We start from the raw sequence: 123,712 nt of genomic DNA, 5'->3' as shown, positions 1-123,712 counted from the left end.
GAAATACTTTTCTTTCTTATTCTCATTTAAAATGTCTAGCTTTTATTAAATAATTATCTGAATCTTACAACAAACGATTGATAGATTGATACATATATACCATCAAAACAGTGAACATCACTGTCACAACAGCGTTTGTTTTCATTCAAAGGCTTCATGATTTTTCCTATAATGGTGGGCCGGTCTCTAGTCAAAATGCCCAGCCCTGTATGCAGCTCATCTGCAGTCTGGTGTTACCTACATCTTCCTATTCGGAAGGCAGAATTTCCCAGTTCTGAGTACAATCGAAAACACCACGACTGCAGTTTTTGTGTTGGATGTAAAAGGCGCACATGACGCTGTGACGTAGGCTAGAATCATGGCAGCAGTCAATGACGGTCCAGGCGTGGGATTTCTCTCGTGGAAATATGCACATTATCTTTTCCTTTCTATTGGTAGGTGGCACAGTGCACTTGTGGCAAGTAAGCAAGCTAGAAGACTGGCAAAGTTATGGAAGAAACACATTAACAAGAGAATTCTGAGTAAAACCAAAGTTACTTTCCCTAGTAACTAGTTACTTTGAAAGTAATGAGTAACTTGAAGTAACTGAGTTACTTTTGATAGAAGTAACTAGTAATGTAACTAAGTTACTAATTTAAAGTAACTTACCCAACACTGGTGTGGATATATGTATGTGTGTGTGTGTGTGTGTGTGTGTGTGTGTGTGTGTGTGTGTGTGTATATATGTAAGTATGTGTGTGTATATGTGTATATACACACAAACTGGACAGTTTTGCTTTCACCTTGTGTGTGTGTGTGTGTGTGTGTGTGTGTTTACAGTAAAAAAGAACATTTTATTAATTTGTGGAAATTTATGAGTAGAAATGTTATTAATTTGCACACAATTCTGTGTATTTTATTCAACATTTCTACACTCTTGGTATTCCCAGCATTAGAAATGAATGCCAGAGGCAACAATTAGTGTAAATAACTGAGTTCAGGGACATCTTCACAGGGACATCCGCACATATGTATGCATGCATAAATGCATGCATGCATTCATTCATGCATGCATTCATGCAAGTGTGTACACATATACGTGTGCTTGTATACACACATGCACACGCACACACATCTTGGGTTCCCTGACAACCACTACGGGAACTTCTGCCCAGCAGAGCTTCTCTTCCACGGAAACAACTCGTGTGTTTGCAGTTCACACAGACAGACATAAACATTGAACTTTTCTTGTAGCTTTGGTGTATAATGCTATTTTAGGCTTTTTTTGCTCTCAGGTAACTGTGTGACAGCACCATAGCAGGTCCATATACCCTAAGTGAGGATTGATTGATTACATGGTCAGGAGAGAGCCCAGGAACCTGACAGTCAGCATGGATTTGAGGGGGAAGTGTCAGAAGCTGAAGACAGAACAAAATATAATCCAGACCAACAAATGACTAATGAGGAGGAATCCACTGATTAAAAGGATGGCTTTGCAGAGGCTGCCGTCACATTCAAGTCAAAGAATGGGAACTTATCCTCACCTGAGAATCAAGTTAGGCTTTCAGCTGAAAATGTCATCAGGACCTACAGAATTTGCTGTATCCTGGATTGCTGACATCAAATCCAGCCCTAGAAATTTTTACATGTTATTATGGGTGATTTGCTTTAGTGATGCAAGACCTGTGAGACCAGGCCAAGACAAACTGGCAGTGACCAGAGAGATTTGGGACAAGTGTGTGCAGTGCCAGCCACTCATCTATATCACAAGTCGATATTGGCAACATGTGATGTAGGTTTACTTGAATATAAAATAATTCATTTAACATAACATAACCAAGACACAAAGACCAGTAGGCTGATGCCAGGTGGAGTGGAAGAGAGACTGAGCAGAGACTGAACCTGCATTAGCTGACGTTCCTCCCATGCCAGCCAAACAGCGGGCCATGGCTCTCATGAGATATACAGGTCTATTCTTGCCTTTGAAAAAAATAAAAAAGGTTGTTTATCATAAGCAAATTTTAAATTCACAAGCAATACACAAAAGCAAAGAAACAAGCAAACTAAAAACTAAAAGTATATCCATGCATCACATGCAACACAAACAAACAGCATTTGTGTTTGAAATTTTGTTTCTTCATAATACTTGTCTGTTATTCCACAAGGTGGTGCTATAAGACAACGATTGCATGTAACTTGAAAGCAGGATCAGCTGATATTTTCTCTATCCTACTGTGAAATAAGCCCTTGCTGCTCAGTGTGCTTGGAGAGATTTGAGATGTAAAGATGTGTATGATTTATTGTTGTATGAAATGAAGACATTTCTAGGTGAACAGTCAGCAGTGCAAACATGGACTTTTCTTTCCACCTGAGTGCACACCATCTGATTTTAGATCTCATCATGATGCATGTATGTTTCAGATTACAGATTTAAGACAGATGTTGCTTTTTTCTTAAAGCTCAAAATATTTTTGCCTGTCATGTGCAGACATGATTGAAGAGGAAACAAAACGTTTTACTTTCACTTTTGCTTTCATTTCCTTCTAAATAAGATATTCCTTTTTAAAAGGCCCAACTGGTGACTGTTAATAAAGCTTAAAATGTTCAAGTAAATGAAGCTAAGCTTAATTTTACATTTTCAGCATCTATAGCTTAGATTCACCTCTCCGATTACGTTTCAAATCTCACTCGTGGCAAAATTGATCTGTGAAGGATCTCCACAACTACAGTGCCCAAGTTCACTCTGACTTTGCTTAAGGTGGGATTCTGAAGAGGTGTTGTTAACAAGGCTCCCTTAGGTCATCACAGACACACTTGATGCCCCCCAGTCTCTGGACTCCCTTTATTTTGATGGTAATGAGGCCTGGACAGACCAGTCAATAGAATCACTTCCTGACCAGTCACTGTGACATTGATGAACTCTAAACACATTGAGTGGACAAGTGCTTTGCACTGGTTTTTGTCTGGTTGGCTTTACTGGGTGAAAAGGTCTCATAAAAGATGTGATGGGGTTAAACAACCGCTGTGGGGTTAAGATATTGATGGGATTACCTCAGTTGGAGTTATCAGTTTAGTAAAAAGCATCACGTACTAGCTGCTATTATTTATTAAAATGTTTGTGTTGCACTGCAGATCTGTATAACTGGTATTAATGAAAGACAGATCAGAGTCTTAGTAAAAGACAGTATTTACTTGTTGAATGCTTATGCATGAAAAACTTATGCAGTATAAACATTTGTTTGTTTAAAATCCGAGATGGATATTTTATTTACTGGAATAGATTTCCAAAAATATTGCACACAAATTTTGGTTTTTAGATCTTTACACTGTTGAGAAGAATGTGATAGAAACTAAAGTTAGACATTTGAACAGGGCATTATGCTTGTTACCTAAACTAAATCAAGATTTTCCAGAATATTTTGCATGTTAGATGATGTCATGACAAGTTTTGATTATAGTTGTTCATTTTTGCAGGACAGCATCGATGTAAACTCCACCAGAGCAACATTTAGTACTCTGCGGGATTTGTTAATAATGATCATGTCTACCATTAAATGTTTAATATGTTTTTTTAAAAAGGCTAAAAAGTAAATTTATTATTATCTATAAGTCATGTTTAATAATTTTATTTAATCATTTATGTATTTATTTATATTTACAAAGAAAGGTGTGGCAAGCATTACGGTTATTTTAAACAAGTAGGTAAACACGGTTTGAACCTGTGAAACATATTGTAGCTGACGTGCAAACACAGCCAACAGTAAAATGACTGATTTATGGTTAAAACATGATCTTCACCAGATTTTGCCACTGATAATGCTTGAAAGATTATCCATGTGGAGTCACAGTTAATGATTTCTAATCAAGGTGAGTGCTGTGGTCTTTTTGTTTGTTTAAAAACTGACATTAGTAGTGCTGAGTCCATCAAGTGTGCTGAGAAGTTGTGAGTCTGGGATCTGAGATGTCTTAAACTTTTGAAGCCAGGATTGCTGTAACAGAGATGTTTCTCTTACATCACTGTGCAGGCAGACCTTGCAGGGACCTGATGCTGTAGGAGAGTAAACGCACCTCCTCTTGTGAATCATATGACCCTGGCGAGAGTGTTTGTGAAACCACTTGGTCTGCTATTGTCCTCCTGGGACTGGCCTCCTCTGAAAAGCTGCAGAAAGCCTGTAATCAGATTAAAGGTTGCTGGGAAGGGGAGGGGGGGATTTTTGAGAAATGGCGAAGAGGTCGTGGAAGTTCTCTAATCAGTACCTGCCATTGAAGTGCAGAAGAGGGGCTAAATAACGCAGCAGGAGGGGAGGCGGGAGCCAAGCTGGAGGGACAAATTGGCCTGTTGTTGGAGGGGGATAATAGGACAATGAGGGAGGGGAGTATAATCAGTGTGTATTGAGCGGTAGAGAATAGGTGCAATGGGAAAAGGAGGAGACCGAAGAACTCCAAAGGCAGTGGGCCTTGTCCCATCTTGCACTGGCAATTATATCACCTTTGTGAGCTGATTGGAGCAGGCTGCAGTGTCCATCTGGGCTTATATATGGACGCAACAACCTACATTTTCTCACTGTCCTTGCCAAGTGGTCTCACCAGGCCACTGAGCAAGATATCAGGGGCTCTTATGGTCTAAATTAATGACAGTGGCAATCATTAGTCAAATCTATATGCTTTTTCTCAGACAACCCAAGGCTAATGATGTTTATTGTCCTTAAGGATAGTCATATTACAAGCTTGTTGCTGATGCAATCAAATGCGATGAGAGATTATCTAACCAATAAAAGTAGCCACCTCGCTGACTCAAGCTTGCCTCTGTCACGAGATGTCCCAGTGAGTGCTGAGCTCCAGCGGTTTTTCTGTCGCATTCTTTCTGTCATTGTGATCACTCATCAAACGTCCACTGCCTGAACACCAGGCATCACTAAAGACCAATCCCTACTTTTTATTCAGTTGACAAGAGTCCATTTGTTGGGGTCAAAGGGGAAAGTCTCAGGGGGAAGACCCCTAGGCCGGCACTGGTGATGAGGAGAACCAGAAAAATCACTATTCATAGCAGGGGACTGCTTTGATTTGGGCACAAAGGCCACTAGTTCCCTGCCTAGATTAAACAAGTGGAAATAAGAGCTGGTTTAAAATGTGTGCAAGAGATCCAAATTGAATGGTTTAGATAATTAGGTGCACCTGCCAGCAAGAGCCTTAATTAATGCCTTTAAGATCATTTGTACTATTGTAATAAACCCTAAAATGCAATATTTCTCACCTATTTATTGCTGATTGACAGCGTGCATCCAGTTTAATGGAGAGATATAAGATTTTGAATTTTAATTTACACAACACAAAAGTACAAACACATTAAATCTACAAAGTTAAACAAAAGTTACAGATACAGTTCGTTGAGGTTGAGTTAATGATCAGAGTTATCAAACACTGCGAGAAAAGCTAAATATCAATGCGATTTGGTCCTGCTTTGCTAGTTAAGATGTTAGTAAACCTGTACAATTTAAAATGACAGTCCCCCTCAGCTCCAAATTATCCTACCATTAAAATCATTGTTACATCATTTAGCAGAGGGTTGAGAAGACATGCGAGGAGTCTTAAATGTATATCAAAGCAAGCAAATTGCAAAATATATGAATGAATGAAACGGGTTTCACCTACCTGTTCACTTCATTTTAAAAATGTTAAAAAAGAGAGAGAGGAAGACGTGAGGGAGCATGGTGGTGGGCGAGTTGCCTGGTGAACTGTTTAAACAAGCTCGAGACTCCTACATAGATGTTTTAGCCCTTCTGTTCAGGCAGGATGGGAAAGTAGTCTGCACACATATACTGACACACAACAAATAGGCCAGATTAAAAAATAAAAAACACTCAAAAGTTTGCTTTCCCTTTACCAATGTTTTGAAACACAAATTATTCATGATCAGCTTTTCAATTCATCTATGCTGCTGGAAAGAAAAAAATGACTTGCGTTATTAAAGCAGACGTAGTAACTAAAGTCCTTCCCTTCCAAAACTCGTCCTTATAGACACCACAAGATGCTTTCTACCCTCGACCTTATGTGCTGTAAGAACTCTGTAGTGTACTTTTCTAAACCTACTTTAAACACGTGGCCTCACAGGTTAAATATAACAACACATATCAGTTTACATGACTTACAATACAGAGGGGTCAAGATTTGTAGAGTATTTTGAGCTGTAGTTCATGTACAGTATTTTAATGGCTTCGTCTGCAGTTTTTCAGTTTTTTTTCTCATTCTTGATAAAAATTATCGTCATTTTAGGTTCGAGAAGTACATTAAAGTCACGTTCGGTGCCTTAGGTGGAACTCCAACACAGTGGGCAGGTGATCTGTCACTGAGAGAAGATCTGTAACTGTATCTAGCTAGAGAAGGTTCAGATGTCTATTCCCACTCTGCATCAGTCAAGTTCTAGTATTTCTCTGCACATTTAGTCTCACAATGGTGATTCGAATTGTAATCCTTAAGCACAACAATCTGTTTTCCACAAACTAAACAGACAGCTCGATCTCTGACTTCAGTAAATAAAAGCTTAAAAGACCATATCTTGTTATAAACTCTAGAAAGTTCAGATCTCTCAGAAAAGTTAGTTCCAATGGATTTACTGTGAAGCTGCGTTCACTTGCACATGACTGTGTACCTATAAATAACAGTCACCTTAAAAATAAAAGCAACAAAGTTGCTTTGTGCAAATTTTGGGGGGGATTTTCTCTAAACCTCACAGGCTCAAATACACACATACACACAACCCACTAACATTTGGTTAAATGTCCCTTTGTAAATTGCAGCTCATTGCACATTTCTCCAGAAAGATTTTATGGGCTCAGTGTGGGCAGTTGCAAATTTTAGTCGAGCTTGGAGGTATAGATTTTAAAGCAGGGGGTTCTTTCTTTGTACCCTCTCGGTCCATGGCGTCCCATTTCTCATCTGAGGGGGACAGTTTGGGTCTTCTTCCAGAGCTCAGCAAAGTGGTGACACATCTGAATGTTTGAACTGATGGTCTTAAAATCAGCAGTTGTTTAGAAATGGTTCAAAAAGACATTGTAGAACCTTCAGCACTACTTACAGTATTAAAGGATTTAAGTGAGTGTATGTACATATTTGAACCTGTATGTATAAATTAAGCCTTTGTGGAATCGAAAAAATCAAAAATGAATTCAACGTTTAAAAAAAATTTAATTCTTGAATTCTTGAATTCTTGAACCCATTTTTTTAAGTCAATAAAGAAATATCCTGTACAGGCCATACAATGCCCACATCTTTCCCAGGATATTTTTATTTCTGTAAAGAAAATTACTGGCAAAGATAACCTTTATTAATGCACAGATGCTAGGAACTGACTGCTCTTTCTGACAATTAATATCACATCCAAAATAACGGATATACATCTAATAATAAAGCAAAATAGCAGTAGAATCAAAGTGAAGTGCCATCATCACAGAAGTAAAGCACTCTACAACTGTAGGAAATCTAAATCTCCCATATATTTACAAAATGTTTCATTTCACTGCACCTCTTTTCACACCAATGAGAAGGTGTAATCAGTGCCTGATGCCCCACTTTAGAAACTGCACACAACAAGCAATATGTTGCATAATTTAACAAATTTCCTTACAGTCGCAGCTACAAATTCAAAGTGGAACGTAAGCATATAAAGTTTGGTGGGGAGAAAAAAAATGTGGAGAAAAGATGTGGCATGCACCGTGTCAAAGCAATAAACGGTTTAGTAATAAATAGTTTTGTCCAGATTGATTTCTCCTGTGCTGTCTTTTTACAGACGTATGTTACCACCTGGAAAAACCAAGCTGATGAGACACACTGACAGAGAGAGGGCAGTAATCTCACACTTCACACTCCCACAAATGCAAAGGAGGGAAAGTCATGGAAAAAAGGAGGGAAGATGGGGACCGAGAAAGGTGGGGAGAGCAATGATTCTCTTGGGAAGGGAGGGTGTTTGGGTGAAAAGCAACAGCATATGTATTGTTGGAGGCCCTGACTCGCCACCCTGGAGAGCTTGCTGTTCCCACGGTTTGCTCAACAAACAAACGCACCCCTCCACCCCAAAACACACACACACACACACACACACACACACACACACACACACACACACACACACACCACCATGCTCTTGCACGCAGTGGTGATGTCATTAATTACCATCAAAATGAGCATGACAGCAAGCAAGTGTGCGTGCGTCCGCCATCGAGGCTTTGTGCATGTTTGTGTGTACGTGTGTCTGTGTGTGTGTGTGGTGAATGTGTGTGTGTGAGGGAGAGCGAGGGAGATGTTGGGAATGAGGAAGAAAGAGACCATTGTCCATTCTGAAATAAAGAAATCTCCACTGAAGCATTGTAAATGGAAAAGGCAGAAAAATGGACCAAATTCTGGGATCTTTGAGCGAGAGCCGGGCTGTCACATCTCGTCAGAGCCTCACAAAACCTGATGTGCACACATTGCCCTGCCTGGATACAGAGACACACTGTGGCCCTGTGCTTGTGTGCTTTCCTGATGAAATTCAAGCCTTTTCCCTCCCAGCCTCACGGGGATCTTGTTTTATGAACATTGTTTGTTTCGCACGTGCTTGTTGTTTGTATTTTCCACAAACAAGCAAAATTAACAGGTTTTAAAGCACAACTGTAGATTTTACAGTAATTTTACTGCATAATGCCACGTTACGTTCTCACTGGACGAATTTTGCATGAAACCAGCTAATTAGAAAAACCAGTCAGCTTCAGCTTAAAGAACATTTTTCCCCCAAATGGTTCAGTATCTTATTTTTTCACCATATTTGACATCTTTGCAACAATATATGATGAAATATAAGATAAATATGCTTTGGTTGAACATACTCAAATTTGTTATTGCACTCAGGCAACACGTAATTTTCCCATCTTAAAAATTTTGTCTTATTTGTTGTCACAGTTGTCTCTCTCTCTGTCTGTGTGTGTGTGTGTCCATGTGTGTCTTTTTAGTATCTTTGTTTTTTGTATTTCGCATTAAAATGATTAATAAACTTGAACTTGACACACAGTTTACAGCCTAAGTTAGCAGGACTTTCAGGAATTACTTCCCTATAGCCAGTTTTACTTATTATGAAACAATGTAATTACATTGAGTCTACAGCCATGTTCAAAGCTATGTATGACCGAGTGGTGCGTTGAGCCCAATATTGTCACTAACATCCATATTTTTAACCAGGTTAATGATAATCACTGAAAATATAAATCTTCTATAATAATATAAAGTTAGTTTAACAAGCCCAAGATGTGTGTGTGTGTCAGTGTTTTTGGCACTACATGCATCATTGTGTGGACCTTCGTTAGAGATCATTTGGTTTTTTGGTGCAGTGGGCCTCACTAAGCTTTGGCTGTGCAGTGAACCAAACCAGGGACTGAGATTACTATTGAATGTGTGGCCATAAATGCACGGGATTCCACCTCATCAAAGTTTGCACAGATAATTGCTACTATTTGATCTCCACTATCTGAAAAGACACCGTGTTAATTAGAGGCTTTGATTGAGACGGGAAGAGAAGAGAAACAAATGTGTGCTTTGTTGTCCTGTAGAAATCTCTCCTCTCAGGGGTTTATGTATCTGCAGAGCTGGAAGGCTTTTGTCGCCAAAAACTTTGATGAGGTCCTTGTTTCAGGACCGGTCCCATCCCTGTCTTTGGGAAAACATCCAACTGCCAACTCATCAAGCATCCCGGAGAGCTAAAACAATGCCCAGCATTGAAGACTTGAGATTGGCAGTTTGAAATCCTTTGCTCTGATCTGTAATACGCCTTTAAACTAATGGAAGCATAGTTATGTCCCCGAGATACATCTTGTTGTTTTCAAAACAGTTGTGACAAAATCACTTTATTTTAAAAAAACAAAACCAGTCACAGAGAGTTTTTATTTATTCTTCTTTGACTTGAACCTGATGTAGAACACCGAGTTTAGTTAATGGGAAACAACCAGTCTGTTTGCTAAATGCATCCATTGAACAAAATCATTGGAGCCTAAGGCAGTCCCCAGAATCATGTGATCACTTATTAGAGACTCTTAAGTGGTGCTTGTAAAGCTGAGAGCTTTCTGAACTGTAACTGAAACAAGTTTGATGGTTTTTTTTTAACCAATAAGGATGTTTCTATTTTCTTTGATTAACAGTCATGACAGTCATAGCACCAAAAATGTTGGCTCCTCATCCGGTTGATCACTTTAATAAGACCTCCCTGCAGTCTGAAAATGAACTCTATTCAGGGGAAAAAAACAAAGACAAAAAAAATCTCCTCACTCTTTGTCAAATAACAGTTGAAGATGGTTAATCCACATAAATGGCAGCACCTTCATCATCAGCACAATAGTACACCGTTTTCTTTGAAAGCCTTGTTGTCAAGCATTTTATGTTTCATTTCTTTAGTTTCTAATGATGTAAAATGGCCTAAAAAAAACTTGAACCACATATATTTTTAACACTCCATTAAAAAAATCATCCACACCAGGTATGAATCATGTAGGTTGTACACTATCCCACCCTGTAAACACAGGCATGCACTTAATTCCTGGATTACAATAATAAAAATAATTTTTTTAAAAAAGAGATCAATATTTAGCCCTCTTCTTGCTGTTATTACTGGAAACAGAATAACTCTTTGTTTGCTGGAAACCTGATTCAATAAGTCAGCCTGAGTAGCGCAGATGCTTCTATATACGATTTATAATAGGAGAAGAGCTTACAATTAAAATTGTGTTCAGATTAAATTAAATCTTTCTGTGTGTTTGTTTCTGATTTGTCTTTGTGTTTCGATCGCTCTCTGCTTATAAAGTATCAATTCTCACCATATACTGGATTAATAAATATATTAACACAGCACATGAAAGTAACTCTTGGTTAACAAGCCAAGTCATTTAATTTTTTTTAAAATAAATATTTATCAGTGAATGCATTCGGGCGGATTTCTATAAGGAGCGAAAGTTTGGAGCTGTCCATGCCAGCAGCTGAAGAGATAAACTTCAATTTTAAACAACTAAAACTGTATAAGCTTATATAAAATGTATGTTGCATAAATGTGTGCATTTCATCGCTTAAAGAACTGCAACAGAATAAAGGGAAATCATGAACTCTGGACCCCTTCAGTGAGGCCATCGCTCTGCTTTACTGTGGTTGACTTGGTGGGTGTTCTCTCTGAGTGATGAACTTTATGGTGAATCTTCATGCGACTGGTCTCTCACACCATGAAGGCGCAAGTGGTGTGCTGAGTATTAAAACAATGTGAATTATTTAAGCCCTTTGGGAGTTTTTGGACTGGTGTCTTTGACAGTGCTCTTTTACTGCCTGTCAGAATCAGTGCCATACGGAGACATAGACATGACAAGGCCCAGCGGCTTACTAAAACACCTTATGTTGGTTCTTTCTTTCAACATGGAGACTAGCTGAGAGAGGATGCAGAATCACCGTCCACATTTGTATTCAACTATTAAGAATAAGCACAGGAAATGTGCACAGGAACTTTGTTATGAGCATAATCATCGAGGTGTTCTCTCTGACAGTGAGGACAGCCAGGATCAGTCAGGGCAGGTTTACTGATTCCTCTGTGAAGCACTTCGTGTTTGGTCTTAAAAGACACTATGAAAAATTTTTACGTACTTAATTACTTTGAGAGATTTTAGTTTTCTGTTGATAATCACAGTGACAACACTATATGTATCATGATGTCATTGCATAACTGTAGACCTCCACCACACAGTTTAGTTAGTTTAAACTAGCATCAAGAGTTAGGTTTGATCGTGTATGTATATTTGTTCCCACAAGACAAAAATTCAGGCCACTGAGGATATTACACTTTAAATGAGATAAATGAATAGTCAGACTCTTTCATCACCCTGTTCATCAGCTATGTGGTGCGATTTCCCTCTTCTATTAAAATCAAAAGACTGAACAACAATAGAAAATACTTTTTCTAATTATTTGACGCTAAGGCTTATTTAGCTACTAATAGGGAACTTGTAGTACCACAGCAGCTCCTTAAATTTGCCGCTGAGTATCACTGATGAGGCCAGAAGCAGAGAATGCCTAAAACAAACTGTAGAGGGGCTTCAGCAAAACAGCCAGAGGCTTAAGATATATTAAATTACCATGATTGGGACTTAAAGCATGGTTAAAGCCCGTTTGAGAGGCTGGGGAGCCTCAAAGCAGTCCCATTCATTGCTGGGGAGTTGGGTCAATAGGTTGGGGAACTTCACAGGACCAGATTTTATTCTTATGCAAACGAGGGGAACAAGACCTAAAGTTCACTGAGTTGGAAGATATAAATGACTGGACAATCATCTGCAGCCCTCCACAGACACAAGCTGGGACCACAGCTGTGTGAGGAAGTACAACTACATCTGAGTTCACTTTAAACATCTCTCTTCCTGTGAAAATGCTGATAAACTACTGGAAAGAGTGAAAGTGTCACCTATCACCCAGACTTTAGTTTAAAATCTGTGTAATGGATGGAAATGTCATAATAAATATAATAAAATGTTTGCTTTCTTCTTGATAGCAAGGTATGAAAGTTAATTTCTCAGCTTTAGTGATATGATTTCCAGTGTCTTCTAACAAAAACAAACCATGTCCATCTATCTACATGTGCCAACTACTAGAATATCTAAGCAGAATGAATGTATGAATGAATGAACACACACTGAGTGCCATGAGAGGGAACACCTGCAGCCTGCTCCTCATCCTCACGTCAGCTGGGTCTCACACACGCATCACTCACGCATACAGTGCAGCATAAATGTACTGTTACTCTGTGCACAACATGAAAGGAGGAGAACTGAAGACAGTGCTGTCTGCATTTAAAATGAGGTGTGTTTAAACTTAAGAGTCGGGCATTGCAGGACTTACAAATAAAGAAGTGGACTGCAAATGTGTACAGCGTGGATGTTCCCATTCAGTGGTATCAGGTGGACACCGATGCTTGCTTTCTTTCTTTCTTCCAAGAGGAATGACGCAAACTTCACCAACCATGAAGTCGTGTCGTGGATCGAGGAAGGCGCACGTGTCCGACGGGTTGTGTCGGGTCAAGTTGTGTCCCAGGAGAGTAAAGGGTCACGACCCGCTTTCCAGCAGCAGACAAGTTCTCGGGAACTGGGGTCGGGTTGATCTCCAGAAAAGCAGCAACTAGAGGAAGGGCAACATGCTGAAGTCTGCCTTACGCTGTCATCAACAGCTGGATCGAATTACATTTATTTGACCTGTTTTACTTTACGATCGAATCAACAGCAGGGGCAGGAAGCTAATTTTAAGCTTGTCGTAGAGTATATATCATGCCATCTTTGTTTCAAATTTGTCATAATTCACCTGTTTTAAAAAAAAAAAAACTAAAATAAAATAAATAATCGTCTTTCATTCTTCACCCTCCAAGCGTGGAGCGCTCGTTGCAGTCTGCCTCTGTCCAAGGTGCTGACCGAAACGGCCTTTGTGAAGATTTTGGCTCAGTTTGGCTCAGATTTTAGTAATAATGACAGAGCATCTCATTTCTGTTTTTTTAAATTACATTTTTATTAAATAAATAGGTTTCAGTCACTTTGCTGAGATACAGTTTAAAAGGGTTACTCCAAAAAGATGCATTAATACACTGTCGACGTACAGAAATTTTACATTACACGTTTATTGGGTTAATTTATGAGTAAGTCATTAAAATGACGAAATACAAAGACCTGAATACAATATGATTGTAGTAATAACTTTCAGGGACAAATTTACATTTAAATAAATAAACAAAAAAATAAAAATTATACACATTTTAGCTTATTTTCTAAAATAAGAAAAAGCACGAATCTTCTGCAAAGAGTGTGAGAACATTTTTGTTTTGTTCGCAGAGCAATTTTATTTGTAATCTGCTTGAAGTGAGATCTGTTTGCACAGCTCTGCTCGCATGTGGGGATAGAAAACTTTGAGTCCAGTAGCGGAGACGGGATTCCTCACAGTGACCCCTGATCCTCCACAGCTTGATGACTCTGGTACCATTTTGGTCCTCATCTGAGGGGAAAAAACAGAAAGAAAAAAAAGAGGACAAACGACATTAGCTGTAATTTAATATACAAAAAATAAATTGAATATTTTTAAAAAACCGCTCTATGATTTTTTTTTTGTGAACTGCTCTAAACATTTACTTTATTCTTTAACTGGTTGCATCATCTCAGCATATTGGTAACTCCTTTCAAATGAAGTTCAGGCGCGGGCTCGGTGTAGGATCAGACTGAATTCAGCCCTGTGGCCATGCTGCTGCCAGATTCACCAAATTATATATAAAGAGACTCCTGGACAATTTAATCCCACTGGGAGACATGGTAAAGTCCTTTCTCTGCCAATTTTCACCCTCTCTCTTATTCAAACCTCCTCTTTCTTCCTGCAGCCCCACAATGCAGGATTGTGCTCTTTTTTTATGTTCTCTTATATCTTTTCTCTGTATGGCTGCCACCCCCAAACCCCTCAGACAGCATGCAGTTTATGCAAATGATCAGCCTTTCATGCTCAAAGTTGAATGAGACCTCAACAAAATCTCTCCCTTGTTCTCCCACACACACAGACACACACACACACTGCATGACTGAGTGTAAAAATACGCTCAAGTATCATCTTCAATTTTTGCATTTGATTTACCATTTTTTAAAATCTGAAATTCCTTTCTTGATCCCACAGTACACCTGTGTCGTGGGGCAGGCATCTCTCTAAGTGTGGGTAGTATTTTAAAGGAGTATTTTAAATATTGGATGGATGAATTGATGGGTAACAGAGTTAGGATTTGGTTGGGGAGAAAAAGTGGAAGAAGGTTGAGAGGGGTGTGCAGGGAGTGTGTGATGAATGATGAATGTGAAATTCTCAGTGTTCCCAGGGTCTGGGTGGTGTTTGAAAGGCTAGAGGGGGCGGCTGGAGGCTGGAAGGGGGGTGATTGTGCCCAGCTGTTGAGGGGGGTATCCTGAGTCTCTCTCTTCCTCTCCCTCTCTCTCTGTCTCTGACAGGCTGTCTTTTTCACCAGCACATACCCAGGCCATCCAGCCTGCTGCCATAACAACGCCACAGCCTCTGTGTCATAGTAATGCCATGCAGTCAACGCAGAGCATGGGAGCAGGGAGAAGGAGGGAGTCCAGGAGAGGAATGAGAGGAGTGAATGAAGAGTCCAGACGTTCCTACCCCTGTGAACTTGAACTTGACTGACAGCCAAATGACGACTGGCGGGAAGAGAATGCAAAATCCACTCCTGAGAGATTTTGTCCTTTGATATGGTCAAATTACATACTGTGTATGCATTTTAACTCACAAATAGATAAATGTTTAATTGGGAGGAAGACAGGGTTTTCATTTTTGTAATGATTATAATATGATTGGTGCATAAATTACATATGAATTGGTCATTTGCAATTATAGTACTACACGTTGGCCTCTTATAAAATAAAATAAAATAAATAAAATAATGTACATGTTAGAATAAAATAGGGACTCGTGCCTATAAATGAATCCCTGTTACAGTTACATTAATAATAGAGATCTAATATTGGGAGAAAAAATAACACATTATTTATTTAAAACATTGCCTTTTTCTTCCCTATATTACTACATGTATGAATATGGACATTTAATTATTTAGTTAACATAACAAGCTGAAAAACACATTTTGATTCTGCTAATTATAAAGCTGCGTGCATGTCAGAGATCAGGATCTTCTATGAGGAGCTGCAGCTCTCTAACCTTTTCAGTCTTTTGCTCCCTTAGAGTCAGCGCGGGGTTGATTGCTTGCCTACAGCTGATAAACGACGACTGGTCCACATCAGGGGTCTTAGCTGCTCAGACCCACTCGACCATGGGAAAAAGGCGAGCTGTGAAAGGTCCCCTGTCGCTGTTACAAAGCCAAGAACAAGCCATAGCAGGATAATCGTGTTTATCCCCAGATTAAGACTGGATCGCAGCTGCGGTATCCTTGTGGGAGGAATGGGGGCTGCAGAGATGTAAAAAGGACAATGTCCTGCCTTCAGGAGACCTCATCATCATCCTTACTATACACAGGTACTACACAGGTACTGAGGTATGAGACTTTGACTCATTCGGATCAGGCTCATTCCCCTATTAAAAAAAGTTCTACTGTGTAAAACTTTGCTCTGGTGAGAGCAAAACACAAATGAAGGTTTCTCTAATGTGAGCCATGAGAATGAAAGCTTCACTCTCACTGCTATCCTTCACTACTCTTCACTTCTCAAGCAAGCACAGCTCACCCAGACAGAGCTAACCAGAGTCTAATCTGTGCGTTGTTTTCGAGTATTGAATTTGACACATGGCAACATAAACTGATCAACCAATAAACTGATCATCAAAGCCCTCAAAGACAAACTAAATGGGCCAGCTCAGACTGTCTTTCCAGTTGTCCAGTATGTTTCTCTCATTTGTATCTCTGTGTCATCTTCGTTTGCTGTTTTGCTGCCAGTTTATACATTTCTGCAATGAATCATTGCAATCTTTCCGTTACTGCTAAGATTTTGGGTTTTTGCTGGGATATTTGTAGTGTGTCATGTGCTGCTTGTTAAGACATGTTAGGCAAGATTTTTCTTAATCGTTCTTTGGAAAATTAAGACTCATGACACATGACCACATTCACAATTCAGTTTGTGATTCGCAATAGTTCAGGCGTAAGACAGTGCATTAATTATATGCTCACAGCATGAAAGTCAGTGTCAGACATAAAGAGGCAGGAAGACAAAAGGACAACTTCTACCAGAGACACTGTTATGACTGCTGTGCTAATGCAAGCATCTGCCACTGTCTAGTCTTGACTGTTGTTCCCACCACAGGGTTTACTGCAGCAGCCTCTCAAATATACAATGTTGGGAGGGGGACAAAAAAAAAGAAGTGGTGGACCTTTGTGAAATACTCCTTTCACAAAGCAGCCATTGTGGAGAGAAGGCAGGATCAGAATTATAATGTGGAGCCTGGTCACTGTTTACCAACAGGCCAACAGGTCTCCTGCAGCTGCACTGTCCACCACCGACATGCAGACTGCACTGTGTTTGTATGTACATGTGCACGGGTGCACATTAAAGCCTTTTGTGTTTATCCATTATACCCCTGAGTGCAGTCAAACAGCACTTTTCCAATAAAATACATTTCAGGAATGACTTTTTTATACGAGAAATATTTTTGAATTCACTATACAGTTATTGTGCAGAATGGCAGCAGGTAAATAATCAAAGATGCAGTCACAATTCCTTGCCCTTCCAGATGTTTAGCTGTTTTCTGGACCCAAAGCACATTAAACCCAGCGTAACCTTACTGTATGAATTTAAAATTTAAACAAAGATCCAGACATAGAAATTAGAGAGCTGAATGCTTCTTGAAAAGCTGATAATGAGGATTTAAAGCGTGTGCTGTGTGTTGCTAGTCACGCAGTATTCCAGTGTGTCAGCATTTATAATTACCCAGCTTTGCCCTCACCCCCAACCCTTCCAGTTGAATGTCTAATTACAACATGTAATAAAGGGACAGTTCCCCTTTTACTTGTTCAAGCCACAGCCTCTGGCTATTAAAACCAGTATTTTGGCATGACAGAGAAAAAAAAACTATAGAAAAAACTAAGAAGCACATGGAGGACTGCCAGCCAGCAAGAATCTGAAAGACAATTTTTTAAATCTAAAATAATCTAAAATAGCATTTTCTCAGCATCTAGGCACAATAAAAATTTAGCTGAACTTTTATCTAATCTAATTATTATTATTGTTATTATTATTATTATTATTATTATTTACTACAACTTCAAAAATATTTAGGACAATAAAACAATCTTTATATTAAATGTAAGCATAAAATTATATTAACGTGTTCAGAATCGCTCTGTCTTTGCATTGCTGGGTGGAGCTCGTAGGTGGTGCTGTGCCTTTAAATGGGCCTACTCGCTTTTACACCCAGTTTTGATGCAATTATGTTAATATGCAGAGCTTGTCTGCGTCCTATTCATTATCTGCTAGAAATGCGTGATTGTTTTCTTTATATTACAGTCAGGGTCTTCATGCATGCCGTGATCCAACAGGGAGCTGTAAGGTGGGTTATTGGGTGCACGGTTTATTCTCCTTTAAAAAAAAATAAATAAAAGGAAAATATATTTTCTAAGTACTACATAAAAAAAAATCTAATTGCCAAGACTGATTTCCTTTTTTCATAGTCTAACTATTAAATCTTATGTAGGTCACCGGACGCAGTTCAGCCCACTGACAGACCTCGACTTAAACCTGGGCCTAACGTTAATCTCTTTCCGTTCATCAGCATCACGGCAGGAAACGGAAGGCTGGAGGAAGCATTTAAACATGCTTGAATACAGCGAGTTAGAAGACGGAAGGTTTAAAAATAAAAAGGTTTAAAGGTGGAGGAAAAAACGAAACGTGTATGTCGAAAAAGGATGTAAGTGTAAATGCATATTAACCCTTCAGCTGTATCCTTTTTTTTTTTTTTAATAAAAGGGGGCAAAGGTTAATTTAAAAACTTGATTCCTTTACAAATAATCATTCTTTTTGAAATAACAAAAACGTAAATCAGTGTTTCGTTTTCCAGGTCACAACTGCATGTTTTTGTCTTTTACACCAAAAATAATTAAACAAGCAAACAAACAAAAAAAAAAAACCCATAATAATTAATGCATCCGTTATTAATGGTCTAAAGGAGTTTTACCAAAACAAGACGTTTGCCATACCTGGCGTTTTGGTTTCTAATTTTCTACTTGCAGATGTCATTAAGCAGCTGATCTCTATTTGAATTTAAAATGATTACTATTGAGCTAAAAAAAAAAAAGAAAAAGAAAAAAAAAGAGGAAATATAAGCTAACATTCTGCATTTTTACTTTCATTTAAAAAATATTATTTATAGTTTACTTGTATTTTTTTTTGTATTTTAAGTGAATGATTTGTTTTTAAAGGAGGCCTAACAAATAAACTCAATACTGAAAAAAAGGAAATTACAAATAAATTTTATATATTTCATTTCAAACTTTTTTTGCTGACTAGCTTTTATGGGAAAAGAATTAGGCATAAACAGGTAACAGGTAGTCACTCTAAACTGCTTCAATAACCTTAAAATGTCAAAAGTTTAGAAAATGTTGCACACAATAACACGGTGCTGTTACTTACATTAAGGTTTTAGCTTTTGAGAAGCATTTTTCTCCTTTGTGCTTTGCTTCGGTAAACTTGGGACAATTGTAGGAATTTTTACTTGTTTTACTTGTTTCACCACCTGCAGAGTCACAGAGATGCAGGTTCCCTCTCAGCTTTAATATAATCAAATGTCATGAGGTTTTTTTTCAGCCACTGACTCAATGACTTTCTCCCGCTCTGTTCAATTACAGCAGCAGTTAGAAGTGCAGTGACTCACAGAACGACCTTCAAAAGGCCACAGAAACGTGACCTCAGTGATTTGCTACATCTCTGTTAAGTGAGAGCACACCGGAGGTGACAGTTAAGACAGGAAGGCGTAAAGACGGCAGTGATTTGTATCTGACGGACGGCTGATGATGGACCACATTAATGCGGCTATACTTTCTGCTACACATCCATTTTAAACGCAGCATTGAACCTCCGTCTAGATGACTCCCAAAATACAAACATCCCCACGTACTTAAATTTGAGAAGGAGGCCTCTCATTTAGTGAAATCCCTTTATTATAACCGTGCTTTTAAAAATATAACCTTTTGACACAAATACATGGGTGCTAATCCTTGGAAAGACATAAGCTAACACTTGTGATTTCTCTCCTGGATCTTAACTGTTCTGACCAATTTAAGGAATCTGGGAATTTATTGTTGGTTTATACTGTGATAAGTAAAATACACAGTCTGCTGAACAGAGTCAAGGCAAAATAATATCAATTTTCTAATTTTTAAAGCTAAACTGCATTCAGCTTTAAAAATGAAAACATTTAAATGTAATAGCATTTTTTTCAAGACAAAAAGCACGACTTGTATCTCAACAGTCTCATTATGCTTACTTAAGGTTTCAATCACAGTAACATAAACATTAACATGAGGTAAAAATAGTGTTTTAAATTTGACAACATGAGGCCAAATTCTTCTGTTATACAAAGAAATGTCATCAGTGTGTTTCTAAAGGAAGTCTGTGGTAGGAAAAATCATTCATTCATGTACAACAAAGGCCCCTTGTAAATTCTTTCTACTTTCAGAAATATTTAAGTGACCCCGTGAGCTTATTATTCCTGGATCACTTCATTAAAGCAACCTTCAGAAAAGTTCAGTGTTAGAATTTATTAGAACAAATGCTTTAATTTCTGGGATTCTGTGTATTTGATCATGAGGCTGATAACTGTTGTGGACAGGTGCAGCAAAAACACCTTATTTTGAAAAAAGCTTTTTCAGTTTACTGATAAAATATTTACCCAACATTTTCACAACCATTTTCTAAAACCTAAGACAATGTGTTCATTGTGCCAGTCTTTTTCTCACAAATAGGAAGGAAGAGGCACTTTTGATTGAAGAATAGTCAATAAGTAAAACCTTACTGTATGCATTTTCATAAAGAATCTGTGTATTATTAAACCTAATACACACACATAACCTACCTGAAAAGACAACATGTCCTCCTTTTGGAGTTTTTCTTTCTTTTCTTCTTCTTTTTTTCTTAATCTCATAAACAAGAGGCTGAGGATTTGGAGGTCATTCCTACTTTCGGTTATCTAGCTTTATGATGCATGATTATCACTCATACAGCTAGATAACCAAAGACAGGAACAGGCTCCGTCATTAGCGACAACAGCAAAAGGTAAGTCCGAGGCTTTCTGGGAACAAAGAAAATGATTTGGTATTTATGCAAGTTTAGCTTCAGGTTTCACTTCAACACCATCGAATGATGATTTCTGTTTTTGTTTTTAATGTTTTTAAATCAGATATGTCAATCCCAAATCTCCATAACTTCCCCAAAACTAATTAAACCATTTTAATATCTCACTGGTCTGTCAGTCACCGAGATGATACTCCAATTCTAGAGCATAAGCACCAAAATACACATGAAAAATAGATGTGGGGTGACAAACTGCACAGTAGCTGTTCCTGTTGTGCTTTAAGGTGCAACTTCACAGCTGTGTAGCCTGTGTGACTGTTTGTGGATTCTGTGCTCCTTCTCACACTTTGCAAACAAACCCAGATCATCAGAATTCATCAAACTCCACTGCTTTAACGTTTCATTAAAGCCCATCTTCCACAGCAACACCTTAGGAATCTATCAAACATGTATGCTAGACATTATTATTATTATTATTATTATTATTATTAGTAGTAGTAGTAGTAGTAGTATCTGCCTTTCGGTTATTTTTACAGCTATATATGATGAGTATTGTTATTATAGGTATTCTAATGGTGCCACTACATCTTTGGTCACAATGCAAGAGCACCCTGTCATATATTTATATCTATTTCAAAATTATTTTGTTAAATATTTGACTCAAATCAACCTCGTGATGACCTCACGTTTTTCCCCTGTACGTCTGACGTCAATATTTTTAATTGGGAAATAGATGCACCGACAAGACGTGCGTCATTTTCTAACGCACACAAATATTAACACTTGTATATATGTGTATATAATTTAAAATATTAAAAAGGCAATAGCAGGTTTCATAGTGTGTTTTTTTTTGGGGGGGGGGGGTTCATAAATTAAAAATATATATATCACTGTATGAGTCAAATTGCCTTCAGTGGCCTGGACGGTGTGTGAAAGGCTTCTGGCCTGCATAAACACTGCTTCTCTGTCACAACTAATGTTTTGCCCTTGTTATATGAGTTAAGGCACAGGTAACTGGGTTACTCATGTACCATTTTAATGTTGTTCTCTTGCAAACTAGTTATAGAAGCCAGCACACATCGTTATCTATTGGTCATGGGTTTGACGGTGAACTTGAGCATGTCACGTTAAATAAACGCCGACAATATAACCATAAATGTGTCAAATGTCAAGTCTGCGCCCTCAGATCGAGGCGCATTTGTTGAAGGTGGAATGATCTGTGGAAACTAGTCAAGCCTACCCTAACCACAATACTCACTTCTTGAGATGCCTCCTGCGTTCGTGGAGACCAAAACATCCACATGTGGCAAAGAGGGGCGGCCAGCGTCGCATCATCCGGGCTCCAGATGTTTAGAACATGGAAATGAGTTTCTGTACAGCCTCGCTTCGACAAACAGGTGAGCGCGTGGATCAGATCGATAAATCCCACGCCATCTGCCGAGCCTGCGCAGACGGCTGTGGATGAGACATCCTCGTCGTGCCGTGTGCTTGTATCCGAGATCAGGACGTTCCCGGGTCAGTGCCGTGATCTCCGTGGGACCGACAGAGGAGCGACACGCTTTTCATCAACAGCGTCCAAAAGCGCGCATCATCAGTCCGCGGTCCTGAAGCTGCGACGTGTCCCCTGACAGACACTTCAGTGCTCTCATCTCGCCTCCTCTCTTTTTTTCTCAATACTTCCTCCTCCTTTTGCTGACGTCACGCGGACAGCAAGTTGCCGATAACCAATCGCAAACTCTCTCTCTGTGCGTGTGCGTGTTTTTGGAGAACTCACGAAGACATCACGTCGCCGTTGCGCTCTTTTAACTGTGGAAGTGGAAACCGAACCAGCAAAACAAAACTTAAAAAAGAAGAAAAAGAAGCAGAGAGCACGTTGTTGCTGGCTAAAGTAAAAAAAAAAAAAAGAGTAGTTACAATGTTTTGTTATTATTATTACATAAGTTTAGTTTTCTTATCTCGTTCAGCTTGTTGTAGCCATATCGCTCCTGGGTTGTGTCGGTGTTGTTAGTCATCTATTATTGTTATTTTTTTTAAAGATGTGTTAGTAAAACAGGAAATCATCTGTGACACGTTTGAAGCCGGTGTTGGCACATGCTTTTCTTTTTTCTTTTCCCTATATTATCAACGGCTCCCCACTAATTAAAACCATCATACAGATCTAGTCAGTTTCTGACTTTAACGCCACCCAGCGGTAGCAAAATCAACTACAACGCTGTGGCAGACAAGCAATACCCCACGTCCATCATGTGATCTCTTACTCTCTTACTTACTTTTACTTACTTTTCCACTGCTTTTCAAAGGTGGGAAAAGGAAACACGTATTGTTTTCTTATCGCATCACAAAAATACAAAAATGTAACGCAAACTCATTCGGACCAACTCACATTTTCAGCTGAATATTTTTATTTATTTACTTATTTTTATGAGAAGAGGACACAAAATCCCCCCAGCTTTTCCTCAGATACACACCTTTTTGCTAATGGTGTCCTGAAACAAGGCTATTTATTTATTTATTTATTTATTTTTTCATATATAATATAGTTATTTTCAAGCCACCACTTGCCCCTTCTCTATCATGCCTGTTTTTGAAATTAGAATGAGTAAGAATCTGATGTTTGATTAAATATTTGAATTTTAATTATTAATAATTAGATGTAGATCAGATTTTCCATCAGATTTTCCATTGGGGTCTTTTCCATTGATTGATTACTTGTTCCTTTTGGACTTGCGAAAGTCAGCAACACAACACAACACAAACACATACATGCTAATGTGTTTTTTCTTTTTGCTCTCTCTCAGAAGTCAATGACTTTACGAAGAACCAGTTTCTGAGCCCAGAGGGGAAAACAGTCCACAGAGATGAGACTTGAAAAAGTACAGAGATGTTCAGTCCACATTTCAGATTTGAGGTTATACTGCCTTCTAGTGTCCATCCAAACTCTCATGTCCCAGATAGTCTCCATTATCTTTCATGTGTTCCTCTGTATCTAACAGAAGAGAGAAAAAGATTGTGTTCATTAAAAAGTGTAGAGAAAGAGAGAAATGGGAGAATATTGTGAATGACAATATGTAACCACTGCCCTAAAGTGTGGTACCTTTTCTCTTACAGGTGGGATTTGGCACCTGAAGACACAGATCTTCAGACTTTTGTATTTAAGAGTAATTTTTCATTGTGAACAGATGTGCACTTTTAGGCTGTGTATAATAATAATAATAATGCAGTGTAATGCATCTTTGAAAACCATGAAGCAAAGTTTTACCTGGAATCTGGCTTCTTTGTCCTCAGCAAATTATGCTAATTAAAACATAAAATGATTTTTCTTCTCTTATCAACATCAGCTTTGCTAAGATTCATCCAATAATTTAACATTCAGAACATGCAAACGTCACTCCAAAATGATTGTTTTACAAGTCCTTAAAGTACAGCTACACATATTCAATGTAATTTAGTTTAATTGCTAAAAATTCATTTAAAAAAGCCCCATCAGCGTGCTTTATACTGCAAGGTCGAGATTTACAAGATTAGAGATAAATCTCAAACAATTAGACAATCCAGTATCTGCGAGCAGCGAATGCATTTTAAATTCATTCCTCGATTCAACACAGAAGTGAAGCTGATGTACAACAAATATGTTGCAGGAGTGTTTAGAACAAATGGGATCAGTGACATTCAAGCCTAGAAGTTAAAAATACACAAACAAGTTTTTCTGCTTTACTGGTGATGGGACGTTTCTAATTTTAGGTATGCTGCACAGATGAAAGAATGTAGTTCTACTTTTTTGTTTAATGCACACCTTGAAGGACATGCTCTGGTCAAAAATGACTAAGATTCTTCATAATGCTACTGGAGAGCAGATACTGCATCTAAGTAAGACATGTTTCTGAGATTTCTAGGTCAAAACACAAAAACCTCAGCTTTATCAGAATTTAGAAGTAAAAAATCACACATCACTGTATTTCCTAAGGGAAGCATCTATAATATAAAAAGCATGAGTCCCAGAACACAACTCTGTGGAACTCCATGACTTGTGCTGCAAACATTTTTCTTTAATCGTTCTTTAATAATAGTTCCTGTCTCTATAGTAATTGGTGTAGTCAGTGTTATCAAATGTTTCACCTGTCAGAGGCTATAGGAAGATCAGTGATAACCTTCAGTAGTGCTGTTTCTGTGTTGTGATGGACTCTAAATCCTGACTCAAACTTAAAATGCACTATTTCTCTGAGGTAATTTATTCAAGGTTTGACATCTGTGGACTTGAATTCAGTACAAAAGAAAATAAGAAACATGAGCATAGAAGGCAAAAACCTTTTAATATAAAATATTCAAGAAAGTCAAAAGACTACATCATCAGAGAAAGACAGAATCTCGTTTTGTAGGGATGAAATGAGCCATATTGTTAGACCACATACCTACCATCTGTATGACATGAAAAACTTAGTGGAAAGTGCTTTGTATCAAAATCAGTGGGTGTTCATTATTTAAAGTACAAAATTCACATAAAAAAAGCTAAAAGACTGACAAAGCAATAAAACCTTTCAGCGACCACAGAGCAAAAATACATGCGAATTACATGTTACATTTACTTTCAGACAGGATTCTTTCGCACATCTATTAATGCATTGTTTGAGGTCAGTGGTCCAATGTTGAGGCTGGAGCGACGGGACTCCCGGCGAGATTTAACCACAGGCAGGGATGTTGGCCCACTCCAAGACCCCACAGCAGTTTGACCTACACGTTTAACAGGGCCATCACTGGCCACCTGAAGCCACAGCTCCTCCATGATGGCAGGTTCCTCCGTTGGGAGAGAAGAGCGCCTCCACGTGGACGGGAGAGGGGTGTTCACCAGCTCCCGCATTTCCTCCCTAGACTTGGAAGGTCTGTCCAGCTGCCCTGCCCCACTGCCTCCTGAGCTGTCTTCGGGGCAACGGGGAAGCTTTTCCATGCTGCCAGCGTTCGCAGGTTTACCATCAGATGGCACGACTGAAAGACAGTATGTTATAAGGATATTTACTAATGCAGGAATACATTATTTTTAACGGTAAAAATCACTAAATTCGACTGGAAAACTCCAAAAGTTACAAAACAGAAGGAAAATTTGAACTAAAGGCATCTTGTTCCTAGTCCCGCAGAATGACATCGCAATCACACACTAAAAATAAACACTTTTGCACCTTTAGGATGCTCTTTTGGCTGCGTGGATGACCCACAGAGTTCCCTCAGTTTGTTGTTTAGTTCCACATTAGCCGCTTTGTAATGGTTCAGTTCCCTGCTGAGGTTGAGGATCCATCCCTCATACTGCCGCTGCCGCCCTAACAGACCCTCGTCCATTTGTTCTGTTGGGATGATAAAACGTACACAGTATATTAACGGAAACACCATCTGCCACTTTAACTTATACTCTACCTTTGAGCCTTACATATGTTCAGTGTGTGAGACTTAGTCTGCAGTATAGCGTGACTGGTTTATGTTAGTCTCACCTCGACACTGCTGCAGTAAGAGCTGCACACTCCTCTCATGTTCCTTCTGCTGTTGTGTAAGCCGGCGATCTGTGTCGAGTTGTGTGCGATCGAGTGCATTTTCCAGCCACTGCACCAGCCTCTGCTGCTCATCTAGTTGCATTTCCAGCTCAGCTAGGGCAAGTTGCAGCTTACGCTCTTCTTCACGCAGAGATACCACCTGCAGGAAATGTGCACACAAACACTCATAAGCCTACAACTGGTGAGTCCAGACGCAGTCCAGAGTCACATGTGCAAGGTGCACCTGCTCAAATGGTTGTTAACATAAATATATCTAAACATGGCAGCAACTCCAAGCATTGTGCATGTAGATATGGCCAAGACAACTTGCAGAAGTTCAAACTGAGCATCAGAAAAAAGGTGGGGGGGAAATGGTGATTTAAGTGACCTTGAATGGCTGTTGGTGGCAGCTGGGCTGGACTGAATGTTGCTGCTGATCTACACAACCAATTTTAGAGTTTACAGAAAATGGTCAGAAAAAGAATATATCCAGGGAGCGACAGTTCTCTGGATGAAAACACCTTGTGGATGTTGGTAAATGACCAGATTGTTTCAAGCTTATAGGAAGGAAGAGTGACTCAAAAAACCACTCATTACAATCAAGTTATGGGTACATACTGAACCCTGAAGCAGCCTGGGTGCCACTCCTCTCAGTGAACAACAGGAAACTGAGACTGCAATAAACACGGCTCACCAAAACTGGACAATAGATGACTGGAAAAACATTGCCTGGTGAGGAGTCTTGATTTCTGCTGTCACATTAGGTAGGGTCAGATTTGACATAAACATCAGGAAAACATGGATCCATCCTGTCTTGTATCAACGGTTCAGGCTGGTGGTGGATGGTGCTGTAACGGTGTTTTGTTACTAACCAACCCCTTTATGACCACAGTGTGCCCATCTTCTGATGGTTGCTTCCAGAAGGATGACACTCCATGTCACAAAATTCAAATCATCTCAAACTGCTTACTTGGACATGACAGTGAGTTCACAGTACTCAAATAGCCCCCACAGTCAACAGAGCACCTTTGGGATGTAGACACTCACAGATGTGGTGTGACCTGTGATGCTATCATGTCAATATGAACCAAAATCTTAGAGGAATGTTTCCAGCACCTTGTTGAAGAATTAACGCATTTCTGAAGGTAAAAAGGGGCCCAATCGAGTGCTAGCAAGGTATGTCTCGTAATGTTTCTGTTGAGTGTATGTCCTACAATCACCATCCTCATTGGCTACCTTTTCTTTGGCGCATAAAATCAACTCTCTGGAAACAGGCATCAATATTGGATATGTGTTGCTCTTAATTCTCTAAGAGTTTCTCTTAAAAATCTCAACACAAAGACACATTTCAGCTTTGTAACTGCTGATTTGTCGAAAGGGAAGTAGAATGCATCACCGGGCGTTTCTGTCAAGGCAGGCATGGGCACATTAAATGTGAGGGAGAGGGCATACTAAGGAAGAGCACAGCCACAAACTAATCAGACTGAGGTGCTTACATGGGCACAGTTCTCTCTTTTTTATCATCTTAAGGTTTATTCTACCCCCTAAAAATGACTAAAATTTGTGTGGGTCTGTTTATTCAGAACATTTTTTATTCTGTTTCACATACCTTGTCGAAGTACTTGCACAGCAGAGCTCTGGTCTCAGAGGCAGACAGGTAACTGAGCTTGGCCATGAGATTCATCTCCCACTGGGAGAGCATACTGGCAGAAACCCGAAGCTGTCTCTGTCTTTGAGTGATGGCTTCATTCTTATACTCAATCGCTGCATCCAGAGCCTCAATTGCCTCGTCCAGCTGGAAAAGCGTTCGCTCCTCCTGGTAACATCAGAGTGAACAGATGTCCTTAATGAAGATTTGAATATGATGTAGAATTCATTTTCAGTTTGAAACTAGTGCTTTCCAGATTCTTGATAATTAGGCTGTTATTGTGACTGTATTCAGTACATGTGTTCTGTACAGCAAAATATTAATCTAAAGAGTGCTGATAATTGAAATCAGATAAAAGAGCTTGAACCTCAGAGTAATATCTGACCTCTGGTGAGAGCAGGCTACCCTGCCGCAGTTTATCGTCCAGCTCAACTCGCTGTTTAAGCAGTGAATCTTTCTCTTGACGTAGGTTGGAGATCTCTTGCCGGATCTGTTGGGAGTCTTGAGCACTACTACTGCGAAGGAGACCATTCCTCTCACTCAACTCTTCCTCGAGTAATTCAATGCGCCCGGTGAGTGTCATTAGATCTTTACTTAGGGCCTGGAGGAAAGATGAATAAAACAGGACTCAGTATCTGCAAGTCCTCTGTGCTAATAAGCTGAATTGTTTATGTTAATACCTGACTGGAGCGGAGCCTCTTGGTTTCCAATCCGCTGCGTTCCTGTAGCAATGCTTCTTTCTTGGCCAGGATTTCCTCTCTTTTCGTCAGCTCTCCCTCCAGATCTTCCAATCCTCTCCTCTGTTCTAGTATCCGTTCCATCTCCTCATCCAGCCAGCGCTTTTGATCCTCAATTTTCTGCTCACAGGCAAGTTGAGACACAAAAGGACACATAAAAGCACAATAACAGACAGTAGTAGTATTTCTAGGTGCTTTACGTGTATACACTACTACTGCATCTCAGCTCTTGCTGCACCTGCTGCTCTTCTAATGAGATGACAGAGCCGTTGCTGCCGCTGCGTCTCTGCCTCTGGAAAGCTGCAATCGCTTCGGTCTTTATCTTCAGGATCTTCTGCTGCTGCTCATTCTTTATTTCAAGTTCCTGGTATGGTGTAAATAACATGAAAGTCACATTTTCACACATCGCACTGCAAGAACAGGAAGAACTGCAAGAACTGCATTCGGCTCCAATTACCAGTTAAGCTAATTTGCTCATCATTGCCCCCCAAAAGACAGATTCTATACTCATTCTAAGGCTGCTGAGTAAAAAGTATTTAAATGGAGGTGACAGAGGACAGACGTTTGTCCTGTAGGAGAGTTAGACCCTAAGATGAGACGTTTTTGACTCTAAAGCCTTTCTCGCAAGGGCAACCACCAGTCCACGCCACCCTACCACCACTGTGGGATGTCTGCGAGTGTAGCCTGGGGGTAAAGTGAGCCCCATTTGCTCTCTCTTGGCTTGAGCTGCACTAAACACTGAGTGAGTTTAAGCTGCAAAGGAAAGAGGTGCTTGATTTATAACTCAAGAAACAAACGACAGCTTTTTAGTGAAAATGAATTCAAAGGCGTTTAATCTAGATTTTTTTTGGTTTCGTGTTTGTTGGAAAAAAAATCATAACTGACATAAAATTGGATTAATTACCCAGCCTTAACTGAAACTGCAGTGCCATCTGTCGCACAGACTAATATTTTTCAATTAAACTTTGCTTAGTTACAAACAACAAAGCCACTCAGTGGTACCTTGACTCTGTGAGTTCTCTGCTGCATTTCGTTCTCCAGACGACGCTTCTGCTGACTTTCCTGACGCAGCCGCTTTTGCAGCTGCTCCTGCTGCTGTCTCATAGACTGGACGCTTCTCTCCAGCTCTAACACACGGCGCTCACTCTGGGCAGGGAGGTTGGCGAGACGGGCAGTATCCCTCTGACGCTGACTTAGTACCTAATGTTTAACCAGAAATATTTTCACTTTTAGAAGTTTACAGGTCATGTTTAAAAATCAGGAAAGGAAATCATTAAGAACACAGTTTTAAAAAGCAGCATCTCACTGACACAAAACAACAACATCACTCCGAACTTGGTGTCACATGAACACAAACCTGAACTTTGCTCTGAGCAGCAGCTATCTTCCTGCGACATTCCTGTGCTCTGGTCTTGTCTGTGATGCTGATCTCTCTCTCTTGCCTCTCTAGGTCCTGCAGCTGCCGCTGGGCCTCCTGCAGCTCCTGCCGAGCTTGCACAGCTTCCCCCTCCAGAGCTGTGATCTTATGGCTGTACTGCTTGTTCAGAGCCTGAGCATCCTTACCTTAAAAGGCAAACAACTGATTCAGAAAAAACACACAAGAGAATATTTTCTGTGAAAAGGATAAAGCCAAAATTTTAATTGCTACCTGTTTTGACAAGTTCCTTAATGAGTTCTTCTTTCATGCGAATGGTGACAGAGAACTCCCTGATCTTCTGCTGTGCCTGAAGAAGTCCCCACTCTGAAACACCTTCAAAGCTTTTTAGACTTTCCCCACTGCTGGAGTTGGCTACAGAGAAATTTGAAAGTGAACACACAAGGTTGATAGGATGGTGGTACAATTAGGAAGGAGACACAGCTTTGACTCAACTCAAGCACGAGTGGAGTGTAATATAGAAACAGAAAAGAGGCAACAGAAGAATAACAATCAGTTTTAGAAGTCTGCGGTAACCACTGGTTGAACATGTAACCACAATAAAGTACAGAATTAATCTTTCCACGTGATGTTAGTGTCCCTGCAATTTACTTAATTCATTTTCTGTGCATGCCGCACAGAGACTGGATACGCAGTCTGCAGAAAACACAGAAAAATAAGCAAAAGGACTTAAAACTGGATCATAACTGATCGTGTTTGTAACAGAGTGTTTCTGACTGTATGACACTGCATGACTTAAACTTGATTTCTGATTTAAGAAATGTTCCACTAGTCAAGGCAAATATAGTACAAAAAAGAAATCCTGACAATACTTTCAACATCCCGCTCAACGCTCCATTAAATTATTTCTGAGCATCTGGTAATCTTGGTAGTGAGCAAGTTGTTAGACTTACATGCTTTTCTAGCTAAACAGGGGTGCTGGTCTGGCTCCAGCCCTTTGCCAGCAGCTGGTAATCCCCCTGACTGCATGTCCCACTTGGTCCAGGTCAGATTCACCTGCCTGACAGAATAACGCACAAGTCACAAATACCATGAGCACAGGCGTAACACAATGACACTTTGAGTGAATGGTTGATTGACATGATTGCCCAGACAGTTGTTTAGCAACTTTAAAAAAAAATTGAAACTCAATTTAGATTCAGAAGAAACAACATACTTTGACCTCTCTTGTCCAGAATGACTGCCCTCTTTTTCCCTGTAATGCGTTTCCACTCCACCTGGGATCTCCTGCTCCTCATACAGTTTCCCATCCTGATCAGTGCAAGGCCCATTACCAATGTATCCCACTGGACTGACCTGCAATCACACAAAACACACAGATGTAGAGGTATGAAAACTATAAAACAAAAGAATAAATTGTACTCTTAATGCATCTTAATATGGATTTTCTATTTCTTTTTTTTAATGGCTGGTTACCTGTCTGTGGGTGCCTCCATTCTGGCTGTGCTGCATGGAGCCCATGGGGGCAGTGTGCGGCCGCAGCCTCATGTTAAGACCCAGGCCCATCAGTCCTGCAGTAGAGAGCTGACACTGTAGATCTGCTATCAGGTCCTGCTGCTCCTGCAGCTTATCACTCTGAGACAATAAGAGGACAATAAAATCAGTATCACATCACTAAGATCAGATATGACCTGAAACATCAGTGTATTAAGTGTTGACACAGCTCGGGTGCGGGTCAGTAGGATTAACTTTGTGATGACAATTAAAAAAAATCAAAAGTGTGAGTCACTGCTCCAACAGAAAAACAATATAGGAGATAAACTTTGTCTAACCTGCTGCTTGTACTGCTCCATAGCATCTTCCAGAGCTGCTAGAAAGTCTGTGTTCTCCCTCTCTAACCGCTGGATCTGTGACTGAAGGTGTGCAATAGCATCTTCTTTCTCTCCATCTTTATCACTGTCATGGTCATGGCTCCACCTCTCCTCCACAGCGGTGTCCTAAGGAGTAATTCATAGTTAGTAATACGTGTCCTATGTTTTTGTTCAAAACGTTACTCTTTAAAAATAATTACTAGTGATTTAGTAATTATTTTAGAGTGAAAGGGACAGACCTGGTTTCTTACAGAAGGCCTGCCCCTCCTCAGGCCAGCACTGTCCTCAGTGGAGCTGTTCTCAATACCGCTGTCTGGACCGGAAGCCGTGGTCAGCCCACTTCTCTCTTCCTCCACAGAACAAAGCCACTCCTTCACTCTCAGACTTTGTTCAGCAGTCAGAGCCCCTTCACTCTGCAGCTCCCGCAGCAACCTGTGATCCACCAGCAGCACAGACATTCAAATGTTTGTATAGCCATTGATTTCACTTATCTCTTCTACATTTTTGTATCAGAGAAACATCAAAAATTATGATTTAGAATAAAATACGCAGATGACTGGGTTTTAAATAGTTTTAAACAAGTTACCTTATGTGAAAACCACGCTAAAGTCCCAAATTTTAACTTTTAATTTATTCTCTGTCATGCAACAAACAGTTTGCATGACAAATTTCTACAAATTTTACTTGCATTCTCAGAATTATTATTGTTTAGTTAAAACGCAAATGGAAAAATGTTTATTTTCAACACATTTATAAATAACAAAAAAAAACTGTTTTAACGAACAAAATCCATACAGCATTATCACCACAGGCTAAAGACAACAGTCGCCAGCACTGGGTTGCAGTCCCTAGGAGTGTGAGACCGTTTTTTCTTATCATGGTTGAGTTTTGCTAGATGACAATACGGGGCAAAATAGTGCATAAGATACTGTTTATGCCTCAGAAACTGTTCAAACATGCATTTTCTGACACAGTTTTGAGAGATATCTGCAGAAAGTGAATGTAAGACAAACACTGGAAATACTAAAAAGTTCAGTTGTTCCTGATTCTGCTATTGCTTGTTTTTTTATGTTGGTAGCTGAGATTCTCAGTCTGCATCTTTGGCTGGCTATTCCCATCCTGCGTCACATATTAAGACTTTGGCTGATTGGACACTTTCATTGTTTTCCAATATTAAAAAAAATAATAAAAATTATTACGTAATTATAAAATAAACCAAACAGTGTTGTGTTTGCACTGGCTTTTTAAATTGTATGATATATACATATATCAAACTTTTCTCTCTCTAAAGATGTAGATGAGGATTAATTCACAAAGCAGCTGTCAACCAATGTGTACGTTTTTCTGGTAGGTTAAACAGAGTGTCCAAATCTTACAGCACAGGTTAAATAACGCAGACTAAATCAAACCCATCGATAAATGCTCTTTAACCTGTAAGCAGTGTCTGTGCAGGTCCTATAGTGAGCGCTCTGGACTTGCAGTTTGCTTATTTCTCCCTCTCCAAGTCGAGGTCTCCTATTGGGTTCGGCGTGAGAGATTATGCGGGTCTCTGAACGCTGGCGGTTTTCGAGGGCTCTGCGAAGCGCCTTGATTTGCTGCTCGAGCCCTTCCACGCGATCTGGCTCACGTTTGCAGTTGACTGTAGCACGGTTCTGAATGTTTCTTGCCCTTGTGGCATAGTTTAGTGTGTTCAGGCTCTCATCAAAATCAGAAGAAGATGGACTGATGCAAGCAATCATCAGCGTTTTTGAATTTCCTCCTAAAGAATCTTTGAGTATCCTAGTTGAAAGAAGGAAAAATAAAATGATCAGGTATTAATGTTTAGTTAGATTGATATGCTTAAGTCCAGATCAACTTATTATAACTTACCTTGTAATTTTAGAATCTCTGTATGGTATGTGAGAGCCTTTCCTCTTGGGGTCCCCCAGTGCCCCGATAACATTTCCTAGAGCTAAAAGACCGCTGTTAATCTGGATACTCTCCTTTAGTCTCTCTCCAGTGTTTCCTGTCCTTAAAATGCGCTCTGATCCTGCCAGGTCAACAAAGTGAAACTTGGAAGACAACATTTGTGGTCCAGAACTTCCAGCAGTCCCATAAAGGCGAGAGCTTCCTCGTCGTTGGTCCATGTACACAGTAAAAATGGTGTGAGACCTGCTGGAGTTGGGATTCATCTGGGTTGCACCAGTGTGCCTGGCTGTGTTTCCAGACTCCAGTAAACTTAGCACTTCATCAAGACCCTCCACTTCACACTCCTTTACGCCGCACAAAACTACGAAGTCAAAATGCAATTAAATACATCAACAAATACTTTTTAAATGAAAACATTTCTGCATTGACTACTCAAAAACATGCTTAGAAACATTTAAGACTCTTTATTCCTCACCAATATTGCCCTTATCCTCCCGGATGTGGATGTCCTTGCTGGCAGTCTCAACTTCCAGCAAGTCCTTGAAATCCTCTTTGTAAATCTCCAGATAGGAGACTCGAACAGAGAAGTCTGTGAGGTCATTTTCATCGAGCAGCTTGAAGATATCTGCAACGGCCCTGGGGATGATGCCCTGCTCCTCATCACTAAAGGAACCTAAAATTACAGTTAATTTTTAAAAAATGGAAAATCTGATTCTGTTCAGCTAATTTTTTCAATCCAATAAAAAAACTGCAAAATAGCATAGCTTGTATTTTTAAAGTGTGTGCCATGCATGCTTTGTTGAAACCAAAGATTTTACTAATATTTTGAAGTAAAAAAAATTCTAAAAGACAAAAAAGAAAAACTTACAAATATTAGCTTCCCCAATGGTGTAAGTCTTGCCTGATCCTGTCTGTCCATAGGCAAACACTGTAGCATTGAAACCTTGAAAGAAGGCATCTATGAGCGGCTGAACAGACGCAGAATAAATCTCCTCCTGACTGCAAGTTTCCTCAAATACAAAGTCGCAAAGAAAGTGTCGGTCATGACCCAGAGTAACCCTACATAGCTCAGGATCCACAGTGATACAGCTCTCATGGCAGTGCAGAAGCTCTTTAGGCAGCAGCGGACGTACTCGGACAGCCACCTGCACTGCAGAATACTCCCCTCTGCCCTGGCCAGCAGGCAGTTTGGGAGACATTTCTTCTCTCCTCTCTGTTATGTATTGATCATCTTTGGACGCCTAAAGAAAACAAAAATCATTTATTGACAAATATTTGATGAACATCTCATGTCACATTTATGAATATGGTACAAGGTAATAAATGAGGATGCGATTGATGGCATGATAAGATGGGAAAAAATAAGTGCACCCATGACTGAGTAGCTTGTAGAACCACTTTTAGCAGCAATAACTTAACGTAATCGTTTTCTGTACAACTTTATCAGTCTTTGTGGCCCACTTTTCCTCACAACATTGCTACAGTTTACTGAGGTTTGCCAGCTTTCATTCATGCACAGCTCTTAAAGTTGTTCTACAGCTTTTAGTCTGTTTAATGTCTGGACTTTAACTGGGCCACTGCAGCACCTTGATTATTTTATTTTCTGTTGTAGATTTGCTGCTGTGCTTGGGATCACTGTCCTGTTGCATGACTGAATTTGGGCCAAGTTTGATCTGTCTGACAGATAATCTCACATGTGAATCAAGAATAAGATGCAACTTTGCAAACCTACGCGGTGTTGCCATGTGCTGTAGTTCTTGTTTTGTTTTCTTAGTTTTTTTGCATTTTCTCTGAGCATTGCATGATCTGACCTTGGGGTGCATTTGCTGCGATGTCCACTTCTGGAAAGATTGAGGCCTTTTGTTAAGACACACTTGAATGGTCCAGACCAGCAAACTACCAAAACTTCTGCACAAACACCAGGATAAAGGCACATGCTGATGCCCAATTAATCAAAGTCACCTGATTAGCAGTACCTGGCTGCTACTAACCATCAACTACACAACACCTTTCCTGGATGTAGTCCTGTAAAAGGTTTTTCACAATACTGTACTTACTGCTGAAGGACATTGATAAGATATGTGTTCTATAAAAAGATAAAATAAAATAATGTTATTACAGTTATTTAAAAAACAAAACAAAAATGAAAGGAGATCCATGCACAACAAAGTTCTTATAAGGTAAACTCTATAAAAAGTGACAACACCACTGTACTGTATGTGGTAATGTCGACTCACCTAGAGCTAGGATATTTAACTGCAAACCCACTTCTCTTTCAGTTTAGCCAACTTTACCCTTCAGTCAAAGGTCTTTTGGACACAGGTCTTTTGGTCAACCCTGGCTCTTCTTGGCTATGTGTCAAAGTAACACTGAGCAAGATACTGAACCCCGGGTTGCCCCTGATGCACCAACTGGAATGTGAGTCTGTGTGTATGTGTGAAATTAGATAAAAGCACTGTATGAATGTGTGTTAATGTGTGTTATAGTTTGATACTTGTAACAGCAAGTACTCTGAGTTCTCAAAACTGAGTAGAAATGGGACTATATAAGTATCACACAATTTACCATTTTAGACAAAGGCATACAGCTTCTGAGTTGATCATTAAGAAATGCTGACCTGGGTGCAAACATGAAATAAACAAAAACAAACATCTGCAGGAAAAGCTGCTGTGTGAATGTTTATGATTATCATTCATATTCTATTCATGTAAATGTACACTTCCTGAAACTACAGTAAGGAAACAAACAACAACATTTTAGATGAAATAACTCACAATCTTTTTTAGATGCATGCAGTATAAAATAAGTTTTGATTTCGAGGCTTTTTAACACAGCTTATCTCTCCCAAAGTTATAGTGTTACTAAAAATATATACCTGTACCAAGATCTTATTCAAAATAAACGTTTACAATTTCACATTAAACCCCTTCAAGGATGCTTTATTATTACTTGGATTAGTCTGAGCCTATTTACTTCCCCTATTTACTGGTTAATTACAGCTCTGCACTAACGACACAGTAGTTATATGACACAGTTAAAGTCTTCAACAGTTTAAAATAGCGGGTGTCGCGTTGTGAATAATCTTTTCTTATTTTTTGGTCAAGTACTGTTACGTTACTGCGTTTTAACCCAAGGGTAGCGTTTCATCACCGACTTCATTAGTTAAGTTATCGCTTTTCCACGCAGACAAGCCAGCTTTGTATCGAGTAAAGAAAAAAAAGTTATAGTTCACATCCAGAAGTAATCACAGCGCTGCTAACTTGTATTTCCCAAGTTAGCAGGGTAACGCTAGCTCGCTGTTGTACAGGGTTACAAAAAACAAAAGAAGAAGAAAACACAAAAATGTACTACCTCTATTAATGAGAAAAATGTCGGCTTTATTTTAGGACTGTTTCATTTTCACGCTGCTTCCTAAAGTTCATAAGTTCGTGAGGCTGCTTGTTGTCCAGATTCACTTCAGCTAAGCTAAAGTTAGCTGACAGTCTAAACAACAACATCAAAAACTTGAGGATGAGGGTGGATAAAAGCTGATAACGCGCGAACTAGCTCGGCCCGTTAGAAATGCGTAACGTTAAACGGCGTACATTGACAGTTTTCGTAACCACTAAACATTTTTCACGACTTACTTTAATGCAGCAGGAGTTGTACCACGGGTTCAGAGTAACTCTGGAGAGCTTTTTTGGGGAAGAATGGAAGCTGAGGGGCAGTCCACGGGCAGCCCAGGGGAGGAGCACGAAACCGTGGCCTGGGTATGATCTGCAGCAGCAAAGCATCTTGGCTGAGAGGCGACAACATCTCAGCAGGTCACAGCACACGTGATTTAGTATAAAAGGCACTTTAATCATTACGGTTTTGTTTTGTTTTGGATCCTGGATTGTAAAATAATTTATGGGAGCTGAGAGAAATTTCTGTTATCTGCACGAAAACCACATGTGTAAATGCAACTAGTCAAATCACGAAAGCTGTTTTTTTAAATTCACTTTTATTTTTTATAGAGCCAAGTCAAAACAGCAGGCGCTTTATATATTTATATATACCCTACAGTAATACAGAGAGAGCCCCCAACAATCACATTTAACCCTCTGAGCAAGTACTTGGCGATGGTAGGACTCACCTTTGACAGGAAAAATCTTTGTGCAGGCTCAGGTAAGAGAGAAAGACAGGGCAAAACATACTGTAGAAGAGAGCTTGAGAGTAATAATAACTAGGGATTGAAAGCAGAGTGGTGTGTAATAATCACCTAGTGTAGCTAAGGGCGAACTTAGGGGCACCTGGTGCATCCCTAACTATGCTTTATCAAAAATGAAAGTTTAGAATTTTACAGTGATATTTATTCCATGGTTCATTCTCACCACATGGCCAGCCTTGTTTGGACCATAACTGACATTAAAGCAGTACTTTTCTGTTTTCCCCTGTCTCATTTTTGCTGAAAGGATAATCTTAGGTTGTGTCTTCAGTAAATGCAACTTACATTATGTTTGAGAAAATTAAAGGTTGAGGCCAGAGAACTGTTTAGTGGAAGAAAACTAAAGTAAACAGCTTATGGACTATAATAAAATGAATGAATGGACACTGAAAACTATGAATTCCCAAGCAACAAACAAAAAAACAAAAGATCAAATTTGATGTTTATGTGTGCTGGTGATCATCCACCAATCACATTATGTGAGCAGGTCAGTTCAGATGTAACAAGACTTGAAATGTAGGCTATACATGATATGATGTTGAATGAAATGTTGGGCTATATTTAAAGTTCTTCAAAAATTGCCCACTTTCCACGGCTCCCGTGTTATATTTAAATATAACAGGCTTATTTACAATGCCCTTTCGCAGGACAGTCTAATGGTAGCTGTAACTCTTACTCTCACTGAAAAACTGGGTTTAAATGCCCACAAGAAAATGTGCTACAAAACTATTACATTCTCTGATTTTGTTGAAACATTATGCATTATACTTTTCCTAATGTTTTATTTGCTATTATTTTTGTATTCTCTCTATACAGGCCCTTCTTAAAAAAGAGCTCCAACTCTCAAAGAGGCTAGTTTTTTAAATGATGTATCTAAAAACAATAGTGATGCTAATAATCATAGCCACAATGATTACAAATGGTGATGAAAAGCCACAAGCACAGTAAACAAATAAATGTGTGTCTGGATCCTATTGCACATGAAGTTTGGCCTTTCTCTCTCTCTTGCAATCTGTTAAAATCTTAGTAAATTCCAAACCGATAACCAATAACTGTTTAAACAGATATGGTTTATGGCCACTTTTAAAAAGAGTTGAGGGTGCAGTATGTCTAATTTGTGAACAGAGGGCAGTGTTGCATCATATTTTGAAAAGGTACATTTTCTTTGCAAAGTCTCACAGTGTAGGTTTAACAATAAACTTGCTTTTTGAAAGAGAATAGTAATAGTATTCCTAACAGTAATCCTACTACTTGTAATTGATGTTGCCATTTCTTCCTGACCACAACACTGTTATGGGACTTGTATGTGCAGTGGCAAGGGTGAGGTAGGAAGCAGGTGTTTTGTATGGGGTGTCAAAAAATTGAAAGAATGAAGACCAACAGCGCACCTCAGGAAATATTAAACAAACATTGTATTATTTTTTGTTATATATATCATATTGCCTATTTGTAGTAAAAGCACGCAGAGTTGCTGGTAAAGAAAGGGGCATGGCAGATTAATTTAACTAGTTTATTTGACAAAGCAATAAACCTTGAATAAGGTTAGATCTGCAAATAAAGAAGAAAATCTCAACTAAAACCCCATAAAAACTCATAGAATTCGATTATCAAAATATTACTTTACTATAACATTGTAATATGCGGTACTGTGCAAAAGTTAGGCAGGTGTGAAAAAATGCTGTATGCAAAGAATGCTTTCAGAAATATAAATGATTGTTTATTGGCCCCAAATGCATTCTGCAGCAGCACAAGGACCCCAAACATACAGCCAAAGTCATTAAGAACTGTCAGTATAAAGAAGAACAAGAAGTACTGGAAGTGATTGTATGCCCCCCCCCCCCATATTTCACTTCAAACTAAGACAGTATCCTTCATATTTATGTTCTTACATCACTCTCTGCATCAGCGTTTGGACCTCACCAAAGACGCCTCGCAATTACATGGCTCTCCAGCTTACTGAAAGGAAAAACTAAACAAAAACAAATTAACTCTAAAGAAAGACATGGCTACTCAGTTAAAAGATGAAACACTTGTGTGGCTACTACATTAAAATACACAAGCTAGAATTTATTTAAAAAGGCCTAAACAGGAAAGAGCAGGGGAAACATATTTTTAAAAAATGGAGAAAAATGATTAGTAACTGAGGACCACACTGCTATAGACTAGAGACTTAATGCTGTGATCCTCACTGCTGCCAGGCACTGGGAAGCCAAACACAGGAAATAAAAATTTGGTCCAAAAACACCAGGATCAGACAATGACATAAAGAAAGTCACTAATGTGCTCATTCTGGTACCATCCTTAACTGGAATAAGGCCAAAAAGGCAAGAACAGGCTGAATAATGGGTGCATAGGACAATGTAAGCATTAGAGGAGTGAGGGTTGATGGTGCGTTCAAAAACACTACTCGGGTGAGGAACATTTTTCACTAAGAGTTCTCTACTACACATGCACAATCTGGAGATTCAGCAGACACCATCACTCTCTCCTTTTTCCATTAAAAGCAACATGAGACCAAGATACACGCAAAAGTAAGTACCACTGAAAACCCAAGTGGCTGTCAAAGTGAGCATGCTTGTTTCTGATAATAATGCCCCAACAACCAGACTGAGATCAGAATACTCACTGCAGTCTCACTTTGCAAGCACTCATTAGGGGGACTGTTTTGTTTTTTTTATCTGCACAGAGGTGTGACTCATCCACACTGGAAAAAGCTGTAGAGAAGGGCAGTGGAGCCAGAGGAAAAGGGATGGAATGACAAGAAAGTGGATGTAATGTGATAAGGTTAAGGAGCGGTGGAAAACAGGACAGTGAGGTGAAGAGAATGGGCAAAACATCAGATTTCAGGCCAGGTGCTCTCACAGACCAACTTTGTTGTGTATCAACCTAGACAGACAATGGAGAGGTAAAATGCAGAGGATCGGGGGCTTTATTACTGAATCATTACCTCTTGTGGATCCCTGGGGGACAGACAAAAGCCACCCTCCAGCCTACAGTCTTTTATTAAGACTGTAGAGGGGAGATCTGAAGAACAGGGAGGTCTTTTTTGTGGTGGTAATAAACACTACTGTTTTTAATTCACTCTGCAGCTAAGTCAGTGACTGACTGGCTGGTGTGAATTGTCTTCTGTTCAGTCATCTCTATTCATCTGTCATTCTCTGTCTGCCTCCCTCTCTATCTCTGGGCATCTTTTTCTTCACTCAACACTCAATCTTGTTTTAGAATTCTGTGTCTAAAGTATCTCTGCTCCCTCATGGAGCCATTGCTGCGTCTCAGCCAGAGTACGGAGCCCTCTCTGCAACTAAAGACTTCCTGTTTCCCTCCAGTGTAACTACATCCTGGCACACTATCCACTATGTGATTCCTTAATTCTCAGAAAGCTGTGTAACATCAAAGAGAAGATAGATGGCTGGTGCAGCACAGTGGCGACACATTTCATCACGCTCCTTGGAAACTCCTCAGATATAAACCCCCCCTAAATGAAAGGAAAAAGATTGCACAGACTTTACTTTTAGGGCACATGACACAGCTCTTTTCTGTGTGTACTTGTTTTGCAAATGCAAAAGTTAAAGTTATTCGTGCACTGTAGGAACACAGAGGCTCTTTTCAGCAAGCCTTCCTTGGCTGTCAGGCGAACAGCGTTGCTCTGTGCTGCAGGAACTGAAGTGTTAAACAACCTCTGCTCGCATATGTCCCTGCTCACAGTCTATCGGGCAGTTCTTAAAACACATTTCAGAAGGAATAGAGTGTAGAAAAGCCTTAAAGAATTAGTAAGGAAAAGACTGAACTGTTAATGTTTTATATGATGTTTAATGGGTGTACTGGAGGCAATACAGGTATTATAGTTTTATCACAGAAAGAGTACCAAAACTAGAATCAATAAAACATAATTATAAACCAAAACATCCGTAGGCATAATGATTACGTGCATATAAATTTTAAGGCACTATTACAAAAATAATGCTTTATTTCAGGACGGGCTGTCATTCTTTAGTCTTTCCAGCTTATTGCAAGTATCCTCAAGTCAAGTGCTGTTACTCTTTGCTACATGTACCAATTTTCTACATGCATTTCTATTTTTTTGCACAATAAATAGATTTTTCTTAGAATTCATACTGGGAAACAAACATAGTGACTTTGGTGATGTATTTCCCCAGCTGCACTCGCCTCTCCAGCTCACTCATCTCCACCTCTGCCTCCAGAGTGGCAGGGCCCTGCACAGGGCTCACCAGCATCAGCTCGCCCGTGAGGCGGTCTGAGCGCTGCACTGTGAAGTGGCGGCGAACTGGCCTTCCGCCTAGCAGGGAGAAACGAAGGGTGTCACCTATCGGGCGCAGTGCTGACACTCTGAACATGACGCGGGGAGCTGACAGGTTGGAAACAACAGCCAAGTAATGGTAGGAGAAGGAGTTTGGGGCCTGAGAGCACACCTTGTTGTCCACAGGGCAGGGGTTACGTTCACAGCGCCTGGAAAATAATGAGAAAGATGTTACTAAAAGAGAGATTTTAAAGAATTAGTTGTTACTATGCATCTCACACAAAAATAAGGATAATGCTCACGTAGGTGACGTTTTGACATATGTAGCATTAGGAATTTTGGGGCAGTCCACACGAACACACTGGAAACCACCATATGTATTAATGCACATCTGGTCCTTCGTGCAGTTGTTTTGCCTCGTAGCACACTCATCAATATCTGCCACAAAAGAGAAACACAAAACCCCCACATTTAGTTGGGACATCATTTAGGCTGCAACTCTTTGATTTGCCATTACTGAAAAGAAAAAGAGTCAAAATGAATAAAATTGTATTAAGTGTACTTGTAGACTCTACATTTTTGTATTACATTCCTCAGAATCTGCCTTTTGGAGGAATGCTTTGAGTACTTCTGAGTGCAAATTTGGCAAAAGAAAAAATCAAAACAAAAGTGATAGCAAAATATAAAGCAGGAAGAAGGACTGCTCACCTTTGCAACTGCGTCCGTCACGGGTCACGTTGTATCCCGCAGGACAGGAACAGCGATAGCCTCCAGGGGTGTTAACACAAGCGTGTAAACACAACCTCCCAGCCTGTCCGTTATGAAACAGCTCACATTCATCAATATCTAAAATGCATAACACACACAGACATGGCTAACAACCCATATGGAAACATCATAATATGAAAAATGTATAGTCTGTGTTCTACTAAAGCTGTTAGGTGTACCAGTGCAGGTGTAGCTGTCTCTGCCAGAGATGGTGTATCCTGGCTCACAGGTGCAGTGGGTGGTCCCCTGCACTATAGTGCACTGTGATGGGCGAACATGAGGCCCGGTGGTGGCAGCTGGTAAAGTGGATGCAGCAGCAGCTGTGGATGGGGAGGTGGCGGCAGAGGTGTTTGTCATGGTGACAAAGACTGAATAAGGAAGAGAAGACAGGTAAGCAATGCTGGTGTGTTGTAGAAAAGGTTTTCATAACCTGTTTTCATATTTTCTTTGCTGTAGCTTTGTATCTGCCCCAGGGATACGAGTTATTTATTTAGTCAGCTGACAATATATGTCAGACACTGATGTTGGTGTGCCGATGGTGATATGAGACAGTGTCAGTCACGCCTGCCCGTGTCAAATGGAATCCAAGAGGAGAGTCACTGGGTTGTATCGGTGGCAACAACATAAAGCCCTCACAGATACGAGTTTGATAGGTAATATTTAATAAGCTCTGTTCTTCTACAAGAACAAGACAGCAGCATGAGCTTAGTGAAGATATCTGAGTGTTAATATATTTGGATTTGTTTATTTTGCCAGTAAGGAATAAAAAGAAGCAAATGTTTGTGTAGAAATTCTGGTGAAATGTAATTTAGATTATTATTATTATTATCATTATTATTAGTATTTTTAGGGCAGCACGGTGGCACGGTGGTTAGCACTGTTGCTACACAGCAAGAAGGTCCTGAGTTCAATTCCACCATCAGGTCTTTCTGTGTGGAGTTTGCATGTTCTCCCTGTGTTTGCATGGGTTCTCCCAGGGTACTCTGGCTTCCTCCCACAGTCCAAGGACATGCAGTTTGTGGGGATAGGTTAATTGATAAATCCAAATTACCCATAGGTGTGAATGTGCGTGCGAATGGTTGTCTGTCTCTGTGTGTTAGCCCTGTGACAGACTGGTGACTGCAGTTACCCACACTATGTTAAATGGGGGTTGTGGGTGGGGAGGAATATGTTGTGTATGTTTAAATAGTGGGAGGTATAGTGGTTAGTGCTGTGGCCTCACAGCAGAAACGCTCTGGCTTTAAACCTGTTTGTCAGCCAGACTTTTCTGAGTGGAGTTTGCATGTTCTCCCTGTGCTTCATCCCACTGTCCAAACACATGTGTTTTAAGTAAGCGTCTAAATTGAACCTGCGTGTTCACAGCTGTCTCTCTCTCTCTCTTAGCCCTGGAAATCTGTCCACATCTACCACTCCACTCTCTTGGGTAAAGTTGGTGGATGTTTTAATGTAACGATTGGATGACTATCAAAAACATTACCAGACTTTCAAATCTCTCAGTAAACTATGAAACCATCTGTAACTGTAGAAATATTTAGATAGTGTGAAAAAGGAGATGAATTTAGTAAAACTGTTGGTGTCTACTGAATTTTAGTGCCTACACAAGCAAATGCCCAATGCAATCTCTTTCAAATGGTAAAGTATCACTACATTTCATTCATGTGTGTGGTCTGAGTATGCAATGTATTATACTTACATGTTGGCACAGGGCTTTGACAGGTAACTCCAGCCCAGCCTTTGGCACAGACACAGGAAAACTGGTTCACCTCATTAACACACGTCCCACCATTCAGACAAGGGGAGGATGCACACTCATTGATGTCTGAGGGAAAAAAGATATTAAGGTTATGTTTGAACTCTGTCCAGAGATACACACATGTATGCAACTCAATAGCTTTGATGCTTGAACATCACGGAACATTACATAATGACATATGCATGTGTGTGGAGACATATGAGAAAATACGGGAGCAAATGAGTTAACAGGAGGGGCAGCCAAAGTGTAGGGGATGCCACATCCTGATCAAACAGCCTTTGAGTTGTTATCTCAAAGTCAGCAAGCTGTCAAAGGACAAGGAGGCTGGAATATCGCATGTCACAGCATTCAAAAAGCTCTCTGGACAATGACCAAAGTACATAAAGAAATATGATCATGGGTCACATGTGAAATGTATCATCGTATAGAAAAATGTTGTCGGCATGTTTGATGCCCAGAAAGCAGAATAGTGCAAATAAAAGGGGGCAAGGAGAAGAGAGGTTACACAGAAGATGTTGACAAGATTGTAAAAGTGATCAGTGGGTTAGATAGCATGATGAGTGATGGTCAGAGTAATGAAGTGGAGAAACACTGGTGGGAGGAGGATTAGGAGGACGCAATGGAGAAAATGACCATCACAGCAAGGCCAGGCAGCAGAAGGCTCCTCTCTCACCTCGGCAGGTTGGTTGCTGGCTGCTCCAGGTCAGGCTTTCCTGACAAACCCTGCTCTCTGATCCCACGAGTTCATAACCAGGGTCACACAGGAAGTGAATCTCATGGCCAATGCTGTGCGATTTGCCAAGTTTCCTCCCATTAATGAGGGACTCCAGTTTGGGGCAGGTACCTAGAAATTATAAGAACATAACAGCAGAAATACTCTGATATCTAAGAATTTGAATAAAGTCTTTCTAACATATTTACTTACTGTTGATGGCTTTTGTGTTCTGCCTTGCAGCACTGCTCAGCAGTAAATTTATTTTCTTCTTTAGGTTGCGCAGACTCTGCATGTAGGAGGCTTCATGGGCTGACAGAAGCTTCTGGACCTGCTTCAAGGACCCTTGAATTTCTTGCCTGCTCGGACAGTCCTAGAATAATACAGAGCTACTGAATAAATTCATAAATGTTGAATATTTTAAGTCAATACTGATCTTCTAATTCACAAAGAGGATCAGAAAAACAGTTGCAACCATCTAAAAAAACCACGTGAGAAGGTTAGGCACGCTATATAATATTACATTGAAAATGACAGTTTCTTATTAAAAAAACAAAAAAAACACCATCCTTGCTAAATATCTGAAAATGGAAAAGCAATTTATTTGACTCAGGACAGGTAAAATTTGTTGAGAGATGAAAGCACCACAAGCCAGTGATGCTGCTTCTATTAACAGTTTATTTATCTTCCTGTTCATTCAAGGACACGAATTCATTCAAAAGTCTTCAATAAAAGGATTTGGTTTTCTTTTTTGTGTCAAATGAAAAAAAATTCAAAATTCAAACTTCTAGTGCATTTCTGTAATGTTAAGTCATATAAATTGCATCTGCACATATTTCTGTGTGAATGCTATCGCAATGAGGAAAAAAAATCTCTTCATCTAAATGAATAGACAAATGAATCTGCTCTACCTACTGCGCTATTTTACCCAGTGCACTGCAGAGGCTGATGTGCTCATATGAAGGAGTAAATCTTGTGGGGATCGGAGAATGTTTTGTCATTCCCCCCCCCCCCCCGCTAGCTCCATACTGTAACTCAGTCATGCTGACAAGAAAGGCTCTGTGTGTAACACTTTCTTATGTGGTTCCAGGTGTGATGTTCTGCTTAGGTTTGAAGTTTTAACTACACGAGTCATTACAGAAATGGAGGTAAAAGCTTTCATTAGAGGGTAATTACTTGCTGATTTTTGACTCAACCAGTCATCTCCTTCCAGCGCCTTGCTTTCATTTAACAGGGTGTGAGCTCAAGTGAGTTGTACACACCTATTTTCAACCCATAACCGTTCCCTCATTACTCTCGTTGATTCAGCAGCATCAGTCCCCACCAGACCTCTGCTCTCTCACATGTTTTCAGACAACCAATTAGTGTTTTCATCCAGCAGCAGTTATGTAAGAAGAGTCAATATTTGTTGAAAACGCTTTTCTTATTTAGACTGAACTGAGGTTTGGAATGACTTCAGTCATTTTTGGTGCTGATGGTTGGTGTTTATCAGGTAGTTGTCAAAGGCCCCTTTCTGCCTGTGCTAGGAGATATTTCACATGGTGTTCATGTTAACTGGGTGATGTTACCACAGTCTGTAGGAGGCATGTGGTGCTGAAGCACAAAATTGCAGCACAGTTCTATTTAATAGATTTAGAGCCTAAATAACAATATGCTCTCACGCACATATGCAAGAGTCTACAGCATCACACTCACATTATTATGCACTTCTACAAACACATAATTGGCTGGCCATTTTTCAGTAGAAAACAAACAAACAAACAAACAAACAAACACATACAGGCACAGACATGCATGGCAGAAGCTGAAGAGAGCCATTCACAGCCAGATGCAGCGTTTTGGAAATGTTTTGCTGGTTTGCAGTGAAGCACAGCATAGATATAGTGAGTGAATTCAGCCACCGGAGCCTCTGGGATGTTGCTCTTGAGGCTTGCGTGCAAAGTAAGGGTGACTCAAGGTTTGCTCTGTGAAACATTTTTTGTGATGCCAAGAAGTACATTCACATTAAGATCTGCTCTGGACTTCAAAAGAAGTTATGCATGCAATTCTCTTTAAGCCATACATAATTCATGAAGCACATTTTAACCAATTCCTTTTGACATAAGAACTTTAAGTGGAATGACGTGATATAAGTTCAGGTACCCTGCTGCAACTAATTCCTTCATTCATTCAGTCAATAGTTAACAATTTTAGTTACATGCTTGCTTACCTGCCCCAAAGTAGGATGAAGCAAACAGAAACACAGTAAGGTGATGGCAGTCACAGGTGATGCAAACATGTTTCCACTAAAACCAGTCCAGTGTGCACTCACTAATCGCTTCTCAAATGTGTTAGAACTTGCGTGCAGTGTGAACTTTGTGCCGCCGGCTCCCAGAGTGTGTAGGAACTCCAGGTGAGAGAAGGACCACAGTTGGCAGTGGGAAAGCTGCCGCAGCTAAACGTTGTGGAATGTTGTTTACTCTTCAGTAGCCAATCAGCAAAGGAGAAAAATGTGACCACATTATGATCCCTTTTTACTTAATTTGGAGTGCACTTCCTCTCTGTTTAAAGCAGCTTGGTCTTGGAGAAAAGGTACAGTGAAGCTGTAACTTCTGCTGGAATAAAGGTGCTTTCCTGTTCTGTAATTAGACTGATTAATTAGATTGAAATAAAGACTGGTTTCAGCTTTCGAGCATAATGTCCATACCTGCCGTGGCTATTATTGTAGCAGTGGATTGTGGGCAGCTGTATAACATCTGGATCCAAATCAAAAAGTTCCCCCAGTTCACTTTTACTTTGCTAAATTCATCTCTTTAATCTCAGATGCTCTTCTTAAACGAGCTATACGCAGCAAGAGTAAGCAGACTACATGTACACCTATCAGCCAGAATATTACAACTGCAGACTTGGTGTGAATAACACTGATTATCTGAATATAATGCGAGATAGAGTATCATACGTGAGATCTAAGGGAAAAACAAGACTTAATATTCTGAATATTATACTATGGAGGACCAAACCTTCAGCTTACTGTATATGCTTGCAAACAATTTCACACCTAATACCTCAGGACACCTTTACACACTTTTTGGAATCAGTGCATTGACTTGTGAAAGTTTTGGCAGCATGACTAGTTGTTGAGGTAAGTGATAGATTATAATTTTTAAACCTGTCTGTATGGTGCACGAGTGATGTAGAATGAAGTTGCACTTGCAGAGCTAATCCTTAGTTCTAAAGAAAGTGATAAAGAGCTGCACCTTAAACCAGTTCTGCTTTGCCCTATACCTTAGCCTTTCTTTGAACAACAACGTTAGCTGTAGACAGATACACTTGTAACGTTGCAATAGGGATGAAACAGATATGTCAGTTTCACTCTGCTACATCTTTTTTTTGAGTGAAATCTCATCATTTAAATAAAAATGTAGAGATATGCTAAAGAAAACATTTGTGTAGATGGACTATTGTCATCACACCCCTGTGAGCAGTCAGCAGCGCTACATTTCGATGTGTAAAATGTACCGAAGACCTTGACTACTGCTTTGAACTCAAGCATGAAGAATGTTTTGGTTCTTCCTTTGATTGTTGGTTTTACCTGAGAAATCATCTTTGTGGGTCTGTGTTTGTCTGAGCCAGAGGTGGGACCAAGTCATTGTTTTGCAAGTCTCAAGTAAGTCTCAAGTCTTTATCCTCAAGTCTCAAGTCAAGTCTCAAGTAATGTCAGGCAAGTCAGAGTCGAGTCTCAAGTCACTGGTGTAAAAGTCCGAGTCAAGTCACAAGTCTGAAATTTTGAATTTCAAGTCCTTTCGAGTCATTAAAAAAAACGAAAAAAAGCATGTTGCAGTTATGCTAAATGTAAATATTAGACCATGTAATTTTTAAATCTGTGTTTTTCTCAACACATGACAAAATAGTGAACTTAGAAAATATACACAAATTGTGAAATTGCACCTCTTTAGAATGCAGCTCAATTAAACCTAGCTCCAAGAATAATTTTCACCGACAGTTCTGAGATAAGCTGCATGTTATTCTTGGATGCGGTTGTAGGACCGGCTTTAAAATCGCATGACAAAAATATCACACACATTTAAAAAAAACTGCATCACCAACGTAGCCTGGAAAACATTTGCTAGTTAGATGAAGTCAGCTATCTCATATTTATATGCATATTTATAAGCATACGGCTCTTGGAGTGAGTGCATACACTCATGAAGTTTAGTAACTTCCGGTCACTGCAACAAGCCCAGGTACAGTTTACCGCCGGATGGGTGCAGGACCTTGAAACGCACCGTGTAGAACGAAAGACCATCGTACGTATCATAAGTTTACCAGTCTCACAAATTGTCGTCATAAATACACATTCCTTAACCGTTTATTAATAGGACCTTTGAGCTCAACGGTAATTAATTAGTAGTGGAAATAATTTCTGGTACCCATCACAGAAATGTAGCAGTGACAATAATACTGTATGCTGTAATCGTACTGGGCAATTAGTGATACAAAAAACCTGTTTTATCCTGTGAATAAAAGTATATGTTTTTGTCAATGTACCATAATAACAGAAGCGAAACGCAATATTGTGTCAGGACAATTCACTATTTATGCACAATAAACACAATAAATAAAGGAGCATAGGGCGACCATTTCTGTTCAGCGCCAGACTTGCTTGTAACCTATATCACCAATTATGTTAAGAAAAATGACGTATTAACTACAACAGCAGACTGACCTTTGTGGAAATGCTTGGAGCAGACTAACCTGTGAGCTGGAGTGTTCTGGGACGTTATATTTGGTCTTTGAATGGCTGCAATCCAGGCCATCCGTCGCGTCTTTGTTACTTCGGAAACATGGCTCGAACAATTTCTCTTAAACGTCGTAATCCGATAACAACCGATCTCTTTACCCGTCGGCTTCCCGTGGCTGTCATGCGACCGGCTATTGCAGTTAATAATACAACAGCTTCTTGACATTTTTGTGTTTCTTTTTATCTCTGTGTAACTGATTTTAATTGAAAGCCTGCGTGCGCTAGTACTTCTTGCCACGAGTTCCCAGAATCCTTTGCGGTTCTACCCGTGAATGACGTCACATTTTCAATCTCTATATAATATGCATGTTAAATTTTATATTTGGGGTAAAATATCAAGTCTTTTCAAGTAAACCGGTTCAAGTCCAATTCAAGTCCCAAGTCATTGGTGTAAAAGTCCAAGTCAAGTCACAAGTCTTAGAACATTTTTTCAAGTCAAGTCTAAAGTCATAAAATTAATGACTCGAGTCTGACTCGAGTCCAAGTCATGTGACTCGAGTCCACACCTCTGGTCTGAGCCTTTAACAGACTGAGCGCACAGCTGTCATTTGGCTCAGCAGAGTCAGAATGTTCCTCACTGATACAGCAAAATCAAAAGGATGGGAAAAAAGTGGACAGCCGAGGGACCGAATCCTCAGTGCAAAATACCTACAGACCACAATGGAGAGAAATGAGTGGGATTGTATTGTACTGTGCTGCAGTCATCTCCAGACACTGAATCACCTCACAGTTTGCAGATTCATGATTCATGCTTCCTGTACTGGGTCCTTAAAAACATTGTCACCAAGTCTAAACAGGCACCCAGAGAGAGCACTATACTGTACTTTTACACAGATATTTGTAGGCTTTTTGTACCACACATCATGTTCTCCTACAGTTTCATATGGCTTAGAAATGAAGACAGATTTCAACTGGCTCATTTGAAAAACATATCAGTGAGCAATCCATCAATAAGAATGACAGAAATCATTAAGCCATATGTTTTCCTTCCAGCGTCTGACAGTAAGTGGCAACACACCTGCTGTCAGTTTTGGATAGTAGGCAAACAAAGCATTTATTTTCAAGTGCTATACTTTATTATGGTATTCCGCTGCCTACCACATTTATCTTAAAACTGTTGTTATAATCTTGCTATACTCATCATATGTGTCACACAACAAGCTTAAAGAATTCTTGAAATATTGTAGATTACATTACTAATCGGTAGATAGTGCGTAAAATTGCTATGGCACTCAGCTTGGAGCGCTAAGTGCCTCTGCCATGATGCTTGTACTACAAACTAGAGCAATTTATAAAATATGGGGGGAAAAGTGTATTTATTTTTAAGTGCATTGTATTGAGAAGAAAACAGCATTAGGAAAACTGCAATATAATCATTTCATTTTAAGTTCTGTGGAAAGACAGCTCAGTCTGCTTAATGGATTTGAAAAGATGACTTATTTTACTTACTTTTATAACCTGTTGAAAGATCAGTATGCTTTAAACACAAATTAAAATTGGGATAATTTGAATATTTACTTAGAAATATATTGAAACAGCATAGAAAATCTACACTGTGTCTACAGTCCCTGTAGGATTAGTAAATTCCTCTTTGAATAGTCAGTGGCATGTGCCGCAGCCTGAGGTGAAAGCACTTGAGCCGGTGAGGATAAAAGAGGGAGGAGAGGGGCAGGGAGGCAGGATAGGATAGCAGAGCAAGTGGCCACTGTTGGTGCAGACGCTGCAGGAGTTCACAATGGGGTCGGTAACAGCGTCCGGGCGTTTGGATGTTTTTGTCGTTTGCTTTCTTCTGCCCTCGTTTAACTCAGCAAACTGGATCATGGCAGAGACACCGGAGCTCCGGATTTTCCCCACCACCGGTAAACACAATTAGCGTTGTGAGAGAAGTCAGGTGGCCACAAGGGACAGTTTCCAGTAGAGAGTGATCAATTTACACACATTTTAGATTGGTTAAGTGCAGCTGTGAAGTGGGTGTTTGAAAGGACAGGTTCAGTTATAAAGGTTCAAATTTTTTATCTAGTAGTTAGAAGTAAAATGTAAATTTCTGCTGACTACTAAACTCTATATTAAATGTGGCATTAGCTTAAATTGAATTAAACAGGCTTCTCTTTAACTTTTTCTTAAAATGTTTTTAGATCTAATATCAGTAAATTAAGTCAGTAAGATGTGAAGTTGATGGTCAACAGATCAAAGTCAGCAGTGCAGTAAAATTTTCTCATGATACAGCCTAACAAACAAAGATTTAAGGTGGTCAGCCCCAGTTTAGATTATTATATAGCATTTATTTTAGCTTGTCTAAGTGCTAAAAGTAAGGAGAATTGGGAATACGTTCAGTTAACTGTTTTACTTGAGTTAACATAAGAAGTAGACACATTCTTAGCGTTTATTTATAGCATAATTACATACACTATGATCAGCAGACATACACATGTTGTTTAGAGACGCTGCCAGCACGTTTATATTATTAAAACGGTTTTAGATCGTTCATATGACAAAGAATTCTCTCAATAAGTGTTAAAAAGTTTTAAAATGTGTTGTGATTGATTTTGTGTTTAACCTACAGACTCCCGGGTGTAGATGTGATAGACTTTACAGTCCAAACTTTTACTCTCTGTCTCTCTCCAGTGTATTTGCATTTAGTTGCCACAGCGACAGCAGTAGAAGTATAGTTAATGACCATCTGTATCTTCCAGGGCTCGGGGTGAAGGAGCACTCACAGATTGTTGCTCACCACAATAGACTGCGCAGCCGGGTCAAACCCATGGCAGCTAACATGCAAAAAATGGTTTGTGGCACCTATTGTCTGTCTCCTCTGTGTGTTTTTGAATAGTGCCTTTGCTGTCACTGAGTTTAACATCACGCTTTTGTTAACAGTGTGGGCTCACGTAAACTAATCAGTGTGGGTAGACTGCCTGGTCTTCCTATGCAGCTCATGTTTTTCTCCTAATAAGGAACATTAGTCATTTGTTGTTGTTTCTCTTCCCATTCCTGTGTGAAAAACACTTAGCTGCAGGTTGTAAACTTAATTGTTATGCTTCTAACATTAAGTAAGCCTGCAGCTTCAGTCCCAAGGCCCAGAAAAACAGTAATTGTCATAAGTGTCAGTCACACTGATCAGGAATGTGTGAAGATATGAGGTAGCACGTCCGAGCTGAGTGCTCAATCAGCTAAGTGTGACTCTCCCATGACAGCATCTATAACTTAGGAGGACTCTTGAGGTTACTGAGGTCCCTGTGCATTTAAAGGACACGCTGAAGTGCAGAAAAGGCAGCTTTGATCAGTGGCCACAGTTGTTTCACTGAAAATAATTTGAATTCTTAAAAGTAAACTCACCAAATGACCACACAAACAGCAGGGTTTGGGGTCGAGCTGTCTTCCTTTGTAGTGCTGATAGTCTCGGCGGTGTGAAATAGTAGCGTTAGTGCACAATTTGTTCTGCTCTGCTGCAGGCTCACTGATAGCGTCAGAAATGAGAATGAGGCCAATATCAACTGGGTGTGTGCAAGTTTGTCAGGGTCACTAAGTTTATTTCTTAGACAACTAAAGTTAAGTAACTAAGCAACATTTTTCACTTGTCTCTTTATTCTAATGATCAACAGATAGGTCTATTGTAAACATGACAATAACAGCATGTTTCGAGAGAAACAATGAGTAATGTTTCTGAATGTGCAGCAAATTCTAAACAGCAGTGCTAAATTGTTTCCCTGTCTTACTCCATCAGTTGATACAGTGCTTATCTGCACAACTCTCTTGCATGTATGTGATTATGAGAGGTAATGAAGGATTATGAAACTCACTGTGTACTAGATACCCTTTGGGCCCAATATGAGATTTGTGCCAGGGCAAACTGTCACTTTTTCATAGATTACATCCTCAAAGCCAGTCGTACAGACTGAGCCCCTTTTCTTCGACTGCTCTTCAGCCTCAGAGAACTGTTCGCAACTGATAAGGCAGTAATGAGAAAAAGAGGATGTGGATAATCACTTTGCATTCACAACTCTGGTTTTACAGGTAATTTCCCCATGAAAACCCTCAGAGAAGGCTTTGCCAAGCTGAAGAGGCATTATTAAAGAGCTTTACTGATAAACGTTAAAAGGCTCAAGGCTTCGCCTGTGTTTGCGAATATCTTAATATACTTTTTTTCTTCCCCCTCTCCCGCACAAGAATGAACCAGCAAGTATTATGGTGAGATTGTGTTGAAGTGATTATTATATGGTCCTTTAGGCTTTGCTTTCAGGATGAGATAAAATACCAATATTCCAAGAATGAATGATGCTCCTCCTTTTCTCACCCAGTGCCCTGTCGGCGGATTTTCTTTGAGCTCTTTAGGCTAAGAAGTATTGAGGTCATACCATCACTCAAAGAGGCCGATATTGAAGTTTAATGGTCTCTTTTGATATGGAAATCATGACCTCTGTTTGTGAGATTTTATCTTACTAATCTCTCTCAGAACTATACCCAAGGGTCCAACGTGTTATTTTAATGTAGTTAGCTTCAGAGGGAACCATTTTCCTGAACTTTAGATGCAATTCCATTTTTTCTGTATTTTTACTGCTACTAAACACCTGAATATAACAGTTGTTGGCGCCACAAAGAAGGCTGAAATGCATAAATTGTTCATGCTGTTAGGCGCTGATACATAATGGCACATTTCAAAATGAAAGATATTACCCAGTGATCTAATAGCCCTCCGTCATCAAAGGCTTTGGCTGGCTGACATCAGAGAGCAGCGTGAATGATGAACTCAAGAGGCCTCAGCGTTTTGACACTACACAGCAGAGTTACACCAGGAAAACCTGTCTTGAAAATCCTGTCAGTCTGACATTTCAGACAGATTTGGATTTTCCATCTGTACTAATTATGAACAGAACAGAGGGACAGAAATACAAGCAGAAACAGGAATCTCTGTCATTTAGGCTAAAAAATGATTGTGGACATTTGAATCATTCTTCTTTGACCTAAAGTTCGTCAGGATTGTAGCTAACCATGGACTGTGCTCACTGAGTTCACGCCTCAACTCTTAACAAAGCCCTGTGATTGATTTGGGTAGTGCAGTCTTAGCAGTGCATGACATCAGAGAGCCAGCCAAGCAGACACATCGATATAAGATCCCTCACTCCTGTTCTGGTAGACATATTGCACACTGCTACTGCAAACTAATGGTTTTGCACCAGAATAACAAAGAGTTTTATGTATATCAGTGGACTGTTATACAGCACTTTATTTGAACACCCAAAGTGCTTTCTTACTGCACTCATTTACTCAGTCACACAAGCGCTTTTATCAAATTTAGCATTCACACTCCAATAGATGCATCTGGGACAATTTGCATCTTGGCCAAAGATACTTTGATGTGCAAGCCAGGTATCAAATCACCAGACAACCTGCTCTATCTCCTGAACAACAGCCAGCCCAATATCAATAGTTCCAAAGTACATCATAATGGCTTTCACACGTGCACTTTAGCTCTTAACTGTTCTAGGTGCTTAAAAAGGGTATATGAGGGGCACATTTCTGACACATATTCTCAATATTAGCCGATCTTTAACTTGCCAGGTCCCTGGAATAAAGCCTGTCTGATGCCTAACTGTATGAGAACAGAGTCACTCTATAAAGGCAGTTATTCACTGAAACCCCACTGAGGATTTCTGGTACTGTTTTCTGCATCATGCTTAATCTGCAAAAAGACAACTTTTGTCCAATTCCTCTTATTCCAAAATTACAAAAAGGAAAGGGACAGAGCACTGATGCTAGTGATAGTAATAGAAGTAATAGAAGTCTCCTTAAAGCTAGAAAGTTATTGGTTCGAACTCACCAGCTACCTGGGGCCTTTATGTATTTTGCAATATGAATGGTAGTTAGTAAGTGCATAGTGAATGTGGCGTGTTGTGTAGAGTACTCCAGGAGAGTAGAACATTGCTATATAACAATCAGTCCATTTACCATGTAATTTTGATAGCTGACACTGGCTAGTCATTGTGTATAATTAACCTACTTTAGATGGCCTTGATATGCATCACTTTTTAAAAGACAAAGTAGTTTATTTGGAACTTTTGGTAGGAAATACTGACAATACTGATCAAGTCTGACATAAATATAAATAAATTATAAATATTATAATCTAATGCATCTTAGATTATAAGATGCATTAGATTATAAACAAAAAATCAGAGAAACACAGTGTAAACAAGACAAAGGGCCTGTTTGAGCTGCATTTTCTGATGACCATAAAAACAGAGACGAGATTGGAAGCATTAGCCTTTTATCTGTGTGTCTCTTTGTTTACTGTTGAAATTGAAACCCATGCCACTCTATTGCAGAATAATGGGGATGTTAATTTTCTATAGGACTGGAATGAGGAGTTGGCTACACTTGCAAAGGAGAGAGCCACATTGTGTCACAAAGAGCCTTTCCTTCAACACTCCTCGTCTTTCAGCCATATTGGCTGGAACACACATCTTTCTGTTGTTGGTGCTGCTTCATTTTCTGACATCATTGACTTCTGGTTCGAGGAAGGAAAAGATTTTCTCTACTCCAGCGGCCGATGTAAGGAAAATGCCACCTGTCAACACTATACCCAGGTATTCACCAGCATATACAAACCTTACACATGTTTATATGAAGTCCCACAGCTGCATACAGTTTCTGTTGCCTATAAAAATGCTGTTTTGTGTGTCCAAATCCTCTCTTGTCTTGTAGCTGGTCTGGGCTACTTCAAGCCAGGTGGGCTGTGCCAACCAACAGTGCTGGAGAAATGGAGAACTCTGGGAGATATTTGTCTGTGCATACTATCCTGGGTAACAGTTTGCTTTCCCAAAAAGCTAAATATTAAAAGTATTATTAGAAAACACAATTTTTTTGCTGCATATATTTTCATGTTTCAGGGGTAACTGGGAGGTAAATGGTCAACTGGTGATGCCGTATAAATCAGGGCTGTACTGCTCTCTCTGCACCTCCTCAATGTCTGGCTGTTTGAGACTGTGGGACCATGTAGGCGGACTATGTGGTAAGACAAACACACACACAAAATGTATTTATAGTTGTATTTTTTCAGTGACAGCAAACTTTCTTTAATATTTAATATGATCAGTTCCCAGTTGTTCATTTTGCGGCCTACATGTTTTTGTGTTTCTAATCAGAGATTCCAAAGAACCCATGTCGTATGAACTGTGGCGAACACGGCCATCTTAATATCTCCTCTTGCAAATGCAAGTGTGACCTCGGGTTCACTGGACGCTTCTGCCAGGGTACCAATTATCAACAGCTGATGTCATAAATATCATTCTCAGTGTGCTGTCCTTGTTTATCTTAATGTACAAAGAGAAAGCAAAGGCAAAAATGCTGCTGTTTTATTGTGTGTTTTTCAGTTCGGTGCAATGTGCAATGTGTGCACGGACATTTCAAAGAAGAGGGATGCTCTTGCTTGTGTGCTGTTGGCTATGGGGGTGCTGAGTGTGCAGGTAAGTGAAGTGTGCTTTAGTATGCAACAGTCTGCCACAAGAGTAAGGCCTCCTGCTTGATATTGTGCAGGTCTCAGTTGAACTGACTGATAATCTCTAAGCTGTCAAGTGATGGATTTCACTGGATGTCAGATGCTGACTTGTGGTATCAGTCAGCAAGATGTTAGCAACACATCTTTTAAGTCTTGTGAATTGTGAGTTGTGGTCTCCGTAGTTAAAATTAGTTTGTCCAGCTCACATGTGCCTGATCAAAATGAGATCTGGAGAATTTGGGGATCGAGTCTACACCTCAGATTCCTGTAAAGTTTCTCCATCTGTTCCTGAACATGTTTGTTACAGTGTTGCAAGGTTACTGTACTAAAAGTGATCGCTGGCACAAAGGGCTGTCTAAGGTGTGATAATATATATATATATATATATATAGGAACAGCACCATAAAAATAAAACAAAGGCAAAACTAATAATAATAACAACAATAATAATAATAATGATAATGAAAATTAAATTTGATCTACTAGTTTAATTTCCTCTTCTTGGATCTTTTTAAGACAGCTTCCAAAGATGCTGCTATTCTTTGATCACTTCCTGGAAGTCCCATTCTGAGCATGTGCACTGTCCACTTTGCAGTTTCATCACAGACCTCAGACTTGTAAAGTCAGCAAAAATTAGCTTCTGTTTACGACTGATTTCATTTTATCTGATTTGGACAATCATTGGTGTTAATGAGAGCTTGATTGGATTTGCAAGGAGTTTTCAGTTTACGAGTCCACATGCAGCATCTCAAGTGATGAGCAAGGTTAGAAACACGTTAGTGGGTTAAAGGCTAATAGCGTTGGTACACTCAGTTAAGACCTGAAGTACAGAGTGTGCTTTATGGCCACACAAACACAGTATGCCCTCAGTGCCCTCCCTAGTTACAAGATTTGGTTCCTTGCACTTCCTGACAAGGAAAGGATAACCTATCTGACACATCAGATGAGTTAGAGCACAAAGACCCGTGTTAAAGGAGGCTTTCACTGAGAGATCTCATAATAGCAACTACACTGAAAGCAGCCGAGAGAAAAGTCGACCAAACCACAGGGTTTTTTTTAATCACACCTCGACATAATGTGCAACAAAGTTTAGGCTGGTTGTATGTGTTAATGAACATCCAGAGGACAATTAATGCCTGCAGTACACACACACACACACACACACACACACACACACTGTTCACTGATATAAATGAAAGTGCAATTAATCATTTTTATCAAAAGCAACAGCTTTTTTAAAAATGTGACTTACATTTACATTTTAGGTGCTTTTAGATGGTGGACAGTCAGCGTGTACTACAGCCTGAAAGCCATGAATGTTTTACCCTTGTCAAAGTTCCTGAGATGCTCACTCTTTTTTCCAATTGTCCTGCTGCATTATAGAGCCAACAATTTGACATTTGCCAGTGGAATCAGACAAGAAAATCTTACTTCACCAGTTAGTGGTTTTAATATTGTCACTGACCAACGGTTCTTTATGTTTTTATATATCTAATCAAGTTTTGCTCTGAAACCAAGAAATGCTTTAATTCGTCCACATAGTCCACACACATAATGAGAAATGCCATCTGCTAATGACATGGTAAAGGATACTATAGTAGTTTATTGATGGCTTCATCATTGACCTTTAGAGGAGATATGAGGGGATTTTCTGTGATCTCATCAGGTAGACCGGTAGACACTTTAATACCTTAGTGTACATCTGTCACGGTCCTGGGTCCCCTGACCCAGCGTTTTTAGTTCTTTGTGATTTTTGTATTATTGTACTTGTGTGTGATTTATTCTATGGCTTCTAGTTTTGATCCCTTGCCCTTCATGTCTCTCTGTGTCCCCTCTGTTCTGTTTAATTGTGTGTCTTTGCATGTTTGAGTTTCTTGTTTTCTGTCACTCTGCATTGTGCATTATGTTCTCATGGTTGGTCTTTTGTTACTCCCTCTAGTCTAGTCTCTTGTGTTCCAAGCTGAGTATTTCCCTCTGTGTATTTTGGTTCTTAGACCTCTGCCTTATGGTTTGTCTCTGTGTTTCTTAGTTGCTGTCTCCACTGTGTCAAGTTCGCGTCTCTGTGTGATACTTCCTGTTTTACTTTGATGGTCCGTGTCTTATGTGAATGCGTCCTGCTTTGCTTGTCTCGTCAGTCCTGATTTCTCCCAGCTGTGCCCTCCTTCTGTGTCTCATTCCCCTCGTTACTTCCCAGTGTATTTAAGCCCTGTGTTTCTCTTTGTCAGTGTCATAGTCTCCCTCATGGCTGTGTTTCCGTGTGTGTTAGTCATCCATGTTCCAGTTTAGTTTTCCATGCCATTCTGCAATAAAGCAGCTTTTTGAGTTTAATTTCATTGTCGTAAGTTTTGCGTTTGGGTCCTTCTCCTGCCTGTACACAGCCGAAACATGACAACATCACTTTATTTCTGAGAAACTGGCAGCCACTGAGTAAGGCAAGGCAAGTTTATTTGTATAGCACAATTCAACAACAAGGTGATTCAAAGTGCTTTACAGAGACATTAGAAACAAGAACAAATAAAAAGCATGATTTAAAATTGATTAAAACAAGCAAATAAACTAATTAACTAATAAACAAACAAACAAAACAGTATATAAAATCAAAACAGATAAAATCGAGTAAGGAAATTTGTGCTTGTTCCCAAGCATGTGTAAGCCTGTTCTGTCTGATTTGAAGTTGGTGGTCAGTGTTATTACTCTTCATTTTTAGTTTATGTGCTTGTGTCCCAACAGAGAAAGTGAAATTCCCATTTCAAAGTTGTGATCTCATCATAGATGGAAATTGCTTCATGGTGTCTTCTGATGTTGAGACCTACTATGGGGCTAAAAGTCACTGTCAGGTGTGTGTGCGCCTCACTAAGGAGCCTCATCGAGTTTTCTATAAAACAACATACAGAGACCAAGTTTAAACTTTTTCTTATGTAAACCATCAGGAACAAGGAGGCATTTTGGCTCAAATCCACAATCAGAAGGTTCAGGACATTCTGGCTTTTTATCTTAGTCAGCTGGAGACGAGCAACGAGCTCACCAGGAATGACTTTGAAACTGAAAACTTCTGGATAGGTACTCTTTTGTATTATAAATTAATATAAATGAAATATATCAGTTATATCTTTAACACTGAAAAACACTGACACTTTAACTTGCTGTTTTTTTTTATTTAGACATGCTATGGGTATGGATGTAGTTGAAATGGTGCATAGATAAAACAGCATGTTTTTACTCCACAGGCCTGACATATAAACCTCCAAAAGACTCATTTCGCTGGGACACAGGAGAGATTCCCAAATACTTCAGCTTTGCCTTTGGGCAGCCTGACAACCAAGGGTAAGAGACCCATTTAGAATGAGACATTAGCTACTGACAGACGGCCGAGGGAAATGGACCAAAACAAACAAAGCAATTCTCCTGAAAGGTGGAAAAATCTGCTTCTCTGTTTTGTTTTTTGGGGGGTGGGTTTGGACGTTTGTTTTCTTTTAATTTAGCCCCTCCCCCCTCTGTTTACTTTAGTTCTTTATTTTTATTTCAAATTAATTAATTAACCCAGTTTTTAACCAATAGAAAAAACAGTGATCTTAGTTGACATGCATCCCTCATTAATGCCACTAGATGTCTCTGTTTCCCTCTGTTTCCTTAACCTTTGTAATTATAATCACTTCTTTTGTCCATGCTCTCAGTAGCAGTGCATAATGCTAACCATTTCTGGTATCTATCACAAACCTTTCACATTAGTCCACTCACAGCTTCTCTTTTTCTTTACAGTTTTGGAAACTGTGTCGAGCTGCAGGCATCGAGTGGTTTCAACTGGAATGACCAGCGCTGTAAAACACTGAACAGATACATTTGCCAGCACGGTATGGATGAAAACCTAGATTAAATTTTTGCACAACTGGCTGCCTAAAAATATTGTAACAGAATTTCAGAAAAAATAAGACTTGACATTTTTTATTCAGAGATAAAGCTTAACCTGAGAGGAACACTTCTTTTTTTCTTCACTATGAAATCTTTGCACATTAATTTTACTCAAAAGCAACCGCTGTTTGTCCACAGATGATTTGCAAATGAGAATGTACTGTCCTCCTATGGCAGTCTTCATTTTGAAAGAGATCTGTGTGTCCTAAAACCTCAGTGCCTATAGTGCTATTATAAAAGGATTCACTACACTGACTACTTTGTAATTTGTACTCTTTTTTTTTTGACATTTTAATACATTTAAGAGAGATTACTGTAATAAGATTAATGCTACGTTGCAGTTCAAGGACAGTGTTTTATCTTCTAAGCCGCATGGTATAAGTGATCCTTTGACATAACGAAAAATAAATATTATATTTTAATATTAAAAAAATCTATATAAAGAGAGCGCAATAATAGTTTGTTTGTTTAGGTAGCAGAATGGACATCCCCTCATTTTTCCATTTAAAAATGGCCTCTTCTTTACAATTTTGGTTTCTGCTTCTTGTACATGCTGTGCTGCACTGTGTCGAGGCAATTAGTTTTCCTACTTCACTGCCTCTGTCACTGATGTTCAGTGAAGTGTAAAATATTAATCCAGTGTGTCCAGTAATGATGTGAAAACACAGAAATCTCCATGTGATCCCGCTCACACCTGCCTCTCAGTCTAAATCAATGGCACTCAGTGCTCACCATCAAGAAGCTCTGAGTAATCAATATTCCTCAGCTCCACAAAAGCCTTCAGTGTCTGAAAACACACACACACACACACACATGCACTTACATTGATCATGAGAAATGAGATGGTGGCAGATGTTTAGTTTTGCCCACTTGAGTGTGTCTTTGCAAGTGTTTGCTGTGTAATCTATTGATTACTCACAGCTGAATGATGGATCTGCTCTGAATCTGGTCCTCGTTGCAGGGATGTGATTTTTTACAAACCACCTTTCTGTTTTTCCTTTGTGTACAATGTGTAAAACATGATTAGTAAATTGTGATCAAAGGAGAGCTTGCTGCTGAACTGTGTCTGTAGCAGATAGTCCTACATGGTTTTAACAAAGCTAAATTTATGGAAATATTCTTCCTCAATCAATAACGTTGTCACACTTCCTCTCAAAATAAAAGCAAAATTTCACTAAAGCAACAAAGAACTACAAGCATAAATTAAGCTGATTATAAGTGCACAGAGCCCTGCAGCCCATCAGACTAATTTCCAGACATTATTGCTGTGTTGTTTTAATTGGTAATAAAATGATAAGTGGATATCACACAGCCTGGAGCAGACACTAAGTTGTGTGTCTCCACAGTACCGCTTGTACTTGTGTCTATGTGTTTTTTTTATGTATGAAAACGTATCCACAGTTTGAAACTCTTTCATGACTTAAACATTTATGACTTTACAATCATTTCTGAAGAGAACCGAAGGATAACTTGAGAATTATAACACAAATGCGACATTTTTTGTGTGAACAACAAGCAGAATCTCTTTTATATTTCATGTTTTTCTTTTAACAGATGCAGAGCATATTGCTCAGTGGGAGGACAGCAGGTGACCTGGATTTTTCAAAGGGGTGAAATACTGCAGGTGTGATTATTTTAAGATGCTGGGACAATAGCCACCAGTGTTGGTGAATGTTTTGCTTTTGTTGTAGTACTTTACTGTGCAAATCTCTTTAACTACCATTTTTACTGGGAGAGCAGGAAATACGTGTGATGCAGTGACTGTTTGACATATGTGTAAACATGCATGAAAATAGAGTATGTGAGGCAGAATTTGTTAATGAAAGTCAACATTTGCTGTGAACACCTTAATTCTTCAACACAGCCTGAACTCTCTTGGGTAGGCTTCCTTGTAATTTCTTTATGTAGTGTTCAGGAATAGTTCTCCAGGCTCTTAAAGGACATTTAAAGTTCTTTTTTGGACCTTGGCTGCCTTTTGTTCAGTTCTCTGTCAAGATGATCCCACACTGCTTCAATAATGTTGAGGTCCAGGGGAGGTCCTGGAGAGGATAATACATGATCGGACAGGACTGAAAATGACTGAAAAAGGCACCAGTGTTCATGCACTTTCAGACCTTCAAAAAAACAACAAAAACAACAACAACAAAAAAAACAACTGGAGAGCTTATGCTCAAAACCACTGGCTCCTTTGAAGCAAAATAAAAGAAATAAGGGGGTGCTTAAGACTTTTGCACAATACTGTACATGGATTCGGTTAGGTTTAGATGTGCTTTAAATAATTTACAAGTATTTTACAATGAAATGGCTTTATGCCACAGCTGGAATGAAAAGTCTCACATGCATCAGTGCACTTTTTAAAATATCTTCTTCCTCACCTGTCCTGGAAACTCATGTGTTCAGCCAACATTAAAGCAAATTTGAGTTCTGTTCATCTCGCTTACAGAAATCAGGCATATTTATTTAGGTGGTCACTTTGATCCAAGCTACGGCATCTCGGTACATTTTGGATCTGCATGGATTGTTTTTAAGCAAACATCAATGATTCACTATCTCCCGAGGAAGACCTTCACAACTTTGGTCATCCCCTAAATTCTAAACATAACCATGAGGTTGACATTTCTTGCCATAGTTTGATTTAATTTAGAGTTTAATTCTTGGTTACTCTTTGTTTCTTTGTTACCTTTGTTGAATTTTGAAAGGATTTCTTTACTTGTTTGTTTTTGTTGCTCTTACCTCTGTTTGCTGTGTCTTAATTCTTCCCACCTGTGATTAATCGGTCCTGTGTGTGTGTGTGTGTGTGTGTGTGTGTGTGTGTGTGTGTGTGTGGTCTTTTCCCCTGCCTGCTTCTGTGAGTCTCTTCTAATTATTTCTCTGGGTGTGTTTTTTAAATTATTTTTATTCTTCATGTTTTTTTCCTTGTTTTGTTGGATTTTAATGTGACTCCACGCTGTCTGTATCTTGGGCCACTTGGGTGCTAAATGTTAAAAAAGCAAATAATAATTTTAAAATGTTGTCACTTTTAGAAAAAATATATATAGATAGACACAGTTATAATGGTTTCAGATAGTGAATTCAAATGGTCTCTTCTAGAGCACCAACATGGGGTACTTATATCCTGATATACGTGGCCAGCTGTGTATGTAAGCACCTGTCAAACTCATCACCATCAGAATGAAGATGTTTAGGAAATATGAGGACCTTTTCGTCATTCAAATACTTGTTTGAAGTTGAGACTTGCTTTTTACGGTTCAGGTTAAACATGCTCTACCTCAACTTTAGCTTAAAGTACGATGGAAGTTTAGAGACTCGAAGGAAAGACAAAGGTTTGGGAGAAAGATTGCATTTGGGAAATGAACGGCCTCACAGGCATAACCATGCAAATGAGTGTGTGTGATTTAAATGTGGATCGGGTCAGTGAGCTTTTAATGGGGACTCTAAGGTCTGACATCACGATGGCTTTTGAATTAGCAGAGGAAGATACTGCTGGATGGTAAATAATACACTCAGATGGAAGAATGGGATCAGTGCTGCAATATAACTGGGTCAAATCAGCCTGCAGTGAATTAATGCGAATAAGCACACAGGGTTAAATAGTTACAAATGTCCTTAAGCTTTCAATTTCTACTTTATATATTTTATATATTCTCTCTGCAAGTATGCAGCACATCCAGTTTTACATACACATGATACAGACAATCACAGCCCTAATCCTGCTAGTATACCTGTACCTATAGCTAATGCTCCAACACAGACATTTAAGGGTTAAAGAAGTGTTTAGCTGTAGCGGTTAAAGTTGGTATTTAAAGAGTCATTGTTTCAGTGATGACATGAAAAAAGTCGTTGCCTCTGAAAAGATAACATGAGTGCAGAGAAATATTCAGCCACACTGTGTGCCATCAGTGAGACGTGCTGTCCAATAAACTTTTTTTTTTTTTTTTGCTGATGTGTTGGTTTACATCTCTGACAGTCTTTCTAAGCAGAGTGTGAGTCCTGAATGTGCCTGCGTCTGTCTGAGAGCGTGCTCAGTATGTGTGAATCTTTGCCTCATGCTCGTTGCTCGCGCAGCTTCCTGCTGGTCTCATGGTGCCCCCTGATAAGCTGGTGCTGCAGAGGGTTTCAGAATGGTGCTAGTGGCAGTGGAATTAGCTTCCATTGTTATGATAATGACAGTGATACTCGTGCCCCTTCCAACTCAGACCAGCCATTGTATGGAAACAGGAATGCAATTTCTCCGGCAGCGGCAACCGACAATCCTCTATGAGAGTGAAAGGTCCCTAAATGACTCTCTATTCAGGCGAGGCTAAGGGGCCAGCAGCCAATTAAAGTGGGAGCAGAAGAACAGTGCCATCCCGAAGACCTGAGGCTCTCTAAACACACACATTAAGCAATACTGAGACACACACATTAGATTCTGTATTTTCTTTTTGACAAAGAACATCTAATCCTCATTTTTTCCTCACAAACCTGAATCTTTCTGGGGTACAGACAGTTTGCACTATATAACTCAAGAGGTTTATTGAGCACAGTGTGTACACAGACTCAGGAACACGCGTTACTGATTTGAAAGTGCCTCAATATTGAAGTTGGGAAATTGTGGGACAGAGTTCCAGAGCAAAGTGGAGACACTCTCCCAACACTACCCATCACCGTTAAATTGTTCGGCAGTGCTTACGGTATCAGACAGTCTCCTCTGGCAGCTCAGGCTGAGTCACGATGGAGTACGAAGAGTTTCGAAAGTGTGAGCGGTGAGTTAAGTGCATGTGTGCTGTTGGGATCTATGAGCCTTAAGCTCATCAAAAGCCCGCTGGGCCAGATACATTTCTTTTAATACAATACAACTAATACTGCCCATCACTCCTCTGACAATTACTCAAAGAGTCTCCCAGAGAAAACAATGAACTTGAAAGTTTCATTTATTCTACGGCCAACTTTAGCCCCAAACTGTTTCTCTGCTCATTTGAACTGCCACTGCATAAACATCTTGTCCCCATCTAAAGTTATACGTGTTTAGCCATCTGAAAACTTTTTGTAATAACTGTTAATATGAAATCAATCCTCATATACTGCTTATAGCTACTCCAGCCTTATTAATTATTAGGTTTTAAATGCACAGTGCGGTGTCCATATTTTGCAGTCCATTGCTTTTGTTGTTAGTGGAGCCCCTGCCAACTTAAACCTTGTGTGACTCATATATTGCCAGTTCTCATATAAAACCTGTGTCTGATCAGACTAGTCAGTCCATAAATATAAGCTCAAGTCTAAAATATCAAACAAGCAGCCTTTGTTTTTGTTTTTTTTGTTTTGTTTTTTGCAGTATCTGACCTCATAACCAGCTTTAGCTTTACCAAGATTAGTTCAAATGATTTTTATTTGCAGCTGAAAATATTAGCCAATGAAAGGCACTTTCACTGTTGGTGTAAAAAGTGAATAATTGCAAAAAGCAGCAAATCCCAGGTGTTCAAGAAAACAGCATTTGTCATACAGGATGAGCTTGTAATATGAACTGAATCAGAATTTAAGTCATAACTATTCTTTGTAATGTGTTGGTTCTCATTTATGTTGAGGTAGAAAACATCATTTCATTCATTCCTGGATGATAATGTATCCTGACTTTATTAGAGTGTCTCGGGGAAGCTGGAGGCCACTAAGATAAAACAACAGTCTTTAGCGGGAACTTTATTAAGATGCAGCAATTTCATGAAATGTTGGCTCTTTTGCAGCAGAGCAGTAGGCATAATCTGCATTTCAAGGTACGTGGTACAAAATATCTTTCCACCACACAATATTTCAAGACCAGGACTTAGATGAAAGCTCTCATACAGCTGCAATCAGTCTGCAATTATCGCTCTTTACATCTCAATGAGGAAATCCAGCTGCACTTTAGTCGATGATGATACAGGCGGAGGAGTAACCATGTATTTTTTTGTGAAGAGGCTGATGATACTTAGAGAGAGAATTACGAAGGGGGTTTCTAATCATCTGAACAAATCATAAGAGCTGCACTAAACACTCCCTTCTCGTCTTCACCTGATGAGGGTCTCTGTTTACCAGAAGTAGGACAATGTTTTCTTTCCTTTTTTTAATGTCCCTTGCATCAGTTTTTGAATCCTGACATCAGCATTTCTCATATGATACTAAACTGAGAACAAATGCCACGAGAGCATTCGAATTCTATTTAATTATTTGTGCCAGCCATTTGTTCTTCCCTAACTTCTTTCCTAGCTCTGTAAAAATCAAGTGTTAGGTCTGTTTTTAATATAAACTATCAGAGTTTCAGATATGAACAGAGTTTAATTTTACATCAAACCAATATTCAGTCCACACCGTAAAAAAAAAATCCTACAAAAACAGTAATATTCCGGCAGCTGGGGCGCCAAAATAATACCAGAAAATAACAGAAAATAACTTTCTCATAAAAGTACGGTTATTTTCAGTAGTGACAATACAGTTTGTTGCCCTAATTTTACATGGGATTTTGCCTCTTTCAAGTGCTTTTAAACATTAAATTAGGAACATTTTAACGTGATTAAACAATGAAATGACCTATAAACAAGGTCAATGAATGCGGCAATATGAATAATAATACTTAAATGTACAGAAATATACAGTTAACAGTTGGTTTAAATAATAATAATAATGGATTACATTTATTTAGTGCCTTTCGAGACCTTCAAATCACTGTACAATTCCAATATTCATTCACTCTCACACACTGGTGGAGGCAAGCTACAGTCATAGCCAGAGCTGCCCTGGGACAGACTGACAGAGGAGAGGCTGCCATATCGCACCATCGGCCCCTCTGGCCATCACCAGTAGATTAAGTGTCTTGCCCAAGGACACAACGACCAAGACTGTCCGAGCCAGGGCTCAAACCGGCAACCTTCTGATTACAAGGCGAACTGCCAACTCTTGAGCCACAATCGCCCTAAATAACAATGATAATAATAATTATTTGATGTAAAGAAAGTTTATAAGAACCATTATATATATTTTTCCATAGCATTACATTTGAATTTAACAGTTCAATCTTTCAAATAACGGACAAATATTTGTGAAATTATGATACATTTGTGAATGTATTTTAGCAATCTAAATATGCATATGTACAGACAAATACATTTTAAAAAACAAGAAAATTATGTTTTATTACATTTACAATGATTTTACGTTAATTTACATTTGAAATGTAAAATCACAGTCTATTTATGTGAATTTAATGATATTCTAGAAAAACAGTACAAAACTGTAAAATACACAGTAAAATACTTTTATATTACAATTTTTTTACTGTGCAGTCAGATGACTGCCATGATTATTCCACCCATCTCCAATCACCATTAAACTATTATTTCTCTGTCCTTTATCTACACACTGCTCTCTCCCTCTCGTTCTCGGCTGCTTGCTTTGTCTTTTTCATTTTCTCCTTTCAGTGCAGTCGGTATTGAGCAGCGCACAGCATTTGGATGCAAGATTAACTTTGATAAGAGTTAATGTGAATACAGCATTGTGCAGGCAAAGAATGGCTCGGGCTGCACTCAAGAGCCTCCTCACTAGGAAATGGACTGCAAAGAGCTGTAGCCACCCACCCCTCCAGTTTGGAAGAGGTGAGGACAAGAAGAACCGAAGGAAGAAGCAGGAAAAAAAAGAATGGAGGAAAACTAAATATATGACCGAGAAGCAGAAATGTAGAACAGCACAAGAAGTCCAGGGTACAAACATAATTACACATAATTGCCACATTTATATAACCAACATAATTGTACTCAGCCCCAAAACTTATTGTTACCTTTTTTTCATTAATCAAAGAAAAAGAAAAGAAAAGCACGGCCTCCATTGGCTGGCACTTGTTCCAGCACTCTATCAGACATGATGTTCTTTTAGGAATGAACAAGCTCTTCTTGCAATTGGCAAAAAATAACCAGTACAAAAGAAAACAATGTTCAACAACTGCAACTTCTGCCTTAAAATTCTGAGCATCCTTGTCTGTGCAGCCTAACCGTCCACAACAGAATTCCTGTATGTATTTGTTTGGGAGCAGTGCTGTGCGTGCACTTTTTTAGTTGTGTGTGAATAGTCCTTTGTTAAAAATGCAATAACTACGGAGTCGTGCACATTTGCATTTCTGTCCATGTAGAGTTCTCCTAATCTGTTATTATAAAGGTCATGTTCTTTAGCTAGTCGAATAAGATAAAAGAATTGTGGTTCATATTTCAGGGAAAATTACAGAATCCACAAAGACAGAAGTCAAGCTTTTTAAAACAAGCTCACACTGTCTGCAAATATCAGTGCTGTGATCAACCACAAAAAATTATGGTCAACAAAGAATCATACCCGTTTTTACCTGCTAGCCTTCTGAGCCTCAGTGAATAATTAATAATTAATTAGTGCATTTAGTTAAATAGTCATTTATACACCCATACATTTTCTTCTCCTTATCCAATTCAGGGTCACATGGGGTCCGGAGCCCATCACAGATGTCACAGGACGAGAGCTGGGGTACACCTCTCGTCCTGCCAGCCTGTCACAAAATTTTAAATGATTTTAATTCCTCTATAAAAGAGAGAAACACAGTCAGTTACACTTAACTTTCTGACCAGCTGTTTTAACAAAATGCAGTTACACAAGCATCGTCTTTAGCACAGTGTCCCTGGAAATATCTAAGTACAGTGAGTGTTTTTTTAAAGGTAGTTGATTTTTTCCTTAGGCAAAACTAATAATCAGTCCATGGACAAATGGATGAAGTCGCCTCATAAAACATACACGCAAAGACGTTTTGACCAAACTATTGGCGAGTTGACCGGCAGATGTTTGAAATCCAGTCATCTATAACATTCTCTTTTTCAAGATCAAAGAGTAGCTGAATCTTGAAAACTGTAAACTCTATCACAAAAGAATCTGAGGGAATATTTAAAATGCCATCTAAAATTCAGTGGTTGTCTTTCTTCTTTATCTGTGAAACTTGTTCTTGCTGGAAGAGAAAACTCCCTCCTAAAGCTTCAGCTTTTGAGGAAATAGCCTCCGGGTAAAAAATATAAACAACTTTGGTTCAGAATTTACAGGTTTTAGATTAACGCACACTGTGCTCTGTACCCCGACTCTTTTAGCTTTGTCATACATCGAGCCCTGAATCTCACTTAAAGTGTTTTTTTAACACATTAATCTCCTTATAACTGACCCACGTGAGGCGGCGTTATCAACATCCAAGAGATGTGATGCATTATTGTAATTTGTGTTAATTGTGGAAGTTACCAAACACATTTTTTAACATATTTTGTAAAGCAAATAAATTAGATCCATTCACATTTCTTTACTCATTTTAAAGAAGAGGGATGTTGACAGACGAATATAAAATGTGATGCAGTGGAGTAAAAAGACACTTAGACGAGAAGCTTTTCTGTAAGGGACTGAGTAGGAATAGTGATTAAGAATAATGGCCATAGTAGAGTGTAAGATGAGGGTAAAAATGAGACATTAAACAGACATTAAGACATAGAGTGGTGGCATGATGAGAGTCCCAAACAGGAAAAGAGGAGGAGAAGAAGAGAAATGAGATCTGGAGTGAAACATCTCCAGGAGGCTCTTGATAAATGAATAAATAAAGGGCTGTGAGACGAGAGGGCTTCTCAAGGATGTCATATCTTAATTGAAAATGACAACTTCAATTAAAATTGTAATCATTCTGTCCGTTTTCTAATTAAAAGCGAAACGACTGATAGTTTTGACTCATTAACTTCAAAGAGTGATGCAGCCTGACAAACTGGGAAAAGTATATTATTTTCTGAATGCTACAGAGGGGAGCTGATGATGAGGAGTGGTGCAAAGGATGAAGGAGACTGATGCATAGGGTAAAGGATAATCTGCTGCAATGACTTTCTATTACAGAGTCACGGGTCTTGGTCAAAGAATGAAGGCTTAAATGATAATAACCAGGAAGCATAGAGATGTTATTCTGTCAAAGAGGCAGTTAGTCCTGACAAAAAGTAACAGCAGTAAGTGGCAATTATTCTGTTTTAAAACGAGTAGCTGCTTCCTCATTACTGCTTTTCTGACATGGATACAAAGTTTTTTAATATAACAAGACAAGACGACACACACATGCACACACACCTATTACTGGAATCACATATAGTTCTTGCTCCATGAGTACGCCATTTAAGGTCTTTTGTTGGCCTGGTCGCTGCCTATGAGAATGACTGACATTTGAAGAACAAAATATTCTGACATTGCCACTGGATAAAAACAACAGCGCACCAAATACAACATGGCAGCTTTGACTGCCCGAACCAGTTAGACTCAATAATAGCCAGTGCAAAGTCAACATGAACATTTTGTCACTTTCTCAGTCTGATTAGGCAAATATGAAGCTATGTAGTTACCTACAACACGTTTGGGGCAATAACAGTATTCATTCTGATTGTGTGCTTCTCTATAACTGGCTAAGGAGAGAAGTACAACCATGAATGTCTACAGCCATCAGTAAAACACGGTGGAGGCTCTGTCATAGTTTGGGCTGCAATTTAGCTTTGTCAAAATTGGTTGTATTAAGAATGCCACAAAAGTATTTTGATCTACCATGCGATGCAATTTGGAAAGTGTTAGACTGGCTTCATTTTTCAGCCTGACAAAGATCCTAAACACAGAGCCAATGCAGTAAAAGCATACCTAGATAGAGAAACAGAGGAATCCTGTCAGCTGCCCCAAGTCTCAACTTCAATATTTTTGAAGCAGTGTCGGGTTAAAATCCCAAAATGAATGAATGAAATGAATAAAATATACGCTGACTTTGAATTCGATTCCTGCAACATGTTTCAAAATGTCGGTCAAATGAAATACATGATTGGTTATGTACTGTTTAAAAACCACCTGGCTGAACATTTCACAACTAATGGCCTTAATTAGTAACATGATTACATACAGATTACAAAAGAACATCAGAGACTGAGTCTTTCTGAAGTTAAATAAAGGATTTTACCGCCTTGTGAGAGAGACTACACAGACAGATAGTCCAACTGGACTGTTAGTGTAACGTAACATTTTATCCTAAAATTATGGGGGAAAGAAGAAGTTTCATCATCTAGTGTATATCACTTCATTGAATTATTTAGAGGTCTTAGACAAAAGTCTGTACACAGGGTCAAGGCCAAAAACCAAGAATGAACAGTGCACACTAACCACACTATGGCCCTCTTTAGTGCAACCTAATTTTTAGTTTACTTTTTCAACAAACTGACATGCAAAATTGGATTAGCGCTAGATCATTTAAACTATTTAGACATCGGTACAAATGTTTCTTCACACATGGCTTGGTAACTCTAGTACTGGACAACAAGCTGTTCTATTTGACACCCAGAGGAGAGAAGTTGGCTGAATAAACAATCTTGCAATAATGATAGCATTCTTCTTCACCCAGGTTTTGTGATGATATTTTCTGCAGCACATTGATTCTTATGGAACTATTTTGACAAATCAGACAAAATAAGTCTTAAAATCATGAATAAATGAGTTCTAATATACACAAGCAATATACCAGAGTGCACTGACATAATATTCTCTCCATATGTCTTATTACTCCTTCCTAAGAAGAAAAACTAAAATTCTATAAATAACTATGCATTTACTTGTACAATGTACATACACACACATATATATAAATATATGTTACGATATATGTATGTATACACATATAGCTCTTTGATTAAGTACTTTCAAGAACTTAATCCTTCATTCAGCATCATTCCTTTTTGTTTACATAAAGTTGATACATGGAGTACTATGCTGAACCAGCTCAAAAATAGTTACTGTTACAAAACCCCCACAAACTGTTACAACGGACAAACACAATCAAATTCAACCCAGAGTTTATTTGTAACCACCAAAACAGGAACAGTATATTTACACAGCTATCTTATTTTGTTGTTACATGAGGAAAATGGAAAATAAATATATTTAGAGAAAATTGTATTTCGAGAGCCTTTTGCTAGATAAAAATCAATAGAAACAAAATATTTAAACAGGTAATTTCTGGCATGTATATAAGTTTAAAGTCAGCTGTTTACCTTCAGTTTTTGTCTCCTTCTCAACCCTAACATGTTATAGCATAATACTGCCCCTCCCTAAGTCTGGTTCTGCTGGAGGTCTTGTCTTGTTAAATGAGTTTTTCCTTCCTACTGTCACAGAGTGCTTGCTCGTTACTCTGATTGTGAAAGGGGTTTTTTTTGTATTATTGTAGGGTATTTACCTTAAAAAAAATAAAGGCAACTGTTGTTGTGATTTGTTGATACATAAATATAAAACTCCATTGAATTGAAAATCTACAGCGCTTGAGTAGATCTGTACTGTGTACTTAAACGAGTTAGTTTATCCTTTATATCTGAAAGGCCTACTAAAGATAAATGAATCCAGAAAAATGCATAAAGTTTGTGCAGTAAACAGGCAACATGTCATATTGGTGAAAAAAAATGATATCCTCACTATGCCACCCTCAAGTTTTTTTAAAAAAAAGTTTTGTCCTCTACAACACAATAATTTGTGTCCAGTTGAAGCAAAGAAGACCAAAACAGAAGGATACTTAGAGAGTACTCTTACATCATAACTACAATACCCAAACTTCATAACTGCTTATTAGAAAAACAATTAATATGACGACATGTACACATGCCCGAGTACTTAAATGCCAAAGGAGCAATATCAAATATCAATTCACTATAATGTTTATTAAACTACTCTGAAATATTCTAGCATTTTAGAACAGCTGGCATGCTGTGCACACCTCCCTTTATAGCAAGAGATCAATGCAAATTGTTTGAGGGGACACCTGGTCACAAGGTGCTGGTCTGATGGAAATATTCAATTCAGTTTCAATTGAAATTTATTTTTAAAGCACCAAATCAGAAAAACAGTTGCCTCAGGGCATTTTACATTGTAAGCTAAAGACCATACAGCAAAACAGAAAAAACATAGAAAACACAAACAATCGTATGAACCCCTTTGAGCAAATATGAAACAAACTTCCAGTACCCTCATATTTATCCAAATCAGCACCAAATTGAATTGGCTCTTTTTTTGCTGGTGCTCAAGCTCTACATAAAAATTCCCTTAATTCTTTTTTTTTTCTTTTTTTTTTTTTTCTTAAATGACATCAGAAACAGCAGTATGCGACATTACGTGATGGCAGAGCTTCAGTTCATCCTTTGTCATTTTTTATTTTTTTATTTTTTTAATAAATAGGACAGGGGGAATGAATGAGAGAAAGAGGGGGAGAGAAAGAAAGAAAACCAAAGGGGAGAAGAGACAGTGAGAAGGGGGGGGAAGAGAGAGAGAAAAAAAAAAAAAAGAACTCCTGGGTCACCTGTATGGAGAAAAAAAAAACAAAAAAAAAACAAACAAACAAACAGAGGAGACAGCAAACAACAAAGAGCAACATAATAATAGAGAAAACAAAGCACCATCACAATAAACTAGCTAGTCATAGATATCAATATTTACTAAATAATAAACGATATTGTGCAGCACGCAAGATAGACAGCGCACAGTGTGCTTTGAGGTAGCAGCCAAGAAAGCTTTAGTCCGCGTCTGTGAATACCCATGTGTGCATACCTGTGTGGATCAGCATGCTTGCATTCCAAAGGTTTCTCCATGTAATGATCTGCTAGGGAGTGTGGGGGGGCCACAGCCCCGTCCTCCAGGGTGTGAAGCGGGTATGGAGGAGATCAAAACTCCAGACATCCAGAGGCCCCCAGAACACAAGAGACCATGGAAGACCAACAGAGGGGCAGCCGCGCCACTGTTCCAGTAAGAGCTGAGGCGAGTCCCAGATGAGGGCTCGCCCAGCAGCCGCGGAGCAGAAGTCAGGGGGAGTTGCAGTGACGCGCCCGTGAGCTCCGCCGGCCCCCAGCTGCGCCTGAGTGACCGAGCCCCAGGCCGAGAGGCCGGGGGCACCCCACCTCCAAAGGGGCCCGAGCGAGCCCCAGGCCCCAGGCCCCGACAAGCGGCCGCCAAGGAGTGAGCCGGTGTGTACCCGGACGCCCACCCCCAGACACAAAGAACCACCAACACACCGACACCTGAGGGAGTCCGCCACCGGCAGGGGAAGTGGTGGTGGGTGGAGATAGGCCTCCAAACCTTGGAGGGCCTGAGGTGTCCCCAGAGAGGTGGCGTCTGATACCCAACCTGACATATAGACACAGACATACAGGCACACACAGACACAAACATCCATTCCCACCCTCATGCTCTCAAATGCACTCACTCCACACTCAACCAACGTGGAGACAGACATAAAGAGACGCTGTACACACGATCACACTCCCCAAGCGTACTCTACAAACCGGGTCTAGGTACCCTTGCCCCTGGAGGGGGGAACTGCACCCAGACCCAGGTGGTGTTACCCTTTTCCCTGCGGTGGGGAGAGGCAGACCACCCCGACTCCGCAGCAGCAGGGAGGCCCCACACCCCAGACCGCAGTCGGACGGCCAACTCCTCCTACTAGCCCTCCCGCTCCAGCAGGCCGCAGAGAATGGGGGTGGGAGAAGACTCCAAACCTCCCTCCACCCGCTCATTGTAGTGTTGATGCATATGTGTTCTAAGGTGCAATTAAAACCCAGGAGGGCTTGGAGCTACCTGCCATGGAGCAGCAGGTAAGCGCATAGTCCCTCCTGCTAGCCCTCAATGTCTACGTGTGGAGGAGCGGGAAGAGGGAGGCAGCTGGAGATGGGGAGGGAAGGAAGGGAGGGGCAGGTAACCCCTCCCTGGGGCCAGCTCCCCCGCTGACCCCAGTAGGCACTCCCACCCTCCGCGACCCGCCAGGGAAGGGGGGCCCAGGCCCATCAGACCGGGGCCCAGTGCAGTAGCGCCCTCCGGCTCCACAGAGCCCTGGACAGTCCACCCAACCCCACCACAGAGAAAACTGCACCCACCCCACCATCCACACATCTTCCAGACTACATAAGACGGTAAACGCCCAGGCTGAGATCTTCCTCCACCTCTCCTGTATCTCCCCCTCCCGCAGAGAGTTCCTGAAGAGAAGAAAGCTCCTGCAAGATGTGACCATCCCCCCCACCAGATGAAGAGCCCCCCAGGCGGCTCGAATTCCCTTAATTCTTAAGGTCGTTTTTGCTTGTTTGTTTGTATATGATTATATTTGTTTTTATTAAGTGTGTTTAATAGTTATAGTCTCTTTCATATTTTCCTTGTTGAGTTGTTTTTGTTTTTCTGTCTTTTCTAATTTCTGTCAGGCTCTCAAGATGACACAGAAGTTTCTGGTTAGTTAAGAAATTTTTTTTTCTTTCGTCACAGCTGGGCAGTCCAAGTGAACAAGACTATCCCTGACAGAAAAAGATAGGGCTCTGGAGGATGATGAATGGGGTTGTTTGAGAATGCGACTCAGTTCAGCCACACTCTCCGCTCTCTCACGGTAGGAGGCAGGGAAGGAGGCAGTAATGCAAAGTTAACTGAGTTTCAGGTTCTCACTATCTCTGAACATAATTGAATCCTCCTACTAATTACTCATCAGAGAATGCCCAATATAGGTTGGCTCATCCTCTGAGGAACCTACTGTGCTCTTTGTCAAGCCAATTTTTCTTTGTTCACTACATCACAAGTCTGGAAACAGCATACAGTTTTGTGTGTGGTCTCTGTCCGAGAGATGCTCCAGGGAGAAACGGCCTCATCCAAAACTGAGATCAAACTGCACAGAGGACACTGTTATCTCACATTCAAGCTCCTCACAATAAAGACAAAGTCCAAATTCATGTTTTACAACCTCACAACACTGGGCTATATTTTCAGGAAAAGATTACAATCCAAGGTTGTCGATTTTTGTATACCATCTTTTACACTTTAACATCTTAAAGTATAACTCATAATAATTTATAGGTATTCTGGAAGCATTGGTCAGTGTTTGGTCATAAATAAAATGTTTGTACTGCACAAAAGAATATGTTTAGCCCGATCGCTCAAGGTTAGCATTAAAGCTAATTGAATAGTGCCAGTATAAAGCTGTCTTGAAATGCATAGCCATTATCATCAGCCAAATTACACGGCTGCCACAGTTATTAAATGCTTAAAAAAACTGCCCCACCTGAGGACTGTCACAGTGATGGAGCCCTTTTGATTCATTCACCACAGATCACATACAGGTGCATGCACGCACACAAAACAGAAATGAATGCATGCGCATCCACACTCAAACAGAAACACAATAGCAGACACACTGGCTCAGACATGAACTATAACTTGCTGTCCAATTGAGTTTGCAGGTCCAGTAGCAAAACATAATGAGGTTTTCACACTGAGACACTCAAGCTGGAGAGAGTGGCAAGGGGAAGGTGGGGGATTCAGTGGGTGTGACATGGAGAAGGAAGGGGTAAGGAAAGAGAAAAGGCACTCAATGATAATGTATGAGCTGTCTGCAGTGCTCCATGGTGGAGGAAAGAGTGCAGTGGTGCATTTAAAAAGAAGATTATCATGTCAAGATACAGTAATACCTCGCTGAACACTGATTTTCATTGGGCATTGGCCGCTGCTGTCTGTCTGGGTGTGAACACAAAAAGAGGCTAATCAGGAGAGGAGAGTGTGTGTAGGACATGCTGCCGAGTCATCCCATAACAGAACAAAGTAAATTAAAATGAGAACATTTTAATTCATCCTGTATTTATTACAGATGGACCAGCTCATATAATCCTCTTTTACAGGCACGTTCAGTCAAATAGAGGTACTTCTATAATCTTTCTAATCTAAAGTTTCAGGACATCATAAAAATAATGTGGTCCATAGTAAGTACTTAAACTTTGTAAATATGAATATAAATGACAAGAGTGATTATTTAACAAAAATTAAGCCAAAGCGCAGAAGCAGTGTGAAAAAGTAAATAATTGGATAATTCAGTTGCTTGAAGAATCTCACAATAATTTAAAGTAATTTGAAGCATTCGTTTTCTATATGACTTTATTAATCTCTCACATTGTTGTAGAGGAAAGGTGGACCACTATTCTTTACAACGTTGCTTTAATTCATTTGGGCATTTGTTTATGCACAGCTGTCTTAAGGTTCACTTGGGTTAAGTTCTGGACTTTGAGCCATGTGGAACACCTCGACTCTTTTCTTTTTCGATTTCTATATTAGATCTGTTGCTGTGTTTGGGACCACTGTCTTGTTGCATCACACAATTTGTGTCAAGCTTCAGCTTTTGGACAGATGGCCTCACATTTGATATACAGAGGCGTTCATGGTCGACTCTAGGACTGCAAGATATCTAGATCCCAATATGGTCTTATGGCCTAAATCAGCGGTCCCCAACCTTTTTTGCGCCACGGACCGGTTTATGCCCGACAATATTTTCACGGACCGGCCTTTAAATACAACAAAATAAAACTAGTACCGATACCGAAAAAAAGAAGATTTATTCATAACACACGTGAAAAGACCCAGGAAAACAGAGTTAACGATAAAAACGATAACAAAATAACGCTGAAAACCGATAAAAACCTTGAAAAACATACATTTCACACCTGAGCCTCAACTCTCGCGGCCCGGTACCAAACAACTCACGGACCGGTACCGGTCCGAGGCCCGGGGGTTGGGGACCACTGGCCTAAATCATCAACCCTCCACCTCCGTACTTGACAGCTGGTACAAGGTTTTTGTGCTGATACGATATGTCTGATTTTCAATAAACTTGGTGCTGTCCAGCCAAACATTTCCATTTGGTTCTTGTCCTGTCTAAACAGGACAGGGTGGTTTGCTCAGATGCACTTTTTCAAACTTGAGCTCTGCTGCCATTATTTTGTTTTTTACAGAGAAGAGACTTTTTTTCCTGGCAATCCTTCCAAGCGAGACATAGTTGTTCAACCTTTCCAGTGTCATGAACTTTAATATTTAACATGCTAACTGAGGCCTGTGGCTCTTGTATTGTTTTGCAGTTTCTCTGAGTGTTGCACAGTCTGACCTTGCCATTTGTTGCTACTTCCTCTAGGAAAATTGGAAACTCTTGCTTTCCACTTGTCAGTCCACATGTTGGTTCTTTGTAAATGTCCATGTACCTTCCAGTACTGATAGGCAATTGTTGATTCTTTACATTTACCACTGATGTTCTCCTTGACTCTATGCTAACACACATGTGATTCCTCCAAGCCAGCAAACGTCTGCTGTTACAGAGATGCTCACACTTGGTTATGATGAATTAATTAAATGCATTCGATTATCAGCACCTAGCTGCTTCTACGCCTCTTAATTCGTATGGAAGCTAAACTTACTTAGTTTTCACAGGACTGCTTCTGCATTCTGACTTAATTCTTGTTGCATAAATAAACTGATTTGGTGTAAGATGCTATGTTTTTTTATCCAACTGAGGTAAGACTTGCAAAGGACCAGATTATTATTATTGTTCCCATTTTTTAAACAGTGCAAAGTATTTGCTAGTATTGTTGCATGTATATGTTTTCTGAAACAGCTAACAAAGTAGGTTCTATGTATTTTTCTATCCAATAGAAAAAAATGAAGAAAAGGAATGAAGCTTTAGCTGAAATAAATGAAGACCTGTTTCATTTGAAAGCAAGCAGGTGATTGCCAGCTTTAGACTTTGAGACCTTAAGAGGGAGATGGAGAATGCACTATGCGTTCACTTATGCTCTTTTGTTATCCACATCAGCTGTAACGTACTGATATTGAAAGGTTCAATTCTGTTCTTTTAATTGCTTCATAACTGTGCTGGAGTACATGGTATGACTTGTTGATATCCAGGTGTCAGTACAAAAAATAACTCTTTTCATATATTCTTAGGATCTGTGTTTGAATGCAGAGAATTGAAAGAAAACTGAGACTCCAGCTGTAAATTCATGTTTTAAACACAAAAGAGTTTTGTGTTTTATGTATGTGTCACAGTTTGTGCAAAAGACTCGATGGCAGGACGCAGTGCAATGGTGTTAATGAACACTTTCAGACAGTGACTAAGTACTGACAATAGTTCAAGCAATGAGTTTCAGGGTTTTTTTTGTTTTGTTTTTTGCTGAGTTAAGTCCAATTACAACCAGGCGATTTGGCAGGTAAGAGTGTTTTGTTCACACAGGTTGCCAGTTCAGGATAGTAGTAACTGTCTTTACAAGGAAGGCTTTAGATTAATCTTCTTTGGCATTCAGAGGCATGGATGTAGGACTTTGCAGTTTCTCCACAAGGGTGTGTACAGACAAGTATTCTCAAAATCCACAAATTTGCACTCAGGTAAGTATGCTTTAGTGGACAATAGTTGAACAGGTAGGTTTCTCCAAAAGGCGGATACACCAGCAAAAGATCTGTGATGGCTAAATCAGGTAAGTATGGATTAACAGGTAACCAGGAAACAGAGCATCAAAACTAGGCAGTCTAAGATACACAACCAATCATCTATATCAGATGTGTGAGTATCTACTTCAGATGTAGACGAGAAAGCAGGTCTAAGACCAAGAGGGCAGAGGGACCATGACAGTATGAATGTGAATAAGGATTTAAGAATCTTGAGTCTATTACAAATTTTTCAAGATGCATCACTAACCAACAAAAATACAGTATTTTTAGAAGTTTTCATGTAGGAAAAGTTTATTTTATTTTATTTCTTGACCTCAGTCACTACTTCATGCTAAACCTCAGCATGGGTGCCTGCCTCCTCATGAGAGTTTATCAAGAGTATATAGCCCACAGCATATGCTTTGCTATGTGGTCAATTTTTCAGATGGCTAAGCACAGCTTGAGTATGTCAGCTAAAACAAATTTCTTTCTGCAGGCCTATAGCTGAGTTTCGACTTAACTGTGTAGGTATATCACCGTAACACTATTATTCACACACTACTTTTTTTAAATTACCACTACACAAATAAAGTTCAACTTCCACCATAAGTACCTTCAACCTGAAAAAAAAAAAACAGCAGTATCCCATCCCTAACAGGCTTCCTGTATATCATCTCTACCTCTTTTTCCGTATTGTAATTGCGCTGGATTTTGAGTAGTGGTCAGTATTCTGAACTGTACTTGTGATATTGACTCTCACACAAAAGAAAGAGCTGCGAAATGCTAACTAAACCAGGCACATGTAAAAATAAATAAATGCATTTTATAATTATGACAAATCCATGGAGTAGCTCGCTTGGCAGGGCTGAATCACAGTACTGTGTAGTACTTTTTTCTGTATATTTTGGCTGATTTTGTTCTGTTCAACACAACCCCACACTACTTCAAAAATGATGAAATCCTGGCTTTCAGACCAGGTATGCTTTTACTGCATTAGCAGGGTGTTCGGGATCACTGTCATGCTGAAAAAGGAAGGTGTTTCAAGTCAGATGCTTTCCAGATGATGTTACATGATGGATCCAAATTCACCATCATGGTACTACGATCATAATTCCATCAGTTTTGACAAGATCCCAAACACCACTAACTGAACTGGAGACCTAAACCATAACAGAACCTCCACTGTGTTTTACAGACATTTGCTGACACCCACGGTTCCAGCTTTCTCCTGACCTCTTACATATGTATATATGTCAGGATTTGAACCAACACTCATAAAAATAAACTTAAAACAGAACAGTTATCAAGTGCCAACAGGTTTTATGGAATGATGATTGTTCCCTTCCTTAAGAATGGCATTGTTAAGGAAGGGAAACGGCATTGACAGCCATCCTTCCACTAAAACCATTTCTGATGAGGCTTCAGTGAACAGTAGCCAGATCAGCTGAAAGGCCAGATTCATCTCAGGTCCAGTGTCAGGTTTTTGCTGGATTTTTTTCCTATTTTTCAGGGACATGATTTTCTCATACTGTTCACCTGTTGTAAATCCCTTTTCTTAGGTTTGCTACTTCTTCTTTTCCACTTTCCATTTTCCTAAACCTTTCAGGTTTTCAAATAAAAGCTCTTTTAGAATCACCCTGTTATGTGTTTTTGTACTGGGCAGCTAATAAAAAAGTGTCTAAAGATACAAGATACACTGTGCTGTTCTACCTTGCTGAGTGATAAGTTATAGGGTTTCAGCTCCTTGTCACTTAACAACACAGTTATCCAAGAGTTAACAGTTTAATAAAGCAATTTTGTCTGGGTTAAGTGTAGTGTGAAAAGAGCTAATAATCATTTTAGAGTTGCCTAAGATTAAAGTTTGGCTTGCAGCCAGTCTCACTCTGTGTTGGTAGTTAAAGGAGCTAATTAAACAAACCCCACATGAAAGCCCCCTCCTCGGGAGCTAGAAAGATTAAACGCCCTCAGGTGTATTCGCTCTCTAACTACCGCGCAACAAAAGTGAAACAGCGATTAGACAGCATGCACAGTTTTCACCACGCAAAACAGGATTCTGCTGGGTGTGTTTTGCGATACAGTATTAATTATAATCAAGATCCCAGAGATGGAAATAATGCTGAGAAATGGGACATTACTAGGATTGCAATGAAATCTTCGGTTACTTTCTCAGCTGTTTTACATGTAACTTGCCTCCAGTGCAGTATAGGTTTTGTGTAGAGATAAAGTCACTACTTATATGATCGTTTCCTGTTTTATTTTCTGTTTACTCACATAATGTGTGTGTACTATAAACTGTATATAAAAGATGGGCATGACTGCAGTGATTAAATTTTATTGGTTGAGGGAGCCCTGTTTTGAAGCTGTATTAGCATGTTAGCTACAGATGATTTTGTTTTTCTTTAAGACAAAGTGGCAACATTTTAATAAGAGGCTGGCATGCTAAGTTACTCTGGTTAGCAAGCTGCTCCATGGACTTCAAACATATCATATTTGCCAATCACCACACTAATAGCATACAATAAAATACTGGAATTTCACTTGCCTGGAACACTGGACCAGCTTATAATCTCGATGATATTCAAGGCTGCACTTGTCCAACCAGTCTACATGTGTTTTGTGGATTTGATTCAACATTGTTCACGAGTGAAGGGAGAACATTAGATTGACAGATGGACTGGGGCGAGATCCAAAGTGAATCATATTCTTTTTTATTATTATTTTTTACATTTATTTTCCTTTGAAGACTAGCTGGGTTCTCCCTTAGAGATAGAGTGAGGCGCTCGGTCATTTGAGAGGGACTCGGAATAGAGCCGCTGCTCCTCCACATCGAAAGTAGCCAGTTGAGGTGGTACAGGCAACTGACTAGGATGCCTCCTCCTAGGTGAGCTACTCTGGGCATGTCCTTCAGGGAGGAGGCCCTGGGGCAGACCCAGGACTCCATGAAGAGATTACGGATAAGAAGGATGAGCTGGAATAGGTGGCTGTGGTGAAGGAAGTCTGGGATTCTCAACTCAGACTGCTGTCTCCTCGGCCTGAATCTGGATAAGCAGCAGAAAATTAATGGAAAATAAATGGAATTTCACTTGCCAAAACCAGGAGGCCAGACTTCTTGAGTGAGCCAGTAATAGAATTGATGGCAACACAAAGCATATTATTTGACAGATAATTGTATTAAAATGCACCAAAATTGACCTGAAAAACAGTTGAAAGCATGAAAAATCATAAAAGAGGTGAAACCTAGCAGACAGCTGCATGTTAATGACACGGGAAACTATGGGAAATAGGTCACTTTTGTCCTTTGATTGTGGAAAATTTATTTCCCTATTGCATTACTTTTAGTCGTGCTAATTATATACAGTAGAGACTACAGTTCTGTATAGTGCACATGTGAAGTGAAACAAACACACACCTGTGCCTTCAGGCTTCTGCTCTTCTTTGACACATGCATTAAAGTGCAAACACAAACACACACATGCACTACATGCACTATAGCAGCTTCCTTTTCGCCTGGTTTGAATTTGTAAGCCCGAAGCTCCTGCCAAAGCTCCTGTTGCTGTGGGGAGAAGCAGCTGCGCACTCATCCTACCCTCCTTCCAGTTTTCCAGCTAATGGAACATTCCAGTGCTCCCGTACGCCCCTGCCACAATAACAAATTTGGTACATCCCATTGGTGCTTCTCTAGCTGGTTTGTCACTGACTCAGTAGTATCACAGCAGTCAGCCAAACAGTATTTTGAGCACACGCTTACCGGCGCGCGTACACGCAAACAACACTGCGCACATAGTCTGAGAGTGAGGACATAAGACGAGAGAGTTATAAAACAGAAGGAAAGAAATCCTCGGCTAGTCCTTCCACTCAACAGTCTTCTGGTTGTTCTGCATCCCTGATATGACCCTGTTCAGTCCAAGATGTGAGTATACCGAAGTGTTTCCTTGTGTATGTGTGATGATGGCTGTTTTAGTGGATGTTTGCATGCACCACGGTGTTTCTGAAAGACAGTATTTGCCATTGTTCCTCTCATTCCTTTTCTCTCCACTGCCATTTTCCCCCTTCATCCTGGAAGCTTTTCAGCTTTTGTGTGCTCATCTGTGCACTTCAGCCTGAAGCTCCGGTTTCTCTACATTTGTACCTCAGAGCTGTTTTTCTCGCTTTTCCCTGTCCGTAAACATTAGTCCAATCAGAAGGTGCTGTGGTAATATAGGAGACACTGGACTTGAGGATGTTAAACACTGTGATGCATTAAGAGGTGTTTCAGGCAAATTTACCTTTAAGCAAAAGCCAAGTGTGTTTCTCATATTGGCAAGGTCAGCACATGGTCTAGTCAGGATACAAAGGCTTTTGCTAGTGAAATGACTTATAGCTTAATTATGTTGTAATACCCATCTCTCCATATGGATTGAGATTTCTTTAGTTTTCTTCTTCATCTGCAAAGTGAACAGTGCATCCATGAACAGTTTCTAATAAGACTACATTACCATGCAGGCACAGTGCCAATATCTTCTCACAACTTCCACACTAGTTTGGAAACCTCAGTCTGTTCTCAAAGCTACTTGTCTGGTGGGGAAGCAGAGGCTTCAGACAAGGTCAGTATAGACTAAAAGACTCCACAGTGAAAGTAAAACGCATCTTAAACTGTTGAATACTTCCACAGTGCAAAAATAAAGTCAAGTCACTGTTGTCGTCTCCCTCACTATAATGCTGCAATCTGCTTCACTGTTGAGACGTGGTTTTTAGCACACTAGCATCTCTCTCAACTTACCATGTATCCATGCCAGCAAACAGTATATTTCCTGTTTTTTATTTGTTCCTTAGAGCTGTAAGTAATAATTTATGTTACACAGTTTCGTGTTTTTATCTGTGAGTGGAAACTAAGTGTTCATGGTTGCAGGAACGTGCAGAGACTCGGCATATCGACAAGACCTGCACACGCTGCACTTATACCTAGACATCGTCAACACTACCAGGATGTGAATTAATTAATAAGCTTTATGACAAGTGAGGGGGATTTATGTGATCCTACAGTCACAATGATATCATCAACTGTAAGTCTAAATCAAATTTAGGTTAATAAAATGTTAATTTCTGCTATTCTGGTTGTGCTGCTTGATAGTACTGTATACTGTGCCTTGACAAATTTGTTCTGGTCCAGAATAAGTAGTAGGCTTAAGTAAAGCCAATAACCAGTAATCAAAAGAAAAGGCACTAAGGACAGACAAAGAACAATACAAGAGCAGAAAATATCTTACTGTAGTTTAATCTTTTATCAAGGTTCTTTTGTAATTTAACCAATCTGCTAAATTGAAATCAGCTTTGCAGTCCTGGTTTAAATGATTGTTGCAAAAGCGTTCAGCCATACGCGCTCTCTTTTCTTTTACTTTTAGGATGCAGCGCTTCAGAAAAGCAAAGTGAGTGTGCGAACGGTATTACCAAATATTCCATTTGAATTAAATGCCTCTGAAAATTTCAGTGTCAGTCTGCAGCTCAAGCGTTTGCGTTCTGCTCTGAAGTTAGTTACTCGATTAAGATGTTGAATCAAATTACACTGAAAAATACATCAAACATTTAGGGATGCGGTTCAGCCCAACGCGTGATAAATTGAAGAATTGGGATGAAAATAAAAATGATGATAGAAGACGGCAGATTTAGCTGTTTTTATCTGATCACATTATCCAATCTCCCACACATCCGTGACTTCAAGTGTGTGTGTGTGTGTGTGTGTGTGCGTTCAGACTGTTTGCTAAAAAAGAATCTGTGAAAATAAAGTAAGTGCTGTGCACAGACTCCCCTTAATGCATGTGTTGCAGACTCTTAAAGCAACTTTCAGTGTTTTCCAATGAGGTGAATACACAGATTCCTATTTCCTAACTTTGATCCAGGTCCAAGGTTTCATTAGAGCAGGGTGGGTGCTGATTGACTGGGATCTTCAGGGGAAATCTAGGCTCCTTCTAGCTTTGAAAACTCAGAATAAGAAAAGCTTTTCCACATTGTGTCTATGTAATTTTGTTTCCAGGTAGTGTGATTAAGCTGGCTCTAACTTTGGCTGGGTATGAAGCGGCACTCTGGCAGTCAGCCTGACATCCGCTGATACAAAGCATAGTGATGGACTGTGGCGGAGGCTGAGGCTTTATAACCCATTACAGCTGATCGCATGTGACCTTGCTGTGTCCTCTGATGCTCTTTGAGCCAGTTTTACGAAATAACTGTCTATCAGATTATACTGCCGTTTGAGTTCTATATCTCCCTGCCAGTTTGCACCTGGAATCTCTCAGGCTGGTCATGGATTTGTAAATGAGTCCTGAATCACTACACAATCTTGTTATGGCTGAAATATTAGTATTCGTTGAAAATAATCCAATTTTGCACGTATTGCAGAATTGCTGTCTGTACGGTTTCTAACCACACGGTGATGATGTAGTAATGTTTCAATTATGTGTTTATATTTAAACCATATATTTTCTTAAATCTGTCATCTAAACTAGAAGCAAAAATAGAAATAAAACTAAAATAATAGTCTACTTGTGATTGCCCTCCAATAAAATGGATGGTATAAATGGATAATAAATGACAGTAGTGAAACATAGTGGTTGTAATCTGCAACATGTTTTCATGATAAAAGCTACAATTTTGACATATGATCCACAATACTATATGTATGTCCTCAAAACTCTTTAGTCTGCATTATATTCATTTAGCAGATGATTTTATCCAAAGGCCTACAATAGTAGTGTCTTTCAAACAAGTTATTATTTTTTTATAGCTCTAATAAATGCACAATGTAGCTGCTTAAAGTGAGACTGTTTGGTATTTGCAAGGGGAAAAAATGCATATTGCATCACAACAACCGTGAATCACTTTTTCCTTTGCGTTCACCGTGGTTAGAGCAGGGTGGAGTATTTTATAACACTGTGAGTTCACTTCTTTTTCATGGGCCTGTATGTTTCTGTAGCCAACTATAGGGCAGAATCTGTGTGTGGCTCACCAAAAAAAGTTGTCATTTTTGTGAAGTCACTTTAATTCAAAACGCAGTTTGCCTTGTTTTTTGAAACTATACCTCTGAACAGAAAACCCCCAAAACAAAACAAAGTATAATACACATATATATACGTGCATACATGCATGGGCATAGATGTGAAGTCTGCAAAGGAGGAGCTAACTGTGGTGTATATAGGATTTTGTTTACTCTGATAGCACTCTGATTACCTCCTGAGGTTTTGCTCCTGTTGAGCGACACAACTGTGCTCAGCAGCATCCTCCCCTCTCTTCCTGTGTAATGGCTTCATCACGCAGTCAATCATACAGTCATCCTGTTGCTCAGCAAACTCATTATAAAACTCAGTTTTGTTTTCCTGGCACACAATGCCGAGCCATTATATTTAAAAGATAATGTGTAGGCCTTTTGTCCTTTTAGTGTAAGGAGATGTAGTCACTTTTTCATGAAAATACTATGTCTACTTTGGGAGGTAAAGGCGCATACGTATGTCTAAATTTCTTTTCACACTTTCAAACCCATACTTAATTAATTGTCGCTTCCAGCCATTTGACAATCATGCTGTGCGAGTGTATGTGCAGCTGGCCCAGTCACACTCCATTCACCACCCATCTGTCCATGTCAGACTGGACTTCTCTCCTCTCCCCGTCTCTTTGCTGCTTACCTCCTGCCTGTTTTTGTTTTGTCTTTTACTCACCTTTGGTAAATTGACAAGAGAGCAAGCACAGTGAGAGCAGTGAGCTGCTGGTGTGTCCTGTAATCAAGATGGTTTATGGTTAAATGGCTAGTACAAACATGTATATAAAAGTGTTTGCAGGAGAGAAAGAGTGAGATCAGAGCTCAGTTGAGCTTTTTAGAGGTTGTGCCAAGTTTCCAATGTATCCTTGCAGACAGGAAATAAAAATGGAGTGAACAGTCTAGCTCAAAGTGGCTGGAGGGAGGTGGACGTGAAAACAGATACTGGCTTCTGTCAGTCTTAGCTGGCCCTTTAGTCAGCATCATGTCAAGCTGCTGTAGATTATGTAAATGTTGCCAGAATAAAGAAGACCCAAGTGTAGGATAAACATGACCATGTGTATGCCATTTAGTCATCTGGAGGTTCCTGTGTGTGTGTGTGTGTGTGTGTTTGTACTCTCTCTTTGTTGTGTTGCAGTATGTCGCTCTTTACTGTATCAGTACAAAGTTAATTGGTTGCTCTTTCATGCAGACATGAGCATGAGTGGAGAGTTGAAGTCAAGCCGCTCTAGGGCAGCCAGTAAGAGGGCCAGCAACACCACTTATGGGTGAGTATGACACCGCCCACCTCCCCACACCCACAAAGCCCACAAAGCCCACAAAGCTCACACACCCACAAAGCCCACAAAGCACACACACACACACACACACACACACACACACACACACACACACACACACACACAGGAACACTCTCCTATCCCCCACACACTCAGAGGTAATCATGCGCTCTATTATTTGCTGCAGCCCTTTATCTGTAACTCAATGGTTGCACCTCAGCTTTCCAATCAATGCAGCATTATTTGTTATTAGCTTCATACCAGTGTATGTAAGCTGCTATTGATTTTGGCCAGAGGTGCTGTCTCCATCAGTCAATGTTTGAATCCATCTGTTGATGTAGTGCACACATATGATTGGAGCTGATTACTGTTTATTGCTGACAGTTCAATACTGCGGTGTGCAGCTACACTAACGTAAACTCTGTGCTCAGATGGCTGGGGAAGGGAGTTGGAGGGGTAGTGGAAGAGATGACAGTGTGTGGGCTTGTTTGAATTCGTTCATGGCTTCATTACTCAACTCGAACTCTCTCTTTGAACTGCAGATTTTTCTCTGGCTGCGGCTCTGTAGGCCAAAGCTCCTTTTATTAGCACAAACCACAGAGAGTACTGTCTTTTTGTTAAGTTTGAGTCGATCCTCATTTTGTAGCACTCACTGGTAATGGCTCATTGTATGTACTCTGTAAATCCATGTATGTCCTTCAAAATTAATTTAAAACAAAGGGGAACAAAATAGAAAAGTCCAAGAAATTTAGAAAAAGTCACCAAATTCCCAAATTAAATGATAGTTTCTGAAAGCATACAAAAGTGTTTTTTTAACATTTAAGAAGCTAAGATGAGAAAAACATTAATTTTTAAAATATGTTGCCGGACGTCCACTCTAGGATAAAAAAAAATACTGCAAAGTAGGTTAGGAATGCAAACAAGAATAGAAAATGAATATTAACAGATGTACTGATATTGAGGCCAACTTGTTTGTCTCGGTCTCAATCAGAAAATCTCATTAATATTCTATCTTCTGTGCAACAGGGCCTCCACATGTGTTTCCAGCTCCACAATACACACTGATGATTTTCAATTCAAGGCAGCTGTATTGATGTCCTTCTGTTGGTTTCATCATATATTAGAGTGGTGTATAGATGTAAAAATAGTGCAATATGGGTCATTATGTATTATGTAGACAGCATGTCCTTGAAAACAGTTAATCCAGCTCTCTACTTGTGCTCCCTGCTCCAATCCCTCTAACCAGCCCTGCCTAAACCTTGAACCCCCAAACATTATTCAGCCATTCCACCATGCAGTTATTCAACAGCACTGCATGCATTAATGAGATTAGTCATACAACACACATACTCACGATGACTAACACCCAGTGGAAAACACCTGAGGTAGCAACCCCAATGTAGCCTGATATAGCCTCCGTGATATTTTGCAGAAATGACATAGACTTAAAGCAGAGGACGTTGGATTTCTGTGGTCGTTTGAGGCTTATAGACACATCCAGCAGGCTAAACTAAGCACGGGACACATCCAGCCTGTTAATACATGCAAAAAACATGATTACAGTCATGCGGGTCGCTCTGTGACGCATGTGCAGTGGTGCTTTAAGCCTGATGCTAATCTTCACGTCAGCGTATTTATGGACAATGCTGTTCTAATGATAAGCAGGTATTGTTTTGATAAACAATTTAGATTACTATACTGACATATATCACTTACAGCACAGACTTGTGGATGTAATTATTTTTGCAGAGTTTTGATCATCACTCAAACTAGTGTGGAACTCAAACTATTTTGAGTCTGTTCACATTTAAGGGTACATGAATGCATGATGGTGTACTAACTAACTGTCACAAAACATGAGGATGAAAAACTGCCTTTTTCTCACCCTTAGTGGTCATGTGGTCATTTTTCTAGCCACATAGCACAAACCACCAAACAATTTTCACCCAGCGTGAAGAAGATTAATTGCGTGTAGTGGCTCAGTCACACTAAAGGAAAAATAGGACAGCAGTGTCCTTGCGAGTAGGAAAAATCAGTGGCTGCCCATTACTGCATTTATTTATTTATTTTTCTATTTGTATTTGGCAACTAGTTACAAGTAGTTTTGGTGAGCAACTGGTTTCTTGATGGTTAAATGTCCAACATCCTGAGCGTCTGAGTGACCAGAATGTAAGGAAGTTGCCCTGCAACTCAAACCAAACATCACACGTGTTGTGTCATCTTGGTTTTATTAAACACAACTGTTCTCTTCCCTGGAAATGAATTTAGCATTATGGTCAGACACGCATCAAATTGCTGATGTTCACAAAATGCACTGCATGAGTGCAGCCTGCTAACAGAAGTACCTGAGTTGAGACACGCTGGGATAGTCAGAGGATTACATTATTACAGTTCATCCTGAAAGGGACACAATTTAATAAAACTGACAAATCACAAACTCGTAGTGACACTAGAGGAAGATTCAACAAAGTTTATGCAATGAGGATTTGTGTATATGGACAATTTTCTCCATACATTTTAAAAGGTAATCCATCAACAGTTATCAAGACAAACCAAAATTACCAACCGTTAGACTGATGGCAAAATCAAATGCATGACAGTAAGTTACAAAATAAAAAGGAATAAAATGCTTTCTTTTGGCCTTACTGGAAGGCAGTGTTTACAATTCCTCTGCATAACATATATATTTTGATTTCTAAAGAAAATGTGAGCAGTACAGCTACAGTTACACATGAAAATGTTGTGAGGCAGCTACCAAAAAATCTCTCTGTCCAGGCTCCAGTAATCTTGCTTTGTGCTGCTAGCAGCAGCGTGCCCTGACTACTCCCTCCCACTATTCTCACAGCGCTGGCCAACAAACGTTCGCCTGTGGCCTAGATTACTTTGCAAACAAACTTTCTAAGTCATGTCTAAGATGCTAAAGCAGTGTAATCTACTCATCCAAAACCATGTAGCCTACCACTCTTTCTAAACTGTTATTATGGCTTGAAAGCTGGATTATGAAGCTCACAATAAAAATTTTAAACTCTATTGATAGTAAAACCCAATAAAGGTTTTCATTTGATGTCTTAATGCACTGCAAGTCATTTCTTGCCTCATGATATCAAGCACGTTTGTTTTTTTTCTTCTGTCTCTTCCTGCTGCCATTCTCTCATGCACTATATCTACCCCCAGGCTATTTCCTCTACAGCGACCCTGGCAACATATGGGTGTTGTCATCATTTATCGTTCATGCTTTCTGACTGTCACAGGTCCTCTCTATTAGTGAGCCACAGCTGTGGAAGCAGTGATGGGGTGTAGCGAGTGGCAAATGTTCCACAACCCAGATGCTGTTGATGCTGCAGCCGTGGCCCTTGTGTGCTCCAGTGCATTACTACAAAGCTCACCGCACTGTACTGTGTGGCCCATATAGGAAGGCTCAGGTGCCATATGAGGGGTCTCAGAGGAGCGTGTGTGCTTGAATGTGTGTGTGCGGTCAATGTATAGTTAACCCATGGCTTGGGATAGAAGACTGGGTTGGGTGATGGAGGGAGGCTTGCTGTTTAGTCTTTTTTGGCCTTTGTCTCTCAAAGCACTTGCTGTTATAATTAAGATGGAACAATAACACACAGGCATAGTCATGTTAACTAATATTTTCTTCTCCCCTTGTTATGTGTGATAAGACTTTTGTGGCTGTAGTTGTAATTTTTTTTCTCCCCGAAGTATGTCCAGTCTATCTTAAGGTTACTACAGTATTCATTTTACTAGCTGCTCCATTGGTTTTCTCAGTGGTAAGGGGAAGGAGAGAGGCACAGAGGAGGGGGATAGGAGGGTAGCCTTGAAACCGAGTGGCAATGTGCTGAGCATCTGGTCGCTGGTATTTTCGTCTGATTTCTTCTTTAATTATGAGAGGGGCTACTCATAGAGGAGTCGGTGTTAGGATGGAAACAGTGCGAGCCATCTGTTAGATCAGCTCAAAGACGCTGAAGGGGGCAGAAGGGGCAAATATGAACTCTGAAGTGGCCAGAAACAGTAGATGATGAAGTCCTACGTTATACACAGTGAACCAGAACTTAAAAGCTAATTTGACAGCACGGCGATGGATAAGAGAGTGACAGGAAATATTTTAGGTCATATTATTAACTTCATTTAATGTTGCTCTTTTTTTTATTGGTTATGGTAACACTATAAAATCACCAGCCACATCATTAGGTACACTTTTGCCTTCAGAGATCCCTAATTTATCAATACATAAATTCAAGGTTTTTTTTTCATATTGACATGATAGCGTCACACAGTTGCTGCAGATATGTCGACATCAACGGACATCAGTGATGTAAATCTCCCAGTCCACCACATGCCAGAGGTGCTCTGTTGGATTGAGGTGACTGTAGGCTATGAGTACAGTGAACTCATTGTGATGTTCAAGAAACCAGTTTGAGATGACCTGTGCTTTGTGACATGGTGTGCTACCGTGCTGGAAGCAGCCATTAGAAGATGGTACATTTAAACAATATTCATTTGGTACTAAGGAGCCCAAAGTTTTCTTCTTCTTCCTTTGGCTGGTCCCTTTAAACAGGTTTTATGCTTTCCACATCCACAAGTCCACTAGGGACCGCTAGGTACCTGTGACTTAATTTTGGGTCCCTGTCCGTGTACGCAACAGAGTATAATAGCTTTAGTGGTCACGTAAGTAGATCATCTGCCTCCATCTCACTTTAACCCTAGCATCCTCTTCTGTCACACCAACCCTCTGGATGTCCTCCTTTACTACATCCATGAATCTTCTCTGTGGACCCTTTTTTTCCTGTTGCCTGGCAGCTCCATATTCAAAATCCTTTCACTGTTTCTCTTTTGCACATGTAAAAACCATCTCAGCCTTTCTTATTCTGTCTACAAATTAAAGGGCCCAAACTGTGTCATAAAATAATATATGTTCTCTTTAGAGAAGACTGTGTAGGAAAATCCCAGTAGATCAGCAATTTCTGAAATGCTCAGACCAGCCGTTTTTTGTGTCAACAACTGCCATTTTCAAAGTCACCTAAATCACCTTTAATCCCCATTATGATGCTCAATTTGAACTTCAGCACGCTGTCTTGACCATGTTTACATGCCTAAATGCATTGAGTTGCTGCTATGTAATTGGCTGATTAGATTTTTGAGTTAAGAAGCTGTTGAACAGATGTATCAAAGTGGCTCTTGAGTGTACTCTCCAAGCTTGGCACTGTGAATGGGAATGTGTTGTCACACATGGGGAGAGCTGGCGAGTAACCAAGTACAAATACTTTGTAACTATACACGATTTTCAGGTATCTTTACTTGAGTACTTATTTTTCTTTTTACTGTTACGTCCTACATTTTAACACAAATATCTATATTTCCTACCACTTACATTTTCAAAACAGACGTGTTACCTTTGGTTTAAGACATTTGAGGGGAGTTATTATTTCAAGTCTCTGCACCCTTTAACAGTAACACATGAAAAGCAATCCTAATGGTTATCAACGAATGGTTATCACTGAACGAAGTATAAAGACAGTGTAAACATTGTACTGTCAGTGTAGAGGATGGAAATCAGCAAAGACCATTCATGAAACATCTGCTGACATCTTGTTGAATTCAGTTGTGTAGATCCACAAAGAGTAAACAGTAAACCTCAGGTCAGCTGATCACAGCCTGTACATCTAAAATCGAATGGATCTTACAATAGAAGTTATTCTGGGATGTGATTCTTTTCCCTACGTGGAACCACTGCAGTCGATCTTAAGGTTCCTCCACCCACTGAATCCCCCTTTAACCCTGACTGTGCTCATTTCACAGGCAACAGAAAATATATATATTTTTAATTCTCCTTTTCTTCTAGCCTCAAGTTTGTCTTCTCATGTGCTTTTAGAATTTTGTGAAATTATTATAGTACGAGGTTCAGATGGCATCGCACAAAAATAGCTTGTAAAAGTGTCCTCAAAAGAGCTTTCTTACTTTGAGTACATTTCAGAGCCTTTTAAATAAGTTGTACTCGATTTGAAGTAAATATAAGTACTTCTAATTGAGTATTTTTTAACAGAAGTATTTGTACTTCTACTTAAATACTGAATGTCTGTACTTTTGTCACCTCTGATGATGGGGAAAGAAGAACGAGCAGACAGGTTTAAACCAAGTTATTTTAAAGAAAACAAACAAAGATGAATATTAAATTCCAAACATTCGGTAGGATATATACACTACACAGCCACATCCTATTACAGCTTTCAATTAAACATACTTGTCTTGACTGTGCATGGCGTGCACTATTAGTTTTACAGCATGAAAGACCAATAAAAACTCTTAAAAAAGACAGATGACATAAAGCTTAAGCTGTCATTCAAGACGGCAGTGTTGGGAATAACCCATAAACCTACATTTGAATCTTAAAAAACAATATCCTCCTCCTCCTCATTTGTTTCCATGCAGCACTTGTTTTGACAGTTTGTATATGAGGGTCTCGCCTTAGGCTCGGTTGGCTGACATCTGTAAATCCACCAGCAGTGCAAAAGCAAAGGGCAAACTGAGGCACTGTCAATGTTCGCCGATTTTAAGAATGACCTCTTTCTGCTGGATACAGTTCTGTGTCTCTCAGTTGTCACAACGCAGCTGACTACCAGCTGTTATGATCCCTACCCAGAGCCAAATGTGCGCACAACACATTGTAATCAATTTTTAAAATGACATTTGTAAACATTATTTATAGAGAGAGGAGTGCAGTTTGCACAGAATGAGAAACTAAAAAAAGGCCTCACATTTATTAGAAATGCAAAAAACAGACTTCTGTCACTTCTAACATATAAAGAGAAATAAATATGTAAAATAGATGCAAAACCTGATTACACCGCCTCCTGTGTTCTTCCCAGCGTGGGCTTTGGGTTTAGAATTGACATGATATCATTGTTCCTGATCTATGCCCAAGACTAGTGTGAGCTCATATCTGAGATTGTGTGACTTATGCATGGTAGGAGTAAAATAACATTTATTTCCTTTCATAAACTCGAAGTAGTTGCCCTGTCCTTGCTAACTTTGCAAAAAGTAACTGAGCAAGGGATATGATATTGGATGTTTTTCATCTGCATTCAAAAAGTATCTAACAAATAAAATAGCTCACCTATTGCTTTGGTGTCCATTTGTTTAAAAAGTACTTTGCTGTGTATTCCAGTTTACAGTGATGGATTTCTCGCTATTTAATTTATCCTTACAAATAGGACAAATATTCTGCTTATGTCTGCACCTTGGAAAAATTAAGTTAAATCAAGTGTGGAGGAAGTTCTTTGTCTGTGTGACTAATGCATCCGTGTTTTCTTTGTGAGCAGCGTTGTTGTTGTTCTGCCAGACGATGTGTCTCCATGTTTTGATATCACGGCTCATTCCCAGATCGAGAAGATTTGAGTATTAATTGTGTCAAATCCTGAACACTGCATTATTTAAAGTGTTGAAGACTTGTGTGCAACTCATTTACGCTCGTGTGAAAAAGTGGAAATCTGTTATATTGAAAACATTACACAAAATGCTGACAGAAATGAACCCAGATTAGTCACTTTAGACGTTAGTAGATTTTGAACAAAGCACTTGTTGCATTTTTTCATAACCTCTGACATGTGTCCAGCAGCGACTAACCAGGACAAGTAAAAGTAGCGCGAACTTCTCTGTGAAGCTTTTTATTCTCATCACAACCACGTTTCTTTTAGTGTGTACGACAAAGTGACAAGGGAGGAGAGTCTGACTGTCTGAGAGAGTGAGTGAGAGACCATGGTGGCAGCCTTGACTTGTGCCTCGGCCAAAAACAGCCCACTAACTATTCATCAAAGCCTACTGTTCCCTCCCCTTTCCACGTGAACATCAATTTTACAACATAACTGTCATTTTCATTTTTGTGTCCAGCTTTTCTCTCTGTCCTTTGTCAGCTTGCTCTCCGCATGAATGCACCTGTGTGATGTGCCGTTTTCAGTGCATTCCTGAGAGATGACTAGGGCTGGACTGTGGGTAAAGGTCAGTGCAGTCAGAGGTGGATGTACTGTTGGGGAAAAGGTCGCTTTCCATGGAGACAGAAGGAAAGTGCATCTGCTGGTTTCAGGGCCACTGACAAAGCCTTTGAGAGAGTAGAGAACAACAGAGATGATAGAAGATAGGGTTCGAGCGGTTCGAAGGAAGGAGCAAGGGAGCGGCAGGCTGGCTGCAGACACAATGTTCTTTGGAAATAAGGTCATGAGCCAGCAATGGTGACACCGGTGGCTCAGGGCATAATGGCACGAAGGGCCATATTCACCAGGAAGAAAAATCTATCTCTTTCTGTGTGTGTGTTTCTGTTGGTTTATATCCATATACTGTGTGGCTGTGAGCATTACCAGGCCAGATGAGTTATCTTTCCTGTCCTACAGGCTTATCACTCTACCGTGGCTGGCCCCTTTGCTAATGAAGTCATCTCTATCCCCACAGCATTCTCCACACTGGGAGGAGAATGTAAGGCAAGCAGGTGGAAAAAAGGAGGCATGAATAAAGATTGATGCAGAAACTTGAAAGACAGGCAGGGTGTAATACCGTAACAAGACAAGTGTGAAACAATTGGGAGACGGGTACGTAAGAGAGAAAAATGCAGAGAGAGGAAGAAATAACAGCATTCAGGGAGAGCGAGGGGTGAAGAAAGCAAAGGAGAGAAAGCAAGTGAGCACTGCACTGCGTGTCATTGGCCCCCTGGCATGAACAATCCATCTCAAATTGATCTTCCAGTTCGGCCCAGCAGGGCATTCTGAATCAATCTCAAATTGATCTCTGTGCCAGAGGTCGGGAAAACTAGCAGTGGAGCTTATCAGAAATATAGTGGTGCTGGGAGGATCTGACAGGGAAACTTATCACGCTGCACAACAGGAAATGGGCTCTGAGCCCCCGGGGCAGCGAGAGGACGAGTCGGCTCCCTATACACACGCAAACCACAAGCACAATCACGCACAGATTCAATGTCTCTGCATGTACCCAACACACCCATACACTGACACATGCTCCCCAATGTTCAGCACAGTACAGAAAGGGTATACTGTGCATTCACACGGGCTTATATACCATCACACTCACACAAGCTCTCACACACGTGCGATCCAGGTGTCAGCACACACACCTACAGGCTGCCTCACAAAATACAAAGTTTGTCAGCGCACACTGCGTCAATATGTTTTAACCTAGACATGTGAGATTTGAGACCTGGAGCTCTTAATGACTTATAACACATTTAATGTGTCCTCAGCAAGGCTGTGTGAATGGCCCGAGGAAGGACGATCAATACTGGATTGCATTTAGACGGTCAGTCAGCTTAGGGGAGCAAGCTGCCTCTCCAGGCTTGGTAAAAAAGTAAAACGATATAAACAATTGTTCAAAGGTGACTTTCGTCAATATCACTGGGAACACTTAGAAAATCCAGTCCAGGAGCACAGGAGCATGTCCAGCTTCTTAAGAGCACAGAATAATGTTTTTATACTCAACTGCGCGTGTCCAGTGACCAATATCCACATGTCAACATCAATATTAAAACCATTTGCCTAGTGTTTTGTAGGTCCCGCTCATTAACCCTCATGTGGGCTTCTGCACATCCTACAGATATTCCTTCATTTCGGGCCTTGGGTCAGTGCTTGGGCTCTTGGTAGTATCGACCCATTCCTGAGCAGTTTCATGTGGTGGGGCAGGGTGTGGGAGGCTGCTGCTGTCAGAGTGTGGTGTACCGACTGGGTGGGGATCCTTTATCTATAAAGATTGCTAGTTAGGTGGTACATGCCAGGCTACCATCGACATAAACAACAGAATCCAAGATTACCAAGCAGAATATTACGTTGTAATGAGAACATAAGTGTCAGTAGTTTTAATGTTGTGACTGATCAGTGTACATTTCACAGCCCTTGTATTGCTGCGTCTCACTTCCTATTACTTCTTGGATCGCAGGACTGTAGCTACCAGGGACCAGAAGACACAGAAAACTTACTCAAGGTTTATTCTGATGAGAGCTGCAGAATGGCACACAGATAGGGAAAGGTGAGCAATACAAACAATGAGTGGCTCAGGGAGTACAGTGGAAAGGGTGATGATGGGAGGGGTGTGTTTGAGCATGTCAGCGTTTGGGAGGCAGGAGCCCCTTTTCTGTCGCCTGGACCTGAAAAGCTCACTGTCAGCACAGAGAGGTAATGGGGGTTAGCGGGGTGAACAGAGGAGGTGAATAGTGAGTGTGTGTGAGTATATAAACAAGTGTGAGTTTTTACAAAGAGCACTTCGGTATTTTAGTAACCCCACTGACCCCCATGATTGCAGATGAACAACAATGGAAATGTACGTAATGCATACGAAACTGTTTGTCAGTTTGTTGCAGGATTTTGCACAAAATAATTTATTTTCAGTCTGTAAAATGCCGTAAGAGGTGGAAACCGAAAAGCCAGCTTAATCGCATCTTTAAGTGGACATCTTGTTGCTTCCTGTCCTTTGCCAAAATTCCCAAATAACATCCTTTTCTCATGAGAACCAAAAACAGACAAAACCTTTTTTTTGACCTTGGGGTCCCATGAGGAACAAATTCATGCACATGCACACACTTCAAAGTTTCCTCCTTTCAACTTTACGCTCCATTTATTCTTGCAATCTCACCTGCAGATGAAAGTCCCTCAAATGTCAGTCTCGTACACCTTCCCCCGCATCGATGTTTCCATCAAAAGAGTTTAAAAGGGTCATTCGTCAACTAAATACATTCCTTTATTCATAACACGCACCTAACATCATGGTTATCTGTAGACAGATGAAACACTAAAACTCAAAAGTACCACACTGTGTGCCATGTATGTATTAAGTACAACAGTACAGACAAGTTTCTACATGCGTTTTTGTTCATCTCAGATTCACCATAAGCTCCAGGTGCAAGATTCAAAAGACTAGATCATAGACTGTATATAAGAAATGGGCATAGTTATCATGATTTCACTTTGTGGTTTATTGATTTGGACTTCTGAAGCCTTTTTGTTATGGGGTGGGGGGTGGGGGGGGGGATTAGTTACAGAAATGAAAAATGTTTTTTAAAAATAGCCATTTGATGAACTCTAGTTTCTTCTTTGGGATTTTTGAGACCAGTGGGCTACCACACGTTTCTGAACAGACTTCACATGAATTTTCACCTTTAAAATTTACCTTGTGTTTTGTTTGAGTACATTAAAATTTATTGGAATACCCTGTTTAAAAATTCTTGACTGTGCATATGTTAATTTGCATCATAATAACAATATGCTATTAAAATTACTTGATGACTGCACAGTGCAGAAAATAAATTGGAAGGCAAATCCATTTCTTCCATAAGTCAGTCCTGTTCATTATTTTGCAACATTTTCTGCAATGACTCACTGCAAAAAACAGATATTAAAGGGAAAGCTAACATGAAAGAAAATGCTATAGAAAATCTCTTATGTCACATAAATTTATTTCCCTTATTTTTTTAAATGTATGTGTAATTGTTTTTCACAAATGCAAAGCCACATAAATCACACAGCATGCAGTAATCATTAGTTGTGCATTAGTTAAAAACTTTCGACAGCGTCTGTTTGACCATTTAGTTCTGCTGCATTACTCTTAGATTTCCTTAAAATTCTGCTAACGACTCGGTTTCCACAGCACCATACTGCGTACTTTGTCTCTGAGCTGTGCAAACACAATGTCTTGAAGTATTACACTTGTCTCCCTCCTTTTAGACACATGTGCCACTTGATTCATCTGCCGCTTTTAGTTTTTGTGTTAGCAAAAGTCAGACAGATACAGGGAGGTTGTTGACAGAGCACTGCTCATGTTAGCTGAGGTTAAAATTTTGTCCAGTGAGGTTCGTGGACTGCAGTCTGAAGTTGACTCAGCAAATGTCAGTCCTGTCGATCACAGTTAAAACTGCAGATGGCTCTCGTGAGGGGCTTTCTGAATGGCAGCTTATCGTTTTCCCTAGATATCCTCTAAATGTTCATGTCCTCTCTTGCTAGGTGATGTGGAAGATGACTGCGTTTTCTCCATGGCTAAATGTGAAAAGTCTGACTAGACACACACGCTGAAAGCCGTTGTATTTTTGTTGCATTTTTATGACAGCGCCTTGTCTTTATTGCTTTTCTTTTGATAGACAGCAAAGATGTTAATTTTAGCTCGGTGTAACCATGCTGCTTTGCCCTTTATGCAGTTGAGCCAAACTGACTTTTAGCTTTTAATTCTTCAGTAATATCAGGACAGCAGCATAGTTCAGAACATGGAAACGATGCAGGGGCTTGACAGAGTTGAAAGGGCTGGAAGGATTAATTACTCCAGGCAGCTTTGGTTAACCTTTTAAGTTAGCACTTTAAGTCAGTTCTGATGGGGGACCTTGTTAGTGGAAGTGTCTTGATATTTCTGTTCCTTTCACCCCTGTGGGTAATGGCTGGATTGGAGGGGTGCCGTGCATGTCACTTGTCACCTTCCCGTGTAATGCTGCTAATTAGCACTAAATAGCCTGATCTCTGAAATTTCCAATTTCTGCTCCCAGTGAGACCCTGAGCTTTTGATAAATAACACCATACTAAAGCAGTTGGCCCTCCTGGAGAGAAGCCACACATATAAGTCTTCAAAGAGGTACATGCACCACATTACTTCCAGTCAGATGACATGTTAACAAGGACCTGTCCCCATTTCCTTCACACTCCTTTATGAGCCATTATCCAAAAGCTCCTTTCAGAGTTATTTTTTGTTGTTGTTGTTGTTTTTTTAAAGAAGAAGCTTCATTCTCTTATTTTATTGTATGTCGAGCTGTGTGCAGATGGTCTTAAGTCATGCAGAAGAATTGGACTTATCCCTCTCCCAACACCCTGCCTCCAATAGGATCAGGCCACGCTGTCGACACTGCTGAGGAGAGACTGTTTCTAGCTCTCATACACGTGGAACTAAAGCCACATTTATCTGCATATGCACATATTTATGAAGTGCATACATACCTACACCCACATAAGGTGCATACGCGCTCGCGCTACAGCCACTGTAGAATTCACCCAGTCACAGGGTACGCTGCATGTCTTCTCCTCATTTAAAAAAATGAAGCTTTTGTCTCTGATCTTTTGTTCTTCAACTTGTTTTGTATTTCTGTGTCAAACAGAGGCCAGCCAAATCTAGCACCTGATCAGAGTGAATATGAATATGAAGTGTTTTGTCTGGAAGAACAAAACATGTACAGTATTATTTATTCATGTGCTGTCCTACTACTGAATGCTAAATGAGCAATTAGTATAAAAGCTGTTTGGGCATCTAATCACAATAAACACCTGCACTGTAAAACCATCTGATTTAAAAGGCAGATTATGTTTTTTGTTTTTTGTTTAGGCGTATTCACAGGCCTGCTAGTTCTCTTGTTCCAGTCTACTGTATCTGCTCTATAGTGTTTTATAGCTTTCAGACATTTTAATTTCAGTGTCTTCAACTGTGCGATCAAAGCCTATCTGCAGTTGTGTATGTATATATGCATTTTCCTTTGTGGGAAAACACAAAATGTAAGAATCTGATTGTCAGCTTTCCGTCGCTGTTCACTGGTAATATGTCTAAAGTCCCAAAATGGATGAGAATAACTTCCAGCTCATATTCTGTAGCTGGATGACCGATCAAACAATAACCATACCAGGCCCTACCCCTGCCGTGGCTGATCCTATAAGCCCAGCCAGGAATGTCCACACCCTGACAGCTGTGGGAGAATCTGACTCATTCTGCCCAATGTCCGCATCCTCCTGTCTTTAACAAATGCTCCACTCACCCTTTCTCACTGTCTCTGTATCCTTCATTCTATCCACTCTGGTTTAAGTGCTCTGGAACGGTGGCATTGCTCCGTTCTGTGATGTGAGTGTTAATTTACCGCTGATGATCACTCTTATAAGAGGACATAAGAGATTACTTCTGATGGACATTTGGGCTGGAAGACCAAATAGGGAAAGCGCCTTTCTCCTGTACAACACTCTTCATTGAGTCTCCTCTTCAGTGATGCGTGCCAGTCGTCTATATGAACTGCCTGTTATGCTCCACCTCTGCTCCTGCCTTATTGATACAGCATCACTCCCCAGCTCCTATCTATTAATTTACTACTCTTCTGCACCTCCTTTTGATGGTGATACTGCCAATCAAACCTAAGGAACTGCTAATCATACAGGGCTATTAAAAAGAAGGGCAAGAAGGATGAGTGCAATCTGACACATAACCCTTGCCTGTTTACCTGTACTTCTAAGACTGAATGAAATACACTCAGGCCATAATTTAACCTTGATGCATGCAATTAATCAGTCAATCAGTCAATCAATCAAGGCTTTATTCGCCACGTGCAGGTTGCCGTGCAGTGAAATAGGACCCCCCTGACCTTACACACACACAACACAGACATCACATGGGGATACAGGTCAGAGATCGATAGTGTTACAGAAAAAAACCCACTGAACTATACACTACAATGGGAAAGTACAAGAGGAAAAAAGAGACCTCTACTCATGCTGCGCTCCTGGGAGGACAGCATGAGAACAGGAAACAAAAAAACTCTTCTGCTCTAAAAAGCACATAAATGTCCACAGCACAACATTATGGAACACGTGACAAGCCACAGGGTCGGGTGGGGGTGAGGAATAATCCGAAGCAAACACAGCAGCCATCCTGCTCAGCACTACCATTCCAGCGCGGGCTCAGACCCGCCGTGTTCCCAGAAGGGAACAAGCATCAAAGGCATTTGGAAAGGGAGGGGGGATGAGTGTGCGCATATCAGTGTATATGTATGTGTGTGCGTGTCCAGAGTTCAGCTGAGACAGTGTCCTTCGCCCTGCTAGGCTAAGTAAAAAGTCTTCCAGCCAACCCAGGTGGTGTGATGTTGTCATTCTTTTGCTCAAAGAGCCGATTCTGAGAACTCACGACCACAGTGAGCCTCCCCAAGATGTAATCCAATTTGCGCTCAGAGATGTTATTCCAAGCGAGCCCTTCCAAGATGTAATCCAGTCTGCACTCAGAGATCTTATTCTGAGTATTCACGGCAGCCGTAAGCTTCTCCAAGATCTTATCCGTGCTGCACTCAATGAGCCCATTTTGAGAAACTCACGCCTCTTCCCATCGTTTCAATCCCAGCGGGCAGCCTTGTGGGGGTCTGAACAGCCAGTTCCGCTTTCTTAATTCTTCGATAAGTCAGGGCCAAGCCAGCTCCGATCAGCAAGAACCCTGTTATCATGGTTCCGAATAGGTAGATATCTTCAGCACTCAAGCTCACCCAAGCCCAAACTTCTCGTTGAGAAAGGGGTGTCAATTGCATTTAGGGACCAGTTGATCAAATCCATAATTCCTCTTTTAGGTTTTAGAGAACAGACTGTGAGAGAGTGTTCCAGGGTAAAAGTAATTTAAAAAAAAACACGAGACTAGACAAGGACATAAGAGGCTAAGCAGGGAAGCTAAGGGAGAGGAGGAGAGGAGAAAAGTGTGACCGCCTTCGTCAAGAGCAAGAGCAGAAAGCCTGAAAAAAATTTATGAGCTCAATGAGTTACCATTGGGTTGTAGCTGTATAAAACCATCCTGGAGTATGGGCAGTATATTCAAGTAATGCAGACCAGTGGGCCAAGCAGTAAGGGATGTCCATAAGTAGATTGCACAGTGATGTGCTATTGATTAGCTACTGTCGAATGCATGTCATTGATTGAACCAGCAAGGTGTGTGATTGCTGCATGTTGAAATAGGTTCTCTGGAAATGTATGCTTAGTAAAACGTTAGAATACAAAACAAAAACTAGTATTTAATGGCTGTGTGAGACCATCAGGTAGCAAGGCATTAATTCTAGTCTCAAGCACATTTAAGAAATATGTGCTTACAAAGGTGATAGATGAGGAAAATTGAAAAACTGTCCTGCAGTCTGACAACGCAAAATTCCAAATAATTTTTAAATTATATTCCCCAGGCTAACAAGGAGAGGAACCATGCAGTTGTACTTTAGTTAATGCTGACGCTATATGCAGGTTTTGTAACTGCCTTGTCTATTTCATCAAGACACTGCCAAACTACTTTCAGCAAATGTGACAACAACTTTGCTCAGTAATAAAAAGAGCTTGAGTGCTATTTTATAGAGATGCACCAATGGCAATTTTCTTGGCAGTTATTAATTTTTTTCCCAAGTGCAAAAGCCACAACACTGATAACAGTTTGAAGCATAATTAACTGTGCATGCTGCATCTATCAAATAGGCACATATTTGTAGTTTATGCAGAACAGTTGGCAATGATTGTCATCTCTGCACAGGCTTAAACTGACCACATTATATAAATCCATCAGAAATCAAATAAAATTGCTCTATAGTTCGTGTATATATACAGTATAAGTAGATGTGGCTCTGTATGTTGAAAGCAAGCCATTATATTGAAGTATCTTAGATGCATTTTACAAACTAAAAAGGACTTAGAGAAATAAATTAAAAATGTGAGTGGAATGGAGAGAATACAAGTGACAGTGATTAAATGAAAGCGAAAGAGGGAGTAGATTAGCTCAGAGTCCATCCTTAGAGAGTGCCTGATAGGGTGAACAAGCTGCCAGCACTCCCTTCATCTTCCCCTCCTCCCCCGTCAAAGCTTCTCTGCTCTTATCTTCATCACGCTCACCCTTAATATATCATGGTTTCTCTTTCTTTTCTTTCTCTCTTTGTGTCTCCTCTCATTGTCAGTCCATGAGCATGATTGTAGTGCCCCCCCCCCCCCCCCTTTTTTTTTGTGGCAGGGCATAATGAAAACTCCTATGTGATAGTTTTTACACAGAGTAATCTCATTTCTTCCTCACTGCTTGCTGTTTCCAGTCTCCCTGAGTTGGTGTGGGCTGTGCAATGTGTTCCCTCTTGATTATTCAGCTGTGTTTTGTTTTCCATATTTTTCACTGTAACTGAGTAGGGGGGCATGGTGACTACTGAACTAGCAATTCTTATTATGCAAAATGTCAACAAGACAAATAAATAAGACTTAGTTTTTCCATATTCTACATGTTTTGTAATTGTAATGTTAACTGGACTCCTGTACTAACAAAAAATTGCAATTACACTGAAAAAAAGTATTCTTAAGAATTGTTATTTACATTAACGTGAGCTTGTCTGGGATGTTTACCACCCTACAGTTTAGCAGTCTGTCCTCGGGTTCCTTGAGCTACGTTTTTGTCATGTTTCACTGCGCTACACATTGACATACCCAGTGTACAATAATAACCTAGCTGACCTTTGCCTTTCCATCAGAAATGATATGGAGCTCTGGGAGTCAGTGCTGAGCCATTAGGGGGAAACGACACCTACAAGCATCAGAGACAGGCTCATAAAAAGATTCTTGTCTTCCATCCATTTAAATCCTCACTTGAAAGAAGTTTTTTCATCATTATTTAAACTTTTCGACACACCAGAATTAGAGGTTTCCTTTCTTTTCCTAAATTGATTCCAGTTTTCTTTCTAACTATAACTGAACACATGCAAGGAAAGACAAAATATTGTTTTCATGGCAAAATGAACAATTATACTTGACAGTTTCTTTCAAACTGCAGTAAGTTGCTTGATCTCTCACTGAAACAAGTAAAAATAAAGAGGTAGAAACAATTAACTGAAACTGAGTTGCTGTACACCCACCTTTACCTGACATATTTTACTATACCAAACAAAAGATGATGCAGTAGATTTATATAACAAAACAAAAGTTATGTACATAATTTTCTAGTATAATTTAATAACTTCACCAGATAACAGGACATTGACCTTTGCTCATACTGAGGCTCTTACGATGGCTACTGGCTTATGGCTGATTCTGAGCTCAGGATGGTATTACATTTAATTAGATTTAGCCAACTTGTGGCTTCTTTCACTGCCCATGTTCAGCTGGGTAATGATTTAAGTGTGATAAAGGTTTGTTGCTATGGACATTTTTGTGGTGCTCCTCCTGTGGTTTGCTTTGGAGAACTTTGTGTCGTCATTGACAGTGAAGAGCTTCCATGCTAACAACATGTTAGTGTGTCAGTATGAATGTGACTGTTTGCCTGTGCCACTGTGTGCGTGGTGTGCATGCATAAAATGGACTTGCTTCTAGTCAGACATGCACGAGGCTGATTGACCCATCTAAGGTCAAAATGTTGGAATCAACCAATTCCAGTCCCTGGCTGGTCAGTCTGTGCATCTCTAATCAGGATGTCTTATTTCTCCATCACATACTAATAAAGATTACAAGTAAGAAGTTTGTAAATGGAAAAGACAGGATGGTTTGAGTATTTCAAAAACGAATGATCTTGAATAACCAGACTGGTCCAGAATAAATGGCCAGAGTTACTCTGATAATGATTTCTACAGGGAGAAAAGCGTACGATGAAGTCAATACTAACTATTTTAGCAGATGGGCCAGAACAACAGAGGACCACCTGGGATGATGCTTCTGTCCACTAAGAACAGAAAACTGAGGCTTTAGTAACAACGGTGCATCAAAACTTGATAAATGTTGTCTGATTTAATGAGTCTTCATGACTTTAAAAGCTTTGATTCATCCACTCTTGTATCAACAACTCGCACTAATGGTGGTCATGTAATTGTGTTGGGGGTGTTTGAGCCCTTTAGTACCAGCTGAGCATCATTTAAATCCCACAGTCTACCTGAGTATTGTTGCTGAACATGTCCAGCCCTTTATGATTGCAAATTGCTAATCAGCAGAACGTGGCACCGTGTCTCAAAGCTCATTTTGTCTTGTTTCTTGAGCACGAGAATGCATTCACTGTAGTAAAATGGCCTCCACAGTCACCAGATCAGGAGCTTTGCACCATTAAAGTGTTATCCACAAATCTGCAGCAACTAAATGATGTCAATATGAGAGATGTCTCCTAAATCTGCGTCATGGAAAATTAAGGAGGTTCTGATGGGGAATCCAGTGCAGTCATTAATTAATTAGTATACATGCAAGTAAGTACAAAGGCGTTTTTAGGGGGGGGGAAACATTAAACTGTATTAAATAAACAAAATGGAAAACACATTAGTTTGAAGCAAAATGAAACTTAAGCATTCAAATATGCATTTTTTATTCATTCTAAACATATAGACATGTTTTAACACCTAGATCGTGATCAAAACTGTTAATATGAAGCATAAAATTTCATGTAAAATAGATGTTTGACTTATTTTTAAGGCTTAGACAAAGTTGTTGTAGTTTTTCTTTTCACTGTCACTGTCACTCACCACTGTCAAGAACTGATTGTCAGTAAAATGTAAAAACTGCCTAATTTGGTTCTAAATTAATTGAACTACATAACTAGTAATTAAACACAGTACACACAAACAATATACACAAAAATATACTCACATACAATTTCCATTGAATCTGTTAAGTTGTGATGGTGTTTTGCCTTTGGTGGGAGTTTATGTTGGCGGAAATCCCTGGGATGCTTTGTTTACAGAAACAGATTACAGATGCCTGATCTCCACATTCACACACGCGCGCACACACGTACACGCACGCGTGCAGCCAGGCAGGCTTGTTGAGGCTAAAATGATTTATAGCCAGCCATGTCTAATGGATTGCTTTGGCACTTGAGAAATTATGAAAAAGAATTAATTAGCCTTCAGTGACCCTGCTGTCCATCTGCCTCTCTCTCTCCTGGCAGAGGCGCTTGGCTGATCACTTTGCATGTAATTACAGGTTAAATGGGCTGTGCTTACCTGTCACAGATTCATCTTCGCTAAATCACATAAAAAATACCTAGGTGTATCATTACTGCAGTATGGTGAGATTTTAATGGGCCAAACACTATTACAAGATAAATAAAGAGTTTATTATCCAACATTTATGGGTTAGGTGACAGCTAATCACTCTGTATGACTCGTACTGTTTACGTTGTAAGGTTGTTACTGTCTAATACAAAAGCTAACACCCAACAAAAGGATAATTTTTATTGATCAAAATAAAGTGACCAAGTGGAAATAAAACACTATAAAAGCTTTAATCAACAAAAACAAATTCAAAATCATTTTGAATTAGGCCTTCACTATTTGCAATTTACATGATTTAACAAATAAGAAATACTTGCCATAAAGCCTTGCAAACAGCCAAAGGTAAACCAGAGAATCTCACAGCAAAAGAAACGAACAGAACGTGAACAGCAGCTTAGTTCCCCCTCAGTGGGGATTATGGTGAATAGCTGTTATTTTCTCTCGTCTAGTTGAATTCACTTGGAGAACAGAAAGCCCTGTTCGGGTAAGAAGCTGTGGAGTTGCTGCTTCCCTTTGTCCTCCTCTGTCCTCAGTGTGTCCTTAACTGCTACAAGGATAAAAGGCAAATTCACTAGAATTGCTTTCTTAATTTTATACCTTCAAATGTCAGAGAATTACATATTACCTAAGAAAATGAACTAAAACAACTTGTAGACCTTGTTCATATCAAATAGGCTAACAGAAGGCCATCTTTAAATTAGATTGAAATTGCGCTTTGCATTTTTGGCAAGTGTATAGCTCAGGCATGATTACATGTTATGAATTATTTTGTGGTTTCCTGTCTCCTGAGCTCAGAAAACCAGCTGGTATGAGACAGAAAAGCGTCCGTGAGAGCGATACTGGAGGAGATGTGATTATGGTTCCCTCCAAAATAAGCCTACACTTCAGATCCACACAAACACACAGTACTAAGGCTGAGACGTTATTATGTTTGTCTTGCTTTGTATGTAATTCTGACTGTGTGGCACTCACTTTAGTCCCCTGATGTTTCTCCTTATACACAAAAACACCTCCTCTTTGAGATTAGCTGCATAACAAGAGAACCACAGCTGCCCGTCAGCGGCAGATAGGCAGATGGCAGGGACTTTGGTTTTGGTGACGACTCCTGAAAAAATGAGATATACGAATCGAAGGTATACATAAATGGCACAAGCCAACAACACAAATGAATGAATTAATACAATTTCATACCCCATCTTCATATGCACCACGTTTTCTTGCACCCATTTCAATAAATTTCAATATTCTTATATTAACAATGGACCACAAAACTCCTGCTACATAAGAGAAACCCATCTTGATGTCAAACCCATGCGGAAGTATAAATCAGCTAAGCTCTAAAGAACTTTTTACACTTGGTTTATTCTCTCTCAGCTCATTGTTTTGGGTTTCTGGCTAGCAGCATCACAGCCTTGGTTTTCATACAGTGTAGGTTCTGGCTGCAACAGCATGTTATTTCTAGCAAAAGGGCTCTGATCTACCGCACACACTGTAGTCATCACAGTGGAGTAATTAGTCATTAGTAATTAGTTAGTCATATTCAGATGCATGTGTTGTAGATTTATATTGCATAACCAACAGCAGGATGCAAGACACAGGTGTAGAACATAAGGTGAGCTTTTTATGCTGATTAGTTTAGAGAATTTGAAAGTCCAAGATCCAAAGAACACAACGTATGAAACGTTGGGAATTCTGGTTTTACAGATATAAGGAATACACAATTACACAGACGACACAACAAAGAACAAGGGAAGACTGAAACAATGTATACAACAGATAATGAGGATGGAGAAAAGAGGTGGAAACCCACACACAGCTCAATCAAGCAATCAAGAAAGCAATCAAGACGACAAGCAGGAGAAACAAAATTAGACAAGATACAGAAGATCAAACTACTACCAAAATAAAACGGGAAGTAAATGAGTCAGATAAGCAGGAAAACAAGATTAACTTGACTCGGAAGACAGAAGAAGGCAGGAGAACATTCAAAGAGATAAGACAAACACAGAGACAAGACTAAAGGAACAGATTGGAAACACAAAATGGAACTAACTAAATACAAACTTCAAAGTTACCTCTAACTAAAAACAGGAGTTTAAAAAAAATAAAATATAAATGGAGATCATTATGAATCCATACAACTCATGAAAAATAACACTTGAAAACTGTATGAATAGAACGGTAAATATTAAAGAGAAACATAACTCACAGAAATCCAATGCAAGGACAACTTAAAATGCAAGTCTTACATAATTGGTTAAATATATAGGAGTTATTTTTTGTTTCAAAAGAAACAAAGAATAGAAATCAAACACAAATCTCATCTCCAAACAAAAATGGATCGTGAAGTCAAAAATTAAAAAATCTACGACCATGACATTAGTTGCTAAGAGACTATATTTATAGATGTGATATTGGGAATAAATCTTGCAGAGCAAAATAAAATAAAATAAATTAGTTAATAATACTAATAATATTCTTGTAGGGCATTTACCTTCCAACTTTTGTCATTTGGCACTAAATGAATTGAATTGAATTGATTTGAATTGAATCGAACCATAAGGCTGACTAAGAGACAAATAGAGAGACTGGGGTAATTTTAAACAGAGAGAAAACATGACAAATAAATAAACAAATGACAGACAGACATAGCAGAGTGAGTCAGCGAGAGACACAATGAGACAGAGGGAGGATGAGCAACATGGAGGGATTATTAGTGACTCTGTGAAGGGATTAGGGAGGAATGCTGAGGTCTGACACACTAGAATGTGAAATTGCAGTGGCTTAGTGTCACTTCCCCCCTCCACTTCCTCTGCTCTTTTCCGCAGGTACGGACCATTCACTCCAGTCACATCACTCACCTGCCTCTGATTCTCCCTCCTCTCTCTCTCTCATTCTGACACATATGCATCACTGCTTACCTCACCAAGCTTACACATAGAGGTGTTCAGTGGGTGGTACAGTTGGAGCACGATCCAATTTCTATGGATTATCCACCTTGGATGATGCAGCAGAGCAAATTTGATGTTTTTTTTCTGGCTGGCTGGAGATCATGAACATTGTATTCTTTCCAGATGAAGTGTTTGTACTGTATAACTCTGTTAAGACTTACATTTACAGACTGACACACCAACCAAGCATGCTGTCAGTTATGTGAAAAATGTGATAGCTTTGGTAAAAGCCCATCATGTAGTTTTGACAAATTCTTGACCATTCACCTCATCTCTCCTCTGACTTTTTCTCCACCTCTCCTGCAGATCTGAGTTCGACCTGGAGTATGACAGCTATCATGAGGACTACTATGACAGGTACTGCCAGAAAGCTATGCATGGCAGCCTATACACCTTACTGCTTGTCTGTGTGTCACAGGCGCCTAAAGGCAGAGGCTAAAGTGGATTCGTCATCCTGACAGCCGCTGGTAGTGTCTGCTCCCTGCTGCTGTCTCCCACACAGCTGTCAGTCATTCTGTCTTTGCTTACAGTTTACAGTGTACCCATTTACTACACAACCTACACAACCTCACTAGTTGCACACACACACACACCACACACACACACACACACACACACACACACACACACACACACACACACACACACACATCCAATACTATTTACAGACACTAAAACGGTGGGTTTTGATGTGCATTCTAAATCAAGGGTGATTTATTCTAACATGCAAACATAAACTGCAATGTTTGTACGTTCCAGTATTCTTCAACACAGCCTGAACACTCTAAGTCAAACTTTAGTTTAATTTCTTTAAGTAGTGTTCATGAATAGTTCTCCAGGCTTCTTTGAAGCAGTGGCGGAGCAGGGTGGTGGCTTACTGGGCTTAAGCCCGGGTTGTTTTTTCAGAAGCCCGGGGTCTTTTGAAGTGTAATTTTTTTCATAGTTAGATGCCTGGCTGACAACTGTATAAAACAAAAACTACACACAATATTCAAAGCACATAGTGCACACTGTGGGAATTTACGACTGTGCGTAAATCCCCCCTAATATTGGTATGATCCGAGCTCAGGCACTAAGCGACTGAGCGAGGGGGCGGGGGAGAGCTGCTGCCTGCGAGTGCGCGGTTGGAGAAGCGCAGACTGAGGAGAACTGAAGTTTGACCAGGTACCAAAGAAAATCATTCGTACTGTAGAAATAATGTAAATATAACGGTGTATCACGAAAGATTGAGGTCAAACTGATCACTTAACATATATTACGTGAATTATTACGTTGATTATGAATCAACAAATGGCGAAATGAAAAACCAAACAACAACAATGCTGTTTTTTCAGTCCTAGCTTACATGTGTGTTTATTTCATATTTTCAGTTTTTCCCTCCACGGCTAAATAAATCAGTTTCAGTAATGCACTGATATACAAGAATGGACATAAGGAGGTTCTTTCAAAGAAAAAACTCTGGTAGATGTTATTTTATATATTATGCTTGTTGTTCAGTATATTTCTATGCAACACAAGAGTAATTTAAATACACAGCAGTATATTCACAGATATTTACATACACTTTAATGAAAACACAAGAACATTTTTGTTACTTTACAACATCAATTTAGAGTAAACTTGTTTTGTTTTGGATAAATAAATATTGAAATATCTTTTGAATCAGTTAAATGTCAGAATAAAGAGAGACAGAGCTGTCTATTTTTTTATCACTTTAATCAAATTTAGGAGTACATATACACTAAGTTTATTGTTAATTTATAAGAAAACTCCAGAGGATTCCATTCTGAGCTGAAGAAGCTTCTGATAGGTTAGTAGAGTCCATGTGAGTAAATTGGTGGCACAGCTGTGGATGCATATAAGGCAAAACACAGAGCCTGTTTCTTTGAAATGGGAAAATCAAGAGATGTCAACCAAAACACCAGGAAAAGAACTGTGGAGCTCCATAAGTGTGGCTCAAGTTTGAATACAATTTGGTGCCATTTACAATTAAGAAATACAGATAGTTTCTCTCTTTACTCTTAAAGTTAACAGATATGTTTTTTATATTTATCAACCTAAAAAAATAAACATTTAGTCTGATTTTTATGTTACAATTTAAAAAGTGTATCAGTTTTTATCTGAAGAGTGTGTAAATATCTGGTTTCAACTGTATATTTGATACAGCCCTGATTTTGTTCTGCCTTGCTGCTTAATTAAAAAGCTAGTTTAAGGTGTCCTGCATATGTGATATATTTTTTTCCCTATATGAAGTCGTTCTTTTTTAAACAAAACTCAAAACAGAGCCTATTAATCTTTCAGTCATTTCTTTCAAAATCTGATGATACCCACAACACTGCCCAACACCACAGACTGAAATGCAACCCCAAACCGTGATGAAGCCTCCGCCGTGTTTAACAGATGGTTGTAGACAGTCACTGACCTTTTCTCAAATACATATTGATAATGATTTGAATATTGAGTGATGAATGGCTTCTTGACAGCAACCTATCTATTGAGGCCATTTCTGATGAAGCTTCAGCAAACAGAAGATGGATTCACTGAAGGACTAGATGCATCTCTTGTGCCAGGTCTTTGCGGGATTTTTTGTTATTTCTTAAGAACACGACCCCAGATACTGTTCATCTACTTTAGACCTTGTTGCAAAAAACTGTTTAATGACATCAAACTGTGTTATCTTTGGAATATTTCATATATTAACCTGAGGAAAGTGAAACAAATTATTTGTTTTTGCAACAGGCTGTTAGTAACAAAAATACTCAGGCCACTGAAAATGCAAGAAAATCCCTCTCCTAGGAAGAAAAATATAATATAATATAAAAACAAGTAATAAGAAATGCCACATGCTTTAATACTTTTACTCAGTACCGTATATTGTATGTTAATCTTTTCTTGAATATCCCAGTGAGATTATAAACTCCTTGTCTGTTGTGTCTTTGTAAAGTGTTTGGCCAAAACCAGTTTAACAGAACTGCTGAGCTCAATTTTTTAAAGTTTTAGATCTCTTTTACAGGAATGAAAACCATTCCTCGAAAAACAAGTGAAGTGACTGTGACAGTTCTAGCATAATATTGATATCCTTTTTATACTCAAAAAAGTCTTTTAGTGGCCCCTTGTGCCCATTATTAAAATATGTTTTTGTTTCTCCTCTTATTTATTCAAGTTTCTGCTTTCAAGTTGCTGATTTCAAATCTCCAGGCCTTATTAAGCAGGAAAACTAATAACTGATTTGATTTCGCTCACGCCTTCACTTTCAAATAAAGTGAGGTCTTAAGAAACAACTTGTACTGGGAGATGACTGAAAAACTAAAAGTGCCATAACGCTTCACTTTAAATTGGTTGTAGAAAAAAGTGTCAAACATGACAGCTCTTTTTGTGGAAATGTGACAGGTTTTATTTAAGTTTTCTCTTTTAAATTTGCACTTCATACTAGTTTCTGAAAAAGGTTGACCACAGCCATACTCTTAAATTAAGTGACATCTCATAAACACCAAAATCTGTCCTTTGGACAGCGTGCATTTGTAGCGTGAGCGCAGCTTTTAGGTAGATGGTGTAGTTAGCTGAGCTTCATATCTGAATAAAAGAAGGCAGTCAACTTACTGAAACACACACATGCACAGGAGAATAACACCTCATCCTGTAGCTTCTCTCGCACCTAGTTGAGTATTATTGCTGAGTTGAGTGTTACCTGTCATTTTTTTTCATTGTTTCATATTTTCATGTGGTTTTCCTCGCGTCGCATTTTTTCGTCTTTGTTCAGGGGGGAACACTCATTGCTGATTTTCAATTTGTTTTTAACACAGTGCGTGATTATTCCCCACACTGTTGGCTTGCGCTTTTGACAGCTGTGCGTGTTTGAGTGCATGTGCGTGTATTCCTCTGGGTTTGAGTGAGCGGGAGCTATGCGTGTGTACACGTGCACGCACGTTTGCATCTGTGTTTGTTGTTTGTGTACGTCAATATGTGGGAAAGGGAGAAATGACTGTTTTTGCCCGCTGTCCTCTTGAGCAAACACAACAGTAAAGTGTCTTTCAACACAGATAACAGCTCAGGCTGACAAAGCTGCTTTCCATGTGGGGTCTAATCCATGGAGACAAACACTCTCACACACACTCACACACTTTTCTGTAATCCTCACTCCTCTACCGTCTCTCATTGTCTGAGCTTCTATTCTCTGAGATGACACTTCAAAGCCGGTGTAACAACACATTGTCTATCTGCCCCTGCACACAGCTCTAAAAGACTTTAAACTCCCCTAAGTCTTTGGTTTCAATGTCTCCCCGCACGGACAATGCTCAAAGCCTCTAATCTCACACACTTACGGTGGCCTAATACACTTCATACTTATGTGACATTGTGATGCATATGTGTCTGAGTGTGTATTGTGGATGTGCTAAGAACACAGTCTGTTCAGAAATCACTATATCAAGTAGACGGGCTTCACATAATATCATAGATCAGGAAACAATATAGAAAACTCTTCAGGAAGCCAGGCTGTGTCTGACTGACTGGCTAATGGCTCAATCAGTAAATCTAAATTGCCATCCAAAATCAAAGTCCTTGCAGATGACAGCTTCACTTCCTGTTGTTGGCTCGTTATATACAACAGAGGAACACTTCACTCGCAGGCTTTGCAGAAATATTTTCATTTGTTTTCAGACTGTCTTTTATCCTGAAATATCTAACACGTTATTTTTTTAAGTCACTGACACTATTATAGTAGTGTCATGGTACCGGATCGTTGAGCCAGTGTTCTCTGTTTTGTGACCTTTTGCATCATGTTGAATTCATTTTTTTGATTTTGAGAAGTGAACCTTTTTTCTGGATTTTATTAGGCCGGGTTTTCTTGTTTAGTTCGTGTGACTAGAAATGGTAGCGTTTGGTAATCCCTGTTAATTTTCCTGCTATATTATTAGAGGTCTCTAGTTTAGTTTTAAGTTAATTTAGGGTTATCAGTTTATGTTCCCGCTTCTTTGGTCTGGTATTTCTGTTTTGTTGTTTGGCTTCCCCTCCTGTCAGTCATGTCTCTTGCCCTGTCTCTCCCTCTCATCCGTGTCATATCTCTGTGCTGTCTCCATGTTCTTCTCCCTGTGTTTTCTCCTTTGTCTCCCCCGTCTGTCATGTGTTTCTATGTTTGTTTACCCCCATCTTCGTGTCAAGCCTGTGTGTCCTTGTCTGAATCTTGGTTTGCGTGCTACTTCCTGTTTTATCTTTGACAGTCCCTCGTTTTGCTTCCCCTGTCTCGTTATGCCTGATTTGGAAAAAAAATGAACATAATAACAAAGTGATTGAAATTCTTGCAAATGTATTTTAAAAAGAAACAATTTTACAGCATGTGCGTGTATTCATCATTTGCCATAACACTCAAAAATGAGCTCAGGTACATCCTGTTTTCACTGATGATCTATCAGATTTTTCTACAACTTGATTGGAGTCCACCTGTGGTAAATTCAGTTGACTGGACATGATTTGGAAAGGCACATGTTTGTATGGATAAAGTCCCATAGTTGAGGATTGTATCAAGTCACAGATATGGGGAATGGTACAGTAACATTTCTCCAGCACTGAAGGTCCTGTAATCCGGTAATCTGTAAATGGAAGAAGTTTAAAACACCAGGGCGCTTCCTAGATTTGGTTCCCCGACCAGTATAAGTGATTGTGGAAGGTCCTTTGTGAGGCAGGTGACCAAAAACCTGATGGACACTCTGACAGAGTTTGAACATTGCTCTGTGGAGAGAGGAGAAGAAGGAGAACCATTTCTGTAGCACTCCATCATCAGACCTGTATGGTAGAGTGGCCAATCAGTTTAGGCCCCGGATGACTTGGGGATAGAAGCTCCTCTTGAGTCTCTCTGTCCTTACCCGGATAGTGCGGAACCTTCTGCCGGATTGCAGAAGTTGGAACAGTTTGTTGCCAGGTTGGGATGGGTCCTTCAGTACCTGCGCTGCTCTAGTCCGGCATCTCCTGGTGTAGGTGTCCTGAAGGGGGTGGGGGGGAGCAATCCTGCAGCAGCGTTCTGCTGTACAGATCACTCTCTGAAGAACTATTTGGTCATTAACACAGCTGTTCCCAAACCAGGATGTGATGTTCTGTGTGAGGATGCTCTCCACAGCACCTACATAGAAAGTCCAGAGGATCGCTAGCGAGACCCTGAACTTCCTCAGTTGTCGGAGGTGATACAGGCGCTGCCTAGCCTTTTGGTCTGGACCTGAATGTGGGCAGACCATGTCAGGTCTGAGGAGATGTGGACACCAAGATACTTGAAGGACTGCACCCTCTCCACTGGAGCTCCATTGATGATAGTGGGCTTGTAGTCTCTGTGCTGACTCCTTCTGAAGTCCACCACCAGCTCCTTGGTCTTGCCAACGTTCAGCTGGAGGTGGTTATCCTGGCACCATGATGCCAGATTCTTCACTTCGTCAATGTAGCCCGCCTCATCGTTGTTGGAGATGGCGCCCAACACCACTGTGTCGTCAGCAAACTCCACAATGGTGTTGGAGCCATGGGTGGCTCCGGATCTGTGGTGTCTGGAATGGAGGAGGAGATGATGTTCTTCAAGGCACATGACACATGACAGGCAAATGACAACCCACCTGGTGTTTGCTAAAATGCACCTGAAGGAGCCTCAGACCAGATTGAACTTTTTGGGCTGAATGCTAAGAGTCATGTCTGACCTGCCCAATACCAGTGCTACACCGTGCTACAGTGAAGCATGGTGGTGGCAGCATCATATTATTCTAGGGATGTTTTTTGGCAGCAGGAACTGTGAGGCTAGTCAGGATTAAGGGAAAGATAAATGGAGCCATGTACAGAGAGAACCTTGATGATAACATCCTCCAGAGCGCTATGAACGTTGGACTGGAGCAAAGTTTCAGGTTAGAAAAGGACAACGACTGTGAATTCCTTGACCCAGCCATAGTCCAGCCATAAACCTGACTGAACATCCCTAGGCTGTGCAGGGTGTTCCCTATCCAACCTGAGGGATCTTGAGAAGTTCTGCAAAGAAAAAGGGAAGAAACTGTTCAAAAGTAGGTATGCCATGCTTGTAGCATCATTCTCAAAAAGACTTGAGGCTGTAATTGCTAGCATAGGTGCTTCAATAAAGAATAATAACAATGTCATTGTGTAGAAGTATGGAACAAGTGAAGTAGTATGAATACTTTCTGCATGCACTGTACCATTCAAAACATTAGCTTCCCACACTTTCTACAGGTTTGCCAAGTGATGATTGGTTGGTTTGGATCCTGTAGCTCTGTAGCTTCACCTGGTCACTGGGTCAGTGAGTGTCGAGGCCATTACATTCTTCAGTCACATCATTATTTCTATTTTTGAAACACCCATGCACAAACACACAGTGTCATTTTTTGTAACCACTATAGAGGTTGACAGTGATACACCCCCTGTCACCGGCACTACTAGCCTGCCGGGGAGCTATTGATTGGCCCTGACAGAACCAATTACATTCAGTGACAGATAGAGACATGGAGCTGTCCACAGGGAGGAGGCAACAGTGAGAGTGAGACAGTTTCACTCTCTTGCATTTGATAAATAGAAAATACAAGTCAAAGGAACATAGAATAGACCCCCCCATATTTATTTATGACGGCTGGACAACTGCTTTAATTTGCATCTCTTTTCACTTCGTTTGAATATGATTACATTTTTTTGTAGTCTAAGTTTAGGTATGAATGCTGATTTGAATTTGATACTTAAAGAACTTTGAAAACATACAATATACGTTCAGCTGAGCAAGAGAATATTTCAAAATAAAATACAAGCAAACTAGTCCCAGTTTTGAGCATTGCAGTGTGCCCTGCATCAATCTGCCATCTGAGTGAAAGTTAAAGTGGCCTCATGAGCATGAAACGTCATCACCACCTGTTGCCTGAAACGGTGGATCTAAAAGCTGTGTACTCTGTACGGAGGCTGTGAACAGCTCAAATGATCTGCGGAACAATAATCTGCATACAGCTTCTAATTTGAGTCATTTTCACCTATGTGTGACAAAATGCATTGTTTCCAGCCTCTGATTATCATTTCAGACACAAGCACAAAATCACACAGACACAGCTACAGCACAAAAACACAAGTTGCTGCATGAAAACAGTCATTTAACAATATTTTTTGTTAAAAATGTGTCTACCTAATCTACAGGGTGTATGACTACCAGCGTGTGCCAGCTTCCTTTTCTCCCCTACCCCTGGGACCCAGTCTTGCCAAGCGATCCCGTTCCTCCTCCCACTCCTCTGGGCACAGACGCAGCCGAGACAGAACCCACTCCAAAAGCTCCAGAGCCCACTCTACTTGTTCAGCCACAGCCAAGTGTGAGCAATATGAATGGGATGTCACTGAGATTTGATTGTTGTGGAAAAAACGTAACAAACAAATTTTAAAAAAACAAATGGCTTTATTTTACATCTTAAATTAGACAAGTTGGATAATGTAGGTTCCCATTGTTTGCCTAAAATGGTAGTAAAGTTCTATGCATTTAAACTTACATGCTTAATAAATATATTTTATAAAAAAGAACTCATGCATTTTACACTGGCAGTTTTGTAGTTTTGTCTCTCTACACACCATCACAGTGAACTCTAAAATCAACCAATTAATTGAAGTGCAGACTTTCAGCTTTAATTCAAGGGGTTGAAAAAAATCATTGCATTAATTGTTTAGAAATTGCAGAAATTTCTAGTCCTCCATTTTCCCAGAGTTAATTAGACAGTTGACTGACAAGCAGTTTCACGGCCCGTTCCCTCGTTTTTCCATGACAAGCAGATCAAAGATATGGAGTTGTTTCCAAGTATTGAACTTGAATTTGGTAGTTGTTCACAGGGACTCTTAGTATGAGGTCAAAACAGATGTTGATAGAAGTGAACCAAACAGTAGATTCAGAGGCAGAATAAAAGTCTTTATCATCAGTCCAGAAATTCTTTGGGCAGAATAAACCATGATTAACTTGTACCGGAATGATGGGAATAGAAAAGTACAGAGGAGAAAGGGAACATTTCATGATCTGAAGCATACTGCATGTATGTCCAATACGACTTTACGGCATGGCATACAGCATGTATGGCTGTGGAACCGGATCACTATTGTTTTTTGATGATGTGACTGCTGATAGAAGGAGGAAATGCAGCATTTGATGATGTCTGCATCTCAATCACATCTTAATTCATTTAAAATTTACTGTGGTGATGTACAGGGACAAAATTACATGTATATATGCATCTAAATATTTATGGACCTAACTGTATATTGCTCCAGTGTCCTCAAAGAGGTCTCACACTAGCTGAAGTACATTCAGAATTCTTTCCAAAGGTGTTTCCAGGTCGTGCAATTTCCTAATGCCGCTTACATTTTCTCGCTCTCTCTGTCCTTGCAGTGGGGATGGAGGAGTTGCAGGTGATTAAAAAGGAGCTGACTCTGATAAAGACACAGATCGATGGGCTGCTTGACAGTCTTGACAGGATGGACACACAGAGGAATGACCACAAAGGTGAGACACTCATTCAGAAAGACAGTGGAGTCGGGTGGCTGTAAGATCGAATGATAGATAATCCATTTGCACATCAGAATCATTTTAAGGAGGACTCCGGCAATATGCCACGTTCAGATTCCTGCTTGATTAGCTCCTCCAGTCACAACCCCAATCAAAACGATTCAGGATCTGTACTGCAGGGAAACTGGGGGATGGGAATGCACTGCATGGATGGAGCCACTCTTATTTTACCTGACAAATCAATTATTTTCCCCCAGTCAGGATCTTTTAAAAAGTTGAATCCAGGCTGTCGGGGGAGAGGTGTATAGATTTATGGTTGGGATCAAATTATGGAACATGCTGAACAAACAGCGTGGTTGAAGTAACTGACTGATGAGACTTCTGCAAACGCAAATAATCAAGTACTGTGAACGGCAGCCGATCGCTACACACAGAAGGAAGTGCTGTTGCTGCCCTCATGTGGACATCTCCAGGTCACTGCAGCTGGCTACGAAAAAACGTCTCAGGGAATAAAGGACAAAGCTCTATTGTCCTCCTTAAGGAAATTATTTTAGCCTCTGCCTTAATTAAACCGACCATAACTGAAACACTGAGTTTACACCACTCCCTCTCACTTGATGCAGTTCAACCTCCTCTGAGCTCCCAACCCCTCAGTCACTGCTACACTTAAATGTTGTTGAGTGAAGACAGTACTTTAACCTTGAAACCATTATCACAACATTCGACTAAAAAAACAGTCCTGGACAACCTTCATTTTACTATCTGTGGATTTGCACCTGCAAAAGTCTGTGTTAAAACTCTCCTGTCTACTTTGATTGACCTTGGCTGATAGATAGCTCTCATCTTTATATTAATTTATCTCCAGCTTTGCTTCATTCCCCTGTCCCTCACTGTCTAGCCTTGCCGTCTCTCATCTCCCTCTCGCTATCATCACATCTGTCCTTCATCTTGTCACTCCCACTCATTTTTCTACCTGTCATCTAGTATAAAATCAGAGAACACGAATTTTCTTCAATACGCTGTGCGAACAGCAATTAATCTCAAATAAAACTGCGAATGTCGTGTGTACATATGTTTATTCTTTTTCTTTTTTTTTTTCAGGGTCTCCACTGAGAGAGGATAGTCCAGTTGGCTCACCATATGCTGCATCACCCAGCAGCCCAGAGCACTCCCTTTCCTCCCTCTCGCCTCCTAGTTCCCGCCATCGAATTCACAAGGAGAGCCCTGACCTGAGAGAGCCTGACGATGACCACCACACGGTAAATGATGTTTATGAAGCATATGCTAGTTTAAGGGGATACAGATGCTATGACCAAAAAAAGTTTAATATTTTGCCTGGAACATTATTTGGGTCTCTGTTAGGGCTACATTTTGTGAATATGGATGGGGAGTAATGTTGTATAATTGTTTGGTTTTTTTTTAGAAAACATTGTTTTTACTTGAAAGTCATACAGGCAAGAAGCCCACATATTTCAGTCTTATGAGTGGCTTGGACATTAAGCAAGACTTTGCTTCTTGAAATCAGCGTATACTGGCATAACAAAATTTTCCTGAGTCATTCTGAGCTGGCAGTTAATGAAACGCCTTCTTTGTTTCCCTCCCACTGTCTGTCTGCCTGTTTGTCTGTCACAGATGAGCAACCACAGCTCTGACCCTGAGGAGGAAATATGAAGGAGGAATGTGAGAAAACGTAAAAGACATGGATAAGGTGCCAAACATGGAGGAAGAGAACCTGAGCCATCAGGCTAACACCCACATCAGAAGCTCAACATAGGGTGTACATATCAAATAACATAATGCATTTAATTGAATCACAGCAACTCGTTTAACGTGACCATGATCCAGATACAGATCAATTTTGAGAAGCAAGTACACATACATCCAACTGACCAGAACTTGACAGGCTTACCTAAGAGAGTGACAGATAGACCGTGACCTTGCTGTAACAAATAAACAAAACAGAACGATGACTTTATAAATTTTACACGTCTACCTGAAATGAACCAGTTCTACTGTATGAGTGAGTTTGCACCAACAGCAACACTCCAGCATGAATCTCAATGTTTCAGCAAAATAGATATGAATCATTAAATCATAATGACACAAACCTGCCAGTTTATTTTGCTCACGTCACAGGCGGTATAAAAGATGGACGTAGCTACCGTGATGTCTCACACTGGTTTCTGAAGTCCTGTTTTGAAGCCTGGAGATGAGCATTTGGCAAACTGGAGAGTGACGTCTCACTTGCTAATGAGCGTGCGATTTCGTACCACAGATAAGCC

At 39.9% G+C, this 123,712-nt stretch overlaps 4 protein-coding genes and 1 long non-coding RNA gene across 6 annotated transcripts in view; 2 read left to right on the top strand and 3 right to left on the bottom strand.

The window, feature by feature from the left end:
• Positions 1–13,499: 13,499 nt before the first annotated feature.
• On the bottom strand, positions 13,500–20,790 carry LOC146583225 (uncharacterized). Its single transcript, XR_014891470.1, has 2 exons — positions 20,572–20,790; positions 13,500–14,004 (listed from the first exon to the last, which is right to left on the bottom strand). It is a non-coding gene; the product is annotated as an uncharacterized LOC146583225 (long non-coding RNA).
• Positions 20,791–25,080: 4,290 nt separating this feature from the next.
• Positions 25,081–37,602, bottom strand: kif7 (kinesin family member 7). The gene is made up of 20 exons (XM_085268640.1): positions 37,471–37,602; positions 34,713–35,085; positions 34,320–34,517; positions 33,806–34,205; positions 33,368–33,715; positions 32,176–32,368; positions 31,898–32,062; positions 31,542–31,700; positions 31,282–31,421; positions 31,019–31,125; positions 30,339–30,479; positions 30,048–30,253; positions 29,693–29,890; positions 28,929–29,054; positions 28,634–28,810; positions 28,339–28,554; positions 27,915–28,121; positions 26,267–26,465; positions 25,961–26,122; positions 25,081–25,769 (listed from the first exon to the last, which is right to left on the bottom strand). The coding sequence occupies exons 2-20, from the start codon at positions 35,041–35,043 to the stop codon at positions 25,375–25,377; spliced, it is 4,068 nt and encodes a 1,355-aa protein (XP_085124766.1). The 5' UTR covers positions 35,044–35,085; positions 37,471–37,602; the 3' UTR covers positions 25,081–25,374.
• Positions 37,603–41,850: 4,248 nt separating this feature from the next.
• LOC146583223 (fibulin-7) lies at positions 41,851–47,883 on the bottom strand. Its single transcript, XM_085280527.1, has 8 exons — positions 47,731–47,883; positions 45,735–45,894; positions 45,483–45,653; positions 44,750–44,875; positions 43,236–43,424; positions 42,997–43,134; positions 42,591–42,726; positions 41,851–42,497 (listed from the first exon to the last, which is right to left on the bottom strand). Exons 1-8 carry the CDS (start codon positions 47,797–47,799, stop codon positions 42,134–42,136), a joined length of 1,353 nt encoding a protein of 450 aa, XP_085136653.1. The 5' UTR covers positions 47,800–47,883; the 3' UTR covers positions 41,851–42,133.
• A 4,152-nt stretch (positions 47,884–52,035) lies between these two features.
• Positions 52,036–64,196, top strand: LOC146583222 (C-type lectin domain family 18 member A-like). Its single transcript, XM_085268618.1, has 12 exons — positions 52,036–52,160; positions 52,995–53,086; positions 56,649–56,882; positions 57,001–57,098; positions 57,186–57,307; positions 57,441–57,548; positions 57,669–57,761; positions 60,524–60,630; positions 60,724–60,853; positions 61,021–61,117; positions 61,553–61,644; positions 63,257–64,196. Exons 1-12 carry the CDS (start codon positions 52,037–52,039, stop codon positions 63,292–63,294), a joined length of 1,335 nt encoding a protein of 444 aa, XP_085124744.1. The 5' UTR covers position 52,036; the 3' UTR covers positions 63,295–64,196.
• A 20,473-nt stretch (positions 64,197–84,669) lies between these two features.
• The window catches only part of LOC146583221 (uncharacterized), a 40,149-nt gene continuing 1,106 nt past the window's right edge, over positions 84,670–123,712 (top strand). Inside the window, exons 1-7 of one of the 2 annotated variants that reach the window (XM_085268628.1) lie at positions 84,670–84,869; positions 89,155–89,230; positions 112,238–112,288; positions 120,086–120,255; positions 121,314–121,427; positions 122,532–122,689; positions 123,063–123,712. The exon at positions 123,063–123,712 is cut by the window's right edge and continues 1,106 nt beyond it. In XM_085268628.1, coding sequence (XP_085124754.1) covers positions 84,848–84,869; positions 89,155–89,230; positions 112,238–112,288; positions 120,086–120,255; positions 121,314–121,427; positions 122,532–122,689; positions 123,063–123,101 — 630 coding nt within the window. In that variant the 5' untranslated portion in view covers positions 84,670–84,847 and the 3' untranslated portion in view covers positions 123,102–123,712. The remainder of the gene's footprint in view (positions 84,870–89,154; positions 89,231–112,237; positions 112,289–120,085; positions 120,256–121,313; positions 121,428–122,531; positions 122,690–123,062) is intronic. The other variant, XM_085268633.1, reaches the window with a different exon arrangement.

The sequence above is a fragment of the Mchenga conophoros genome, linkage group LG1, assembly GCF_057382185.1.
Source record: "Mchenga conophoros isolate Kocher_MC1m ecotype Shallow Benthic linkage group LG1, M_conophoros_male_GT1.1, whole genome shotgun sequence".
NCBI lineage: Eukaryota > Metazoa > Chordata > Actinopteri > Cichliformes > Cichlidae > Mchenga > Mchenga conophoros.
Note: the sequence above shows the minus strand (reverse complement) of the source record. Positions and strands in the feature narration are given on the sequence as shown.

Coding starts and splice junctions, on each gene's coding strand:
- LOC146583223 (XM_085280527.1), bottom strand. CDS start 47,799: ATGTTTGCATCACCTGTGACTGCCATCACCTTACTGTGTTTCTGTTTG. Junction 44,876..45,482: donor CCAGCAACCAACCTGCCGAG/GTGAGAGAGGAG, acceptor TTTTTCCCTCAG/ACATCAATGAGTGTGCATCC. Junction 43,135..43,235: donor AGACAGCTACACCTGCACTG/GTACACCTAACA, acceptor TATGCATTTTAG/ATATTGATGAATGTGAGCTG.
- LOC146583222 (XM_085268618.1), top strand. CDS start 52,037: ATGGGGTCGGTAACAGCGTCCGGGCGTTTGGATGTTTTTGTCGTTTGC. Junction 52,161..52,994: donor CCGGATTTTCCCCACCACCG/GTAAACACAATT, acceptor TGTATCTTCCAG/GGCTCGGGGTGAAGGAGCAC. Junction 53,087..56,648: donor CAGCTAACATGCAAAAAATG/GTTTGTGGCACC, acceptor AATTTTCTATAG/GACTGGAATGAGGAGTTGGC.
- kif7 (XM_085268640.1), bottom strand. CDS start 35,043: ATGTCTCCCAAACTGCCTGCTGGCCAGGGCAGAGGGGAGTATTCTGCA. Junction 31,701..31,897: donor TGGAGCAGTACAAGCAGCAG/GTTAGACAAAGT, acceptor TTATTGTCTCAG/AGTGATAAGCTGCAGGAGCA. Junction 29,891..30,047: donor CTGCTCAGAGCAAAGTTCAG/GTTTGTGTTCAT, acceptor GTTAAACATTAG/GTACTAAGTCAGCGTCAGAG.